At 40.0% G+C, this 144179-nt stretch overlaps 4 protein-coding genes across 8 annotated transcripts; 2 read left to right on the forward strand and 2 right to left on the reverse strand.

The window, feature by feature from the left end:
- Positions 1-3041: 3041 nt before the first annotated feature.
- Positions 3042-20564, reverse strand: CDCA2 (cell division cycle associated 2). 4 transcript variants are annotated; one of them, XM_075174983.1, is made up of 15 exons: positions 19976-20564; positions 19340-19470; positions 18590-18740; positions 17587-17789; positions 16154-16229; positions 15048-15283; positions 14580-14667; positions 13845-14065; positions 13326-13404; positions 12650-12702; positions 11445-11585; positions 10533-10707; positions 9768-9967; positions 8292-9381; positions 3042-6709 (listed from the first exon to the last, which is right to left on the reverse strand). In XM_075174983.1, exons 1-14 carry the CDS (start codon positions 20505-20507, stop codon positions 8536-8538), a joined length of 3132 nt encoding a protein of 1043 aa, XP_075031084.1. In that variant the 5' UTR covers positions 20508-20564; the 3' UTR covers positions 3042-6709; positions 8292-8535. The 4 variants fall into 4 exon arrangements, with proteins under 4 accessions (XP_075031084.1, XP_075031082.1, XP_075031083.1 ...); XM_075174981.1 differs by having other exon boundaries at positions 9768-9982; XM_075174982.1 differs by having other exon boundaries at positions 18590-18743.
- A 1481-nt stretch (positions 20565-22045) lies between these two features.
- KCTD9 (potassium channel tetramerization domain containing 9) lies at positions 22046-31260 on the forward strand. Of its 2 annotated transcripts, XM_075174984.1 has the most exons (12): positions 22046-22172; positions 23426-23547; positions 24220-24263; positions 24443-24539; positions 24952-25010; positions 25622-25750; positions 26400-26467; positions 26568-26663; positions 27119-27268; positions 27650-27755; positions 28030-28163; positions 28997-31260. In XM_075174984.1, exons 1-12 carry the CDS (start codon positions 22059-22061, stop codon positions 29111-29113), a joined length of 1236 nt encoding a protein of 411 aa, XP_075031085.1. In that variant the 5' UTR covers positions 22046-22058; the 3' UTR covers positions 29114-31260. The 2 variants fall into 2 exon arrangements, with proteins under 2 accessions (XP_075031085.1, XP_075031087.1); XM_075174986.1 differs by lacking the exon at positions 25622-25750.
- Positions 31261-35143: 3883 nt separating this feature from the next.
- On the forward strand, positions 35144-38374 carry GNRH1 (gonadotropin releasing hormone 1). Its single transcript, XM_075175034.1, has 3 exons — positions 35144-35326; positions 36021-36116; positions 38117-38374. Exons 1-3 carry the CDS (start codon positions 35186-35188, stop codon positions 38156-38158), a joined length of 279 nt encoding a protein of 92 aa, XP_075031135.1. The 5' UTR covers positions 35144-35185; the 3' UTR covers positions 38159-38374.
- Positions 38375-39496: 1122 nt separating this feature from the next.
- DOCK5 (dedicator of cytokinesis 5) lies at positions 39497-108826 on the reverse strand. Its single transcript, XM_075174625.1, has 51 exons — positions 108697-108826; positions 101735-101775; positions 100668-100723; positions 99717-99813; positions 95770-95918; positions 94754-94889; positions 94451-94608; positions 93677-93758; positions 92766-92895; positions 91970-92042; positions 90255-90397; positions 89488-89613; positions 88816-88940; positions 88345-88443; positions 88133-88205; positions 87173-87276; positions 86320-86512; positions 84809-84906; positions 83768-83857; positions 82524-82624; positions 79959-80093; positions 79130-79241; positions 77915-77985; positions 76821-76927; positions 76237-76373; positions 75466-75561; positions 74436-74534; positions 71638-71732; positions 70482-70560; positions 69837-69937; positions 68692-68750; positions 68036-68190; positions 66314-66399; positions 65606-65762; positions 65026-65066; positions 64823-64913; positions 63824-63943; positions 62946-63035; positions 62063-62167; positions 60590-60731; positions 58103-58184; positions 57815-57899; positions 56957-57043; positions 56311-56487; positions 54087-54170; positions 53171-53308; positions 52892-53058; positions 51950-52127; positions 49463-49601; positions 47059-47174; positions 39497-45113 (listed from the first exon to the last, which is right to left on the reverse strand). The coding sequence occupies exons 1-51, from the start codon at positions 108824-108826 to the stop codon at positions 45012-45014; spliced, it is 5637 nt and encodes a 1878-aa protein (XP_075030726.1). The 3' UTR covers positions 39497-45011.
- Positions 108827-144179: the final 35353 nt, after the last annotated feature.

The following is a 144179-nucleotide window of genomic DNA, read 5'->3' on the forward strand; positions in this document are numbered from 1 at the left end:
AAGCTTTCATAATAAAGACTTCATTAACAGTTTGCATACAACACAAATGCATCTTTATGCAGCATTACTGTCAAAAAAGAGACATTCCATTACCACAGTTCAGTTCACAAGATACAATAAGAGTGGGGAAAAATGTAATGACAAAAACAAAGAAGGTTCAAGTTTCCTTAAAAAAGTCTAACCACCCCCCCTTCCCTCTGTTCAGCTGCAGTAAGGTGAAAGGCTAAATGTGGACAGAATGGTAATATGTAAGCGGTTTCTAAGCTTTCTGGTGGGAATACTTAACAGCATAAGTATGTTTCCCCTGGAGACCTTCTCCACCATTTGGTCCAATTTCTTACTCCAAGAACTGAACCAATTCATGATGTAATGCTCCAGGGAAAACATTCCTCTCGAAAAAGAGTATCTTCCTAGGGAGAAGTTTGAAGAAAACATCTTAATATTGTTTAAACAGCTTTTGGCACGGTCGTACTAGTTGCACTACATTCAATACTGAAAGAAGAAGAAAGGCAGGCTAAAAATATGGAAACGGAAAGTTTTAGGATTTAGTTTAAGACTTCTCCTCAAGTACCACCCCAAGTCCCTAGCCCTTGATGATCCTTAGTGGAATGAGAAAAAAGAAATTTTCAGAAGCAGAGATTTTCTTTGCTAATAAAAGAGGAACAATTTAAGGCTTTGGCTATTCTGTGTGTCAGTATGAAACCACATATTTAATTCTGCCTATAGCCTTATCATTTTCTTTAACTCTTATACAAAGGTGCAATTCCAAGGCACTTAACACCGCAGATCTGGCTGTAACTAAGGCTTTTTGTGCCTCTATTAAGAGGCACTATGCCAAGCATTAGAAAATGTTCCTGGCAGCAATGCTTTAATTTGCTTAACTCGCAATATCTTGCGTTTGCATACATTCTCTGTGCTACCAACTGCTTTGCTTCCCTTTTTGGATCATCGCTCTGTGAACCTACTTGTCATTTTTGTGACTGGCAAGAGCCAGACATCGGTGTATGAAGCAAGAGGAGGAAGTATTGGGAAGACAGAAGCAAGATAAGCGAGGCAGACCAGAAGGCAGCACACTCCAAACCCGAGGCAGTGGAACACAGCAATGCAGGAAAACTCAGCAAGGTACAAGAGACCTCTATCTACTGTGAGAAGCAAGCAGTGGGAGAGATGCAAAAGACAAATGTAAAGTGAACATTTGAGGCTTATATTCCATAGCTTGTATTATGTAATGCTTAGCATTAAGATAAGCTACATGTACATTACCTACTCCTTATATAAACCTTACAAAGCTTTCCTTGCAAAACATACCACAGGTACTTAGGATTTTTTCTTGAGGGGAGAGTAAAACGACCTTTTTATTCATCATTAATATTTGTACCCACACAATTACTTTTTCCTCAATAGCACACGCGAGGATACTCAACATATCCAAGTCACCGTTCAAACATCAATTCCCTCACAACCTTAACAGATTTGCATTAGTGAATATTATTTACTACCAAAACTCAGCATTACTGACCTTCTAACCATGAACTAAGTGCATTTGTTTGTCCAAACATTTGTATGAGATAGGCAGGTTATTTATGACAGAGTGAAGCGTGGCTTCAAAAGTATCTTCAGTATAACTCAGTTGATTTAATGGATGGTGATATTAGATCCATATTTCTCACCCTGATGTTACAAGTGCTGGCAAAAAAATGAAAGACACAGAGCAAGGAAACTGAGTAACGACTTAATTCAAGAACAGCACAAAACCAAAGCCAGACCACAGAGGGAACAAAAACCCCAGTTTTCTGATTCCTAGCTTGTTTAGTTTACTACATATTTAGGGCTTTCGAGGAATGACCAGTTTGTTCTTGCAACTTCTCTTCAGACTTTGTGATACCCTGTTTGTAATCTTTAATGATTTAATCATAATGATTTAAAAAAAAAAAAAAGAGGCTCATTTATCTACTTAAAAGCATTAAAAGTTTTGCATGTTATTGGTTCAAAGTGATTTTTTTCTTGTAGGGTGGGATTGTGAAGAATACAAGATTTGTTTGCAGGGTGGGGGTTGTCCAGGCATGGTGTCTGTTTTGATAATTTAGTTTTAGTCCTTCATTGTTAACAATACTCAGAGGCTTCTGGGTATAGGTGATTAAATTAAAAGTTGTTGTTCTTATTATTATTAAATATGGTTGCTCAGCCTATAAAACATGTTGCACAACATGAGTTATCTTGGTTACACATTATGTCTTCACTGAACTGATTGGCAATGCTAAAAACCAGCAGTAAGCCTGCACCATTAAAGAGGGTATTTAAACTAAACTTTAGTGGAGTTGGAAGCCAGTCCATAGCAGGCTTCTGTCAAGAGGTTTTACTGCTAGTTTGCTGGGTCTTGTGTTTGTAGAATTTTCAGTTTCTTGGTAGACCCTAAACTTTTAAAGCCTTGAATCACAACTATTTATCACCCATCAGGGAGCTACATAAAATGTATTTTCCTTCAGAATGACTATTCTCATAAAAAAACTAATTTAAAAAAAAAAAAGACAATTAAGAATATTTTTTAAAAATCCACAATATAGCCCAACTAATAGGGATTCTTAAAACTAAATACTATGAACCACAAAAATTAATGCCACCTGCAAGCTGTAAATATGTGTATTATTTAATTTTTTTTCCAAGTATTTTCTTTGGCTGTTACATTCAGCTGAACAAGGCCTAAAAATTGTCAAACTAAATTCTTGTTTAAGAGTAGAGCTCTAACTACTGCCAGTTTGAGTGAAACACACATCCAGGTTTAGGGAATATGTTTTGTTTATTTTGGCTGCAGCGCAGGGTAGAACATTTTCCATCCCATCCGAATGCAGTCAAAAAGGTTTTGAAATATTGCACAATAAAAGCCATTCATTATATCTGTCTCCTCTCCCTTCCAAAAACAAATATGGCTGACCAGTTCCAAATCTGTGCAGGGGGCAGGAAGATGGGAGTCAAGGGGTCACTGGAAATAACCCAAGACTAACACCAGGTTTTTCAGGTTTGAGTTAGGGAATATGTTCCATGCCCTCATTCCCAGTGCACACAGGTTTTTCTCCTTCCCCCTCCAAAGCTTGGTTAAAGTAGTTAATTGCTCTGTTATGCACAATTTACAGGACTTAATTACAAAACTAATACATTAGCCTTCTTGTCTATAAGTCACAGGCACAACTTCATCTTTTCCACTGGGATACAGTGAAATTAGACCTTACCTTATTTCAAGTTAAAACATTTTGATTTGCACAGTTTACCTCCTGATTTTAAAAACATGCAATTTGAAGGAATACCCACAACTACACTTCACAGTTTGTTTTTAGATTTATTTCCATTGCTTACCTAGCTGTAAGCAGCTTGAAAATGAAATTTCTTTCACTGCCCGCTCCTGTTCCTGTATGCTTAAGCTATACTTGGCACACTTCAATGGCTTTTTTTTCCTCCTCTCTCCATTGACTTATACATAGATCTAACAATGCTTTTCTGTTTGCTTCCTTGTGCATAGATCAGTCCATCACTAAAGTCTGTCCAGCTCTAAGTGAACTATAAGAGTGCTAGAGGATTTGGAGTGAGAAGGAGGAAGAGTAGAGCACAAACATTTTAGTGCATTTCTAAACAGCAACTAGACTAGATGAACACACAATAGTGAAATTTATATGTGACCCTTAGGTTTTCAGTATCCCCTTCTACTGCCCAATTAGTCAGAAGCAAGTAGAGAAAAATAAGCTGAAGACTAGATGAAGCTTTATTTACAGTTAATTATTTTGAAGTTAAAAAAAAAAAAAGACATATACTATTCTTGTTATTTTCTTTCCCCTGCTTATCATGAGTGTCAGGTTGAGAAAACTATTTTACTTCTCTTAACTCACATGTGAGAAAACTTGGTCACATCGTCTCCACCTTTGTCACTTATATGCATCTTACTTATGGCAAAATATCGGCATAAAATAATTCCTGGAAAACACTAACACTTTCCCTTTAAAACTTCCTGAAAAATTCAAGTATTGTTGCTCTTTGTATCTTCAGCTCACTAACATTAAGTTTAAGTGAAGACATTCCAACTGTGAAATACTCCTTACTGCTAGTTGTCAGATATTCAGCTATCTGAAAACGTATCAAGACTGCACTTCATAGGATAGTGCAAGCAAAAGTGATATGTAATTACTCTTACTTATTAACGACATCATAATTACAGAGTGGCAAAATAATCAGTCTTTCTAGGACCCACCACTTATCCTCTATGTCAGTCAAAGCATGATAATTACATGGCAATCTGCTAAATGCAATTATTCAGCAATATACACTTAGTGCTAGCTATTACCATACTTGAAGCCATTTGAAGTCTATACAATACAGCACTTAACGTTAGTGAAGTACTTTTAAACACAAAGTAATCTTTGTAACAACCCTCTAAAGAGAGAAAAAGCCTCCCTTTAGAAGAGTAGGGAGAGTAAATGAGAGGTGAAAGAGACTGGCTAACACCACAGATTTATTTAGATGCCACTATAATACACAAACTGACATGGAGATGAGTACTGCACAAAAAAAGTTAAAACAGTGACTTAAATTGAAGGCTACAAAGGCTAGCCTTCACACTGGGAGACCGCACCAGCCGACTACCCAGTCTAACATGCTGCGTAGTGATGCTTCACTGATCAGACTCAGTTTCACACTGCTGACTTTGTGCATTCTTCTGTCCAAGGACTTTTCTGGTTGTATTAGAGTGACTAAGCTAACCTAATGTGACACAACACCATTAAAATCTACTCCAGATAGTGCTGTAATTAACAGCTGAAAACTAGAACCACAAACTCAAAATATCTTGACACCTGTCTGCACTTGCACACAGTATACCTTTCTTTTAAAAGTATACCTTTCTGCACCCCAACATGGCAATGAAGACAAGAGACCACTTCAGAAAGTTCTTCTGTTGATTGAATAGGAATAGCGACAGAGCTGGTGATTCAAAATTTAACGTTAACTCAATTCTAGAAAAGCAAATCTGAAAATGGAACAGCATTGTTCACTCTGCTGTTCGCACTTCTGGTATAACAGCACGGCCACCAAGTTGTAGGTTACACCATTTCAGGAGTCTACAGAGATGCTCTTCTGAGGAAGAGCAGCGAGTCACATGAGACTGAATGTTTAAAGTACTAAGACCACTTTGCTAGCCTTGCATGAAGAGCCCTCTCCCAAATTCCCCAGTTCCTTCCCATGCTAAACAGCCCCCAGTGTTAGCAATTCTCTCGCTCCCTATTCCGTGACAGATTCTATCTCAGGTCTTAACTATTAGGCAAGTCCCAAATCACCTCTTGCAACCCTAATCTCTAGCAATCAGAAAACACAGCCAGAAGAGACCTCAAGAGGCCATCCAGGACCTATCCTTACCCCTAGGAAGGATCATATGTCATTCCTGACAGATATTTGTTTAATCTGTTCTTAAAAGCCTCCAGTGATGGAGATTCCACAACTTCCCGAGGCAATGTATTCCCATGCTCAACTATCTCTGCTGCTGGAACTTTCTCTTAATGTTTAACAGAGACATTTTTCTCTAATTTAAACACATTATTTCTTGTCCCATTCACTACAGTTATGGAGAACAGATTATTACCCCCTCTCCCTTGCAACAACCTTCTGCAGAACTGAAGACTTGTCTCCTCTCAAGACCTCTCCAGATTAAGTCCCATTAACTGCAACCTCTTTATTTCTCTGTAGGTTCCAGCCTCACCCTCCTGCAAGCCATGCAAACTGCCATCAAGCATCTACATATAATCCCTAACAACCCTTTTCAACCAAGCTGTGCCAGGAGGAAAATCCAAGCTTTGTTTTCTTCTCGTTACCCTTGCTCTTCTATTTCTGACTTTACTTACACTTCACATCTAAAGTGCACTTAGCCTATCCACTCAAGAAACCTCAAGGGAGGTTTCAAGGGAAACCTCTTCTAGTGCTGCTGTGACTGATGCATAGGACAGCAACATCACAAAAAGCACATTCTAGGCAGCATTTTAGATTAAGCTCTCTAGTATCATGCATACTAGTTTATTACTTCTTCCTCCAGGACAACTCTTTACTTGACCTGACTATTCAAGCCTGGTGTTCAGTATCCAACACCCGCAGTCTCCAAAGGTTTCACTCGCTGCTAGATTTGATATCTAAAACCTGTTAGGTAAACCCTAATGTCTCAGCTGCAACTGTTTAAGAATGCAATGTGATTTCCATATATAAAGTCATATCTGAATACAGTGCATAAGCATTTCACTTTTCCAGATTAATTTCAGTGCGTAGTTCAGTTGCTGTTTTGATTTTTGTTGAATGTTAGAAGTTGCAGCTATTATTAGTTTTAATCTCAAAGAGCTTTAGATTTTAACCTCAGCTAGTATCCCTTCAAAGATTTTGCACATTATGATATTATTTTCAAATTCAGTTACAACCATAAAAACTCATGTCAGACTGCCCTCTCCTGGTAAGCCAACATACTGCTATCACAACAAGATTCAACCCAAGTAAGTATTGCCATTCTGTTTCCAAATCTAAAATTTTCATTGTGACACAAAAGCAAACCCCAAAATAAAACATCAAGGAGACTGTTTTAATAGCTTCAGTAATGTTTCTGAACCAGCATAAGATGAACAGTATTTAAGTAGTGAAGTTTCCTTCAAGTTGCCTTAGGAATTCTTGTCTTGGGAAAAACTGATGAGGTCTGTAGAGAAAAGTAAAACATGCATAAAAATGAAACTGTTCTGTTTGCTTTTAAGCTTTATAAAAGCAGCCAAGTACATAAAGTATTTTATTCCACATCAATAATGTTAAAAACAAGGTCACAGAAGAGATCATTTTCAACAGAAAGCTATTTCCTTCAAGCTGGCACAGGTATTTCACTAGGGCTGAAACAGAACAGTATGAAAAATGAAAGCAACAGCAAATGTTTAAGTAGACCACCTACAATCATCACTTTTTATTACATTGTTCAAACTAGAAAAATGAAAACAGTAGGATGACAGGTCAACTACTGAATAATATGCACTGTATTTAGTACACATACACCGAAGATTGGAAGTGTCCAGAAATGAAGTACAGCTTTATTGTATGATGAATGTTTCACTTTCCTTAGCCAATTTAATTTTTTAAAATTAATGTTACATACAATAAAGATTTAAAAGCTTTTTTTTTTTAAAAAATGACCAACCTTCACACCACAGAGGCAGAATGCATTAACTCTTTCTAACACAAAATTTAGTCTTATTTATAGGAACTCTTCCCCTGCTTGTGCCCAGAAGGTAAAGCAAAGTCTTTTCAGAAGATGGTAACAGCTTCCCCGCCTTCTACTCCTCCCCTTCAAGCCAGAAGTGATTTCTTTCTTATTTGCAGAGAATCTCAAGAGTTTTTTTAGGGTATTTTTGAAATCTGGAAGAAAATTCATGCAGATTTCAAAAGCAATTTATAAGGAATGATCAAGCACATGGGAAACATCAACACTTCAAGCAATTCTAGCGGAAAGAGCATACTTTACAACATCATGGTTTAACTACTAAAGACAAATTCACTTTTTATCTCCTTCAATTAAACTTCAAAAATATAACAAAATCTTAAGCTTGAATCCTCTTCTTTCAAAAAAACGAAAGAGCCCTATGAGGAAAATATGGATTAGTATCAACTCCCAATTGACTAAAAAGTAACTTGTCACCACAGATCATGTTTTTGAACTATCAAATTTGTTCCTCTTTACTTAAAACAGCCTGAGGGTCACACGTTTGTTGATATGACTCCATTTAGCAACTTCGTATATTGATTGTGCATTTGAGAACGGAGCAAATGTAGCAAGATGGTCTACTAAACACATCCAGTCTAATAATCACAACTAAGACTCAAGGAATCTTAAAAATCCCACACTACTGTGCAGGTACCACAACTGTAAACATATTCATCTAAACACAAGAAAATCCCAGACTGTGATAACATGCATACAAATGCATGCATAAACATTATTTAAATTTTGTATATTGTCTTACTGCTGTATATTGCAACAAAATTCACTAGCCCCTAGAGCAATCCTTCCAGCTGAGAAAAACGAGTCTTTGCCTTCCTGAAATGACTGAACTTGGTGTTGCAGAGAAAGTCGGTCATTTGTTGAGTTCTTTATAATATTAGCAGTGTTTAATTGCTATTGCTCTATAGACAGCACTAAAGTATGAAAACACGTAAGCAAGGATGTAGACTACAATAAAGAGGTCATGTCAAATTCAGTTCATCATGGGAGAAAAATTTTTTATCCTCTTGATTACCTGCCATGACTGTCTACCAGACCAATGCTCTGAGCCAAGCTAGGCCTTCCACGCGGTTCTGATCTTCAAGCATTTTAGGCATGAAGACAAGGAAAATCAGTTCTAAGTTAACCAGAAAATGAATAAGGAAATAATAAGTAGGGAAGTATAAGTGGGAGAGAGAACAAAACAGCACTTAAGAGAGAGAACATAAGAACCTAATACTGACCTTCACTTTAGAAAATCAGAGGTAGCTGAGACCTTGCTAAATGTTGGAGCTATTTTCAAGAGGTATTTCTACTTCTTCAGAGTGTTTTTGGCTAGTTCTGTCCTTCCTATATACAGAATTTGTTATGCTCCTTTTCCGGGTCTGAGACCAAGTTCTTGTTTCTTGAGGTGTGGATACACACATGCTTTTCCTCCTCCATCTTTTGGAAGAACCACCAGCAAGATGAACAGAGTCATTGTTCTCCTTCCCTGGTGCTGAAAACTGGATGAGATTTTGTTCTCTATGGTGAATATTCTCAGATTCTGTAAAGATGGATGTGATTATTGTTCTCCTGATTTTGCAAGCAGAAGCTAGCAGGTGAGGGTTCTTCTGAATCTCATTGGGTACTTCAATCCATGCAAGTCCTTCAATTTCTGCATCTTTATGTAATCTCATGCTGCGCCTCACTCTTTTTTCGCCACTGTTATCGCTCTTTCTTCTAAAAGGCTCTAAGGAGTCATTTTTTAGCTGAGGAGCAGATAAGACTTCTTCCACATTAAAAGAAGAAACTGGAAGATTGTTTCCAGTTATTTCCAATTTTTCAACAGGAGGAAAACAGATGGCACTAATTCTTCTTCTTCTTCTTGATGGACTACCTCTTACAGAATCTTTTTGCGGACACTGAGTTCTTTGGGCACCCTCATGTACACTAGTGTCCTGTTGTTCCAGAAATTCTAGCCTGGTTTGCTGCTCTGCCTTATTTAGGAGATTTCCTTGTAATTTTTTGGTTTTTATCGAAGAATCACTTTCTTTTGCCTCTTTCACACATGCAGTCTCTTTATCTCGCTGGAAATAGTCAGATGTATCAAAAACACACTTTGCATCTGGCATAATATTTGAAAACTGGAAAAAAAAATTGTTTTTTTTTAAATATAGGCAAAAGGTAATTCACAAAAAGCTCATTTCAAACAGCTGACAACTAAACAACTGCTACTGTTTTCCTCACCAAGTCTAGTCATTCTCAAAAAACCCCAACCAACCAACACATAGCATTCTGTATGTTGGAATCTGCTCCAATGTGGGGCCAGACTCATGTTGCCTGAGGCTGAGTTCTGAACACCTCCTTCCAAGAATGGAGATCCCATGGCCTCTCCAGGCAGCCTGTTCCACTGTATAATCACTCTTAGAGTTAGGTTTTTTCTTCCCCTGAAACATTACCTTTTTGATCCAACAACATCAAGCACAAATCTGACTTATTTTCTAGCAGTATACTTGAGCATTTCAGTTACCTTAAGATCAATGCCAGAAAGAGACTTCAGACCACCATCTGACCCCTGGAACACTGTATCATTGGAGCTGCTGGCTTCTGCAATGTCCAGGCCCTTAGGGCTTGAATACGTATGAACTGCACGGATGTTTTTTGCTCTCATTCCTTCAGCTACTAGCTTCTGCTGAACATCCTTGCGAGCATTCCTGGATTTGGTATTATCTAAAAATATGTCCTCTGAATTAGAATAATAAGCACTTAGAATTAGAATTACTTGACTTTACTTGTGAATGTACAAAATCTTTTTTTAAATATTACAATAAAAGCTTTATATTATTTTACTTGCATAAAAGTAACCTTTTGAACAACCATTCCAGATAACTAGTGTAAACCAAAACCACAAACACCAAAACCAAAAACCAGAAAGCTACTGCACATCACTTAACTATTCATGCCCAACTTACCAGTTTTAAGGACTATGAAAATATCACTATCTGGTCAAAGTACAGAGAGGCTTTTTTTTTTTGTCAGCTTTACACTGGAGTCCGACAAGAGTTACATTTATCCAGTTGGAGATTATCGATCTATTAGATCCTCTGGACTCTACTATTACAGAATTACTTATTTTTTATTATTTACTTATTAAAAGTAAAAAAATGTATACTGGGCTCTTTACCTATGCACAGAACTCAGGATAACTATCAACAGTTTCTTTATGTAACTGTTGAAATAAAAAATTAGAAGCAACAGAACGAGCAAGGCAAAACAAAACTAAAACACACATTACCTGAAAAAAATGCATTTGCCTTTGGTGAGTTTGGAGATGAGGCAGAAGAGAAAGCCTCTGGAATTTCAGGGATAGGGCTGAGAAGAGGTTTTTTAGAAGCCATTTCTCTTTCCCCATATAAAGATTTTTTTACTTTTTTCTTTCTTCTTTTCCCATAGCTTGTATGTTTTATTTTCTGAAGAGATTGAGAAGACTTAATAGAGCACAATGTAATTACAGTATTTTCCAACAAATAAGTGACACCGTTACTGGATTTTCATGGATAACAGTTGTTTCCCCCTAAACGAGTTCCACTCGTTCTGCCATCTACAAATTAATCTAAAAACTCGAAGCAAAGGAGAATTACTTCTCAAACATGAGATGTGATTTTTGTTTCATTTAACCAAATCTAGAAGTCAAAGAAATTAGTCTTTCAGCTCAAAACTACAGATTCTTCATTTATGCTTAGTTTGAAAAGGAATATGTGCTTTCCCTTCCAATACATGATAGTAAAAATCTTTTAGAAATCTCATACCTTTACAATACTTAACTAGCATATAACTGGGCAAGTTTGCAGAACTACTACTGCATACACTTGGTAAGAGAAGAACCATAAACTCATTTTCTGTCCCTGAAGTCTGAAAAGCGACACCATCCCTGCTTCATCTCCACAAAGTATCCTTTTTGCCCTAGAAGTATTTAAACCCTGCAGTCAGCCTTAACAAGCAGTAAGAAAAAGAGGTGTGGCAGTAAGTGTAGGAAAACAAGATAGGCATTAAGAGGAGACTATCGGCAGCAACAGGAAACAAAACACCCTTTAGAAAATCTTTCCTACAAAGATCAAAATAATCACATAAAACACACAAGAAGGAAGAGACACTTGGATAGAGAAATAAAGGCAGTATTCACCAACTGCAGTGGCCTGTCACTTACCTGTGTCTTTTTAGCAGCAGATGTGGTTATATTCTTTTGCTTTTGAAACTTGTTCTTTCTTGGATTTCTAGTATCTTTAGCATTCTTAGTATTCGTGGCTCTTGAGATGCTAAAATCAGTCCCCTCTGAAACAGTGCTACACTGTTGAGGAACACAAATTTTACATTGTTGGGGTGCATGTGTATGTGCACATGCATATGCTTGCTTTTTAAAAAAATACACCACAGTCCAACAGTCATCAGAATCACACTGTAATTAGTCTCTGTTATTTCATATATGAGGTCAGAAGAGCTAGACAGTTGGAAATTAAGATTTATAGAGCCAGTCTCTTCACACAGTACAATATAGTTCTATTTGTACAAAAAACACACTCTAATGGGAAAAGAGTAGATTTTCATCTTCAGCTATTTCTTTCAGAGAAGATGGGTTACTTTTTTCATATTACTTTTTTTTTTTGCCTTCTCCCTCCAATAAAGCACACTAGAACTGTACAACACTAAAGTCTGAAAGCACTTCTTACAGAAATTGTTGTACAATAAATTCTATGCACCTTAAAATTCCAGCAACCAGAACAGATACACGTATGATATTCTGCCTGCCTTATGGCTAACAGACAAAAAGGTTAACAAGACTGAAGATCTTTAGCACTGGACTTAGGAACACAACCACATTTTCAGTGATACTGAAAGTCGTCACAAGTTGCAGAATAAACTTCACTTTATTAGCCTCTATCTCATGTTCCTGTATCTCAAAGAAATTAAACCAAATAGAAAAATTAGACGGAAAACTTTGTTTCCATTCTCCTCAATTTTCTGTGATTATAACTTTTTAGATTCCCATGAGTGAAGCCCCTGATCCTATGAATGAAAGTCTATGAATAAATCTCTTCTAAATTTTGTCAGACTATTTGGGAAAGTTCCTGGAAAATTCAACAGAAATAGTAAATTTAAGTATCAGGCTATAACTAAAAATGGTTTTAATAACTGGAAAACCGCTTTCACCCAAAAATGAGATTTCCTTAAGACAATTACCTGCACTAACATGAGATATTTCCATATACCTGGATATATACAATACTCATACCTGAGACTGTAAAAACTCTTACAAGCATCAGGAGTTATAAAAGATAACAATTCTGCCTGAAGTTTTAAAAAAAAAAAAAAAAAAAAGAAAAAAAATCAAACATCATCACTAAAGCAACTTACCTTTCTTTTAGTAGAAGAACGAGTTGTTATCATGTTAGATTTGTCAGTTTCTGCTATTATATATGAAGAAAATAATACCGATTCAGTTTCAACACAAAGTTAATCACCTTTTGAGGAAATTTTTCTAACCTTATGCACAGTGTTTAGTAATCTTAGTCTTGAGTAACGTTTTCTGCATAAAAGACTATCAAACATGGCAAGATAAAAAAAAATTTAACAGCTTGCTTTACAAAACAGAGGAAAACATAACTTGTGAGGATTTCATAAGAAAATAATTAGCGCTTACACAGCTTTCATAGAGATATATACAGACACATGCACAACCCCCTTTCAATTTTTTTTGTTGCTGTTGTCTTGCTTGCTATTTTAAACACATCAAAATTACAATATCAGAATCAAGACAGTAAGCCCAGTTACTTAAAGCAGCAAGTCTGATTATATCAGTCACTTTCACAGAAAAATACAAAAGGTCAAATAACATTCAGTTAACCTAAACAACAGGTAAACACCGCAGCTACTGCAAAGACCTTTAGTAGAAAGCAAGAGCATTTAAATTTTAGTATAATTGAAATATATCCCCTGTATAAAAGCAAACAAACAAAAAACCCTGTCATCTCTCAATTTTCAGGTACAGAAAGATGCATTATCTAATGACAAAAATACGAGGGGGGGTTACCTTCTGCATTTTCAACAGGTAAGAGGTCTTCTGCAGCAACAGAACCTTCCGCTAACTCTTGAAGAGACTCAATGCATTCCTGTAAAAAAAAAGTTAAATTTCTTAGCAATATACTATACCAGATATATACTGAAAAACACCTTGTCGATTAGTGTTTGGAACAGCCAGGTGATTTTTTTTTTCTCCTTAAAAAATGCAGCAGCTCATTTGCTATATATGGCAAAAAAGAAATACAACATCAAAAGTATATGAATAAGCCAAGACAAAAACATTTCATGTGCTACCAGTACTCAACTTTAAACATAGCTCTACAGGCCAAAATGCTATTTAGAATTCATAAAGCAAAAGAAAACGGTCTCAATGTCATTCTAATGCTTCAAGCAGACTGTATTTTAATATTTTAGCAATTTCTTTTCAAAACCAAGCAGACCAAGGAAAAACTTAAACAAAAATTGAACATTCACGGAGACTAAGAGGCTGTTTTTATAGCTTAGGAAAAAAACCCAACAAAAAACTTACATCGCTGCAGTCAAAGTTTGGCTGGGATAATGGTTCTTCAATGAGACTGAACCTTGCAAAAGGGCTATTACTTTGTAGCCCTGGATGACGGACTGGCGTTGCTCCTTTGCGCAATGGAGTATTTGCAGGCAAAGTTTCGTCAAATATTTCTGGACTTAGAACTTCTCCAAAAGTAACTCTTTTCTTCTTTGGCTTTTCAGAGCTATGTCTTTCAGTTTTCTCTATTGCAGTAAAATACATAGACTGCTTAGTGAACTTGGAACTTTAATAGAGCAGAGGCTTTTCAAGATCCTTTTATGGGTCTTAACATTATCTTAAAAATCCCCCCCCCAACCAAACAGCAAAATACCACCTTTATATGTCCTGTGGATTCAACCAGAATTTTCAGTGTAGCTTTATTACAGTATCAAGAATTAAAGAAAGAAAGAAAATAGAAGACTAGAAATGACTAGCTATTCCACAAGTTCCAGTTGACAAGTGTAAAATTTCCTGAAAAACAGGTGATTCTATTCCGGTATTAAAGGATTTCTGAAGTTTTGGGGTGTTTTTTTCTATTTTTTTAACAGATATTATTTTCCATGGCAACCTTATTTTCCACTTCACACAGTAGGATGCCACACATGAGCTACTTCAGTCGTGGCTAGTGCATATCATTTTTCAGATTTAGTAAAGAGGCAAAACCTTATGGTCCCACATAATACTCTGCCTATTTAAAAAACAAAAGGGGAATCTGACCTGTTTGCAATGCTTCAAAGATTTTTGCACAATTGGAGACTGTGAAAGATTCACCTCCTCCTCTGTCAACTGCATCATTCGAGTATTCCTATCAAATTTAAGTGATACAACCATCTATTCAATACCATTTAATTAAAATATTGTCCTTGTTCAAATCAAAAGTGAAAATAACTTTTTCTGTAAGCAACATTTAATAGTAAGTCCTATTGTTTAAAAAACCTACTGTTTTCTAAATGAATAAAACTCAACAACATACATACAGATCTTCTCATAACATGAAAGCTTCAAACAAAGCTTCCAAGATGACCAAACAGCAAATAGATATCCATTGATAGCATTAAATTATTTCCGATGCGTGTCAATCGCTCAAAAAATATCTTTAACCATGACTTAACTTCTGGTAATTCAATAATGACTGCAAAAGTTCATCCCTAGTATTAGTACCTCCATATAAGTCAGTTGACCAACCTTCATGCTATCCATTAGTTGTTTTATTGGCGTTTTCTTTAATACAGATCGCAGATGTGAGCCACTCTGTGTATGTTCATTTAATGAAATATTTCCCGTTTGCAGTGGTGTGATAGGTGGCTTGCTTTCATCAAATATTTCCAGGCTCTGTTCTTCCACAAAACCAACTTTCTTTCTGCTTAGATCTGATATAACATTACCTCTAACGTCTTTAGTGATGTGGTCAGAACTGAAGTCTTCCGAGCAAGTAGACAGAGAATAACAATTAAAGACTGAAGTAAAATTGAAAAGACTTTAATATTAGCAACGTGAATTATAAATGTACACATCTCTCTAGATTCTGTGCATCTACATCACCTACCACCTCAAAAAAATGCATTTGTTTCTAAATTTCTGCTACTATTGTGCACATTTACATTCCATATTTTGAAAAATTTACAAAACATACAAAAGTAAAAAGGGAGCACTGCATGAAGGAAAAGACATTTTGCATAAGGATTTCTCTCTCATCCATGTAAATTGGGGGGGGGGGGGGGAAGTATTCTCTAACGTACAGAGAGGGACTCTGTACATTAACATCCCCTCTCTCCTTTACAGGCATGAACTACTCAACGATACTTTTCCCTAAAAATGGCCTAACTAACAAAATGCAGGGAAACTCTAAACAATTATTCCCAGCCTGTGTCTCAGTTTGAGCTTGCTTTTTCTATCAGAATCAAATTGCTAACATACCACCCAAGAGGCCCTACCCCACCTTCCAAATATTTCAGCTCCTCTCATAAAAGCTATTTCCTTCCCATGAACTGTGCTTAAGTAAAAACATGTTTAATGCTATACTGAACAAGCTCTGAATTCTGTTTTTAAACTGGGACTTGAGCCTCCTCTGCAGCAGCACTTGAACAGATCATTACTTGCAGTACTTTTTTTTTGTTCCCCCATCAGCCTTTATGTCAAAGTTACACCAGATTTCTACTGCATTATAAATTGTAGACAAAATGACAGACATGGGTTGACTGCTTGTGAAACATTTCCTTACAAATATTCTAAGTATTTTTACTTTCTAGTAAGAATAAAACAAAGATTATAATAGTGATGAATCCTCTTACCATGGCCTGCTTCTAAGATATCTCTCATTAGAACAGCCTCCGACTCAATAGGATTGTGTTGTTCATAAGCCCATTCCTAGCGAAAAAGTTACAAGATTATATATAGATATCTCATCTATTTATATATACACCCACACAATATGATAAAGAAATAAAAAAATATAACCTGCTGAGTTTTTTGTGAAGCACTTGACATAAATCTGTTCTGCCTCTGTCCTCGTTACTCATTTGTAAAATCTATGAAGGATACTTTTCAAAGTGTTGGTTCAAGTGATTATTTATTAGCACCACAAGTATCAACTGCAATCAACACAGAAGAATAATACTGAGGTTTCTCAATCCTCAACTGATTAAACGGTTGTTGAATAGAGTAGAAAATATTTTTCACCTGGTTGCTGAACCTTTTAATCAAAAAAGAACAGGCGACACTTATCTGACCAAAGAACCTGAAGTTTTTCAAATCAATCTCAATATTCAAAGATGGGGGATGGTGGTGGTGTAACTACTTGCAAATGCTGCCTTTTAAAATAGCATGAACTACAGATTTTTTTAATCCCATAGCCAAGGATTTCAGAGTTCTCCCAATCATCCACTACTTCAGTTAATTTATTTTCCCAAAACACTAAGGCTAAATGCTTACAAGGATTAGACATCAGAAATGAAAAGAAGATGGAATGAAAAACCTGTATATTTTATCACCAATTTAGGAAGTTTCTTCCTAACCTCCATACAACTGTTACACTATCACAGCTGTTTTACAACTCGGAAGCTGCTAGGTCCAGCAGCATCAGAGGACACACCTAGCAAAATGGCCCCCATCTTCACTGTTTTTATATAAGACACTAATAAAAGGATCACTAGAGATATTTATACAGAAGACAAATTAACTTCTCCATCTGTATACAAGTACATCTTTTTTTTTTTTTTTTTTTTTTTGCATGGAATATCACATAACTGCCGAACAGATAAAAGGTGAGGATTAAACGTTGCATTCGAAGTCATCCCGATGATCAGTAAAGTTGGTTTTGACATCTGGAAAAAGCTGTATTTGCCAGATTTGTGAATCTGACGTCTCACATAATTACAGCTGTGGATTCAAAAGAATTAAGACATATTTAAATTTTATTAATAAAATAGAATAAAATAAGCTTTTCCATGTGATTATCAGAAAAGGGTATAATCCTATTGACTAGAACAGCTTATAGCATCCACATTGAGTATTTGCATGTAAAAGAAAACTGAGCGCAGCCTCAGAAGAGCCAGCAGCAGGTATCTGAGGTTAGCCTATATTCACTGTCCGTCCAAATGGATCAGTGTCCAATGCCAGATTTTGCTTCCCTTGACTTGTCATAATAAGGCTTAAAATTCTTACAAGAGAGATTTGCTGTGCTATTTGTTTTCCCCATGTTCTTTGCCCACACTTATGTAAGTACCTGTGAAACAGCAGCAGCAGGTTCAGTGATAGTCACATCTTGATGTGAAGACAAGATGGTGCTTATCTTGGTATCAGACTTACTGCTGTTGGTCAAATTTTGTCTTAAATTTTCTTTCAAATCAGCTCCACTGTTGTCTGACATGAACTTTTCACTCCGCTGATTCAGGTTCCACTCTTTTGTAAAAGGTACTTTGTTCTGAGCTGCATCAATTAAAAACAAAACAAAAACCGAACAACAAACCACAAGGACAAACTTCAGATTTTTCAATGAATGCTCTTTTTGTGTTTCTTCACCAAAAGGATGGTGAGATTCAAAAAGCTAAGTAATTTTCTAGTCAGGAAAAAGAAAAACACATGCATTTTTGTTCTACTTTGAAAATAACATTACCAAATCTTCAAAACAAAGCAAATTATTCTTTTATACAAATGTTAAGACCACCAATACCAGAGAAGTAAAGCATTGTAGTTTGTTTTACACTACCACTTCTCACAGTTCACACAGTACTGCCCTGCTTTTGCAATACTTACTATTTTAATTAAGAAATGAGGATGTTAACACCACAGTAATGTAACATGATTTCTAAAACAAAATTATTAAACCAAAGTTTGCACATCACGATCAAGAAATATAACAGTTCAACAGCTAAAACCAGTTGTCATAAAAACCATTCTCAGTTTCATGGAAAAAGCGTGAAAACACTAATGCTTAGTGAAAAGTAAATTAAAGGGTATAAATCTAGAAAGTAAAACTACGAAAACAGTCACAAAAAATACTAGTCTTCATTCTTCTTCGGGACTTACTCTGAGAAACCACTATTCAGGATGCACTAAGAAATAAGATAGGTTTAAACAAACAAAAAACCTCAAACCAAACACAAAAAAAACTTATAAAGGAAATTTTTTTTTGTTTTATATTAAGTGTTTGTAGTTTTCTACTTTTTGGCCTAAAGGAAGACCTAATGTTTAAGATAAATCATTGACCAGAAATATAATCAACTTACAAGAACCTGCTTCCTGGGAAGCATCATCCACTTGTGACAGTCCAGAGAAGCCAGTCTCCCCTTCAGCTTCTTGTACCGATTTAAAAGATGTTTGAAAGGCATCTATTTTGTCCTTCAAGGATCTGACATTTTCATGTTTAAAAGCACTAACCTGCTAAAATAAAATTAACCTCATGAGACACTTTTTTTCCCAAGATGACGTGGGCTTTATTACCTTGTATTTGTTCTTTGGCATAAAACAAACTCAGAGAAGCAGCAAATCTTGTATTTAATCTGGCTGCAATTTTAGTTGTATGGTAAAAATACGCAAAAAAGGAACTGTATCAAGAAATCTGTTAAGTTTTACTGCCTTTCATAACCTGTCCATCTAGACCATATCCAGAATTTGTTTTCTGACAGTCTATGCTAGTTTGAGTTAAGAACAAGTCTGATTAAAAAACAAGTTACTTATGATAATATTTATTTCACTTTGAACTATCAATACTTTAATTAGCCAAAAATCAAGCATGGCAAATGCTGGAAAGTAAAGGTCACGGTAAACAAAAGTTAAAATATATGAGCAAGCTAGACATGGAGAAAAGACTCCAGACTCTACACAAACCAACCTGTAACATCCCCTTCCTTCCAAAGGAAGTCAAAAAAATTAAGGCCATGGTTATTCCTTCTACTGGCTTCTTCCTGAGACTTGCCTTCTCTTTCTGCCAGTATATGTTAATTCCTGGGGGGAACTAAACCGAGAAAGACTCTCACCTGTGTAAAAGATTCTTTTTGCCTGTTGCTTCTCTGTTGGGCAAGGTATCGAATAAGGGTGTTATGTTCTGGTGACCCCCGTACTCCAATTGCTGATCTTCGTCTAAATTTTAATGAAGTTGGAGACTTCCCTGAAATGGGGACAGGAAAGATTTTTTTTTGGCAAGAATACCTACAGCTTTAAAATGGTAATTTTTTTTTCTTTTTAAGAGTGATTTATGCTACCTGTGAAAACATTCGAAGTTAGCTCCTCAACTCAAGAAACCTTCCTGAGCAAAAGCAAATTAATTTCCTAAAAGCAAGTTAAATATTAACTGAACTATATACCACGTGAGGAGCTGTCTTTCTTTTACCTTTTCAATTGCTAGTTAAGGAACTGTCTACCAATACTTGCAGAATTTGTCGTACTACTCCCTTGTGAAACTCACTGACACCTAATCAATCTGGACAGAAAAAAAAGTTAAATAGGGAATTAAAGCAACATCCTATCACAGTCCTATCCTTGGACATATTCAAACTCAGTCAGACAACCTGAACCTGACCTAAATTGAAGCTCTTGATAAGACGTTGGACTAGATGACCTCCAGGGACATCTGGAGGTCACAAGGACACAATCATTAGTCACTGCAGCCTTACCTATAGATCGTTTAGTAAAACTTTCTTGAGTAATCCCAAATTCAGCAATTGTTACAGTTGCAAAATCAACAGGTTTTTTCCTCTGTTTCTCTGATATTCCACAATCAGATTTTTCTTCTGTTTTGTCCCTACTAGGTGTCAAGTAGCATTCATCCCCCAAAGGAACAGGTCTACCTCTTGAAAAATTTTCCTTACTGTTCAAAGGCAAGGTAGGTTCACCAATCATATCCCCTGTTAGAGTATCAAAAAAGCATTCAGTAAACTGACAGCTAACAACATCCTCCTTGTGGTGGTACGATTCTCTCTCGAGGCCTTTGGTGTATTTCAGGCTGCATTTTTGCAACTGTGCCTGGTTCCCATCACTTAAATTCTCCTTCTTGGATGCCTTTATGACTTTTGATTTAGTCACTTTGCAAATCTTCTGGACTTTTGACAGATCAGGGAAAGAGGCCTCTTCCTTCGCTTCAGTGTATCTACTCTCATTTTCTTTAACTTCCAGGGGAGCATTTATATTCTTAGATCGTCTGTGCATTGTTAGTGATTTATTTTAAGAAACATTCAGTCAGCCTTTGCTCTCGTGTAATTACAGACACCTATCAAAAAGAAAAAGAGATTTTAATAGGTATTTGGTAAGAGCAAGAGTTCAGTACCATTCTCAAATGTCTACCAAATCTAGGTTTTTCCTGGAACAAGGTGTTTAACAGTGTGGTGGAAAGGGAAAGTCTTATCTCCAGAAAGCTACACAGAAAGGACACAAAAGCACTATAGCACTATAAAGAAAAATGCACAGCAATATGAACCTGCAACAGAAGTGTTTCACGAGTAAGAAAATACAAGGCTACGTGTTCACTCTTTATCAGACTTAAACTTCATGTTAGTATAAAATATGTCAGGCACAATCACACTGTGATTGTTTTGCTATAACTGTTGCAACAAGTATTAGCAGTTTAACTAGAAAATTTAAGACGCTAACGTTTTTTGCATTTAGTTTCTTGTATTTTAAGTTAAGCGTGTAGAATTCAATATCAGTCTGAAACTTTGGTTCCACAAATATATGCATTTTTCTGTACTTTGTGGAACACGAATTAAGCTGTTAAATACCTCGTGCACAACTGGTTTTTTTTTTAGTAAGTTCACACTAAAAGTTGATGCCTACATCTCCCCGGTTATACAAACGAGAGATGTGATTGTGCGAGGGATCAGTGTCCAACGTGGGCCCTTCCCGGAGCTCAGCCCCCTCCCCAAAGGGCCCCCCGTAGGTGCCCCTTCCCACGCATCCCCCTTCCCCAGGCACCCCAATTCCCTCAGCACTCACCCCCTTGCACCCCCCCGCCCTCACCAACGCCCCTCACCGCCCACGCACCCCCCCAGACACCCTCCCAGCGTTCCCCACTCCTTTACATCCCCTCACCAATGCACCCGACCTCCTTCTGCTCCCCCCCCCTCCCCGGCTCACCCCACCTTACCGCGACCCCCCCCCCCGCGCCCCCTCACCTCCGCCCTCACGCCCGCCCCAGCGCTTCCCCACAGCCACCAGACTCGTACCCGCCTCCCACATTCAAACCGGGCCGCACTACTGTGTATTCCTCCGCGCCCTCACCCCTCTCTCCCACCCCTTACGACCATCGACGACCAGGCATCACGGCCAAAGCTGCACGGAAGGAAAGCGGCTCACGAGAGCCGGTCCCGTGCCGCCCCCCCCTCTCCGGGCGCCGGCCGGGCTCCTCGGGAAGGGGGGACTCTTTGGCTCCCTGCGCGCGGAGGGATCACGAACCGTTGCTCACGCGCTGAAGTACCAGTTTGAAAAAAAAAAAAAAAAAAGGTCCATTCAACGACCCGCGCCCACGTGACAAGCCGCACCAATCAAGGGCGACTCTACTTCAAGTCATGCTTTATGCTAATATAGGGCTTTATTCCTCCCTTGATTGGCTACCGGCAGCGCTCCTGCCTGCCCGCCCCCCGCCGCTCCGGCGGCATCTCCCCGCCCAACGCGCCCACCCGTCCTTGCCCCGCCACTCCGGCGGAGCGCGTTTCTTATTGGACAGCGGGCTCACCGCGGCGCGGCTGCGATTGGCCGGAGCTCATGTCGGTCAGCGATCGCTGCCTTCCGGGTTCGGCAGGAGGAGCGGGCTGCCGCCGCCGCCGCAGCATGAGGCGGGTGACGCTGTTCGTTAACGGCAGCCCCCGGAACGGGAAGGTGAGGGGCGGGGAGGGGGGGTCGGGCCTTCGGCGGGGTCCCGCCGCCCGCGGGGAGGTGCCGGCCGCCGCGAGCTCGCGGCTCGACCCCCGCCCGCTTCCTGAGTAATTCCTCCTCCCTTTCCCTCGCCTCAGTCGCCGGGGCGGCAGCCGGCGGGCAGCCGCTGGCAGGGGCGGAGCGGCGGTGCCCGCGTTTCGGCTCCCGCCGCTCCGGGACGGGGCCGCCGCGCCGCGGGCGGAGCTCCCGCCTCTGTGTTGGGCGGGAGGGAGAAGCCCTCAGGGCCGCGGTGCCCGTGGCGGCGGCAGAGGAGCCTCGCTGCTCCCGCCGCCCCCTCCCCGGACCCGGCGGTGTCTGCTGGGGCCTAGTCCTTGAGCTGCTGAAGTGCCCGAAAGCCTCGCATGGCCTGGGGGGAGCGGGCTGTTACCAGAAAACAGAGTCGGCGGCTGCTGGCGTTTCTGCGTGTGAATGCTGAGGGGAACCGCGACGAGCCAAGAACTTCTTGCTGGAGTCGCAGTTAAAGTCACCTTCATACCGTCGTTATTGATTCAGGTCCCGCTAAACATGTCCTAGGAAACGGTGGGAAGCGTGTAAACCAAATGCTGCAGGATGTCAGGTCTCTGCCCTGTCGAACTAATACTGCATATGTGTACTGTTGGATAGCCAATAAATAATCTTGCTTAAACTCTGCTCGCTTGTTTAAAACCTATGTAGTGATGTCTCAAGAGTGAAAATAGTTAGATTTCTAGCCCCTGCCAGTGCACAACTAGCATAGGAAAAGGCCCTGCGACACAATTCTACTAAATGCTATCCGTGATCCCTGATTTTTCCCATCTGCATATCTGGAGTCATGACAGTTAATGTGACAGTAGTCTAATCTTTGGTTTTAGAGAAGGAATTAAATTCGGGAGAGACTTGGAACAGAACAAATAGTAGTATTTCTTTAGAGAAATAAATACTTGAATCATAATGTTCTTGTAGTACCAACACTCATTCTTTCACTGCTGCTGCCACCTCAGTACATTAAGTCTTGGGCGAGAGACGTGCAAGTCACCCCATTTTAAGGCATCTATGTTTCTAACATCAAAGTTGGTCTGTTTTTTTCCTTTTTTTAGTAAAGATCCGTATCTTTACATATCTTTACGTATCTTCCTCCCCCCCCCCCCCCCCGAAGATATTGATGGCCCTGGTAGTTAAGTCTGAAATGGCAGAAACTATATGAACACAGTGCCTATGGCTACCTCTCTCTTCCACAGGTTGTGGCTGTGTATGGAACTTTATCAGATTTGCTGTCTGTGGCTAGTAGTAAGCTTGGAATAAAAGCAACCAGTGTTTACAATGGAAAAGGTGGACTCATTGATGATATCGCTTTGATTAGGTAAGGCTTAGCCAATAAAAGTCAAATCATGGATGCCGATTAAGAGGCTTACTAGCTTATTAATTCTCTGACCTTAATCAATAAGCAGTGCTTTCATTAAAAACAGATACTATAATTTCTAGCCATGCCCAAAGATACTTTCATGCCGTAAGGAAAAATAATAGTGTCTTTTGAACTTCAAAGCATTTCTATCTTGATGAATCAGAACTTGATACAAGCTGCATTTTATGCCTTTTAACATCCTCCTTGTTGATTCACAGTGCAGTGTATGTACCAGGAAAACCCCACTATTCTAGTCAGCACGTGGATGAGGTTTTTTTGAAAAGGAGACAAACTCTAGCATTGCTTTAGCTTCATAGAATACTCCCAGAGTGGGGAGAAAAGCAACTATTTTGTAAAACTAAACTGGTTGAATAACAGAAGTGATCCCTACCTGGTTGATACAGATAACATCTCTAGTGAAGTCAATCATATTACAATCCACTGGAACCTGCAAAATTAAGATAAAAATCAGGTACTGAAGTTCCAACTAATGGCAACTGATTATTATTTACCTGAAACTAATCAGGAGGGGTTCCCACTGTCAATTAGATGAACAAAAATATATGATTAATGGGTTGTTTTTTTTTTCCCTCTTCACCTTCTCTTCCCCTTGCCCCCCTCATCTCTCAGGGATGATGATGTTTTGTTTGTCTGTGAAGGGGAACCATTCATTGGTAAGTCTCTGTAATTCTTATGTTTAACCTTTTGTGTAATGGAAAGAGGTTTTATTTTGCTTTAATGTAAATATAAAATTTTGTTTTCTGGTGTTTTCAGAAGATACCTCTTATCATATGGAGGATTCTGAAATACCAAAATTTTTCTAACAATTACTGTGTCTTTTTTATCCGTGTAGATCCTCAGACTGATGGGAGATCTCATGAAGAACTAACAGGGTCACACACAGATTGGTTAACACTCAATGTCGGGGGCCGATACTTCACCACTACACGGTAAAAATGCAACTAGTTGGTTTTGTTCTTAAAGGACTTGATTTCAGTAAAGTAGTTATAGCGGCTGGTAGCGTACATTCAGTTGGTGAGGCTTCAGTTGCTCTTGCAAAAGACCTAGAAAAATAACTTACTATGGAGTAGGAGGTCTTTGACTTCTGCAGCTTTCTCTGTATTTTATATTTGCTACCACGATTTTGCCACAAATTAATTCTTAAAACAGTTTACATATGAAGTAAAACCAGTGAAAAGCCTGAACAGGCCTGGATTTATCCTTGGAATATTTCAGTTAAATAAGTGCTTTGTATTTAAAATACCTTTACGATACCTCAGGTCAGGAACGTATTCCATTGTAAAAATAAAATTGCAAAACATTCCATTGTAAAAATAAAATTGCGCTGCCTTTATTTTCTAGGAGCACTTTGGTCAACAAAGAACCTGACAGTATGTTGGCCCACATGTTTAAAGATAAAGGTTAGTATATTGAAATAAACTTTATAGTTTAAGTAACAAATTAGCAAAGTAGGCAAAAAGCACTATCATGTCGAGACTGTTGTTTATAAGTTAAAATATCAAAAGTACATTAAAGTATCAAAGCAGAACATAAAATCTTTTTTTTGTAATTGTTTATTTCTCCATTGCCCATGTAATGCGTATCATCTCACAAACTGAAAATACAACTTCCATCCATAGTTAATATTTTGGGGTCTTTGATTGATTGATTGATTTTAGATTTTCATCTTATTGTTGCATCTTGCTCAGTTTTGTCAACAGACTCAATGAGCAAACACTGTACGAGACAGCCTTTAGGAAATGGGGGCAGACTAAAATCTTAATGCTGCTTTTATTCTAGCAACAATTCTTATGTATGTGATAAAATGTTTTAGTTAGTTATAGCAGGAGCGAGTTTGTTTTAAGATTATTTTCCCCCCCCCACTCCTCTTTTCCTTCCTTTTGTCTAAGAAATGCCCTTTCAAGTAGAATGTTTCATAATCCAGTACCCTTTGGTAATAAAAATCTGAAACTGAAGCAAATGCTCTTCTATTAATATATCAAATTTAATTATATATATGTTGTGGAAACAGATGCTTGGGGAAATAAGCAAGATCATAGAGGAGCATTCCTAATTGACCGCAGTCCAGAGTATTTTGAGCCAATTTTGAACTATTTGCGTCACGGACAGCTCATTGTAAATGATGGCATTAATTTGCTAGGTAGGTATTACCTGTATGACATCTCCTAAATTATTACTCTTTACAAGTTAAACTTTGCCCTCAGGTAAACACGATAAAGTCAGTGGGACTTTTGTATGCTTATCTACATGTTTGGGATTTTTCTTTGATGAATTTATTCTCAAGCATTGCAATTCCACATGCTTGGTTTAATGAAGATAGACTGTTTAAAATTATTTATCTTGAGAGCATTAAAAATTCTCCATACTGGATTAATATCTGGCTGTAATTCTGGATTTGATATCTTTAACCTAATACTGGTATTGGAAACACCCTTTCTGAGTTATTTTTTCCTTTTAGCTGCAAGCAAGCTCGCTTTTCCTCTTATCTAGTAACATCTAATATAATGTATGTGATTGTCAGTTTTATTAGTTTATGCATTTCTTTGAGACTCCTTAAACTTCAACAAGTGATCTATTTATCTTTCTTAGTGTAGCTAAAATGTATAAAAGGTATAAGAAGTAGGGAAAGTCAATTGAATTGATGCTCCTCCAGTAGTAAGGATGGATTAACCCAAACTTTTTGGCATGTTCTTGGTGTGGCTATACACTGTCTCCTCCAGTAAGGGAAGAAGAGTGCTCTCTTGTTGAACGACTCCCTGTAAATAATAAATACTGCTTTGTTTTGTTAGGTGTTTTGGAAGAAGCCAGGTTTTTTGGTATCGACTCACTAATTGAACATCTAGAAATAGCTATAAAGGTAACTTGTTTTCTTTAATACATGAATGCACATCCTATTCTTCTAGGCAATATATAATTTCGTCCTATCTGTATTAGCTTTTAAACAACTCTCTCCACAGAATTCACAGCCAGCTGAAGATCATTCTCCTATATCTCGAAAGGAGTTTGTCCGATTCCTGCTGGCAACCCCAACCAAGTCTGAGCTGCGATGTCAGGTGCGAAAATGCAGACTTTGTCTTGATCTGTATGTTGGTGTCTGGTAATGAAATATCTTGCAGCATCATGTGACAACATGAAATTCAAACGACGTGTACTCCGGCCCCCCCGAGCTTTTTAATTGAGTTTTGATTCTAAGCTGTGGCAGAGTGACCTTAACATTCAAGTGTGCTGTTTGGGCTGCTTTCCTTCTTCAGATTGAAGGTTTCCTGGAGGAGCAATTTGTTAAGCTATTCTATTTAAATGTAAAACGCACTAGCATAAGCAAGGACAATGCTTGATAGCTTTGCATTTACGTTTCATTAGTCTTACGTAGTAGAATAGATCATCTTGTGTGTGTGTATAGATCTATATCTGTATATATTTATATACACATGTATATATACGTGATTCTATTAACTGTTTTGTGTTTAGAGCTACACCTTCTGTAACTTTTGAACTGTTTTGTTTTTAGGGTCTCAATTTCAGCGGAGCAGATCTTTCACGTCTAGATCTTCGATACATAAACTTCAAGATGGCTAACCTAAGCCGTTGCAACCTGGCACATGCCAACCTGTGCTGTGCAAATCTTGAAAGAGCTGACCTCTCTGGATCAGTGCTTGATGTAAGAATTGCTGCATCTTGGAAAGTCTGGGCTGTCCTTTAGTTATTTTAAGGGAAGAGGAATTGGAACAAGCAGATAAGTGTAAAACACGTAGTTCTTCAATATTTTCTGCAATTGTTCTAGCTAGATCACTTCAAAAGCTTTTTGAAGCTCTTTTAAGTTAAAAAAAGGAAACAAAGGGCAGTGGGTGAGAATTATCTGCCTTCCTGATGATAAAGAAGTAATACTATAGCAAGTTCTTACACTTCCTCACAGTAACAGGGCTGTTGTGCTTTAATGGGATTCACTTCTGAAACAGAAATGAAAACTATACTCTGATCACTTTCAGTATTGTTCATGTTCGCACTTTTATGAATCTCACTGACATGTCTGTCCTATCAGTGTGCAAACCTTCAAGGGGTGAAGATGCTGTGTTCCAACGCAGAAGGAGCATCTCTAAAAGGGTGCAATTTTGAAGATCCATCAGGCCTTAAAGCTAATTTGGAAGGTAAGAATTTTTTGCCTGTTAGGTACTTTGTGGAAACCGAACCGTGTGTTTGTAAATCTATATGGCATGTGAAAGGTTTAGCTGTGGTTTGTACGATCCATGTTTTCATGAGAAGAGGCCACAAATACCGGACCGAGTGTGTGACTGTGTAATCATTAAATTCCAAGTTCTACCTTGACCTCTATCAATTTAGATGGCTCTGAGGAAGCATCACTCTGGAGTTACTGTGTTTCTGACTGTTTTTCCTCATAAAACTACTTTTTGTGTGTTGTAGGTGCTAACCTGAAAGGTGTTGACATGGAAGGCAGTCAAATGACAGGAATTAATCTAAGAGTTGCAACGCTGAAAAATGCAAAACTAAAAAACTGTAATCTTAGAGGAGCAACTTTGGCAGGAACTGATTTGGAAGTGAGTTATGATGCATTTTATATACTAACTAGTCAACTGATAAAATTTTGGGGATTGCTGGCTTTTGCTGAGTTCTGCAGCTTCAAACTGGACAGAGTGCACTAGTCTTTTTCCAGTCTTAGTGAGGTATGGATGATCTAGGGAATCACATTTCATTCTAGCCTCAGTTTGGAAGATGAGTCTAAAGTCTTGGATTTGCCAGCACCTCAGAGCCACAGGAATGGCTTGTATCATCTCAAAAGTGATGGATGGAAATACTGCTAAACTTAACTCCTAGTGTGAGGTCATGCCATCACTGAAGAACTGAAGAGAAACACAGTTACCTGGGTTTGTGGGTTGTTTTTTTTTTGATCCTGGGACATCATTTGTAGAATAATGATGGAATCTTACCTGACTGATGGCACGTGATACACTGCTGTCTCTATTACTCAGAAAGATAAATTAGCTCATTTTGCAAGCTGTGTACATGGCTGTTCTTCTTAAAGTACTAGAGAAGTATTCAGAGTGATGTCTGGTGAGATTGCAAGAGGCAGCTTCTTTTTAGCTTTGTTCAACAAGCATTAGTAATGCCTGGAAGATAATTTGATATAAAGAGTGTAGTGTAAATCTAACAACTTAAAAAAACAGCTGTATTTTATCACAGCTGTTACTGTGATAAAGAACTACTTTCTTACAAGAAGTAACTAAAACTCTAAACTAGAGTGATAGACTAGAAGTTTATATTGAAATTTATGTAAGTATATGTGGTTTCTGTATAAATGTAGTTAAGGTAAAGTTTTGAACTAAGTTCTGGGTATATTCAATTAACATTTAATTTTTCTTTTACCCTTTAGAATTGTGATCTATCAGGTTGTGATCTACAAGAAGCTAATTTGAGGGGATCTAATGTAAAAGGAGCTATCTTTGAAGAGATGCTGACACCTTTGCACATGTCTCAGAGCGTCAGATAGGGAAGAGAATATGCCGAAGAGGAAGGAATCAAAACATTTATTGTGACTTCCTTCTCCTCCTCCCCTTATTCAGTTAGAAGTAATGGTTATTAGACAACTTACGTTTGCAGTAGTGCCTAAGTAAACTCTTCTTTGATCACTTTTAGGGGAGGGAGCTTTGTGAACAGAGTGAGGAAGTGGGCTGGTTCTAGAACCAGAATGTGTGGCCGGTTTGGGGAGGAGGGTTAAATAGATTCATTGTTTAGCATTGCCTCACTTTGGAATGCATTTTAATTTATAAAGCACAATATATGCAATTCTATTTATTAAATCTGTAGCTGCAATATGAATAGAAAATGTTATTCATGTATAGTAGCAACAAAGTTCAGGTTTACAGTTAGACTAGTGTATTTACAGTTAGTTTCTTCATTCATGCACAGTGTATTAAATGACAGATGTGGTTTAGACAATGCCCACAGGATGTTTTCAGGTACTCTCTTCTTCCGGGGTGAAAACAGTAGTTAACTGTCATCATAGGTAATATATTGCCTTGTAGTAGTTTGAATGCAGGTGTAGAACAGCTTTATCATCTTCTAAAACGTGCAGTGGAAACTGCTTCCACCGAAGGGATCTGCGTACGCAGCAGATGTAGTTATAACTACAACATCCCTGTTCAGAAATTGGATGGCTTATTTAATCCTTTCCAAATTAGTGTGAAATTGCACTATCAATCACAGCTGGTAGGAAAAATTCTCTTGCTTTCAAATGTCCTAACCACTACAAACTGGAGTACCTGTAGTTTTTTCATTCTTTGTGGGGAATTAAATGTACATAGGAAAATACAATACTGTCGCCAAAGTAGAGATAAGCATTGGGGCCACAGCACATGCTCCGTCCTCCCATCATTACTCCAGTATATGAATAAACAGCACCTGTTTCCTCTCAATGTACTATGCAAATACTCTTGTACACTGAATCCTCGACAGCACGGACATAATCCTTTTCCCAGCCAGATCTTAGTATTCCACTTTGGGCATGCTTAAAGTGGCTGTAAAAGCGTCTTGCACAGGGCAAAGTGCCCTTTCTACAACTGCTTCACCTGTGAGCAAATAGGGAACTATGTGACTTCTGCAGTGCAGAAAGCCTCACAGCATCTCGTTAAGTCGTGGTGCACTTCATCTAATAAGCTGTTTCCACTGTAGTATCAATCTAGTTCTCATCTAACAAAACATTTATTTTATACACAATCAAAAAGCACAGGAAGAAACTATACCAAAAAAAAACAGGTGCATCAAGAACTCTTACCTCAGATGCTTACTTAAAACACCCCAAAGTTAAAACTAACCTTGAATCTAAGGAGATACAGTTATTACTGGAAGTTAAGAACAAATGTATCTTAAAACTTACAGAAAGTGACACTGTTAGCAGTGGTTTGAGTTCCACAGTTACTTCAGTGGGTTGCCTTTTACTTGCAGTGCAGATTTCCAGTCCTCTGAACAGAAGTCGTCTTGTCTCAGTATGTTGTTATGCAAATGCTGCTTTGCCATCAATCTAGAAAGATTAGTTCAGGACCAGTATGTGATTTGTTTCGGGGGGAATTGCAGGATTCTCCCTTATTTTCAAGTTGGGTTGACTCAGGCATATGACATGAACTTCCGGGACTCAAAATCCCACAGCCATGTGGTTCAGAATTGGGATTTTATTTCCTCCTGATTCCCAGGCCTCTTGATCTGGCTCTAGGACAACACCGTATCCTCGGTGAAATACACCTATAGATTTGAGGGAAATATTTCAGCCTGATTTTGGAGTCCTTTCTCCCACCTCATCGCTTTCATTGAGAGTGATATATATGTTGCAGTAGAAGAAGATTTCTAGGGCTAGAGAAATAAATGAATTATTTTTCTTTATCATATTTTGTAGCTGGCAGAAGTAAAATATTGTATGGAAAAAATCTATTTTCATAATCACTGTGTATAAAATATATTTGAACTTTCACTGAAGCACTATGTTTTGAATAATCACAGCATGTGGCATCATTCATTCACAGATGAATTTAAGGTACCTCTTTTGCTATGACAAAGCTGTATGAGTAGCCCAAAGTGGCCTATTCAGAAATTGCAGGTTCCAGCCTAATTTAAATTGCATTAATAAAAGTGTGAAATATAAAAGTGTCTTGGTTGTCTTAATTTAAAAAAACAATCTCAATCTTATCTGACTTCTATGGGAAGGACAGCGAGTTAGAAGAAAACGCAATTTTTAACTTTGATAGCTCCTTATATACAAACTTAAAAATATTGTGCCTATAGTTGGTTTTGCCCTTCATGAGACCTTGACTATCACCTTAGCCTGGATTTGTATGTGACAGTGCTTTCTCAAATGGCCTACTACTTGTAAACCAGGAATTATCCACGCTTGAGTATTTACTTTATGAGAAGACTGAGTTTTAGATGTCTTTACTTCTGCACAGGCAATTTGCACTATGGCAGAAAGCAAAAGAATTTTTGCTTTCAAGCATAAAGCTTACTGGCTAGCAAAACAAGTAATGGACCTTGTGTTGCGGGGATTGCTGCGATGTTTCCAATACATTCACTTCAAGAACTTTCATGGGGTTTTTTTGACTTGTCGTTCATCTACAACACTTTTCAGCTTTTCTTTGTCACTACCCTTCATATTTGCTTAATAAAATAGTGGGAGTCAGAAGTCATTAACCACAATTTACATAGGTATGTGCACTATCATCGCACAGCACAAGCAGCTAAACTCTGTGTTACTTAATAAGGAAGTGCTAAAGCACTTCTGGAAGAAAAAAACGTCCTCGACTTTGGTCTATAAAGTGCTGATGATTTCAGTCTAATATAAACTCTGTGGCACGCCAGTGATAACACAAATACAGCACATCTGCGTAAGCGCTGTACAGCACCCTGAAAACAAAATTGGAAAAAATCTAGTTCCTTCTTCAGTTTCTCACTCCCAGTACACTTCTTTGGGTTAGGAATGCGGCCTAAAAAGCCTAAGAGACTCTATAGGTTAGGATATGCCTTTCCAACACTTCTGATAAAAGAGAGCTCTTGATTCTTGGAATGGGAATCCACAAGCCCAGGTTTTCCTGACAAGTTCTTGACTTCTGCATAGGTACTTAACAGCATGGGCAGGCATTAAGATTTCTCTCCCCGAAAAAATAAAACTAGTGCACTTGAAGGTGTGGGAGCTCTTCTGAAAAGTCTGTATCAACCATACTCCAGTGTCTGAAAAGTGAAGAGAGGTGACGTGGTAAAAACCCAGCTTCACACTTTGATTTTTTTCTGAGAGAACAAAGCTGGCACCGGCCTGACAAGCCCAGACTGAAGCACTCCCAGACCTTGGACCAGACATCCATTCAGACTCTGCCTCTGCCAAAATCAGAGTAGTTTTTTGGTTTCCTTAACACAGGGCCGTAAAAGTATTTGTGGGCAAACAAAAAGAGCTGTAATCTTTTTTTAAACCTCCCAGCTCCTTGATGTAACTGTCCTAGTTTTAGTTGGGATAGAGTTAATTTTCTTCATAGTAGCTGGTATAGTGCTGTGTTTTGGATTTAGGATGAGAATAATGTTGATCACACACTGACGTTTTAGGTGTTGCTGAGCAGCACTTACACTAAGTCAAGGACTTTTCAGCTTCTCATACTGCCCTGCCAGCGAGTGGGCTGGGGGTGCACAAGAAGCTGGGAGGGGGCACAGCCAGGACAGCTGACCCCAGCTGACCACAGGGATATCCCATACCATATGACGTCATGCTCAGCATATAAGGCTGGGGGAAGAAGGAGGAGGGGGGGACGTTCGGAGAGACAGCGTTTGTCTTCCCAAGTCACCACTACCCGTGGTGGAGCCCTGCTTTCCTGGGGATGGCTGAACACCTGCCCGCCGGTGGGAAGCAGTGAATGAATTCCCGGTTTTGTTTTGCTTGCCTGTGCAGCTTTTGCTTTACCTGTTAAACTGTCTTTATCTCAATCCACGAGTTTTCTCACTTTTACCCTTCCGATTCTCTCCCCCATCCCACTGGGGTGGAGTGAGCGAGGGGCTGAGCTGCCGGCTGGGGTTAAACCACGACAGTGACTTATGACTGTGGCCTAGAGTTTAAGAGAAGACATGGAACAGCTCACTAACCAGTGCAGTTACGTGCTCTCTCTGATGCGCTTTGGTAGGTCAGCTTTGTAGCTATAACAGAAACCTGTGGAGAAACATAGTTGTTGAAAGATGTCAAGGGTAGGCTGTCATTAGACCTAGCTTAAAATGGTGGGTTAATAAGAGGTACAATTACCGGGTTAAGTATGCCCCCTTCCCTCTTTAAATGTCATCCCTCAGGATGAACAAACTCTTCTGTTTACCTTTAATAAGCTTAATTTTTGCTAGGCTCATCAGGGAAGGAAGGAGTCTTAAAACACTGGTACAGGAAAATCTCACTTCTAAAGTGCTGTCCCTATGCTGAAGTAACATTTCTCCCACTGAAACAAACTATTTTCACAGCTTGATCAGTTTATCAGCTGAAGTTAAATGTTGGCTACTCTTGCCATGAGTAGGAGGAGCATTAGAGCAGGAAGAATTACTCTTTACTAGAGTCACTAAATCCTTCTTAAATTATTTACTTATTAAATTACTTTTAATCCATTAATCTCAAAGAGGTCATGGGAGCAGGAAGAGAGGATGTTTGAAGAACATTAAATATGATACATTCAATTGCACATAAAACAGTGCATAGCAAGTCAAAATAGCTGCCAGGTGGATAAAAATTAGATTTCTGCAGTCAAAATTGCTGAATTTAACTCCTGCATGCAAATAGCTATCAACCCCTTTATAAAACTTCAGTGCATGAACTCTCAAGAACGAAGAACTCTCAAAGTACTTCAACGCATACATTTACACACACATACACATAAAAAACACAAAATAATCTAAGTGTCTGGGAATCCATCATGACAACAAAGAGGGTCCCTTCCCCAGCATATTTACAATCTAATATACTTGTCCATTTGATCAGTTTAATACTACTTTGCATTTTATAGAGCAAAGAATATCAAGGCACTTTAAACATTAAGGAGGAGGACTTTCAAAGGAGCATGCAAATTGCTCTGTGCACTTGTGCAATCACAGGCCCTTGTTTATGCACCCAAGGACTGCTTCCTTCATGCCCGATATAGAGAGACAGAGACCAAACTGAATTCCTCAACCTTTTCAAGTCCTGCAAGCCCCCCTCAAAAAATTCAAACTCACCCAAGAACTTTTACTTAAAAATTAGAAGCCACTGAAAGAAAAGATTGAGTATTTTCCACGGGGCAACAGCAGTCAACTAGATTTGAACGTCAGATTTATAGCCTCTTAAAAGAAAGGCTGTTACTTTTATGGCTCTTAGAGAAAACAGCTGAATTTAATAGCTACACCAGGGGTGTTCCAATTATGTGCTTTACTTCTGCTGCATTACAGCAATTTTAAGAACAAAATTGCAGCCTGTGAGATAGAACCAGATAAAGTTACCTGCTGGGAAAGGTTTGGTGCTGGGGTGGTTGTATATAAAAAGTGAGATGACAAGCATACTTGCAGGACATTTTCAAACGGAGAAGAGTTGGAGTTATTCTGCAACCTCTCTCAGCAAGCAGGTAATGTGCTTGAACAACATACCAGATTTCCTTTTTACATATTCAGTGCTTACAGATGCTTGTATTAGAAGAAACTTGCATTAGAAGAGACTGCAAAGAGCACTTTTTAAGGAGCAGGGACATTAGAACAGAAACAGGCTAAACTGGATACATCTGTCAAATATCAACAGGGACTTCCATGGAACCTTTGAGGTCCAGACATTCCTGAAACTCTGAAAGGGTGTTCAAAAATCCTAATTTAGGTCTTCATACAAATTTTTCAGATGTTAAATCTCTTTATAATGAGCTAATCCACACTTTGAGAGGCTCAAAATCCAGCTGTGGCTCACACATAAGCACAATGCCACAGGGGCAGAGACGATCAGAACTGGAGATCCAGACATGTAACATTTTCATAATTCTGTAAGACAAAAATGGAGCTGTAATGTCATCATGATCAGAAAGGTGTTTTGTTCTCTCACAGGATGGAGAAGTCCAGGAGGATCTTGGTCAGCGTCCTCCTGTTTGTCCTGTCTGTGGAAATCTGCCTGGCTCAACACTGGTCTTACGGCCTGCAACCAGGAGGAAAAAGGAACGCCGAAAACCTGGTAGAATCATTTCAAGAGGTAGGTTCTAGACTGTAAAACCACCCTGTTGCTTTACCTAGGATCCCTTATCTGTAAAAGATGCAAGCAAAAAAGAGGTGACATAGGCTTTACTGTATGTGTATCTCTGCCTCTTTCCCCCCAAACATACATACATACACACACACACACATAGACACACACACACACTTTTTTGAAGTAGTAATTGGAAAGTAATCGGCATTAGGGCAAGATGACATTTGAGAGCCTTGCATAAAGAACAGTGCTGCCTATTGCAGACAGAGAGCTTGGGCAGCCTGCTCGAAAGGGGAGATGGAAATTTGAGTGCCAGGTTAAACCTCATTTCATCTTCTCCCTAAATTTCAGCCAGTATTCTGACGGGCTGAATGACAACATTCATCCACTTCACTGAGAATGTGGCAATGGGCAGCTGTCATGTGGTAACCGATTAGATGGCAAGCACTTAAATGACAAAGCAAATGTGAAAGGTTCTGTCCACCAGTGGTTTTCCCATCCTGATACTTCATGTATAGTTCCTCGTAACAGCAATTCTAACATCCTGATTTTAAGTTTGCTGTAGCACAAGCATAGCACCTGGGGAAGAGATTAATTCAAATTGTGCAGTGGAACAGTTTCATCTTCAGCTGTAACTAGTGTAGAGTTGCTTCAGCAGAAGAATCTCCCTTCATAAAGGCTGTATCCCTTCCCAATGCAGATTGCAAATGAAATGGAAAAATTAGGGGAAGTGCAGAAGACTGAATGCCCAGGCTCTTACCAGCATTCCAAGTTCAGTGATCTGAAGCAAGCCATGGTAAGTAACATGTTTTTTTCTTTTATTACTATGGGAAAATTAGGGGACCGGTCCAGGCTGGGAAAGTACATGGAGAGAAGAGAAAAAAGGTAGTGCAAAAGGAAGAGGCGGCACGTAAGTTTAGTTCACACGTGGCAATATGGCTCTGCCCTTATTACCTGCATCATTGTCAAGTACCTCAGAGCTACAGACCTAGGACAGGACTACATTATTCTTATGCTCCCGTTGTAGCAACGTCCTTACTCACAAATAAAGTCAAACACATTCTACCTTAATACAAATCTATGCAGCATTCACAGATGCTTAACTTCAAAGGCGCACTTTGCCAGCTGAAGGATCAAGCCATATGGAAGCTGCTGCTCCCAAGGTCCCTAGACTGGGAAATGTGTTTTCCATTAGATGCTCTAATGCAATGACAGCAGAGACTTCACATACAAAGTAACTGCCATAGAAAGAATACTCTCAAGCAAAAATGTGCTCTTTAATTAATATAGCAACACCTTGATCAGGCCAGATGGTCACCACTTTCTGGGATGTGTCTCTGAGCTGTCCTGAAAGCTGAAACACTCAATCTCTACTTCGTTTTTGAAGCCAAGACCAAAAGTTTCAAGTACACACTCTAGCCTTTCAGTGAGGAACCTGGCCTGAATAAAGGCTCCAACTCAGTAACAGTAACGCAGACAGGTCAGAGTCTGACTTCCATTGTATTTTCATGCAGAAACTACCTAAAATCCAGTATTTTTTTTAGGTTATCTTTAATCCTATTTGTGCTGAACATAAAATGGAATCTTTGTCCGTGACCCTGGCTTGCAATAGCACTATTTGCAGAATGAAGAGCCAGCAAGAGGAACTTAGTATGTTTAGACATATTTTACTGCAAGAGACTATGTTAGGCAGGAAAAGATACCGGAATAGTTACCAGGATAGTTGAAATGAGTCCTTGATACTTCTTGCTCACTGAGGCAAACCCGGCCTTTCTTTGCAGAGCTGAAGGCACCCCCTCTCCCCCAGTTAGATTCTTAGGTTTGCTCAGAAACTAGTGGTAATTTTGCACATAAATGTAAAAACCTCTAAGCCTCTGCATCAAACACGTAGTTTGCATGTCTTATTCCTGTAACATGGTCCGAACTATGTCGCCTTCTTATTTCTAGCTGCTTAATGACACTGAAAACAAATTAAACTTTTTCCAGATGCAGCTCTTCCAATGTAACACATTCCTGGAGTTGCTACAGGAATATTATGCAATGAAAGGGGAGGTGTCTGGAAACGGTCCACCCCATGGAAAAACTTTTCAAATTATCTTCATCATTTCCTGGAGAAGCTGGTAGTCAGCACAAACAAAAATACACCTAGTTAAGATACAAAAGAGAAAAACCCAACATATTCAGACAGCACATCTATCCAAAACACCTCAGGCTTTCAACTCGGGAGGCAACAACATAAATAAATATTCAAGTAGGAGACCAGATCCAGCAGGATGTGACACAGGAACGTGGTTTCCATTCGAGCAGTACTAAGGTACACAGAAAATGGTAACAGGGCAACTGTACCACTCCATAATGACCCTGTAACGCTTTTGCAAGCACAGCTTTCTTGTCTCTAGTATCTTGGCCAACTGCTTAAGCTTACAGAGACATTCTACATACTGACGCTTTGTGCAAGTTCATGCTTCTTGCCCTAAACTGCTGTCAAAGTGTAGTGTTCAACAGCTGTTGGGTTGCACTCCGAGAACTGCTGCAGTGGTGGACCCATTAACAGATGTGAAGTTGGTCATGCACTTTGGGATGAAAAGGGCCATTATAAGTGTCAGTTACATTATATTGTACGATCAGATCCATGGGCAGGTGGCAGAGAGATCATGTCGGGGCAGATTTATGTCATTTTAATCCTCCTTCCAATGGAGACCACAATATGAATATTTTAACATCTGACCAGGCTTTAAAATTCCACCATCAAAGTTATTTCTTTTCTTTAAAAAAGTATATGATGTGTGTTTACAGGAAAATCTGATCGAAGGAGAAGCTAGACGAAAGAAGATTTAAACCCACAAAGCCAAATGGAACAATGGACCCAGAATAAAATTTCAAAGCTATGTTAAAATCTATTCCTCTTCAAACGGCCTCTGCTTAGATTGCATTATGTGAATCAATACTCTGAAGTTGTATTTAAATAGTAGAAGATACTTGTTGTGTAGATTACTAGCTTATATGTACAAGAGGACACATTTTAGGCCAGAGGCAGGGACTCAGCAGCATAGGGTCTGCTTTGTGTCCTGCAACGGAAACTTGGAGGTGACAGCTTTTGTTTCACACGTACAGACAATGCCTGGATGAAGGCACTGTCTGATCTCACTATCTCCGGATAAAACTGTAATACAACTTTGTTAAAAATCAAGAATAAACTTACCATTGGAACGTAAGTCTACTCGCACTTCAGTAGTCCATGTATGAAAGACTTCCATATACTCTTTTTTTGCTGGTTCACTCATAAAAACTACATTTATTTTAAAAAGGTATTTACAAACTTTACAATAGTTAACGCATTTTAAAAAAACATGAAAATTTGTACATCTTGCTTTACAGACTTAGTGAATCATATGTCATTTACCCAGAGAGATGCAGACTCCCTTTCCAAAGCTTAGCTCCTACTCTTTCTTCAGAGCCAGTTTAAAAGCTGTATTTTTTGCTGATTCAATTGCAGAGGACTAAAAGAAAGTGAAAAAAAGAAGGTACTTGCAGTCTGCAGAGATGGGTTTTATAACTAAACCATCACATCCAGGATCTCAAAACACTCACAAAAACATGTTACACAACATCCATATTCTCCTGAATTCAAGACAAACATGTCCCAAGGTTTATCATGTTATTAAACCAGCAACACTGAAAAACTACATCAATTAATACCATGCATATTGGGGCTGAATTTCAGAGCTGCTGAGGACTTACACCTCTGTTTAAAAAATACAAGAACTGCTGACCATGCATGTGAAAAGCAAGTTCAAAGTATGCAGTCATGCACGTCCAGGGATTTCAATGACAGCCTTAAATCAGAACAGTCAGACCAATACAGCATGAAGGGATGCTTTTCACCTTTTGTTAAGCTCCTCTATACTCCTTTGTGTACTCTCTATAGTGCCCAGGCATACTGTCCTAAAGGTGCTTTAATGCTAATAGGAGCAGAATTAGGTGAATCTCGTGCACTTCTGAGGAGCCCCTCTCCTGCCATGCAATCAATGAAATCACATTATTTGTTTACTTTTTCTTTCTGATGCAGTCCTAGGAAAAGCTCACCCTGGTCCACTAGATAATCTCGTCTGCAACATTAATATAAGATAAAGAAGTTTTTAATTAAAAGAAAAAAATGAAAGAAGGTAGCAGTAATGGGTCAGGAATGTTTTCACTACAAAAAAAGATTACAGTTAAATTACAGACATCTTAAAATTATTATTTCCATTTACAATTATAAAAATAAATAAGGAGAGAAAATCTGAGCCATTATCACTACCAGTCTAACTCACTGTTAATCTGTGGAACATACACTGGGCTGCATAGTGTGAAGGTTATTAGATAGATGCAGGTTCTCAAAAACCACTGCTTATACATTACGGTATTTTCTGCCACTGCATATCACAGAGCTGTTCTCACTGGAATCGGTGTCCTTTCCTAATCCAATAATCCACTGAAATGGAAAGCTGTCCGTTTCTCTCTTCCCCTGGTGTGGATTAGAGCCTGTAACATTTTTAAAGGAATTTATCACAGCATGACAAATTTTAATTAAAAGCTCCAGAAAACAAGTGTTGAGCATATTTCTCCAAAGAAAAAAAAATCCTCTAAGACTTGAAATTTAACACTAGCTTTGAACAGCATGGCTATGAAATGGGATTAGATTTTGTCTTCTCTGCAGACTGGATATTTAACTTTGAGATTTGTTTTATTCAAAACTATGAACTGGGTAGAAACACTGCTGGTTGCTTTCATTTCTGGTATGCAGAGATGACATCATTACGGACTGTTCTCCTCCTCCCATTTTTAGCCCTCCGGTTTAAAAGACATTAGATGACATTTCCAAAAGCATCTAATTAACACGGAAAGATGATTCTCATTTTGAAAACTAAGTAGTGAGACCTTAAATTGTCTCTGAAAATTAAATCTCAGAACTTAAGTCAGGTAGGTACCGTAGCAAAGACTAGAACACTCAAAAAAATCAGGGGTCTGGTGGGATTTCTCCTAAGAGTGTGGGCACTTAATTCCACTTAATTAAAATCAGTCAGGCCCCATGCTTATTCACACACTTAAATGCCCAACTGCCTTTAAAAATCTGACACTTAGAAGACAATGTTTTTTTCTAAAACTGGCACTGTGCCTACAGAAGTTCCATCTTGTACCTCTAAGCAAACTATGCTGACTTGTATCAGCTCAGAACATAACTCTTCACATACAGTAATACATTTAAGAAAACTGAACTCCTGTTTGTGAATTAGTTTGCCAAAAGGCAAGAAGGAGAAGCGGGAAGAGTTTACAACACTTCAGACTCTAGAACAAAAATAACACTAAGAAAGAAAAAAATCCCCCAACCTTAAACCCCTTTTGGCATAGAAAATTTGCCAATGAAAATGCCCAAAATATCTCGGGAAGGGAAACCTCCTCACTCTGTACTCTTTCGGCATCAGCTGTTCCTCTCCTTCCAGTTAGAGTGATGCCCCAGCTACAACAGTCTCCAACTGGCCGGACAACAAAGGCAGCACGAAGAAAAGCCTGAACCGTGTGGACAGCACACCAAGATAAAGTTCAAGGAACCTGCCAGGTGAGACAGTGCAATTGCAAGGCAGAGCATACAGGAAGATATCATCTTCACTGCTTTTTAAGGAGCTGGCTCTATAGTAAAAGCCAAAGATCAAAATACAAACGAAAGGCCTGTTTCGGTCACCGCTCAAATGACACAAAGCACTGAAGCTTCCTAGACTGCTGCCAGCACTGGGACGGGTTACAGCCACCGCTCTCCTGACTCTCTAAGTGCCTTGGGCATCTTGCTAGCTCAGGTATGAGCACCTCGGATCAGCACACAGGAGAGACAGCAACTGTTCCTATTCCTAATGGCTGGCAGCTGCATGATCCAAGGAAGGAAAGGGGAGAGGATAATTAACCCCTTACATGCTAAGTACTCTGTTCATAAACCTAGTCTATAAAACCGCAAAAAAAGCAATCAGAACCAAGTCTCTTCAAGTCAAAGAGCATTATGTAAAGGGTCATTAAAGATCAGCTGAAAAATTCTTCCCAAGGTCAGACTTCCTCCCGTGAGGTTTTTTTGCATGGATTAGTTCCCTCCTCCAGGAAAAAAAACCTGCTGAATGTACAAGTTAAAGTTATTAAAGCAGATCAAACAGGTAGGGAAATAAGACTCAAAAAAGTCACTGGGAACCAAAATACCCAAACCTGATAGCTAGTTTGTTTACCCACGACAGACAAACCATCTGCTGGGATTCCAGCAAAGTCTCCTTTGTTTCCACTGACTTACCAAAAGATTTAAAAGCAAACCTGCTCTGAAAAGGAAATGCACCTAAGAACAAGGTAACAGGCAGATGCAGAATGGGGAAAGGCACCGAATTAACAATAGGTGGTGTTAATATGTACTTTTATACAATTCAGACCACATCCTGCTGTTCTGCCTAAAGCAAAATTCTCACCGAAGACAGAAAGTTCTTGTTCAAGTGAAGAGTTTCAGAGGGTCCTTTAGTTCATGTGTGCAGCAGAAGGAAGACAGTAGTTACAAGAGGAAGAAGCGGACAGAAAATGAAAGACAAGAAAGCCCTGTGGTTTTCAAGTCAAGCAGCCTCTATCTCCAGGAACATAATGTGGAGCTGACACATCCTACAATGCACCAGAGAGAGGGGGTGAACCATGGTCAAGTTGTCCAGAAAGGTTTCAAAGATTTCCCCTGAGAAGGCAACAGCCCAGAAGACAGTTGTATGTGTGCTATAGCAAACATGACTGAGGATGTATGTGATGTGACTGCAGTGCAACTTCCAAAGTGTTTCCAACCTGTTTTGTGATGTGAATCCGATATGACCCTTTGATGAAAGCAATCTGTTTTACAGAGCCATACAGGCAGCAAAGCAAATGCAGCTTCTGCAGGTTTCTTTAACTGGAGTCACACTGAAGCCAAAGGAATGTATAAGTACAAAAGAAAGGACTACTGCAGTTTGAACAAAAAAAAACCTTCATTTGTTTTTCCCCAAAACAGGCTTTGCTGAGAAAAGCTTTCATTAGGTTTACTGAACTTCAATTTTTCAGTAAGGTAATGAAACCCATTTAAGTCGTGGGAGCAGAATAATGGTGCAGTGGCCTGCAAAAAAACCCAACCCAACAGTATTTGCATTTACTACCATGAGCAACATCCTCAGCAGAGTTTTTAGTGTGTCTCCCCAACTTCTATCAGATAATCAGAAGCTTAATGACAGTTACAGTTAACAAACAAAATTATCTCCTGAAAGAGAGAGCCCATGACAGAATCTTCATCAATACTGATGATAAATAAACAGGCCACAAGCTGTAACCAAACAGCCAAAGTTTTGTATAGGTTCAGAAATAAAGTTGGATCCAAATTCCTCAGCTGGTCCCTCTTTATGATGAATTTTAAGAAACTTTGAACTTTCTAAAAAGTTTGAATCTGAACTTTGCAGGCAAATTCCCATGTTTCCTGTGTTCCATAGTGAAGGGGGAACAACAACGACAAGTGATTTTTTTTCCCTCCCCTGGAAAACATCAGTGAAAAATAACAGCCATGACAAAAGCTATGTTTATAAATAGGCCAGTCACACAGGCAGAACAGCACGGCAAAATATTCTGCCTGAATGTGACAAGAGAATAATTCTTACAAATCAAGAAACCCCCAAACTTCACTGGCTTTTCAGCTGCTGGGAATGTGGCACCAACAGCTAGCTGCAACTTTGGGGGGATATATAAAGAACGTTTCAATTATGTAGCTTGAAAAGAAAACAGTGAAGCTCTTCACAATGCTTTAGTTCTGAAACAGGCAGTTTAGGAAAGTCCTGCTCCACACAGCAAAAAAAGAGCTGCTGTAACTATCTTTGGAGTCATCTAGATCTTCTAAGAGTACAACAGAGTAGAAACAGACTTTGCAAGAGAATTTTAAACGGAATTGTCTTCTGGCTTAAGTGCTGCACAAAGTCCCTGTAAGCCTGGTGCAGAACAGCAAGTCCCCGCCTCAGGGTTGCAGCCCTTCTAACAGAGCTCAGAGACGAGTAACCCCGAAAGGTGTAAAATGGATCTGCCAACGTTAGGAGTATTAATCATAAATGGTGATGTCCTGGTTTTTACCAGCAAGCTTCCAGTGGCAGCTCAGGCACAGAGGAATGCTGTGTCTAAGGCCCATCTGGTCCATAAATAACAATGATATTTGTGTTGAATTTTTGGTCACTATGCAACTGTGAGGACAGGCTATTCTAACAGTGTGCAACAGCTGCCTTCTGCGTGGATCATGTGCATTTAAAAACATTAAAACCCAAGATCATGACATTTTTTCTCTATACAAATAGAAAGACTGATGCTGACATCCAGACAGAGCAGGGAATAAATAGCTAAAAGAAAAATTAAACAGATTATCCCATCCTCCAAGGAAAGAAAAGCTGCAGAGAGCCTGAGTAATCCAACCAACAGGGAAGTAGGTGGTTAATTGTCAAGTCTTTCACATGCATCCCAGATCTAAATGGCTCCTTAAAGTCTAGTGGCTGTTAAAAACCTAGATCAAGGGAGGCTATAAACCGAAGTGCAAGTACTGCCACAAATGGGTGCAGGGGGGGAAAAAAAAAAAAAGATGATGAGAATTATTTATATTTGTGTGAATTTGCCCAGCCAAAGTAAAGGTTACAGTAACTATCAGACTTTGCTTCTGAGGTCAGGATGTATAACTCGTTTTGCACACTCCATCCTCTCCAAGTTGCTGGTATCAACGCAGCTTCTACTCTTCTCACATATTCACAGGAGAGAAGCAACTTTTTACACCCCATTAAAAAGCACAAAGATGAAATATTGTGCCAAGTCCCAGATGCAAGCACAAACCAAGTAGGTAACATAATTCAGGGAAGAATATCAACTGCTCTGTAGTGTTAAAACCAGGATCAACAGTGAAATTATGACGAAGTACTGGTGAACCTAAACTCCCCATTGGGAGTGAGCAACTGCCACTACTCGGGCGGAGATGGTGTAAGTCAGAATGTCTGCACTTCATCTTAAATACATATGACGACTAGCAGAAAAAAAACTTATTCTGCTAACAATGCTCAGGTCTCTGCCTGCAATCAAGAATCTTAGGAGACTGCACATCATACACCGGCACCTGACATCTCAGGAGCCGACGTTTCACAACTTAGGAACGGCTGCGATCTGTTTCACTTCATGCAAATCAGGGCTTGGCTACACTACGGGGGCAGGAGAAGGGATCGGTGCACAAGTACAGCTGTAAAGATGTAATGAACTTATGTGAAAATACTGTAGGACACATCTCAGACTGGTGTGGCTTACCTTGTTTCAAACACTGGTGCAAATCACTACTGTGACAGATTTACGCTAGCAACGAGCTGCTGAAATTGCATCAGTGAAAAAACTCGGGACAGACAAGACTAAGACAGACAAGAATTCCAGTAGGGCGACTTCTCCTGCTCTGTGATTAGTGTCTCCGTACTGGAAAGGTAAACCAGAGGTTGGGAATACAGTCACAATAACAGTTCCTTTTGGTATTTCCCAAAGAAAACTCTAAGGGGAGTGAATGGAATGGCAGGCGAGATCACTAGTCTTTAGGGCCAGAGAGCCCCAGCATGTCAGTAAAAAAAAAGCAGCCATTCCAGGCGCCTGCCGTTACACCAGCAAGCGATGATCCTCACTGCAATCCTTGCTCTGAAGAGACAACGCTGGATTTTCTGGTTTTTGGGGGTGGAGGGGGAGGTTTGGCTTCACGTCTGCTGGGTAGTGGTGGAGCAACCTGAGAAGATAAAACAAAAACACACAAAAAAATAAACCATTACTGGCAAGTTAAGACATTTTGCTTTACCAAACAAGAAATGCAAAAGGTCCTGTACTACTTGATGTTTTTTTCAGGCCCAAATCTTTGAATTCAGCCTCTCAGTACTACATGCAATCGATGTCAGGGGCAAACAAGGACACATCCCCAGGAGGTAACAGAAGCAGGTACGTTTTAGTTGCTAGAATACGCTTTAGTCACAGATATACTTTAGTTGCTTCTGACCTGCAGCCTCACTTCAAGTCAGAGCCGTTTGTCCCTCTGTCCCACCTTCTGTTTATCAGTGAAATGGCAATAAACCCATTTCCCTCAAGGTTTCAAAATTCAACTGTTTTTATCTTGCTGGCTTGATGAGTTGCACAAAGTATGGAGCAAAAGGATGTAAAATGCTTCCAAATCAGAATGGTACAACTAATTCCATAAAATGGCGGCAAGCAAAGAGTTCTACTAAAGGAAGCCACAGCCTTCCTACGCAGCACAGGGGCTTGTAGGGCGTTTCTTGCTCTTGCAGGAAACTGCACTAGTGGGTCCTTTCAACTTGGCTCTCTGCTTGTTTACAGGGGCATCCTGTAAACAAATGAGATGCGAAGAGCCAAGTGAACAAGATGCTTGCATGGCTCACCACTTCCTTAGCCAAAACTGTCAAGATTTCAGGACTATTTTAACTGAAGGAGGACAAAGTCAACTTTACCACAACAACAAAGTAACAAAACCCTTCAGAAAATACTTTTACAATCTCTCTTTACAGCCCTTCAAATCCTTTTCATTTGGCTGCAAGCCAAGGTCAATGTTGCAAGCCAGAACATGTTAGTAATTAGTTTTCTTACAAGACTCAAGGGAAGGAGGCTCTTTTATTAATCCTCTTGAACCAGCGACTCCCATAGCACCCCTAGAGCTGGCGTATTTCCGCCATTCACGCCACCTACAGCAGCTACACTGCCCCTTTTCAGAAGCACAGTCAATTCTGACCGAAAGAAGGACGAAGCAGAAAACCTCCTATATTTATCCCATGCTTCAAGGCTTTATGCCAGTGTCATCTCTCTCTCTAACAGAATTAAGCGATCAGCTGTTTTGTTGTCTTCCTGTGTTGTCAGAGGTAATGTATTTTGTTAAGTGCGATCACTCTTTAAATTCTTTTTGGTCGAATTCCAGTTCATCTCACTAAGCTACTCCATAAATCCTCTCTGCAAATTGGACTGGGGGAGACATCCATCCCTTTCACAGTTACAAAAGGATGCTTTCTGTTGCTGCACATTGGTAAGCAATTACAGTCTCCTATCAAAAGCACCTACATTTCAGGGGCAGATGAAATGATTCTGACACAATGACCAGAGCATTTGCACGTAAAGTACCTGCAAGCCATTTGGAATCCCACAGGGCAAGAGAAACATTAGTGATACAGCGTAAAAAAAAGTGGCAATTTGATGTTCCAAGAAGGAAGCCAACTTCATGAAATTGAGAAAATTTGTTTACAGGGGCATACCTTGAAAAATTAGCTTCTTCTGAGCTGAGGACTCAAAAGGAGGTATTTATCACTTCTGAAAATGTGTGAAATTTTTTTTTCCCCTTCTTTTTCAGGACCAGATTACTGTGCTATTTTACATTGATCATGTTTTCGAAACTTTTTAATCATTGTTCTTGTTTGTTTTCAATATATTTTCCCACCCCCATACACAGTTTGCCTAACCAAGGACAACACAACTCCCACTTGAAAAAAGGGACTGCACTTGACAGCCTCCTCTTGAAGTAAAAAACCTTCTATTCTTTTGTGGTTTCAGGGAGTGAACCAGTAAAATGATTAGACAAGTTTCAAGTAGCACCACCCTAGAAGCAGCTTGGAAAATTCCACTGGTGTCTCTTTCTCAAAAGCTGTTTTCCAAAAAAATGTCAGCTCTCATTTCCTTACCTCCACAGAATTCCTCGGGTTGCTATTCTCATAGGGTTTGCTTTTGGGCGGGGGTGGGGGTGGGGTGCTCTGTAAGCTAGCAGTTGCCAATCCATCAGCTTGCAATGAGGGAAAACCTAGAAGCAACAATAATAAGAAAAGACATTAAAGTAGGCGGAAAAGGAATGGGAAATGAGATTGACCATGTAGAATTTTAAGGGAGAATAATTTAATATCTTGTGCTTTCTATCTGCTAACAAGCTAAACCTGAATGGCTATCTCCAAGTAGAGTCACGGTTATATCTCCCTTAAGTTCAAAATGCCCAGAAGAGTTCTGTCTTCATCAAATGAATCTAAGTTTATGTGAAAAATGCATGCCTGAGAGAACAGAAAATGGAATCCATTATCACATCTGCAATGTTCATTGGGGTTTCCTTTCAGCCTGGGCCTCAACCTGAGAATTCACTTTGATTTTAACTCCAGTTGATGGAGTAGATAAGTACCCAAACTTCAGAAGAATTCCTGGGAAGCTGTCCTGTTACTAATTGCAATTAAAACCACTTGCTAAGTAGAAGAGTGAAGTTTCACATTCCTTTCACAGATCTCTCTTCATATAGTGGTCCTGCATTTGTTTGTGTTTCTGGTTGTCTCCCCGCCCCGTCCCCCCACCCTGATATGTACTTTCTGGTTTTAATCCTCTCACAACAGTTTTATGCTAGTTTAGTTCGTTATCTACACTGAATTCTGAATTTATATCCACATAAGAGGGAGGACAGTCAGGTCCTACATATGAAGTTCTGTTCCTTTAAAAAAAGAGCAGTACAATGAGAAATGCAACAGCAAGCAAGGAAGTTGTCAGTGGTGACACTACAGTTGTATTTTTACCTTAGCCATATTTCTGTGTTGCTTCAGAATTAACTTACTGACCAGAGCTTACTGGATATGCAAGGAAGATAACTGTGCAAATTATTCATTTTGCTAATTCTTCAAGATAAATTCCTTCTCTTCCAGGTGTAACATTTATTAGCTGAGTTTCCAAGCTGCAGAGCAACTGCAGAGGGACCTGGACAGGCTGGATCGATGGGCCGAGGCCAATGCATGAGGTTCAACAAGGCCAAGTGCCGGGTCTGCACTTCGGCCACAACAACCCCAGCAATGCTGCAGGCTTGGGGAAGAGTGGCTGGAAAGTGCCCGGAGGAAAAGGACCTGGGGTGTTGGTCGACAGCTGAACACAAGCCGGCCGTGTGCCCAGGTGGCCAAGAAGGCCAACGGCATCCTGGCCTGTATCAGAAATAGTGTGGCCAGCAGGAGCAGGGAGGTGACCGTGCCCCTGTACTGGGCACTGGTGAGGCCGCACCTCGAATCCTGTGTTCAGTTCTGGGCCCCTCACTCCCAAAAGGACATGGAGGTGCTGGAGCGTGTCCAGAGGAGGGCAACGGAGCTGGTGAAGGGCCTGGAGCACAAGTCTGATGGGGAGCGGCTGAGGGAACTGGGGGTGTTCAGCCTGGAGAAGAGGAGGCTGAGGGGAGACCTCATCACGCTCTACAACTACCTGGAAGGAGGTTGTAGCGAGGTGGGGGTCAGTCTCTTCTCCCAAGTAACAGCGATGGGACGAGAGGAAATGGCCTCAAGTTGCGCCAAGGGAGGTTTAGATTGGACATTGGGAGAAATTTCTTTACTGAAAGAGTGGTCAGGCCTTGGAACAGGCTGCCCAGGGAAGTGGGGGAGTCCCCATCCCTGGAATGGTGTAGATGAGGCGCTTAGGGACATGGTGTAGTGGTGGTGGGGTGACGGTTGGACTCGATGATCTTAGAGGTCTTTTCCAACCTTAATGATTCTATGATTCTGTGATTCTCCTAAAACTTTTTGCCACGCAATGGGAGTTACTGTTCATTAATTAACAAAGTCTTCAGGGCTTGCCCAGAAAATTTAGCCATAGACCTGATCAGAAATATCATGCTGGATTGATGCAGTTCCATGCAGTGAATTCACAGGAGACACTCCTCTAGTATGTGCTGTAACCACCTGACTTGATGCATTTATAAGCATCTATACTGATTGCATGTAATGTTCACCTTAAGGTTTAATATACCTTCCCACAAGTCAATACAGGGGAAAACAAGGAAGAAACTGAAAAAGATAAAAATTGTTCTCTGGAATTCATCTGATACACTAATTTTAACAAGTGATATATAAGTCACAAGTATGATCGCAGTGCCTTTGGTAACACTGCCAAATTCTGTTTTCTGACAAAAATGTCTACAAACATTAACAGCCCAGAGTCACTTTCTCTGAACTACTTCAGAGCAGTTCCTCCCTCCCTCTCTCCCTCCCCAATGAGGTTACCCCAGCAAATATATAGTAATTCCTTCTACTGTAGATACTGCCCTGAAGGATGGGGCAATTGCTCTATAATAGAACTTACTTTGGGTTCTTGGGGTTTTGGGAGTGATGGGTGGTGGGCTGCGAGGCGTTGATTGCTGGAGTGAAGAACCCTGAAGCAAAGTCAGTCTGTTGTCTCCCAATTGAAGACTCTTTGGCCTTTGTGCTTTTCCTGACATGCCCTGGTTGAAACAAAGAGTGAGCAAAACCTTTAGAAGTCAGCAAGGTTGCTGCACACGTATCAGATAATCAGACCTGTCACAAAGGCATCAATGTGCTCCAGAAAAGCCATGCATAAAAGAGAAAGGTGCATTCAGGTGAAACAGAAGAGTGAAACCACTGCACTGGCTAAGCCATGTCAAAAGGCATACACTGTGCTCCTACGACACATCCAGTTTTCTGTGGGACCTTACTAACTGGGTAGCAATAGCAAACTGTTTTTAACGACCTTAGCATATTAACAAAGAAGGGAAGACATCAAGCTGAAAAACTGCTGCATTTGACTAGCAGTTCTGTGAACAAATTTTGGGGGGAAAAAAGTCTTTCCAAGAAGGAAAAAAAGATTAAGTTCTGGGTGCAGGTCAGGACTGCTAGTATCATCCAGCTCCTTAGGGCTGTGAAACAAGTCTATTTCAGACTTTACAGAGCAAATCCCTTGCATTTGGGCCTCGGGAGATGTTGTTCCAGTTCCTTCCAGTGTCATGTGTGTCCTCTCTGCTCTTCACTCAAATTGTGAGGCCATCTGAATATGGTCCCAAGAGTCCAGTGCATGAATATTATGGTCCTTTCAAATATTAGTTCATTGCTTTACAGAGAAGGCTGTCACTTACACGCGTAATTAAACTCACTGGGCTCTTTTAGAGATCAATTCTCCACCATTAAGCAGTTCAGTATTTCTCACTGCACAGAAGGGACCACACATTGGTACAGTGAATATAAAACTTACAAAGACCAAAGCTGCTGGACATAGAGCAAGCCTTTGGTTCCCTCTGGCTTCTAGTTCTCAAGCAGCTTAGTCAAGAGCTGCATAAAATCAGTCTGTCCAATTCTTGTGCTGCACTATGCAGCTTTGGAACAGACCAGCTATAAAAACCGCTTTCTCTGTACTTTGCAAAGTTCTTAAGCATGAATATAACCCTTAACTGCTCATTCACTTCAGTAAGCTGATCACACATGTAATTTGGCCTCAGAGATATGGGGGAGAGGGGAGGGTGGGTGTTCTGTTTTGCATCTCTCAGCTCTCTGCAATGCAAAGTCTTGGACAGACATGCCTTACTGTCCTAGTGAACTGGTCGATACAAACGGGCTTTCTCCCAGATCTTTTCCCTCTAGTTTTACTTTAAATAAAGTGATCAGCAGCTGACATCACAGTTTGTGGGTTAAACCCATTTAATTCTTCCAGAGGCAGAGAGCCAGGCCTCCTGAACCACTAATATTTAGAGCCCCAGATTTTCCTCTTCAGTGGAAAGCCTGTCAATACCAAATGACATGATTCTAGAACCACAGTTCCCATTTTTATAAATATTCTGCAGACTCCAAGTGCTGGCAGCATCACTCAGATTTGATGAGAATTCCTGAATATATAGCAGCATAACCTGTTCCTGCCAGATTCAGCTGAGATCTTAGGAGCGAAAGGGAAATAGAAGAACTCACGTTTTCTCATTATTTACACAGCCTGTGTTAAGTCAAATTAGTATCACTGAGCCACCAGCTTAAATACTCGGATGCCTAATTCTCGCATACTCTCTGACAGTGTAACATAGTCTTAGCATAAATCAGGGTAACACTCCAAGGTCATACAACTCTACTTTTGGGCTGAAACTTAGCCGTTTGTATTAGGTGATCATTCTGAATCCCAGGGTCAACCTGAATGCCTAACAGTCTCCGATATATTCCTTGTTACAACACTCCTGCAGGGGTATAGATTCTCTTTTATTCCTCATTTGCAAATAATTTGCTTAAGGAGTAAACACTCCTGCCCTCACCCAGGAGGTCTGGAGCAGAGCACAGACTGGAAGAACCAGTTTTTCAAAGTCCCAAGCTGGTGACCTAAGTACCAGACCATCTTTTTTCAACTCCCCAATCTATCAAACTGATCTTCACCTTGCAGTACATTTGATTTGTGCAGTGATGCTGACTGATAGCAGCTGAACATCTGGCTTGCCAGCTGGATTTCTGAGTGGGCTAGCAGTATCTGCTTGCTCCAACAAAAACAGAACAATTCTACATTGTGCTGAATGGATCACGCAGTCCTCCACTCCTACAAGAAACGAGGGCACTGAGCACCTAGATGAAACATCAGTGCCTCATGCTTCCAGTCTGTACCTTAAGCCAAACTGCATTTCGGTCTGTGACACAAGTTTTCCAAATAAAAAAGTAAGAATTACTCAGATGACCAAGGCTTTTGGTATTTGAACCCCTCCCACTATTTAATGAAGTTCCCAATGACAAGCATGGCTGAAAGCAACGGAAACACTAAAATCTCCTGCTGTGGATTTTATTATTGCTAATTCTTTTTTTTTTTTTTTACCATTTTGGAAGTCAGTTCCGTTTCTGGCTCCTTCTCTACAATAACCTGAGACTTGCTAATACTCCAGTCCTTCCGCTTGAGTTTGCTAATCCGGTTATCACCATCATCTTTCATGGGCAGTTCCTCAGCTCTGGAAGCTGTTGATATTCTTCTCTCCAAGAGAGGCTCCAGAATAGATCTGTGGTCCACACCGAAAGAGTGAAAAAACATGAAACATTAGTCCATCAGACATTTAAAGTGCTGTCTGTTAAAAAACTCTCATCTCTTAGTTTGCATAAGAGATTAATGTGAAAAACTGAGTTATGACCATGGAATTTTCACTGAGATTTGTGCTCCTAAGTTACCCAGCAATTTTGAGTATAATGCCTTATGTGCAAGATAAAGTGCAGACCTGCATTTTATGCTGAATCCTGCCACCGAGTCTGCTGTGTGACTTTAGCAAGTCACCTAGACTCCCTGGTTATCACAGATGCAAACTAGATGCACAGAGAAGTAACATCAGGAAATGTTTGCTGCTGCTGCGAGGCAGCTCCTTTTAATGGCATTTATGCAGCTGCATACAGGTAGGTAGAACATATGACTATGCACCTCTTTGCAGATCACATCAAACTGAATTACCTTACAGTATCTTACACCGCTGTTTTCCAGCGTTCTGGGAAACAGAAATAGTCTGCATCTACACTGCGTCCATCCCTTCAGTATCATGTAGATAATTGGGACTCAAGAGACAGGGAGTTGTAGGTTCAATTCCCAGAACTATCCCTACCTGTGCTTCAAACTCCCTATCTGTAAAATGGAATAACAACATCGGCCTCCATTTAAAGTTTTAAATGCATAGGTCTTACTATTGTGTATGGAATAAATCTTCATTTTAAGAGTAACTAATTCTGGCAAAGGCATATCCCCACTCTTGTAAATCACATGTAAAGGCTGATTACTAACCCGTCCGAACCTGGTCTGGAGGAAGTGCTATCAGATGACGTGGAAGATGTAGAGACCACAGAAGATGCCACAGATGTGACAGAGAGCCGTCTCAGCGTGGAAGACATGATATAGGGCAACACGACAGAGCCTGACCTGCTCTGTTTCCTTTCGGTGAGGGAGGGAGGCTGCAGACAAATACGCTTGTGATAAATCACGTAACACTAACTCACTAACAAGTGGGAAAAGGGAAAGTTGTGTTTCTTCGAGGCAAAACACTGAACGACCAGGTACGCTTACCAAAGTTATTACACCATACTGCTTCTCCACCTTCTTCTTCAGCTCTTTGAAACAGGCTGTCAGTCTGTCATGCAGAGGCTTCAGCTGTTCCGTCAGCTTCTCACCATGGATCCTAATCCCTTCTGCCAACAATGGCATCTGAAAGGAGAAACAAATGGACAAATCAGCTCTCCTGTTTTTCTATGCATGTTACACATCTCAGATACAATCAAAGGACTTAAATCAACGTGTTTTGAGTACACAGAGGCAAAAAAAGCAATCATAGAGTAAGGAAGCTCAGCTACTGACTCATAACTTGTGACACTGTAGTAACTTGACTGTTTGTTTGAGCTCCACGTGTTCCAGAAACACGAACACTTTCCCCATCTATACCTGTGGTTCTCTCTTCCCTACTCAGATACCATATTCTGCTTTGGAAAACACAGCATGTTAAATGTTGGAGTATCACTTCCTAGGCCCCAAAGCTGTATGATTGTGAGGTACCCTTAACTGGGCTCTGTTGTGTGGAAATACGTAAAAACTGGTCGGCAGGGATGCAATTTGCATTACAAAAAAACTAGGGCAATTTTTCATTGCTATGCAGGTCAAAATAGACAACTTTCAATGGTCAGACTGACAAAACATTCGGTCTGATGATTTCATGAAAAGGTAACGGATATTTTGTTAGACTCATGAGGGAAAAATCTATGCCATGTTGGCAAATATTCCAGAATAACATTTCAGAGCAACACGACGTACATGGAACAGTCTAGGCCACAAATTTAGAATATGACAGTTTCCTCAAAATAAAAAAACAACTGTACACACATCCAGATTGTTCTTACAGTATTTATCTGCATTATCTCTCCAAAACAATGATGCTGGAAAAGCATCTGCACTCATATATAGTGCTTCCACTTCTTTGCCCATCCTATACCTGTAGAGCGATTAGTTGCTTAAGCAGTTCAATTTTATCTTGATCTTCAGGATGTTCTTGAAGATACTTCTCTGTGAAAAAGGCCTGAAAGCAAAGAGAGAAGATGATACAGACACTACATTGCTTTCACAGCTAACTCTCAGTGAAAGATCCCTGTACTTTAAAAGCAATTAACTGGCATTAGTCCTCCTAGCGAAGTTTGGTTTTAATATCTAAAAATTTAGTATTTTAATATCCCTGACACAAAGCTGAGGGACAAAGAACCATTTGTTGAGAACTGGGAAGAAAAGAGACTTTTTTGTTAAAAAAAAAAACCCCCAAAACCAAACAAACAACAAAAAAATCCACCACCCAAATTTTACTATTCTTTCAGTGAAACACTGATATGTAAAAAAAGTTACTTCATCACAAGAGCTTTCTTCAATTACGATTCCCTTCTCATAAAATAGTATTGATTTGAATAATCAAGGCTACGTTACTTGTCACTCAAATGTGAGTAGCAGATCCAGACTCTGAGCTCTCACTTCAAGAAGCCTCTTTCATTTTTAGCATTCAATGACCTACAGTACACAATGACATGCAAACAACCTCAGCTGCAGAAAGGTGAACAGGGCATCTCCTGCCTGCAATTTCCTTAAGCTCTATGACTTAAGCCCTTAAGTACAACATTTTCACATGGGGCTTGTTACGAAGATTCAGTAGAAATAAAGACCGTGTTGAGAGTTTGACTCGCAGTTTGATTCAACAAAGCACCTTTAGTCTACACTTCATATGTGTTTACCTTTAATCAACAGAATCTGGTATCGGTTTAAAGTTGAACAAACACAAGTACGCTTTTCTGGACCGAAGCCTTAAAACTGTGCCAATTCACATTATGTGCTACAGTGTATTGCATTGAAAGGTATCACAGTTCCTGGTCAGAAGAATTTAATTTTTCTTTTTCCTAGATAAAATCCCTAATAATTTTTCATTTGGCTTTAAAACGCGTCTCTGATCTATTTCAGCCTCTGCCTATATTTCTTACTTCTGCGTTCCATTAACTGGACTGTATGTACAAGTGTTTATAGGCCTAGTGGTATGACTCTGAAAAAGGCTGATGTCAAGAGGAGGTTAGCCTGTGAAAGGACTGCCGGGTAGGTCCCTCTGGATTTTTCTTGAAAGTGTTTAATTATTACAAGAAGAAAGCGCATGTTAAAAATGCAGACTTTGGCTTTTGGCTACAATGAAACAATTAAAAGTCAAGATTTTAGCCGCCCACAAAAGCCAAATGTTCTGTACTGATCTTCAGTTGAAATAGGAAAATATGAACCAGAAATGAGTATTTCCAGATGTGGTTATAGATACTTTGTGTTTCCTAGTTTTAACTGCTTTCCCACTTTCGTAATTCTAAACTTTATGTCAACCTTAATTCATAAAATGGGAGGATTTAGGGCCAAATTCAGCCCTGGCAAAGTATGCGACTCCTCTGGAATCAGCAGAGTTAGACCCCAGATAAATCAGGCCCTCTCCCATTTAACTTTTGCACTTCATTTCACGTGACTGGAACACATCTGAGAAGAATTAAATATGTTTTAACACCATCCATTCAGCTTATGGAAATAAGCAATATACTTTGTGCTGGGAATACCACCATTAGATACTGGGAATAAACAGCTTAAATTAAACATCACAATAAAGGAAGAACATACACTGTTCAACCGAAGTCAACTGAATAAACCTGGATAGGAAACACTGTTTTTTTTTCCTGAAATATATGCTTTTTGCTGCAAGATTCCACAGACAGATTATCTGCTGGAAAGAGAAATCCTCATTTGCCTTACCATTCTATATTAATACAATGGGGAAACGGCTCTTTTCCTTTTCTTTGTTACTTGCATCCATCATTGGGCGGACCAAGCACCTCAATGCGCCCAGGAGGTAGGACCATGTTATTATCACCCCTGTAAATGAGGCCCAAAAGAGCTGGATCACTCACCTCCATGGCAATGCACAGCACTAAAACTAAACACTAAAACACAAAAGATGTGGAGGTTTTCCACCTTCCAGTCTAGTGGAAATCTCTTATCTCTGTTCTTTTCTCCTCCTCTTTGAGCTCTGAACAGACGGATAGAGCTACAGAAAGTGCTATGTCTGAGTAACAGCTGAAAACTGAACTTGAATCTCCCATGTTTCGTTTCAGGTCTTCAACATTGCAGACCGAGCTACAGATAAATGTGAAAAAGACCTTTTCATAGTTGGTATATCCCCCCATGACCGCTGGGTCCACAATCCCATTCAGGAGCATAGAGAGAGGATGTACAGGAAGACTCCGGTCCCAGACATGCTGTTGGACAATGTTGCTGATTTTCTCATTGGTTAGCTCCATCGTTTCTATGGCGTTCTGCAAGGGGCTGATCTCTTCCTGATGGAAAGAAGAAACAGAGTAAACCTTCATTCGCCTCCACTGAATATGAAGTTACGTAACTCCTCGTATATGAACAACAGCCCAACAGTTTCCAGCAGAGGATTTTGGACCCCCTGTGCTAACCATCTTGCCATTCAGAGATGAATGCTAGAACAATCTTATACCTTAAGCTGAAGGAACAGCAGTTTAGGACTTGGCTGCTGACTCTGGAATATGCTACAGAAGTAACCATTCTCCCAAGCATTAAACAGTCAACCTAGAACTTTGCTGCCTTGGGTAGAGCTGTCTGCAGAATGGCATAGAAAGACAAGCACGTGAAAGAAGAGACACATTTGCTTTTATCCGAAGCAGAAGTTATTGGCGTGCCACATCCAACAGTGGAAGGATTAGTAGTCCTAACTGTTGCAAGACTCTTTACTCCACGAAAGAGGGAGGGGATGAGACCCAGCCCACATGCAGAACTTACCGTTGTAATCTGTTTGACTTCAAACCACTTGAGGATGCCTGGAAATGAATACGCTGTCGTGTAGGTTGTCCTTTCTATCCACATATTCTAGTTAGAGAAGGAAAAAATTCCAAGATGTAAGGGAAATATTGGTCTTGCAATTCAATTCTCTTCTGTGGTAGCGCATGGAACCAGGCTTTAAGCACTAGCTAGCAGGACTTACACAATGACTTTCATCTTCACTAACTGGGATGGAACCCAGTGTTTTTGGTAACAAATACCACCTCTGCTATTTAAATGGTACCAACATTAGCAGCAGTAGGCTGTTATCCTCCATGTGGACCGCTATTAGCAGGACTGCGATTATGGCGTATTTAGCCAGAGTTGTATGCAACATGCTCAACCACTACATGAGCCACAGTATGCCTCACAGGCAGCAAGGGAACACGCTATTGCACTACATCCAAGGCTCACTCTCCACTGCAAGTCTTAAAAGTTGGCCTGAAGTTGAACTGATCCTTCAGTGTTAGAGGCTGGCCTCCTTAAAGACGGCTACATCATCCACCATCTACCAGGCACACAGCTGGACTCTGTAGGAAGCTGTGGTAGACAGCACAATATTTATGGATTCTAGATCAAGGATTTTGAGCATTACAACTTGAGCTATGGAGCCCCTTGGCATTATCACATTGGCTTTATGTAAGGACTGCAATGCCAAGTGCAGCCCTTTGCCTCTCCTACATTTTAATAGCAAAACTCCATTGCCACAGGTGGAGGAGTGCTGTTCAAAAGGCCACCAACAAAATAAATAAATGCATAGAACCGTTTCGTCATAGCACAGACACCCAAGCCAGCCAGCATCAAAAGCAAAGGACTCACAGCAAACTCGTTGTCTGGATCTTTTTCTCCTTTCCTGACTGGTCGGGAGTGCGTGAACTGCTGTACCTCGTTTGCTCTGTAGTAGCTAGAAAGAGGCAGAGTAAATGGTGAGTTTTCTCACTTCCCATCCTCCTTACAGAAACGTTCTTCTGTTTTCTCTCAAAACCAACCACGTTTAAACTGGACTGTAAAACAAATTTACAAAGGACACAAAGGTACTCCACCTTGTGCCTAGGCTAGTTGAGAAAAATACAGAGGAAATGTTGAGGGAAAAGGAAAACAAATTACTTTAAGATCTGTTCAGGAACAGGTTTATCTTTATAATTAGGTGGCAGGTTCATCACAGGCTTCACAATAAAGCACTGCACATCTGAGCAGCTATAGTTAAGGATGAAAAACTATGAATCCTTTTGGGAAAATAGGAGAGGAAGAGGAATACCCTTCCTGCTTTCATGAACTGTCAGACTTCTCAACAATTCCCTGTGCTCTTGTCATGTCTGAAGAAAAATACTTAGTAGTTCATCAACAATCACAGGCATTACATTGCTTCTTGTAGTTTGTATGCTACTCACGAACTAAAAGCCCAAAAAGATAAGGGCTGCACGAACACTTCCAACTACTGAAATTCCCTGGTGAAATGCTTGGGAAGCCTGGGTGCTACCGATTTCTACTTTGGGGACAGGAAAACAAGATTCTGCACCAGGTTCTGTAACGGATGCATCTGTCTCTTCTCTCTCCCCCACCACCCCATGGTTATTTGTCAGATTCTTCCAGTAGAGTGAAGCTGCCCCTCCCTCCCAATATTTAGAGCAATAAAGCTAACTGAAGAAAGTAGGCTGTTTTTAATCAGTGAATATCTACTTCACCTTCAGCTTTTACACCTGTGAACCATGACAGAAATAAAAAAAAAAAGTTAGTAATAGTATCCCCAAGCACAACAGCTTACAGTGGTGTTCCTCCAGAGTTCTAAGGACTGTATTGAAGGCTCTACAGAAGTAAAAACCTGTATGGAAAGGGAAAGCATAAACAATTTGACCCACATTAATAGACTATTTCCGTGAATCACCTGCCAATTGCACTCTGGATGTGCAATGTTTTACCGGTGGGTAGGGTAGCCCCATACACCCTTTGTATTTCATGAGGGTAGTTCTAAACAGTATTTTGAAAGCAAAGGCAAGGTCATTCTGCCCGCATTGAAGAGCCAGATGGGTACTAGCCAAATCTGAACCCAAAACCGCATAGTCACATTAGATCAAGCACTAAGCCCAAGCTAATATATTCTTTCTCTCAGGAGAGCTTATTAGCTTGGGCTTCATGCCATGCTTAGCATGCTATACAGCTTCTAGTTCAGAACTGGTGGAAGACTAACCTGTTTAACTGTGTAGGCATTCCCTGAGACTGTGTACATCTCACTTAATAGCTCCAGTACACTATTATGAAACAACCAAAGGAAGAACAAGGCATTTTATCACAAAAGCGTGTGGAAACAGATTCTAAGCAAAAGGAAAAAAGAGCCCGAGACAACAGAGGTTAAAAAAGCATGAAATGAAAACAAACTACAGAACCATCAACCCCTGCCTAACACAACAGTGATTTGGGCACTCAAACTCCTCATCTTTTCAGAAGGTGTTTGTAAGAGTCCGAGAAGAACCTGTACCAAATCCAAGCTATGCAGCTGCTCCCCTTTACAATGGGGCTATGCCAAAGACCCGGAACCAAACACCCCCAAACTTTTGGAAGAGTTCAGATCTGGATCCAAATCTTGCAGTTGAGGTTCATCTTGAGCCAAAAACATTAGAACAAACACAAACAGATGCAAAGGAAGTAGCTGAAACAAAGCAGCAATAGAAGAGGCATTTTTTGATACCAAGTTTGGTCTTGAATGAATTTTAATTTCCTATGTGGATTTAGTGCTTGGCAGGCTTATTGCAAGGGAAGCATCTGGTATCACTGCTCGAGTTGTGCGTTTGTATACAGACTTTTAGGGCCAAAATGGACCATCAGATTCTCTAGTCTGGCCTGTATAACACAGGCCAGAAGCCCAGTAACTTGGTTTTTACTGATGTACATCTTCCAGGAGCACATCTGCTATTGCCTGGAAGTCACAAACAAGAATCTGATGCATCTTCACTACGTTGCACTTGGTCATGTTCACAATTAAGAGGAAGAGGATCTTAAGCCTAGTGGTGTGCTGTGTCACACAGTTCGGAGTTCCACCAGCATAAAGAAAAAATAAATTTAAAAAAAAAAAAAAAAAGAAGAGTCGTTCACCCAACAACTTTCATCAACATAAATAACCACTTCACACTCCTTACAAAGTGACTTCTAGGGAAAAAAACAAAAACCAGCCACTTCATAAATGCTAGTTAACTGCAAGCAAGAAGAGAGCATACTTCCACTTTCTTTATATCCCACTTTCACTGCCTGTATTTTACCTCTTTCATCTAGAAATACCGAACTGGATCACATATATACTACAGCAGTCAGCACCACCTGCTTGAGAAGAAGGCACAAGAAATCCTGACCTGCAATCTGTTAAGGTTTCATCCTAACAGCAGCTCATTTAACTCTGACAATATCAAGCTGTCTCTCTTTTCCAATATGTTTAAGTTCACTACCACAATTCTGCATAGTCTTATTTTCACGCCCAGTGCCTGCTTCAAAGCCCCCCTGGCGCAGTACATTCCTTGCTTATTATGGTTGCTTACTAATTCTCTTATTTTAGGAAAAAGGCAGATCTCGAATGTGCCAAAACATATTAGAACCAAAAGATACACTGTTTAGGAGAAGACTTGATCTCTTCTCCTGGAGGGGCAGTGCTGGTCATCTTCTCAGCACTAGGAAACTGGGTCAATAGCTTCAGGTTGAAGTCCTCCCTCCGTTCATACTCTTTGCCACGGTAGATAAAAATTTTATTCTGTGGGTAGCAGAAGAAAAAGAGAAATAACACTAAACAAAGCAATGAGAAAGAGCTTTCCAAACATACGCAGAGTAGTCTCAGAGATCTAGTTTATATGAAGGGTTGTCTCCTAGCTTAACAGAGAGTCAGAACACATGAGAGAAGAAACATAGGCTGGAGTGACAACACAGCAACTCTCAGGAGCAAGGCCCTGCAACAGCATCCTCATATTTGTCTAGAAAATTCATTGTTCCACATACAAATGTTATTGAACACGTTCGTGCTTTCTCAGAACTCATATATTCAACACATGAAATCTCAGTCAGGGGACTGATTTTAAGTAAGAGAACATGTGTCCCAAAAAGTTCTTTAGTGCAGGTAACTGCGTGCTCCTTGCCAGACCACTTATGGTATGAGTTAACTGAGGGATCTCCCTATGCACAAAGACACGAGTTTTAGCTCCATTCCATTCCTGACTCTCTTCAGCTACCATTAACAAAATGGCCAGCTATGGCAGTTTTGCACCACAGACTTAACAGCAGACCATGGCCAATTATTTTTCCAAACTGGCCACCAAACAGCGGTGGTTTCTGGAAGGGATGGATTCAAAAACATGACCTGGAGGTGAAAGCCTTCTATGCCATCCAGTTCCACAGTCCTAAATTAACATTTTTCTTTTTTATTAAGCTTGGCTTCCATTTAAGGCCAGCAACTTCAAACAACTCCAGTCTGAAAATGTAAACGTTCATTAATTTTAAATAATAGTTGGGAATATTTTCTAGTATGCTGCACCCTGCCCATCTGACTCATTTTGGCTAGACTCTTGTATTATAGCTAGCAAAGATCCAGCAATGCTTAGCAGCAAGCTCAAACAGGAAGCATCTTTGCATTTTAACTCTTCTGCGTGGGACAGACTCTCACTAATGTGCTTGAGCATTGAAATGATCTGTGTTCTGAAAATTAGGTTGATGCAGGCTGAAAAGCAATAGGATAAATTCTTTACAAGCTAAACATTTTCCAACAGCAACAATCATATTTCTGAGGAAGTGTATAGGGCACAAATACAAAAGGTAGATTCTGTTTAAGTCCATATAAGAACATACTAATCATCTGAGAAACCCTATTGCAATACACTAACTTTATTAAAGCTGTTAACACAAAAAAATCTGGTCTTTACTTGTCTTTCTTTTTATACGCTGAAATGTTTTGAAATACTTAAGGGATTTAGATCTCTCAGTGTCATTCAAAGGAAAAGGAGTTTGGCATCTGAATTTTCTTGGAAGCTCTGCAAAAGTTGTGACTTTTAGGGTACCCACCACTCCAGAACTTGAGTGCTAAAGAATTCTTACCCGGAGGAAAGAGGGGAAACCCTGACCATAGTATCCGACAGCAAAGTACTCTGGTTGAGGTCTCATTGCCTTCATTATATTCTCATAAAAAGTAGCTCGTTTTTTCTGAAAAAGAAAAAGTCACCAGCATTTTCACTTTGGAGTATTCAAGGACACTGCCAGACTGTAGCTCACATTCCCAGTGCCAATTTCTGATCTGTTAGTTCTCCCCTACAGAATACTTTTTACAATTGATTTTTGGTACAGTATCTCATACTTATCCATTTACTTGGTTAAATATTTGGTTTGTCTGGGCCAGGATCAACTTCATTTCCTGGTTTGCACACAGGAGAACAATACCATGTTTTTTAGGATTCCAGGAGGATACCTGAAATCCTTAACTATTGCAATACAAATTAAAAATAAATATGTTCTGAAACTGAGCAGACACAAATGGTGACAAATGTCAGAGAATTGGCAGAAATAAAACTGGGCAGATGATTCTCATATGAAAGAACATAAAGACCATCTGGTTACATCTTAAAAACATAATTCAGAACCAAGATGATTCTATAGTTCTGTGTTCATACACAGTAGTTTTATCACAGAAATAACAAGGTGATGAGATTTACGGAGCCTGAAAATACACCATGCAAATGTTACCTTATTTGATTAACACTAAAATGCTAAACATCTGCACACAATATTGTCATGCTAATTACAAGGTCAAAACCACACACTTTAAAAATTTGTGAAAACGTTCTTCCAATATTAAGCTTTACAAAACCATGGGGGTTATATTGGTTTGTTTGTCTTTAACATAAATGTATTTTGGGCTTATCCTGCTCAACAACATAATTATAAGCAGTCAGCAGCCTGCTGAAAATAGAGTAAAAAATCTTACCAGGAGATTACCAAGTCCCTCATAATCAAAGACCTTGTTTTCATACATGTCAGCCAACTCTTTGCTTAGTTGAATGGCTTTTTCCCACATCTCCATGGAGGGTGAAGGGAGGCAGGTGGGGGAAGAAGAGCACAAGCAAAATAAAAGACACAGTTAAAAGCATTCATTACCACAGATAGGTAAACAAAAAATTCAGCTGATTTTAATTCAGGCAGTACTTTAATGCACTGCCAACCTTCCCTTAGACTCCATGCTGTACATTTTTTGCAGCAATTATTATAGTCACACAGCTCTTTTGATTTGTAGATCTGAAAGTGATTTACAAAGCAAGGTTTCTATTGTTCCTCCTGATAGGGAAAACTGAGGCACAAAGAGGTGGAAGGACATGCCTAAACAGCAAACGAGAGAAGCCCAGGTGGTCTCCTCCGACACTAATACTTCATCCCCTGCATCAGGCTTCCTTGGGTTCGTCTCATTTAGCCTGGTAGAACCATCTATGCAAAGTGCAACTAACACAAGTTCAGCATCAGCCAGACCAGCCAAACTTACTGCAATGCAAAAACTTGACAAAAGCCGTTACCCAGAAAAAGAAAAGGAAAACCTATAATTTTCTCATCTACCCAGTATCTTAAACAGGGTTAGTTTTCCAGATGCTCTTTGATTAACAAGGAAATAGGATTCAAATATCACCAGGACAAATAGATACCCTGCTCATACCAGCTCTGTGGTCTCTATTAAAGAGCCAGGCGTAAGCATCAAAGGCCTGTTATGGAATCATATCTGCTTTTAACAGAAGTTGTTAAAACAACTTCTGCCAGCTACATTCACCAAGCCAAGTATTTACCAGTGAACTGTAGGAACACTGCAGAGACACTCACTTTGCCCCTGTCAAAGAAGGAGATAATTTCTTGGTAGAGTTTTTCTTTGAGTTCCTGTTGTGAGTAGACATAGTAGCTGTCCCTCTGCAGGAGATGGGGGACACATGGCTTCTCGGACCACTAGTACAGAAGAAAAAAAGGCAAAGTTGAAAAAACTGGAACATTTTCAGATTAACAAATCCTTAGAGTGGATAGACTCAACTTCTGCAGGGATGCATTCAAGACAAATCCATCACCAGTGCAAAGGGAGAGTGATATAAGCTGAGCTGGCTGACTAATGTAAACTAGGAATGCACACACAAACACTACATCTCAGCAGCCTGGTTAGAACAACAAGTAGCCAGCACACAGTAACTTCTTAAGCCACTCCAGCCAGCTGCTCAGAAAAACATCCAATTACGCTCTCTCACTACATATATAAGCAGACAGAAAGCTTCAGTTGCGTGCAAATTTTTTTCTACGTTAAAAGTTCATTTCAAATCAGTTTAAGAATTCATCTGAACTTGTACAAATTTTTTAGTCATATTTACAAATCACTTTAAAACGTTAATACAAGTTTAATTATATCTGCAAAATTGGTGTGATTTTTCACTTGAGGTCCTATGGTGAGACTAAGTGAATGTGTATGCTTCCACTTTATTATCTGCGGAAGAAATGAAGAGGTTGACTTAAATCCAAATTAAGAAGGCTTAGGCTAATGCATTTTTACACTATTCCCATGGAAGTGGAAAAAAACTGTACTATGACCCCTAACACGGACATTTTCTCCCAGCTCACTATATCACTGTTTCACCAAGTGTATGTAACAAATTGATGCTAATAACATTCTCGCTTTGATCCATTTAGCTGCTGTGCAATTTGCAAAATTGTGAAGCGCACGTCACATTAAAGAAAAAAAAAAAACAAACAAAAACATGAATTGTTTATTCTGAGCTGTTTGCACTTCATTTAAAACCCATACCCTGACAGCGGAAACTAAAATTGTCTTTAGTGTAATACCTGGAGCAGCTCTGCGTGGAGGAGGAGAGTGTATGCTGCCTCTGTGAAGTTCTCACAGTCTGTGTGCAGGTCCCGGAGTTTATATAGATACCTAAATAAACGAAAAGCAATTGTTACTTGATGCGAAGGACTCCTGTATCAGTGTACAGAACACCAACAGAAATAAAGGCTTCTATACAGGTTTACGGAGGGAAACAGCCTACCTGATATAAATGTCCTCCCGTTTCTTCTCCTTATAAAAATTCTGCAAAGAATAGAAAAAAGTCCAACTTTTACAATGTAAAGCGCCATGCATTTGCATAATCATCTCTAGACAAGTAACTTAAGCATCAGTTTTAGATATTTCAAAGATCTTTGCTGTCATTTTGCCTACTTAGGTGCATATATCCCTGCAACCATCCCTTTAACATAAGGTGGGGCTACTATCACCTCTAGAAAAGTCAAAGAGAGAAAGTGACTTATCCAAAGTTGTATAGGCTCTTTGCAGTGGAACAGGGACTTAAGCCCACATTTCCCAAACTACCAGCTAGCCATCTTTCCTGTCTGTATTTCAGGGCTTCAGATTACCCTGTAGACAAGGGCCAGCCATGTGACTTGATTTTGGATTGTACATCTTTCTACATTTTATAGCTGTCAATGGCTGGTAGCCTGACTTAGGCCCATCATTAACCAGAAATGGCATAAAGAATTACTTAAAATCCTACAAAAAAAAAAATCCTTCAGAATCCACAAAAGCCAGGTCAGTAAAGAAGCACCCGTATCCAAATCCAGCCTTCTCCATACCAGCACATTGACAGTGCAGCTCATGCGGTTCTCCTTGCTTTCATCATGCATGATCGTCCTGTAGTCCAGCAGGTTCTCTAGCAGGCTGCTGACCAGCAAAGCAAACACTTCTCCAGAAGTAGACAGATATTTATGCTTCCGACAGTGCTCCAAGAGGCTGCAGATACATCCAGAGAGACGGAAGGGAATACTCAGTTACAGTTCTGAGCGGTGGTAAGTAGAACTTCAGTGTAAATTACCCAAACAGCCACTCAGCTAACCGAGTCAAATATGTTTCCTGAACAGAGACTCTCACAGTGCAGAACAGCATACCACACCCCCAGACCTCAGATACCCAAGTCAGGCAGGTCAAAGCCTTGCTTGTTGATCAAAAACCTGGGTTCTATTGTTGGTGCTAAAAGAAGGCTGATTTTGCTTTAACTTTGAGCCTGCTGTTCTCAGGCTTTTCCACTTACAAGCCCCCTTGCCAGTTTAGCACCTGCCTCTGGGCTTTCATCTCCAAGGTTAGGGTAGTTGTGCAAGTTGCTGCTCCAGAATAAAAGCATCATTTTAAGGCAATCAGTCTCAGAATATCCCATATAGCATTAAGATCACTGTCAACTGCACTGTCTCCCTATTCACTGGAGTAATGAATTAGGATTTCTTTGCATTAGAAAAATAGCCAACTAAGCTGTAAAGAAGAGTGTCCATGTTATTTATAAAACTTACAGTTTCTCCAGCAAAACCTTGTACTGTTCGTCCCCTCGGCCACCCTCCACTTCCTGGTCCAGCTTGGTTATCAACTCATTTTCAAACTGAAAAGGCAAAAACCCACAATCAAATAGACAGCAACTCTCAAGAGTGTGGTCTGAACATTAGTAATGCTTGTGGCTGGTGTTTCTGAACTGACCTGCCATTCGACACTGGTTTTACAAGCCAAGCTAGAGGACGCTTTCATTGTTGGAGCAGAATAAAAATGGTAAGTAGCCAAGATGACAAGATTGGTGCAAGGAAATAGAAGTCCTCCCTCTCTCATCCTACAGTCACTGGAAAGTCACGCTCTGGGGTAACGCTTCCCCTTTTCCTCCATCGATTAGCAGTTCAGTTTTGCTAGGATGGAGAAGCATCTTAGCAGCCAGCTTACAGATGATAATGGTCATTCACTCACCCTGAAGAAACTGAACTACTACCATCAGTTAACGGCAAGTCACAACCCTCTGGCCATCATAAACACTTGTGACTACTAATCAAAGCAACTTCTCATGATGCAAGGACCAAGTCCTGTGTGATTATCTGTCTAGCCATGAAGATATGCCCTGTTACGTGCAAGCAGGTCAAGTACATAATCTCAGTTGTAGCTAGTATACAAATACCACTGGAATGGAAAATCCATGCCACACGCATCCTGCTTCCTTCTACTGATTCCAAAAACCCCTGAGACCCTGGGGCCAACCACACCAAAGACTGATGACCCCAAGGGAAGAAAGATCCCGCATGCACACTGAAGCTGGGGTCTAAGCTGGTGTGAGGATGGTGCTTAGGGAGATGCACGTCACATTTGACAACAGTCTGAAATGCCAAGGTGGCTGCCTTTTGGATGGATGGCTCCTACCCATCTCCAGGGAGAAGACTGCCTACAGCATAACTATAGTGTCCCCTGCCTGCCAGTTGAGATGTTAATGTCTGTTATCCCCAGAGGAACAGCTGGAAGAATAAGTCCTTAGAAACTGCAGTGAAAACTTAACCTCAGGGCAAAAGCAAAGCTCCTCTTTTTCCTTCCTTACTTTCTGGTGCTAACTCAGTAGCAATAAAAGGTAACTTCTGGAGAAATTAGCACAGTGTTGGAACTCAGGGATCCAGGTTCTGTTCCCTGCTCTGTCCTTTTACTTGTGTAGCCTCAAGCAAATCGTGTCTGTCCTTTGTATCACTGTTCTGCTTTCCATAATGGTGGCATCAGTATTCACAAGTATGTTGTCAAATTTGAAGTTAATGAGGGATTAGTCAGTATGTAAGCAACTACATAGTCCTAACACTTGACTGTCCAGCAATTTTCTTTATAGTAACTTACATTTACAGCCAAAGATCTGTCTTGGGGGAATTTATACTGTTACTATAAATGTAAATAGACATTACTTTTTAGAGTACTCTCTTAGGGTCTCCAAATTGCTTCACAATTTAGATGTGGGTATTCACACATCTGCAAATGCAGAAAGGTATGAAAACACAGGAATTCATTAATTATCAAAGTCATGCAAAGGTACAGTCAGGGACAGAACTGAAGAGTCCTGACTCCTACAAACCACTTAACAATAACTTCCCAAAGCGTTTGGCACAATGTTTGTTTTGTGTGGGGTTTTTTTGTTTGTTTTGTTTTTGTTTAAGTGTTCTCTTCTCCTTCTTGCCCAATGCATACTGCAGAACATCTGTACTGAAGACACCAGGCTCCCTTACCATATGGAAGTTTCTGTTCCCACTGAAGTTAAACTCGCACTGCATCATATCAAAGAAGATGGGAATGGTAGCTTTCCGTAGCTCAGGCTCTGGGACCAGGGTTACCTCCAGGATTGGGCCTACCATTGCCGGAATGAATTTTATTTTGTGGGGACCTGCAAGAAAGTCAAAGTCAGATACATGCTAATGGCAGGATTTGGATATCCAAATGTTTAAGCACATTATTCATATAAAATAAAGACCATAAACCACAGACATTCTGCCTAGAATGCATATTTTATGTGGATAATGACTACTTAAGGTAGAATTAACATGTTACAGGCTCCAAAATTCAGGAATAGTCCAAGAAAATAAATGAACTGAATGCATGCAATGTTGCAAATCACAAAGGCTCTCTGAAAAATTCTACTCTTGTCCTTCATATGGTAGAACATCCTTTATAAGGAATCTAAGAAATTACCTCAGCAGCTGATGTGAGAAAAGATTAGTTTTTGCAAGCTATTCACAGAAAAAGGAAAAGAGATTTTGTGCTCTGAAACAGCTGAACCTTAAGCCTATTTCCCCACATTAAACATGAGCAGCTTTTATAAAGAAATAAAGGATTTGAAAGCCAGCTTGAGAGCTTGAATAAAGATAATTCTTTGGCTGGAACTCACCCAGGTTATACCACATATCCCTTATTTTGAAGCCAATTTCTTTCCTCATGTCCCCATACCTAGAAAAAAGTATTAGAAAGAAAAAGATTAAGAAGTCCTACGCACTGAAATTACCTTTGCAAAGTTGCTGAAGAAATTTAATGGCAAAATCACAGAAATCTATTACCCTCTCCTTAAAAAAACCCACCACACACAAACCTGAATATGCTGGGCATTTATACCAAGGGGTCTCACAGACTGTATTCCGTACTAAGAGTCTACCAAGAAGTTCCTCAATATTACATACCTTTTGTTAGATGTTTACTTCATCTTTTTTCTTCCTTACCCTGCCCAGCACTAATGCTCAATGCACAGAGGAAGAGAAGGGCCATATGCTATTATGGCAGATGACTGCAGACTCCCTGAGAGCAGAATAAAGCTGCGGTCCTGCTGCTTCATGCAATTCTACCCAGAATTTTATTGTATTTGGTGTTCTTCCCTAAAGCTTTAACTGCTGACATTGCGAGAATGCAAGAATATTTAATTACCAGGCTTCTTAAAGCCTTCATTATTGCAGAAAAAAGATGGCAAACATTAACTATGTATGCCCTAACAAAATTCTATGTCAAGATCTACAAATATATTTACGCATTTGATTCCAGCTAAATGCAGCAGTAAAAGCTATTCAGTGTCTTTGCGAATTTGGCCAAATTAGTAAAAATTACTACTTTTGGGTTGATGAATGCCTCTGAACTGCTCTCGCTTTTGAAACAGAAAAAGCAAAGAGAGGGGACTAAAAAGTTGCAGAGCTTTTAGGATTCTTGCTTACCTACCTTTCATAATGGCTGAGGAACTGCATAAGGTATTGCTTTGGGAACTACGGCAAGCCTTCTGTTACAGATCTTACAGTGGAAAGAATCTTTTGGGACTGTGCTTAAATTGAGCTCAAACAGCTCAGAATCTGTCCGTCCAGACTTAGACATCCACAGTGTAAAGACCTGACATCTGTCCTAGTCACCCCTCCTCCCTTTATCATCGTTCATTAATCAAACACTTCCCTGGCATGCTTCATCTCATTCTGAGATTGTATGGGGTATGTCTGGAACAGTACAAATGAAGCTTCTTAAAAGCAAAAAGGCCTGGCAACTTTTTAAATGTAAACTCACTTCTTGATAATTTTGTTGCGTTTGGCTTGTGAGAAGGTCTCCAGCTGGAGGGATTCATGAGTGAGAAAGGCCACTGCCAAATGGAAATAGTTATTCCAGAGCTGTGGAAGAGAAACAAGTCTAAAACAGGAGAAGACAAAGGAAAAGCAACAACCAACACAACAGGGCTACACAGCCCCAAATGCTGTGGACATAACACAAAAGTGTTAATGAGGAAGCTTGCCAACAGTGAGCTGGCAGATGAGTGAGTTCTCAGCCATGGCAGGCAAGCCAGAAGCATACAGCAACTTAAAATTTCTCACTCTTTTTATCTTGTACTTTCCAACTAAGGAAGTGACAGTGGGTAACCCATACAGTATTTTGTTCTTAACTAGTCAAGCACAAATCAGCTATAGTCAGCATGCTGCTCAACTTCACCTTGTAAAGCCTGCAGCAGATGCATTTGCTTGCAACTTATTGCTGCACTAACCACAGGTCTGTAATTCAGAACTGCTCTGCATGCAGCTGCTTTTCTATAAGGGACTATGGACATTTTCCATGGGCATGCTCCATATCAACAAATCTGTTAACAGTGGGATTTGTTTGTTATTCCTGCCTTTCAGGACTGGGGTCCCTCAGAAAATCCAGAAACAATGGAACTATTACCTGGAGTTCAAAATTTGCTTGATCCAGAAAGAAACGGTTGAGTACAGCGGTAAATTGGTTCACCGCCCGGAGGAAAACCCTGGGAGAGATAAAAAACAGCAAATAAAAGGTGGCTCTTGAAAAACTAACATTGCAGTTCTGGGTTTATGACTCCTACATGTAAGCCCAGGAAACAAGAACAGATCCTCCCAAACAAGACAGGTATTCCTCTGCAATGCTATTTCACCTCTTTCCCAGTAGAGGGACATTCAGGGAAAGTCATTCCTCTGTTTCTGAGCAAAAGAAACCTTGACTGGAGGCGGAGGAAAACCAAAACACTTTTTGGGTTATCCAATCTCTTTGACAGTGCAGTGTCATTCCAGATGGTAGATTCTCTTAAGTTTAGCCTATCCTCACCACTGAAGCATTCAAATAACTTGCCACTTCCATGCCCTTCTCCACACCGCACCCCTACGACACAGTGGAGCTACGCTGCCTCCATTTTGAAGATGACTTGCGTGACTGTGCCATGCAAACAGGCATTACGTGCTTGCTGTTTCTTCATTCTTTCTTCATTCTGTCCCCACTTCTGCTGATACCGCCTGGGGGAACACTAAACTTGCAGGCGTATGGGCCCTGCTGTGCTGTGGATAGCAGGTTTTGGCCATGCTTTGCTATCTAGCACAGTAGACGGTGAGCCAAAGCCATTCAAACTGTACAGACTTAGCAGGAGAGACTGTCTCACGCAAGGCCAAACAAAGTCCACAGCAGAGGACAGAAGTGAACCTGCGTAGTTCTAGTTTACAGGCCAGCACACTAAACCCTAGACCACACTTATGTCCAACTCTAGCTTTATGTTTGCCATGCGATTCCCCCAGAATTGAAACCAAAAAGGCTTCTCTGATTTATGCTGCACCCTCCAGCAGGTAAGTGACTGGATGAAAGACTGCATGGTTTTGATTGTGTGCAGGAGAAAAAAGATTTCCAGTTCTGTCAATAGAAATGTGCAGGCACTACCATTTACTGAAATCTAATTTAAATCACCCTGAAACCGTAAAAGAAAATAAGCCTATGTAACTCCAGTGATTTGCAAGCCTGCCTGTGTGAGTCACCCTCCTTTCAGAACCAGAAAGGGTCCAAAGCAGCAGCAAGACTTAAAATAGCAGCAACTATATACCTGCTCTGCATCATATTCATGACCATCCAGTCAGCTGCATAGACATTTTTTCCAATCAGATCCTTAAACATAATGAATGTTTCCATCAGGAAGTCCTGTTGGAAAAATAAAAGCCACAGCCCATCAGGTTGAATATAGTAGTCTTTTATCCACATCAAAATATAGGGAAATGCAAATGTTTACAATTGCATTGATTAATGACTGCATTGATTAGCAATCAATACACTGTACCTCCTAAGAAGGATCTCTTATTGTGTGGGTATATTCCAATAACTAAATTATTTCTGACATCTCATCCATTCAATTACAGAAGGAGAAATAATTCCACAGAACATGTTGATCTGTTTAATTAAATCTGTCTTTACTGTTTTGAATTAAGCTATGTTGTAGGGAGTTCCGGCGCAGAAGTTGGATTAAAAAGCAAAATCAATATTCAAGGACTTGTTTCCAAACGTCTGAATGATGACAGTGTAACAGCCCTATACAGTATCTTCTATAAAGATGGAAATTATAATGTATTCTCACTTCCCCAATTCGTCAAGTCTTTTCTGGTCCAGTTTAAGAAGGATAGTTAAACAGAGGTAGTGAACATGCTGTCAGACACGTGGTTTAGAACATTATAGTAGAAAAGGCACTTTTTGCACAAACAGTAAACTGCTCCAAACAAAGCTATATCACACCTTAACACTTGGGCAATGCAAGGTTGAATTGTAGAACAAGAAAAAAGGAAAAGAAGAGAGATGAGCAGAAGAAGGTAACATCAAGAATATTGATCTCTATATTGTGGTCTCTACAGATATAAATGCTACCTATGAGCATTTAAATGGATTCTATTCTCTACAAAGACAGCACATTAGCATTCAAAAATGAGGGGGACACAAAGAAGGTCACATGAGAAATCACCACCTTGCAAAGATCATCAGCCAAAAAAAAAAAAAAATCCTGTTGAGGTGAACAGTTTGCTCTAAAGAATTGGCAAACGACATCGATGTAGAGACAGAAATGGGCATTTGGTGCTGCCTCAGTAAAAATCCCTTAGGCATTATTAAATCAGAGCTTGATGGAAAGGTTTGGACTTGACATGGGGCACCTTGAAGATGTGAATTAACTTATAACAATGTTAAACCAACCCAGTAATGGTGCCATGCCAGGGCTAAAAATACCAAAGCAAATAAAACCCAACAATAAACCACAAAAATAAAAACAGTTTTTGCAGTAAAACAAAATGCAATGTTCTATTGGTATTAACAACTACTTCACCACCACAAACATGGGCTTGCTTCTGTAGATTTAAGGATTTGTAAAGATTAGATTACAAATTGTTATTTTCTATCAGTACCTGTTTAAATGATATGCGGGTGGTTTTAATGATTGTATAATTCACCCTCTGGATATGTCTTCATGTAGAAGCTTTACGAATACACACAGAAATACAAAAGAAATATTCTCCTATTTGAGTCAGAAGATGCAGAACTACATGGTAAAACAAGACATCTTCAAACTTGCAAGCTGAGCTTCAATCTGAAGTTTACATTTAAGCACCTGTTTAACCTTACCTTGAACTTAAGTTACAATGGTCTCCTACTAGCTCAACTGCTCTTCAGGAAAAAGAAAAAATTCTGAACTGAGGCCCACTCGACATAAAATTTGTTTCAATTCCGCCCTGAATCCACCTTTTTCCGAAATCCATCAGATTTGTCTTCCTAGCACCCTTCTTCCTTAGACACATTATTTTTATTTTCACTCATTTACTTGACGAATACTAGCAGAATTCTTGAATCTACTTAATTTTGTTTTTTCTTCCTTCACAAAAAATTACTTGGGTAATATAAAAAGCAATTCTAAAACTAGATGATGAGTGCTCTCTATAGACAATGCAGCCAAGTGGCTTTTTAGATGCAGAAGTGACAGAAATGTGTGTGTCCTGTAGGTGGCTATGTTGCTCAACAGATTGCAAGCAATTCCAACTGCACAGGGAAAGAGAGATCACCTTGCCACCCAAAATGAATTACAAACACCTTCTTGTGGTTTTTGTTCTAGCTTTTACAGGAAGAACACAACTCCAGACTCTTCCCCAGCCAGTATTTAAATAAGCAAGCACTTCTAAGTTGCAAAACAAGGAGTATGGGGACAAAAAAGCCAGAACAGTTGCTGTGTCATGCTTCAGATACTTGCATAAATGCTGGTTTTGGTTCTGACTTGTTCTGGGCAGTCTGGGGAAAAATCTGGACAGAGCTGTTAATTCCAAGGGCCTCAAAAAAAAAACCAACCAAAATGTTTCACCTGGTTTCATATTGAAAGTCTTTGGGGACATGAATTGTACACACTTTTTAACATGGAGGGAATTTTGCACTGCTGCCCACTAAAGCAAGACTAAAGCATTTAATTAAACTCTAGAGGAGGAGAAAGAATTAGAAAGAAGTAGACAAAGAGAACAGGATCACAAAGAGATACAGTGAGAGCAAGAGAGGGGAAAATGCTTTTCCTTTTCATCTTCATTCACTCTTCTAGTTCCTGACTTTCTACTTGCACAGACTTAAATAGTCATTAAACGTGTTTTTACTCAATAGTACAAATGCTATTCTCAGGCTCTACTGAGTCAGCAACATCCACTGTGTATACCCAGCAGGGGTGATGTGAATATATCCCCAGTGGCTGTGGCATTTCGTGCCCATAAGTCATTGCTGATGAACACAGTATAATCACTCCAAACTGAATACAGTAACTTGAAATGACCTTTCAGAAGCAGAGTGTAATTCTTTATGGACTGAGCTAATCCCCCAGCCAGGCTGACTTACAATAATGTCCTGCCTGGTTTTGAAAGTATTGATGTAATGGTTGTAATGGAAATCATCCATCTGCCTCAGGATGGCTGTCATGCAGGCCACAAAAATACCCTAGAATAGGAAAAAACAAAACATTTTATTACTTTCCTGTATTAAGCACTGCAAGTTCAAAGCACGGCACATGCTTTCAGAGTTCTGCCTAATCAAATATCACTGATCACAATCCTGCTCATCTATGTCCTGACATCAGTCTGTGTGACTGTTTAGTCCTCTACCCCAAACCAGTCAAGACTTCTTAAATTTCAAGTATGAAGTCTGGGTATAACTTTCTTTCTCCCCAGGGATCACAGTTTGCAAGAAAAACACATCCTCAAAACAATGGCATATATATATTTATATATGTATACGAATCACTTCATTGTATCTTAAGGGTCTTTTCCAACCTAAATGATTTTATGATTCTATGATTTTCAAATTTACTATGGCCAACTCTAATTCTCACAGCTGACATATTGGTAATAGCATTAACTTGACCTTAGAGTTTTCAAAAGTAAGATATTGCTATATATGCCCAGCTCTTGACATTTCCATCTTTCTGTACATGGTAAATTAAAACATATCAACTTGCTTACACCTTCTAAGATGCCACACAGTAGTCAGAAATGCCCCTTAGAGATGCCTCATCCTTCAGCATTTAATCCTATTCAGCCAAGGTGACAAAAGAGCATTTCTTCAGCAAAGACTCCTTGTGTATTAGAACTGCACTGAAATCAAATTCCCTGTGCACAAGGGCCCAAAGGAACTTGAAATCACAGCCAACTGTGACTTAGTTCAAACTGCTGCTGGAATAGGACAATTTGTATCCTAATACCTGGTCTCAGAAAACCACCAAAAGCCCTGTTTCAGTGGCACAGAAGCCTTCAGTTCAGGAAACTGAAAGATGATTTCATAAACTGCTGCAACACACTGAAATCTCCCAGGAGAATAAATTCCACTATAACAAATGGTAAAGTAATAACTGAAGCAAGTAAAAGGCTCTCACAATGTGTGGAGACTGTCTGCTCATTCCAATCACTGTGCGGTTTATTCTCCTTAGCAGGCGTTCCATGATCAGCTGGATGTGGACAGCAGTGGGCCCCTGGGGATATTCAATAAGGAAAATCTGAGACAATTCTTAACGTATACTGTTCTATAGAGTGCTCCCTGTGTGGGAGGACTGCCCTAACAGTGGTTAATTGTTATTAGAGGATGCAAAAAAGGAGATTTAAAACACATGAGCAATCGATTCAAATACTGTAGGTGTACACTTGGTGGAGAGCTCGCGTAATTAATCTATACCAGCTTCGTTAGTTCATCCTGGCATAGCTAAACCAAACAGCTCTTCAGTTCAAACTGTTATTTTCACAGCAACTTAGAATCAATTTCCATGATTAATGTGGCAAGTAACTGTATTCTCCTGACTGAATAACGATCATTGTCCCTATTTCATAGCAGAGAAAACAAGAAACCAAATACTTTTATGACTTGCTCAAAATAATTCAACAAGCCACCGAAACATTTTGGTCCCTAGAAAGGAAAGTAATTGCTTTTTGTACTGTAGTGATAACCACTAATTCAACCTTTCATGGCTTCTTTTTAGACACAACTACTTTATGTGCAAGGAGATTCAAAGAACTATACAGCAATGCAACACAATTTCTGTAAACATCAGAACTTTGTAATTCTTTAAAGCACAAGTTGAGAACATTTCTTTGCCATAACTTCTCAAAACAAGAATTAACCTTAATTTGCACCCTTGACAGTTCATGCTCACCACATCTTTCCGATCCAGGACTTCAAGAACATTGCTAAGTAGCTGTGAGCAGGCCTCATGGTCAGGCTTGTTCGAATTGTCATCCAACTGGCCACTTAGCTGATCTATCAGTAGCGGCAGAAGAGCATCTCTGCATTCTAAAAGATGAAACAGAGCACCACATCTTGTTGGTATCAGAAAGTTCTTCAGCATTCAGTGTACCTGGGTACCACACAGTAGCTTTCTGCTCATAACTTTACCTTGGAACCAAGAGTGGCTTAAATCAACTTGAGTTACCACTAACAGACTAGAGAGAGTCATAAATAACCTGTAATTATATGTATTGCATCAAATAGCGCACTCTCACCTTCTGCCTCTTTCTAAATCAACACACTAGATCAGGATCCTACAGTGTTAGGCATTATATAAAGACTGAGCAGCAAAAAAAGTTTCAGTTGTTCCATGGCAAAGAATATTTCTAAAGATAGATTTAACGGTAGACTACCACTGATGACTGACATAAAGGACGTGAACTTGAAAGCCATTTCTATTTTTAAGAGCATATGGCCCCATGCAGAATCCACAGACTTCAATTTGCTACTTACCGGACTGTTTAAAGAGATCACTCTCGACTATCTTGGTCATGCAGTTTAGCTTCTGTCGAACTAACTGGTTGTCGGGAATACTTTGGATAAACTTGCTGAAGAGGACACTAGTGTGCAAACCACAAAGTAAGCAGATGGTAAGCATTTTCACCCAATGTGATTCCATCCTACACTTACGCTGTCCTGCACCTGGGCAAGTCAGGCAGTTTTGTCACTGTGTGGACAGGTTACCTGGAAGCAGTCTCCAGGCAAATTACTGTGGAGCCCTAACTTATTTTCAAGAAACTCAGCACAAAACTTCTACTAAAACTGAACAGTATGCAGAAACTGCAGGCTTAAACCTCTTAAAATGAAGCTTGCATCCCAAGACACACTAGGTATTATCACAAAAGCTTATAAATAGGCAATACCATCTGCCCTCCAGTGCCAGCATAAGATAATACTTACTTTCACACAAAATGAAAGCAGAATTTTGCAAAGCTTCAGCAGACCACTGCTGAAACTTGAAACACTGCTATATACAAGAACATATCCTTCCAGATGCCCCTTTCATCAAGAGTGATGACTCATTTCAATCTGAGATGCCATTAAATTAAATTCCATGTACATTTGCTGTCTGTCTACTGTTTACGAGCAAATTATTTGTGTCAGAACAAGAAGGCATGGTTGGGAGGTTCTGGGCAAAGCTATGAACACCAAAGAACAGAAATCCACAGAGTGTTGTGAATTTCCTGAATAAATACAACTTTTGTTTTTCTGACCAAGGCTGTGCCTTTGTCACACATTTCAGTTTACCTCAGAAGCAATCATTAAGAATTGGTGGAAACTTGCATAACATTTCAACATATCACTCCCCAGTCCTCAAATTCTGGTTTTCAGTAAAATCTCAAAGTTCCTAAGAAAGAGCAGTTGAGATGCATGGATTCCTTTGAACTAAACTGACTTCCTTTAAAGCCCTGCAAGCGCTTCCCCAAATTCATGCACAGTATGTGCATCACCATGTCATAATCAGATTGGCTGTTTTTAGGAAAGTTTCCAAAATTCTTCCCAACAGATGAGCTGGGTTTAGAGGACAACAAACTTAACATGGTTACCTGAGCTCAACAGGGTCAAATACTAGTTTGACATCATTTATGATGCTTGGCAAATACTTTAAAGCTGCACCCTGCAAGAAAAAAAAAACCAAACACGGACGTGAAACACACATGGAAACTGAGTTAGACTAGCTAGTTCATTCTAAAAGGGTGTAAAGTCTCAACAACATAGCTTACATGGCAAATCTAGTTTTTGTCAAGAGCAAATATGTGGACACCTGTACAGAACTGGCTTAAGATCAAATTTATGCATCCAAAGAGCCTCCAGCACATTTGCAGTGCAGGGCGGAAAAGGTGAAGGAGGAAGGATTCGTAGCCAAGTTCTTTAGTTTTTGCAAACATCCTGCAGTTCCAGGGATTAAGCTCCTTACAGTCTGACATGAAAAGCACTCTTCAGTTAAACTGACTCAGTGTTCTGCATACTTTAGCATGTCCACATACACATTAATAAATTATCTAGGTACTAGTATGGCTTTCATAAGTGTAGCATCCAGACAACTAGGTGCAACAGCAACTAAAGGTCTCTGTGATGTTCTACGGCTGCTGCCAGCAGATACTCTGACTGCATGAGAATCAAAGCAGGGCTTTAAATCACCCAAGTGCTAATTAAAAGTTTAGAATCAATCTTTCCTTTAAACAGAGAAAAGCATGTTGGCTAGAAGAACTGAAATAAAGTAAGCAAGCTAAAGGCCTCATTGTCTTTAGCAATTTAGCAGCTGTTGCATGGTTGCTCGGCTCCTCCTCAGAGCATAAACAGAAGGTTCATAATGCAGTTCACACCAGAAAAACAAGCAAGTATAAAATCTAAGCTACATTTAGAAATCATTTGTTTTTTCATTACTTTCATTCCCAGCATTACATTGATTTTTGCAGTAGTTTAACATTTCTATCTCCATCAAGCTTGGTGTTACTAGTTGAAGTGTCTTCCACACTGCAATAGATTACATCTTCCATTGGTTGTTAGCTTTCATCCCAGCAGGTGCTGAAGGGTTTTCAGCAAAGCCACAGATCTCATCTTTATTTGATAAACTTTGGGGTTTAAATATTCCTTTCCTGCCACACACAGTTCATTAAAACAGACATTCAGAGGTGGTCTGACTCATTTGAATGGGTTTTACGTGCCTCAAAGCTTGTCCCTTTTTCTGCCTTTCCCTCTCGCAATTGTATCAGTTGATCTAATAAAAGATATTACCTCTCCCTGCAAACTATGCATACCTTAATCTTCACAGCCTCCTCTAAAGGCCGGTCCATGAGGACATTGAAGGAGAGGAACAGCCTGCGTATTGCATCATTAAATTCATCCCCATCTTCACTTTTCCCATAAAACCTATAAAGAACAGAAAGAGCTAGTTACACACATAAATCTAGGCTAACAGTGTCATAGTAGCTGAAATATGATTTTATTCCGTCGAACAACATCTTAAAGCAGTCTCCTTCTACAAAGCCATGAGTGTAAAAATGGCATTGGAGATTCTGCAGTAATTTCCTGCTGAAATCTGTTATAAGGGAAAAGCTGCACTTCTTGAACTGCCATTGCATCAAACTCTGCTTGGGTTCCAAGAATCAAGTAGCTCATTCTGTATTAAACAAAAAAGCCAGAATGAACATGAGGAAAGGATTCCAAACATGTTTTGAGACTATGGTAAAACCACTGTCATTGACCATATCCTAACTAGACAATGTGTCACCTTCATCTCACCTAACAAGTAACCATGCGTGCATTTGTTTCTTGAAGTTTCTTAAAATGAGGAAGTCATTCCAGGTTATAATTTTTTTAATAAATATCAGGTTCCTTTTCAGCACTACCATATGCTGCTTATGGCATGCTACAGGTGACTAAAAGGATTCTCCTCTTCAAATTAGGTATTTCAATTTTTCCTCAACTTATTTTCTCCAGCTGTAGACAGAGGGCAGAACGATACTCTTCTTAATAATTCAAGGATAGAGGATATGCTGAAGAATATCCCCTCCAGTGGTGTTGACTGGAAGTAACTCCACTGACTTCCAAAAGGAGACATAAGGATGGCAATGACCTTGGTCTCACCTTAGGTACAATATTCGTGACTGAACAATGAATCGGAATAGGTACTTCAAGGCTTTCAGAGCAGCAAATAGCAATTCTGTCTTGCTGGAGTCATCAGCGTTTCCCACGTAACAGTTCAGTACTTTGGTGAGTTTCCTTTGGAAATAAAACAAAAAGGAGAATAAATATAGACACAGTTAAGTTTCTGTGTAAGTCCAGCTTCCTTATTCCAGAGAGGAACTACAGTCTAATAAATAGATAACAGACAGGGGTTCCTCTTCACAGCCTATTTCCTTCTGAAATCTTTGGCTTCGTGGGCTGCCAGATTTTCAAAACCAGTTCATGAATTCTCAGAAAAGTCTACAAATTTGTCTACAAATTCTAGCTTCTTGTTCTGCTTTTCTTTTTCCCTAAAATGGAAGTGTTCAGGAATCTGGAAAACCCATTATTACAGAAAGTGGACTGACACCTTCTCCACGTGTTAGCATTCTCATGCGGGGAGCACAAAGTTCTTCTGAAGCAATACTTGCTGAGTGCTTTGAGAACTGTGGCCAGAAGTTGCATAAACACATTATGAGTATTCGCTATCTAGTCTCTGCCGAATCAGAAGATCAAGATCTTCTGTGAGTGCTATGGCAGTTAATATTAAGGCAAAATCCTCTTCATTAAACAACTCACAGCTCCCAAAGCGGTGTGTGAGTGATAGTCAAGCACACAACAGCTTTTGCACTTGCTTGCTCTACTTGCCACGCTGCCAGCATCCAACTCCCTGCTTTGTCAAATTCTGGCATGTGGAGCACACGAAGGACACTATGTAATATTATAGTCCACTTGGCATTATGCAGATACCACATTGTCAAGCTAAGCTGGAAAGAAAGGCAAGGGAACAACAAAGCTAAGATACAGTGTGCTCATTAATCAGACAAAGAAGTTTATTTATAGTAAAGAGAAGTAAGAATGATGAATCTTCCACAGGTTACAGGGAAGAAGGAAAGGAAATCATATGCAAGCAGTGATTGTGTGGCCAGGGCAGGGAAGAAGAAAGCAATCCAGGAGATGGGGACTTCAGAGCTTTGTGGAATCGTGTCTCAGATTATCTTTAGGTTGACAGCCATCAAAAGAGGCTGAATACTCGGGACTAGGAATTCATATGTATCAGTAAAAATAAGAAGAGATTTTTAGAGGGGAAAAGGAGTTTGGTTTCTGGTTTTGCCCTCCCTATTGGCCCCAGTTTTAACTTTTTAGTTGCCTGTTACCATGAGGGTAATGACCTTTGGGCTGAGGGGTGCTGGATCAAGGAGCTGGAAAGCCAAGAGATCCGGGTGTTATTCCTGGCTTCTCCACCAACTTCCTGGGTATCCTTGGGCATGTAAGCCATAACTAGCTATAGCGCTCAAACAAATGCCTCATTTTTAAGCCCATGAAGCCAACAGGTTGACCGAAAGGACTAAGTTTTCACGTGTACCTAAAAAAATTCTGCGCATCAGCTTTTTCCTTCCCTGATAAAATAGGACTAACGATTGTGAGCTGAATTTCTTAAACTGCTTGGAGTTCCACAGATAAAAATGCTACAGGGGAACAGAATTACTCCCACTGTCCATACCCACACATCCAAATGTGAAGAATTGCAAATTTCTTCTAAACAAATGAGAGTCTACGTGAGAGAGTTTCGATATGTAAGTGTAATCTCAGGTAATCTGCGTGTTTAAACCCCACCATGACATTTAGCCCTTTTCTGAAGTCTGTGGCCTCCTCAACCTGCCTGGTGGTAGGCAGACAGTGGAGGTGAACACCATTCTTCTCTCTGCTACCATCAACCACAATGTTGCTCGTATTATTTCAGCCACGTATGGTTCTGCTTCTGCTCCCCGTGACCCCATTCAAACATACCCCTAAAATTGTCGCGCAGAGTACAACGTATACAGACTGTTTACAACTTTCTTCTGCTCAAAGTACTTTTGAGGTGGGGTGGATTGAAAATGTTGAGGCAGATACTGGCAAGATAAAACAGTTCCATGAGCAGCAATACCTATTCAGACCAGATTTCTTATGAATTTGTGTTCCTTCATCAGTTTCCACCCCCTCCCCTTACCGACTTACAATATTTTCCGTTGCCTTCTGCATACACCCATAACCACCACCCCAACCACCCGGCACCCCTTGATCTTTTAGCAGCAATACTAGACCAAAGCACTCAAAAGTTATAAGGGAGAGACGTATACTGACTGACTGCATGAACCTGCGCTCAAGTAGGAAATCAGGCTGAAAAACATGAAGATGCTTTTACAACACAAACACACATACAGAGGACTACAGGTCAAAAGAGAGTCTGAATCACAGTCTGATACAGGATTTTCCATGATAGCAGTGTCTTTTCCTTACAGAAAAAATTCTTACAATAGAAACGTTTTACAGGGTAAAAAGAGTAATTACAGGGTTTCTTTCTCTCCTGAAAGCAGAGAAAAATAGGGCGGAATGCTCTCGTCTGGTCTATGCTGCCTTTATCACATTAGCGTAGTTTGCCGAAATTATCAGTGAGGCACTGTCTGAATGACAGCCTGTGGGTTTGTGGTTACCAATACTTACACATATGCCAGGGTTGCACTGAAGTGCTTGTAAATATAAGTTTCAAGTACAGGGTTGAAATGCTGGAACTTGATGTCTCCGATCAAAGAAATAATAAATACCTGCCAAAAATTCAAAAGGAAACAGATGTACAGAGCCACGCAACCTCTAACTAACACAAACATAACTCAGTCTCTAACTGCACATCATTTATTTTGCTAGGTCATGGTTTTCGTTTGTTTATTTTTCTAATAGCATTAATACTACAGATAGTGTTGTTCATATTCTAACAGTGACTAAACACTGTGGTGTGTGTGACTACATCATTGCTCAGAGGGAAGGTAGGTCATAGCAGCATTTAGATAGGAAATCTTAGAGATAAAAGGAGCTACTCCACAAAGCAATAATGGTGATACAGGAAGCAGCACTACTCAGTCTTCAGGTGACACTGTCATAGCACAGCTTAAATAGGCATAGAGCAGCTGAAGGCCGTTTTTCAAAGCTAAGAAATGATGCTTTTCTAAATCTAGCTAAAACTTGAGATTCTGATCATTTATAGTCACAGCAAACACTCAGTCCTGTTGCTACAATGACATGTATTAGAGCCAGGACATTATGTCCCCCTGTGTTCACTCCCCCCACCAATGTCAGCTGGTTACATCTGACTTCACGTTTCTCCCCAACTGTCAAGTACGTGTTTGTCGATCAGCATGAAGCACACAACTTTGTTACTGCACTGCACACCAAAGTCAGTGCCTTTCACACACGTACTAAGCAGCCTCTCCAAAGATGCAGAAAACCCTTTGTGAAGTCTTTTGCTCAGTCGTTACAATCCTTCTATAATGGTTCAGAAGAGCAGTCAGCCCTACTGCCTAAGCACTGGGCTAAGACTTAGGGTTCATAGGTTTTATTCCCACCACAGCCACAAATCCTCCACCATCATGACCCTGAACAAATCATTTCACTTTGTCCTTCAGATAGATAATATGGCTTTTCTCTTTTGTAAATTGCCTTAATGCAAGAAGTTATCTGAAGAAATTGCTATAAATTATGTAAATGGTTATTACTGTTCTCACTGTGGTCACTAAAAAGCTCAATGCGTATCTCAGTCCTAGTCATCCTGAAAATGCCTTAAAAAGTGGTTAAATATAATTTATTTCTCAGAGTAAAATACCAATCAATCACCTAAAGGAAGCACCAGGAACAGACTGAAAATGTGGCTGAAAAACAAATACTCTAAATCCACCAAAAAAAGACTCACTCACCAGTGCATCAAACACAAGGAAGTCATAGGTTTCATTTTCTGACATTTCCATCATTATGTTGAAAAGTGCATCAAGGGTGTCTTGCAAAAACTAGAGGGGAAAAAAAGAAATAGTAAAAGGGTGGGAAAAGACTACTACTTCTGGAATCCTGCACAAGAGCCTACTCATTTGCATCATTTTTCCCCTTCCAGCCTAGCTCAGTTGAACTGTAAAAGCTGTACATGAAAGAATATTTAAAAAGGGATCTTAGACCTGTATTCATTCACACGCTTGTCATGATCATCACGCTATTCTCCCTCACTATAGCAAGGAGGATCTTTTTTTATCAGCTCTGAAAGGCCCCACTTTCTTTTCCGTTCTGTTGCCTTTTTAATCTAGCAAAAAACCTATTGAAAATACTTAATTCTGTCCATATAGTTTAAGCTTGCACTGGGCCAAATCAACCACACACTGTACTACGGCATGACATTTTACATAAAGACTGGTTTGCAACGACACAGCATTTACTTTAGTTGTAAGTTAAGTAAAACCATGACTTGCATAATCCCAAAAGATCCACACTGGGAACCACAGGAAGTCTTACCTCCTAAATCCTTCAGCAGACTATTTTCTGTGGCGCTTCTGCACATTTCAGGTCTATTCCCCACGGTACTCTGACTATAAGCTCTTTGGGCCTTCTCTGCACTCTGTTCCTAGATCCACAGCAAGTCCCTATTCACAAAGGAGGCCCAGAGCCACTACTGAAAATTAACAGTTAGGCTTTGAATGTATCTTCTATTTCATAAGGATACAGGGGAAAATAGTCACCACTATATCCCCAATCCTGGTAACATTTAACTTCTGTAATTCTGGTGAATTCCACTAATGAGAGCTCTTGGGACAAAGTATACCTTTTGTCCTCGTGTTGCTCCGCAACTAAACAGCTCTCCTAGCCTATATAGAGAGCTTTTGGGTACCAACAGGATTACGACCCTTCAAGGTCAACATCAAGCACGTACATAAGTGTTTGCATAACAAGGAGACTCAAATCTCTATGCATACCTTTACAATTTCTCCTCCTTCCACCTCCATTAGCTTCCTTAGGTTGTGAGCTATGTTCTGAGAGTTAGAACGCCAGTTCAACAAACCCAGCAGGTCAACTAGCAAGGACAGAACATCAGCAATTAGAAACAGATTACAAGAACAGAGCTTACTTAATGGTTGCAGAACAATACAGAACAAGTTCTAGAGGTTATTTTTAGAATCAGCTTACAAGGAAAAGTCACACTGATGTATAGAATATTACCTTGAGATGGTTCTTTTGTTTGGCAAGAAAGTTAAGTTTTGCTATAAATGGAAACCTCAGTGTAATTTGATAACGCAAGGCATTTGGTAGACAATTTTGCAGGCTTCTCATTCACTTAAGAGAAGATATCTCAACCTAGGACTTTTATTAGAGGCATAACTTTTCTTACTAACACTTGTGTTTACTTTAGAGTAGCCTCTTGGAGATGGTTCTTGAAGTTAAAATTGAAACCTCTTGTATAAACCACATTAAGCTGCAGAGCTGTTTATCATAGTTCTGGGACATCCCAGAACCTCAAGTTTAGCTACAAACTACAGCTGAAGCTTTCAAAGGAGTCTAGCAGGTTTCACACACATCTTCCATGTTAATGAAATATGTGCATCATCTCTGTTCTGAAACTAAATTCATTTACTACCTTCAGATGTTAAGAATACATGTGAAACTTAACAGCCTTGACAAAGAATGCCACGTTCAGAAACAGAGGTTACATGCAGGAGGGCAGAAAGATGCAAATGTGCTTGGCCTGCACGTCAGCTGGCACAATGAAAGTCAGATTCAGTCCTCATGCACATGGATGTATCAGTATGGCATTTAGCTGAAGCTAACTGGCCAAGCTCAAACTGCAAGCAGAACAGCTCACGTCCATCTCCCAGCAGCTACACGGGTACACCTTGATGGAGCCACAGCTGGTGTCATTTTCACACGCTTCTTTCCCAAAGTCAGAGAGTATGTTATGCCAAGAGCCTTCCAGAGCTACTGGAAATCTCACATTGTTTACCAGCACGTACTGTATTCATTCACCTATATACATCATCCTTCGTTTTGACCACTTTGGCAGCATGCAAAGCAGAGTTACTGCATAACAGCATGCTGAAGCGTTCAGTTCTAATGGCTACATTCTTAACACAGAGGAAAGAAGATAATTAGCCTTAAACATAAAGGATTCTGAAAACACGTACACACTGCCCCTGATGGGTGCCATTTCTATACATGCCGACAAATCTGTTAGTTTTAACGTTGGTAGTTTGGATAAAATATTCATGTAACATGGTCTCTAGTGGCTTCGTAAACGTCTTTGTAGCTTGTACTGGCAACATGATGCCAACAATGCTGGGATTGGGCTGCCATCGCCACATGAAACAGCAAGATTAAAGCTAAAGCACTATGCCCACACACACTGCAACACCAAAAAATTTGCATAAAGAAAGTACTCTCTCTACTTCAAATATACAGCATGATATCGCTAGGCTGCTAACGCAAGACTTACCATTCTGGGTAAGTTTGGTGGAGCAGATCAAAGTCGCAATCTGGAAGCTGTCTTTTGTACTATCTTTAGTGGGTGTGAAGTTGGCTAGATGGTGCAGATTTTTCCCCGAGGGGGCCTCCTTCTCCTCCATCTCGGTTTTGGTACAAGGAAGAGTTAAATAGCATTTAGCATCTTCCATTTTCTTGTTATCACCCTATTGGTTGAACACAGCGAAGACAAGGGTTATCTCACACTGCACACACCTCATCTGACCTCTTGCAGTTCTCATCTGCAGACACACTTCAACACAAGGACAGCCAGAGAGAGCTTTAAACAGCTTTTCATGTCTATAGTTGTTTACTCACATTGTCTGTTTTGGGCCTCTAACTTTAGGGAACGGAAGTTGCCCATACTGCCAATGAATTAAGCTCTTTTCAGAGTGATTCAAGCCACAGAGTTTAGGAGGGTTTTCTTCCCCTTAACTCTCACTTAGTAGCTTTCTACTGTCATGCATTAACTTTTTCCTCTTACTGTGATTAAAGGCACCAGGTCTCTCTTCCCATCACACACTGATCCTCCAAAGCAGGTATTCACCAGGCCTGTTTGCACGCTGTCTAGGGGAATGATGTTAGAGGAAAAATGCTCTATACAGATACATACAAGGATGTACCAGATTTGTGTACTTGCAGCCAGAAAACCCAGTGAAAGGAGAGCTGAGGTGACTTATTAAAAAAAAAAGATTACTGTCCTATTATCCTAGAAAAATTATTAAAAATCTCTGCCAGGATGATGTTTACATTGCTAGGAAAAAAGTCAGCCAAGAGAGTTGTTTTGATTAGTTAAATAAAAGTGAAACTACAAGTGCCCAAGCTACCTTATAAACAATCAAATTGTGTTTGCCATCTTGCAGTGTTGTTCCATCTGCATTCATCAACTTCACAAAGCCCATGCCAAAAGCTCTCTCAGACTTATCCCTAGCTGCAAACAGAAAGAAGAATCTTTATTAGGAATCATCTTGTTTATGCACATACTATCCATAATGCAGGTCTCTAACTACGTGCAGCTTCTTTATTTAATAGCATCACATGATAATGCAATGGAACTAGCAAACTCTGATCCACAGTAGAAAGAGCTCTCTTTCTTTCACTCTCATTTCAAGGCACTTAGTAGGTATCTGCAGCTACACAGAAAAACATCCCCTCTGAAGCATCTCTCACCACACAATTTTAGTGGTTAATTCTGCTGCTAGATGGACATATATAATGGTATAGATATTTTAGTTGGGATTTTGCAAATCTTCTTGTGAGGTATGGATGTCGAAGTATGTCACTGCATCTCCCAGGTACCTTAAGAGAATTTTTTTGAGAGCCTTTCAAGGGCTTAGTCTCACATTATTGATCCTGTTTCAGGGCTCTGAAGTGGTGTGATGAAAATTCTGGCTATAACTTTCTCATTAGCCTTTCATTAACCTAATTAGAAATCCTCCTATAGGAAGACCATTAGAAGCCCAACAGGCCTTGCACTGAATTTTGTCAAGGCCTTGAAATAAACTAAAAACACCACCATACACTGAGAAGCCAAAGCATCAATAAGGATTGACAATTGTCTTTCAAGGGGGCTAACACGTTGCTCCCTATCTAATTTCAGTTTTAGAACAAGACCAGCACCAAACCTTTTTTAAGGCTGTAAAAAGTTTGAATTATTTTTCTTTGCTTGCAAGAAAATCCACAACACTGGAAATAAGTAGAAATGCAAGCGCTACGCCTTTGGTGGATACTCAGAAAATCTCCATGAGAGTAGGAAGATCCTGCAGATCTTCTTTTCTGATACTTACATTCCTGTGACGATCGATGACGGAAAGTGAATCTTAAATGGCAACGACTGACTTCTTCTATTGCAATGGACACCTGCACATGATAATACAAAGAAAAATGCAGCACCAGCATTCTCTATCTCCAGTCAATTTACAGGACATTCTGTTACTGATGCACCTACTGATGTTAAGTTAGTTCCATTTTCTACACAAAGTAAATTACACACTCTTACCTTTACAGTTTCATACCAGCAAGGTTGCTTGACTTGATAATAAACAACAGACTTATATTCGGAGACACCTTCATAACCAGCACCAGGATGGATAGCTTTCTTTGGACAAAAAGACAAGGGGAGGAGAGAAAAGGGAAAGGTAAGGTCTAGAATGAAAGCAAAAAGTATCTTAGGTTGGAAATTTTCAAAGCATATAACTGTCAGTTACTCCAAGTCTATGCTTCACAGTCAAGCAAACTCAAAGTGTGTCACCTCTTTGAAAGTTTTACAGAATCTTTAAATTTGCTCACATCTCTTATTAATGTAAAAAAAAATCAGCGAATATTCAAATTTGGTCACTAAGATCACCTGTAATATCTCTTGTTCATTATCACACAATTCTTCCATACAGTTGATAAATAAGATCCTATGCACCGGAGCAATCATCTAGCAAACACACAGCCTTGTGACCTCCTGCAAAGGCCATCATACCTCTTGGAGATTTCCATCTTCATCATGTACAGACATGGTGACTTCTACATTCTTGGGAGTCTTCTTCTTCCCTTTGTCAAACTCCCCTTGTATCAGGGTGACATAGATATCATTTCGAACATCACCTAAAATTCATAGCGCTTAATGAGTTGTTTTTCTCATACAGACAGTTGTACAGGTTAGCATTTAACATCCTTGGGTACCACGTTACCCTTTTCTTCTCAGCCTTTACTGATACCAGCTAATTAACAACACCCAACATCACACTATTTCAGCTTCATCTCAAATTATACAAAAATCTTTAAAAATGTACCATTCTCCTTTTTTTAAATCTGTCTACGTAACCTTTTTTTAAACATAATGAGCTCTATAGGGCTAAATCCACTTTGAGTGGATTAAATAAAGCAGGGTCAAATTTATATACAACGAAAATGTCTCTCTGACTGAACAGAAATTTTCTTCCAAAAAGTACACACACTATCATTTTTCAATATAAGAAAGGAAACTTACATTTTCACTTCTTTGACAAAAAATAAAAGATTGGCTGAACATTTCAAGAAACATGAAAACAAATTTTCAGATGGCTTTAAAATAAATCTGTTCATAGCAGAAATTCTAGAATTTCATCTGGCTCTTTCACTTCACTGAAGTGTGGAGGCATATGGGACCTACCAGGAAGAATTATCTCAGGGAATCCCATTTTGCGAGCCACAGCAGTGGATCTGTCCACAAGGTGGGAAAAATCCTTTTGAACCTGCACTAGATCGCCAGGAAGCAGTTTCAGGGAGACCCAAAGACCTAAGAAAAGAAAGGTAACACTTGTTTACTGAAAAAAAAGTACGAAAACATGAAATTTAAGCCTATGCTTAACAGAAAACTGTTTCTTCATGTGATCTCCATGCAACAGTGCCTTAAATATCCCAAGCTGGTTCTCAGTTGGCCCAGTTCTCCGGCTCCCTAACGCTGAATAAGACCTTACTGGGCAAGCAGATTCTCTGAAGTAAAATACAAACTCTCTGAAATGAATCCGCTAGTGTATTTGAGTAAAGGCCACACAAGCAAGAGCAGAAGAATCCTGAATAATGCAGTTTAAACCCAAAGCCATTTAGAATAAGCCATCAGCCACATTCACTTGAAAATATTTTATGTCCATATAAACAGGTTATCTTAAAAATATTACATTACTATCAGATAAGTCATCAGCTAGAGAAGTTCTTTTCATGCAAGTAAGAACAGCTCCTGGTTTTATCTTTTTTTTAGCTCCCCATGTGCTGGGATGACAGTCATTACAGAGACCATACGTTTGGCCCAGGGAAGGTAGCAGACTCCAGTAAGCCTTGATCTCTGGACTTTCACAATCCATTTATTTTCCTTTGTAAGCCAGGGGAACCCTTCCCTGCACCAGGTTTTCACATTAGCTTCTCGCCCGACTGCTGTACCTTGTCCTTTATGATTCACTTCCTTTGCAGCGATGACTTTGTTGAAGACAGAAGTGAGGGGCTCATTTTCTCCGATCACGTGGGAAGTTATCAGTGGGGACATGATTAGCTGTCTCTGTCTGATGTACGTTTCCATGGCAATCCTGAGAAGAACAACAATAGAGAGCGGGAAGCAGACAGACTAACATCAAACATGTGCTCTGCAAGAAGAGGGCTGGCCAACAGCTGACTATTTTCCAAAGAAAATTTTTTTTTTTTTTTAAAGGATTCCATGGGAATTTTTTTTTCTTCTTCACCTGCACAAACCCAATGGAAATATATTTAAACCCTCAAACTGTGAAGAACTGTAGGAAATACATCACAGTGCTAGCTCAGGCTTAGGATAAGTAACACTGACCTAAAGACTCCGTGACTGCATTTGTATCATACTGAAATAGCAGCCTTCAGGACAACCATAAACATAGCCAGTTCTACTTTGTTCTTGTTTTCCAGCCAGACCGACGGCTTTGCAGACCTGTGAGAACAAGTCCAGCTATGGGACGCAGGAACAGCTCAGCACATAAGAGCCTTGCACTCCCATCAGATGAGCTGAGCCCTGTCTTCAGGTACACCTCAGAGCTGTCCTTAAGAGACTATGTAGATTAACTAGTGATCAGTTAACATAACTAATGACTGCGTGAGATCACACGAGTGATGAACCTATCCCTAGTCACAAACACGTCTATTGAGCTTTGGATCTTGAACCCGACTTCACTCCTGTACCCACACCATCAATAATGAACCAAAGCATATATAAACCGATGACTCCACAGGCTCCCCATCCTTGCAGAGGTGTCCAGATTTGGATCTAAATTCAGCCTCATTAGAAGAGAAGAAAAATGGGCGGGGGGGAAGAGAGGTAGCAGACTAACATTATTCTGCAAAGGAAAAGACATCCTTCCTTCTGGCTTTTCAGGCCCTGAAAGGGTAGGGGGGTGCTGAAAAAACCAACACAAAACCCCACACAATCTCCCCTGAAAATACCTTGTGATAACGTACGGCTACACCTAATGGATTGCTATATTGCGGACTGTAATAATGTGGCTGAGTCTACCCCAACAAGCTTCATTTTAGTTACGGTAATGTGCTGAAAAAGTGAGCAATCAGAGAGCAGGCAGAACACACAAGTCTAACTAGCAATACAGAAATGCAAAACACATTGCGGCTTGAATTTCTTTCCCAGAAAAAGGGAGAAATCCCTTTCCTGTTGTCCTCTGACTCACCCTTACAAGGTAATCTGGAAAGAGGCAGACGATACACAGGGTACCGCACAACAGTGACGAGGAGTTGTGTTCTCTATGCTCAGGTGTTTCTGAAAATCTTGCCTCTCAACCCCCTAACAGTCTTGAAGGTCACATCCCCCAGACCCCACAACGTTATTTTGCGCTGTGCTCTTCTTTCTTACTTCAGAGGATAGGGGTACCTAGCAATTTCAGCTGCATTACCAAAACTCCCTAAGCAATTTAGCCTACCATGCAGACGTGTAAATCAAGGGGAACAAAGGCTTCAGAGGACTGACAAAAATCTTTTCCTTCAAAGAGCTGACTACTGCCATAAGCTAATCTATTTGTAGAGACCTTGGTACACTGCCAGGCTCCCATACAAATTTGTCCTTCTCCAAAGGACAATTGCTTTAAATAAGCCAGATGTGATGAACTCTGAAGTCCAGTACTTACTGCTGAAATGGAATAAAATGTTGCTTTTCCTCATCGTCCACCTTTCCATGTATGATATCAGTTATGTCCATCACTGCAACGACACAAGTTCATCCCCTAGTTTTGCCAAGTTTCTAAAGAATACAGAGAGAGCTTTCCCTTATCAGAATGGAAACAACAGTTGCTTATTTTGGGCCAATGCCACTTATGACAGCAATAGAAAGCACCACTCATCTTAACTTTTTAAAAAGCACCTTTTCGTTGATGCGTAAGTCAGCCTATGGTAGCGAATGTGAATATGCTCTCTGATAAAAAACAGGTGGGGCTTGGGCATTTCAAGGCAAAGAAATTACACTCGGATTTCAAATGCTGATTATTTTGAAATTGTTTTCCACCACAAATTTCAAGCAAGTCTCTTCACAAGAGATCACAGGAATTGAACAGGAATTAGATGTCTCATCCACCAAGGCTCCTTTAAAAACTCCAGCTTTATCCCGTTAGTCACGAGGAGCAAATCGCTTTTTGATAAAGATCTGAAAAGTCTACTCCACTGATGGCAACGTGTTACCTTTTTAGGGGGTGACAAAACAAAAAGTGAACAGTAACAGTATTTCATCTTCATATACAACTTTCATTAAAAGGTCTCAAAGGGGTACTATATGCAGCTCAGGATCAGCATCTCCATTTTGAAGCCAGAGATGCTGACACTAAGAGGTTAGTAGGCTTCGCTGACATACAGCATATATTTCCCAATTCCTAGCCCACTGTCCCAGTCACTGGGCTGGGCTGTTTTCTCCATGGATCGAGTCTGTCATACCTGCCACACCAAAGGGCCTCCGGAGTCCACAGGTATGTTTCTTCCCATCTTTCAGCTCCATATGCCCCACTCTCACAATCTGACACACCAAGCTGATTTTCGGTCTGATCAAGTCAGAACTGCTTAAATCCTAGAAATTATTTAAAATAAAGTTATATCAATCTGCTTTATGGGTGGAAGAGAAGACAACTGAGAAAGTAAAACCTTTTTGTTAGATTGTACACACATATAAAAGGAAATCTATTATTTTTTAAAAAGTAAAACTTGCTCCCTTTGAGCCCTAGGGGAAAAAAACCAAAAAAAACAAACCCCAAAACTACAAAAACACTAGCAATTTCCACACAGCAATTTCTAAACATCCCATTACTCTTTGATAACACCAGCAACAGTACTGGAAGGAGAGTAAATGATGTTAATTGCCAAAGAACTAGATCCTGATGACGAGGCAGTTAGTTTGTGCCACCTCTGCTACTTGTCAGAAGTTATTCCATTCATGTGCAATTCTTCCATTAACATCTTGTTGCAAATAACAAACTCCAATGCAGAAAAGGATCAGCAAAGCAATGAACTGAAAAACACACAACTATGATCTCAAGCCTAGATTTCTGCTACAGTTAGGCTCCAACAGAGGAGTGCTTAATAGGATTTTCAGAAATGCACAGGTGAGCAACACCCACTGACGGTACTATTGCAAAATAATACACCTTTACTACTGCTTTGGACTGATGTACAAAAAAAAATTCTTTTCAGCAGCATTCCTCTGAGGCTGCCTATAACATCTCAAATGTCCATGAGAACACCCCAAAATGTCACATGTGACCCCTCCCTGCTGCATGGGGAGAGGGAAAGAATCCAAAACTCAGTTGTCTGCAGCATGGGGAAGAATTTCCAGGATGTAAACAGTAACTTACAGTAAAGACGGCTTGAAGGTTATTTAGTTTCTCAATTTCTTTAGGCATCCCATTACTGCCCCAACGAACCAGGTAATTTTCACTGCAAATGAAGGAAGAAAAAAAAAACTAAATAAAACCAACACCTGACATTCCCATTACCTGGCAAAAGTTCAAAAGCATTTTGATCTTTTAGGAATAGCTCAAAAATTCTGCCAAAATCCTCTATCCCAAAGTGATTCTGAAGTGAAGGCAGAAGGCAGGCACAATGTGAATAGGTACTCTCAGTTTCTTCCCTATATAACTCTGATTGCATGTCCACACCTGATAAACTTCAATGATGGAGACAGAGGGTGCCTGACACGTACATGCTTCCTTGATAAAGTTCTTCATATCTTCTCCAACCGGTACAAGACGCCCAACTCTTAGGTGTGAACTTGCACTGACTTGACAGTAAACATCATGCATATACATGATTTAACCAGAAGCAATTAATCAAATGCATCAATTCTAGTGACAACAGTAGGGAAATTTGAGAACATAAAGAGACGATCTGGGATTTTGACTAACGTATCACAGAAATGCCCAGCTTTAAGAAAGGGACTGCATGGGTTCAGAACCTTGACTTCCTATCTCATCTGAAATTAAATAACCCCCTTCCAAATCACCACTGGGGCACCAACCAACAGAACTGAAAAACTTATCTGTTGGATCTTCCTTTCTAACCTCTATTGGCTTCTTTAGAATGACCACCATGATGACTAAATTGCTTATGCACCTACAAAAAAAACTTACCTGATGAATTTGGAGAGATCAGGATCATAGAGGCTCATTAACAACTCTGCATCTTCTCCAATATTGCAGACAAAATTCTTGAAGTTTACATACAGGCTATATGTATGTGTTGTGTTGAATATTGGCTGCCCTCGGAGGTCCAAATTCTGTTGCAGGGACTGCAAAGGAGAGTACTCCCATTAAAAACAAACACAGAAGAATTTAGTTCTGCTGCCAAAGTAGCACAATATCCTTAAGAGGAATGTACAAATACCGCGGGTACTAGTTACTTGAAGAGGACAAAGCCAGCGACAAGAGATGTACCTTCTCTTCCTGGATTCTTTCATCAATCCTTTTGGATGCGGTTTCATGGGACTTGAAGAGAGAGATTGTGCTAGTTTCATCTGGGTCCAAGATGTTCCCATTGTCATCTCGTACAACCAGGTCCAAACCTAGGATCCTGAGTAGCACGCCAGTCAGGATCGAAAGAAGCAACACAATATTTAAGAAGCAAAGGTGACTGAAAGAGCACAAACCACAGATCAAACTGTGGACTGCACCAGGCAGCCAATGCACACCAACTCCATTCCTTGTAATAATCATGTTGCTGGTTTTCCTGCACACCAACTCCATTCCTTATAATAATCACATTGCTGGTTTTCCTGCCCTGAAACACTTATCCCTCACCCCCCATTTTCCCATTAAAGGGAAAAATAATTAGTCAAGTAACTTAATTCTAAGATGTCATCTTCTTTGTTTTCTCATTTGAAAAAAGAAAGGTATGTATATCTATCAAGCTTATGGATCATGGCTAATTATTATTCTTTGCCATAAGCTTTCCTCTTAATTGACTTATTTGACCTGAATCAAGTCTGACAGGCAGATAAATGAGTTCTGGAGACAATCCCTGTTCTGTACAAATCAATGAAAGGTGGAGTTTTGGTGGCCTATAGAATTGTATTCCTCAGTTGCTGATAAAGCAGTTTAGTTCATAACCAGCATCCAAATCCTGGCTCCAGCTAGCCAGGCACAAATTGTGCTCCATGGGAAATACCATCATGTGCCAGCATTTCTGCAGAATTAAGACAGGTAAGGTTTCCTGCCAAGTCAAAGAGATTGCTGGCATATGAAGAACCAACTGCTACATGCCCATCTGCCAGACTAGTCACATTCTGTGGGGACTGAAAGCTGTAATTATCCCCTTTCCAAGGAAAAATGTGAAGCCTAATTCAGTGTTACCCTCACGTGGTCATTTACACCATTTTGTATTAATAGCCATCTAGAGCCTTTACTGGAATTTGGGATTCTCCCCTACCCTCAAGACATAGTTTGGGGTTTACCTGTTGCCGTAGTCAATCTTAGCAGTAACTTTCTTCTTGAGCTCAGCTAGCTCATCTTTGGGAAGGGTCCCAGACAGTATCTGTGACCGCCATTCTATCAGGCTGTAAGTCATTTGTTGGACATGCCGAAACTGCGTTGTCTTGTTATCCTACAGGAAAAAAGGGACAATTTTAAGCTAGCGATAGCCTGAAAACGATGAGCTCAGTAAGCTTTCTGAAATGTACTCAATTGAATCTACCATACAAGTTGTATTTAACTAAAAATATCTGAGAAAAACTGGCACCATATGACACTACAAGATTAGATCCATGGAACAAATTCTCCAGTACTTTGCACTGCCAAGGTTTAAGTGTCTCAAGATTCGGGGTCTTCATCATTTCCTCAGGACATTATTTCAGAAAAACCTCACAGACAAAAAAATAGAATTCTGGTGTTTTCCAGCACTTAAACTGCTATGATGGATGCTTTTTATATACAAGACGGAGAGATGATATTAAATGATCACAATTGTGTTCCAGTAGATTGCGACAGGAATGCCAACTTAATATACAAAGGCTCTTTCTCCTCGCCTCTACCACTCTCAGAATGTGTGACATTGGGCAAGTCATTTTTTATGCATGCTTCCCATTTGTTTTGCCTATTTAGATCGCAAGACTGAGGCAAATGCTTTATTTGCTTTTAGAAGTATAAAGGTGATACCAAAACACAAATAATAATGACAGATGACCAACACTAAAGCCCACATAGGCCTTTTCTCATGTCTGTTCCTCCTATAGCTTTCACCAGCCTAAAGAACTCTTCAGCCTCTTTTTTACGTATAAAAAAGGCCTCTTGTCACCAGAATGCAACACTAACAACATGAACAACACGGTTAATTGGAATCTCTACCCTCACCGCTGTTTACAGCGTTAGCAACTATGTTTTAGAGCCAGAACACTAAGCAAATTGAATCCATGGACTCATTTTGATGGCTGCCTGCTCTCTTATCCTGTCCCATCATACACTCAAAATCCATTACATTAAAAAAAAGGAATATCAACAAAATGCAGTAATATCTGGGATACGCTGCTTCCCTGGCAGTACGCATATTGTATTTCAAGGTTCATATTCTACCCACGCATGGATTGTCGTGTCCATGTGTGACCTCCAGACAAGAGTTTCATGGAAATCAGAGTAGCTCTGTGGAAACACAATAATCTCTCTGCCTGGTGTCTATCAGCAAATAAGGCTGAAGATTATCTGCCCTTCAGAGCACTCATTTTTGTTTACATTTGTACAGAACTTAATGCAACGCAGTCTTCACTCATCCCATGCTTTTAAGCAGCAGTTGCTCAGAATCTACCATGCCAGAGGTTGTCCAAAAACGCAATAAAAATATTACGTCTGGGTTCCCAGACACCACCTCCCAAATCTACCCAAGTACTCGCTCATGTTTGCTGCAGTCATTGCATTTTCACCTTTCGCTATGAATGCAGCATCTGTACTTATAAAGCACTGACTGAACAGGACATTAGAACCTGCTTTGTCAAGAGTGTCCTCTTGCCATTTCTACTGTTACCGTCTTTAATTAATGAAAATAATTCTCATGCTTTTTACTGGTTCTACCCCAATAAAATTAGTAACACACCTATACACCTCTTTCCTATAGTTTCAAACACCAAGGCTGACGTTGTAATTAAAAAATAGATAGCTATGTAGCAACCTACTATCTTTGCAGCAATATGCACTTAGATAAGTAATTAAGCCTTTAAAAGTGTCAGCTATACCATCCAAAAGGGAACCCAGGCCTCATCCTCTCTTTATCACGGCATAGCGAGCCAGTTACTAGGACGATTCTGACTTGCACTGAGTGTCAAGTGCAGCTCATTTTCAGAGGGAAGCACCACAAATCTAAGGACATTAATCTACTGGGACAACGTTTATGGTTACGCAGCTCCAGAATGACTGTCAAGAGGTTTTTGACTACATCTCACCCGACATCTAGTGGGAATTGGCCAATGGCATATTGCTGGTACATTCAGGCAGCAGCTGACTACCGTCAGTTCTCTGTATCAAAGCTGTTTATGTTTAACTATGAACTCCAACTGCTCCCAGACAGCAGAAAGAGAGACTCATTCAAATTATTTCCCCATTCTAGTCTCTGCAAAGAACATTAATTATATAAACTATGCATAATTTGCCCCCTGAGAACACAAATCTAAAGGGAGTTATAAATAGCCATCTTGCTTTTGATCTGGGCGAATGCGAAGGGGCTGACGGAGGCTAGGTGAGTCTTTCAGTCCCTATGGGGAAGATATTAAAGACATATTTAGTAAAAAAAGTAAAAAGTGTATACTTAACTTGTGTAAAAATAATTGCAAAGAGAAGGCAACTTGTGTTAGCTTTCAGGGAAATACAGAGCAGATCTCAATTTGACAGTTAGCTAAAGCTGAGTTATCTCTACAGCTGTTTACATTACCTAACTCCTATTAACTAAACGAAGTTAAAAAACTCTCACCCATTTTTATATTTATTTTGCAGTGGAGATATACCCACCGGTGCAATGCTTGCTGAAAAACACAGAAATTAAAGAAGTGAAATGAAATGCTGCCAAAGAAAAATCCCCTGTATTTCCTTTTTCTCCTCAAATACCTCCTTCCTCCTTTAGCTTCTTTTTTTTTTTTTTTTCCTTTTTATACATACTGCAGGGGAAAAAAAAAACCTCAAATCCATTTCAAACCACAACATTTTCCAAGACTATTATAAGACTTACATTGGTCAAGCACGGGCACATGAAAGATTTCTGCTCTTAAGAAAAACAGATTCTGAGGCTAGGATCCTAAAGTTATTCAGAAAAAAAAAAAACAGAAACAAAACTCTCTTTTCACACAGTAATAACGTCACATACGGCTTCTCATTAAATTAAGAGGGCGGAACAAATTCTTGTGGTTTTGTGGCGCACAAACAAAACGTACTTGTGGCCTGGTGAAATTTTCAATAGGAGAGCTTGCTCTGGGTAAACTGAATGGCTAGAGCTAATTTAAAACCATTCTCTTGGTTTAATTAAAGTCTCAGAACACATACTATGCAGGCTGAACTCACTACTAACCAAGGAAAAATCAAGTCTGATTCTCTTTAATGTGCCCTTAATAATCACGTTTGAAAGAAGGCGATTCATTGTGAACTCCAGTTGTGTTTCTTTGAGCAAGAATGCACCTACTTCAGCAAAACTACCAAATCCATGCATTACCTTGGCTTCTGACTTTTCTGAGGTGGCTATTATATGGCCAGGCCACTAAACAGATTTAGATGAGAAATCTCTCCCCAGGCAGGGCTGAGAACTAAATATATTATGTGACTTCTGACGAGTTAAATCTTCCCCCACCACACGTGGCCCTAATTCTCTTCCCATCCTTTGTCTATCTTGCCTATTTGATCTATAGGTACTCTGGGGTGAGGATCAACCATTCTATTAAGTACCTACAATACTTCTAGAAAAACAGAGTTCACGCTTGTTAAAGGTTCTGTTAAAACAACGTCATGGTTTCTCGCACAACTTCCTCACACAACTGGGATATCTTGCCCTCACACAGACAGACACACAACAGGCAAAGCAGGAACCCTTATTTTGCTAGTGAACTGTGACTCGCACGCACAGCCCCAGCCAGCTGACATGGTGGTGAGGGTGACTTGTGCCAGTCAATGCTTCATCAGTGCTGTGTCATCACACAATTATTCAAGTACGGCGAACACTGTAGCGTGGACTAAACCGCAGTTCCGTCTGTGATCACACATCCCGTTCAGTGAGGAGCAGAACATTTTTAGCCTCTCAAGACCAATTTTACAATAATGATAGTTTTACAATTCTGCTTAATGTTCTATTCAAAGTCTTAGTGCCCTGCAAAAAGCCCAGTCTCATCTCATCTGAGGTCATTTAATAAAATACCAACCATTGAAGAAAACTTACCACATATAACTTGTGCCAGATAACTGCCCACTCCCTCAGGGTAGAAGTGAGTTCTTGTCCAAGGGGCAATTCACTTGGAATCACTGTTTCATGTTGTCTAGGAAAAAAAAAAGGAGAAAATAGAAAAAAGATGCTACACTAAAGATTGAAACTTAGTAGTAAAACATCCTTTTCTGATAAATGTGTAAAGAGAAATTTCAGAGGGCTGGATATTCACACAATTCGCTCATGATGCCAAGATTCTTAAATTGTTCAATTGGTTCTCCAACCCACACGTGCACATTCATTATCCATTTTAATGCAAACATGTTTCAAGTTTCTTTCAGTCTTGTTATTTTCAACTGATCCAGAAACACAATGGAAACAGACAGAAGTTAAGTTTGGAAGAATCACCACTTGCAACAGTAACTTGGCCACAGTTATTAAAAAAAAAAAATACCCAGAAGGAAAAAAAAAGCACTTTCTAAAGTCTCTTCCTTTGCAACCGCTGTTTTCCTCTCACTATAATGATCACAGAATCAGTTCTAAGAATCAAATGAGGAGTCATTTCCTTTAATGTTTTCCAAGACAGGAAGGAATCCACACTCCTGCTGGCTACTTGGCTGCGAGCAGGGGTGTGTTATGACTTGCAGGAGTCCCCAGAGGAGCTAAATGCAACTTGATTGACCTGCCTCGCTACTAACACGTCTAGCAGAGCTTTCTTACTTTTGCAAATAGTATTCTCCTGCACCTATGCCTACAATTGTTTTGGTATCTACAGTACTCTGAAAGAAAGTTACGCAGCTCCAGAAGTCTAGCGCAGGCGGTAGGCCCTGCTGCACACACAGATCAGCAGCATTCATTACAACCACCACTACTCAAGTTTCTTCTTTTTTTTAAAAAAAAAAAAAAAAGAAACAGCATTCCATTGTTCTTGCTACCAAAAGTACATCTCAAGAAGCTCCAACCTACCCCCGGTCCTTCACGATTGCCTCTTTTAAGTGGATATATGTTTCTGGGAAAATGCCCTAAAAATAAATACAGAAATAAAATAAATCAATCACACCATAGGATATGACATGACAAAAATTCAACAGAAAGCAGGGAAAGAGGGTAAGAGCATGATCAGCAGAACAGTAACTGTGACTGATGTTTACTGTTTACCCGTAACAGAAATGTGTTCGGTCCACCACTCCCAGTATCACAGGAAAAAGACAGGAAGGAGCATCAGGCTGCATGCTTGAGCTATTTGATTTAGCACCTCAGAGAAGTTAATCCCTTGTTTCACTGTAATGACGCTCATCTTCCTGTATGAAATGTTGTAAAGTCTTGCAAACTATCATACTCATTTGCCCTTGCTACGAAATATTCTTGAAATCATTTGTCGTTGCCCTGGACCTGTGGTTCTCTAGAACAGCTCACAACACATGACAGCATTTGTAAGAATTCACCAGTCCCAAGTTTCCGTTATTTAAGAGAAACCTTCTCGGAGTGCTGCAATCCTTTTCTATTTTCTTTTCATTCCCCTTTACGCCTGAAAAATGGAGACTGTGAAGGATGTTACCACATGAGAGGTGCCAGGATTCCTATGGGAAACCAGATTTCCATGCAGTTTTCAGACTGGTTTCACAAACCTCAAGAAGTTTGGCTGAGATCCATGCATGCATAATTTTTGGAGTCTTTTCCAAGTCAAATAAAAACTCTAATTTTACCATTACATATAACTAATGCTGGACATGTACAGGTCCAAGACCATAATAATAAAGCAATAAGCTAGCGTATGCAGATATGCAACAGTCAATTTTGCTAGTTCAAACTACATTACACATGCTTACAATGGAGGAGTACCCAGTTAATGGTTCTGAAACATTTAGCTCAAGGGCATTTATTTCTATCACTGAGGAAAAGGACATCGTGATCCGGAGACGTGCACAACATTAAGACAAGAAATACAGCAGAAGCATAGTAGATTACAGCACCGGCTGGGGTCTGGCAAGGTGTGAAATAAAAATTCGAGTTACTGAAAAGTGAGGTCATACCTTCTTAGATTTATTTCGGAGTGTGTATCCTCGGTACCAGCCTGTCAAAGAGAAACAAAAATATTTTTGTTTTTCTGTCTACAGCAATTAAATACACATTATCATTCTCACCACGATTCTACAACATAAATCTATTGATCTTGCTCATTTGAGATCTACCATTGCGAAGACACCTCTGCTCTATTTGTAGGAGGCTTGGTTCCTAAGAGTAGGGCAGAAGTGTCTGTTCCTACGATGAACTGACACTCTCACTTCTACTCATTTGGGTTGTACTGACAGGGCTCAATGGAAAAGCAGGCCACCCCGTGCTACACATTTTGAAAGCGACAATCCTTGTTCCATAAAGCTTACAAGTTATATACACAGCACAGAACTACGGCTATGATCATTTGACAGATGAGGCAGAGACACACAGACATGCATGCAGAACTACCAGCCCAAGGTCATATAGCATGTATCTGGCAAACAGAAATATATTGTGTCCCAAGTCCAATTCCTCTCCTTTCCTTTAAATTTTCTTCTCTATGAAGTGCATTTTCATCCAAATCATCTTATAGGTTGTGCTTGAGCTCCACATTGAGTAGGTTCATTATTTTCTTCTGTGACTCAGTCTAAAGCCTTCCTTCCCAGAAAGAGAATGTTTTATTAGATAAGGCAAAAAAAGCCCCAAACCCCAAACTGGTTGCCCCGGTAAAGATATTGTTTTTCAATATTATGTTGACAAGATCTAGTAAAGTATAAGGTACAAAGTAATAACTGTGATCCCCAAGACTCAGAAGCACATGTCACTTTCAGATGTACATTTCTTCCCTCTTCAGCACCTGGGGTTTGACCAGTATTTTGATTTCAAGGTCACTGAAATGCAAGTCTATGAAAAAATCGCCGTATTTCTTATGTCCTCAAGCAAGCCTTGCTGAATGAGCGGATAGGAAAGAAGCATAGCTGTGGGCAAGTCACTCCCACTCTTCTTCTGCCACCTTCAAACTGTGCGAGACAAAGGGATTTTTTCTCCCCACCCTCACCTTCGTCATTTGTCTCGGCAACATTAAGAGCTGTGCGTGATCAAGTGCACTCTTTCCACTGGGTGCCTGTTCCTTGCCATAAGCAACAGTTTCCATCACCTTCAGTCCTCCTGAAGTTACGGTACTGGAAATAACAAACTAAACATTTTAAAAGAATAATCTGCTCCGTTTTAAATGCTGATGTGCAGACATAATGTCCCTTGTATTGTTCTCGGCTAGGATGCAAACTTGCACTTTCTCACTGACTCTTAGCCACTAAAAACATCATTCCAAATGTCAAGACTCTCTGCGACCCCAACTCTCAATTAACCGTGCTCCTAGAGCACCGTTTTTTGACTCTTCTCCTAAGGTTCTACTTGCATTGAAACTGAAAACACTGACCCTACCTCTTGGCAAACATGCAGGGTATAGATTATGGTCTATAATGCATGAATGATGTTCAGAGCTATCAAGACAGACAACATCACTGATCCAAGACGATTATGTTCAGCTGATAGGCAGAGGGAGCAGCATCAAGGCGGCAAAGGATTTAAGGGAATAATCAGGCAAAGAAGAGAGGAGAGGAGGGTGGTTTTTTGGTTTGTGGGTTTTTTTTTTTTCCCCTGCCATATATTTATATATTTAGCAAAGAAGTTTCCATGAAGAACCATGGATCTGAGACCCGTTGACCATAAATTAGAGCTTAGGGTGAGGTTTTTTGTTTTGTTGGGTTTTTTTGTGCATGTGGGGTGTGTTTGGTCTTTTTTTTTTTTTTTTAGCACAGTTTTGTCCCCTTTATCTAGCAATGAGAAGGTGAATCAGCTTGACCCATAATCCCCAATATTCCAGTAGTAAGTTAGGAGGAAAGAGGAAGTTCCATTTGTTCCACAGGATGAAGATAAGATTATACATTGATCATGGACCAATGGATAAGGTACTGGATTAGGGATGAGAAGATTTAAGTTCTATTTTTATCTAAGATGTAATTAATTGAATGGTCAAGTACAATTATTTAGAGTGTGATACAAAGCTCATGGAATTTAACAAGAATATTTTCCCAGTGATTTCAATTCTCTTTGACACAGTCTCTCGGCCCTTCTATACCACAGCTTCCTCATATTTAAAATGGCCTCTTGGCATTAACCACATTCCTGTAAAATATTTTGCAATCATTGCATAAAAGCACGTTGTATATTATTATGCAAAACTATTTCAGCAAGCACCTCATGCATTTTTTTCAGAATTCTGCTCCAATTTTCAACAATCTTGCCATCATTTTAAAAGGAACAAAAGCTTTTGGCAGTGGTCAATTGATAACTTGATTTCTTCTTAAAAAAAAAAAAAACAAACCAAAATCTGCCTAAAGCTTCAGAGGAATAAGACTATTTAAGTGTTTCTCCTGAGTATTTTCCCCAAGCAGAGATGTGCTAAATGGAGAAAGGCTTTTCAGTTGAAGATGACATGGCAAATTTCAGGTACTACAATACCTTTCCAAACTGAAATCTGATTAAGAACGTAAGGATAGCAGATTGAGTCTTGCAAAGAAATGTTATAAACTTTGGGTTTTGTTTTTCTTTTTTTTTTTTTTTTAAATGGAACACAGGTCCTCAATTTTACGTTTCATTAAATGGATTTTATGCAGCATGTAAAAGATCAGAAAATTTAAGAAAAATTATTCAAATTACAATAGTTTAGACGACGAAAAGTTATACACAGTGATGCAATCCCAGGTCACGTGCTTAACCACAAGGTCTTTGTTCCTCTTCCACTGTAGCGTCCTGTCTCTCAGTACCACAACATACACCGCTGCGCTGTACTGAAATAAAACGAGGGATTGCTTCATTTACCTACAGTGCTCAGAGGAAAGATAAAAGACAAACTAGGAACAAATGCAATGCAAACTTATTTTCATCAGGAGAAGAAACTGATCGGAACCACGGTATGTGGGCACACATTCCTTCTATCTACAATTTGGCTATTTCCCACAGCTTGTGTGAAATAATACTGCAGATTAGAAAAGATTCTCCTAAGCAGAAATGTATCCTCCCCAGCTCACTACTCAAGGACAGATTCCCAGAGAGTAAATCCTGCACTGAAGCAGCCTTCAAAGTATTGGACGTAGCAAGTTTCCTTCTTTTCTTGGATTTTGCAGCGTATGCCCAGTCTTAACAATATTTGGCAAACATTTAAGCATGCACTGCTTATCTTATTATACAGTGGAAAAAGTAATTTTGTACAAAGAGCTCATGCCCTTCTGCAACCAGACAGCCAACCAGAGAAAGGAGGAAAAAAAATACCTTGCTTTGCAGTTTACAAGAGTGTATCATGACCAAGACACCCAAACCAACAAAACCATGCTTTGCAGAGGGTGTATGTGTATTTGTTTTAAAGGGAAGTAAGTCTAAGAAAACTGGTATCCTCCAGATCTTCATGTATAATAAATACACCATGGTGTTTCAAAGCATGCTTGAAGCCCAACTATGACATTTCAAAAGTCATTTAAAATCAGTCTCAAAGTAAAACACCAAATACGCAAATTTAGACCCTGTCTACAGTGCAAACCCCACTTACAACTGCACCTAACAGCAGATTGACAAAGATGTGTGCCACAATCTTTATTCTCCTGGACTGAAGGAAACGCTGCACAGTCTAGACTATGGAGTTATTGAACCCAACAGCAAACAGCTCTCAGGTTGTCCCTATACGAATTCGAGCTGCACTGGACATCAGCACGTTATAGCTTGTACTAGAAATATTTGAAACCTTTAGTTCAACTGCTCGGTCTGTGGTTTCAGCTCTGATGATCTTCACTTCAATGTTGTGTACTTTGTCCAGGTTGAAGCTACCATTTACAGTGATGATCACCCTCTGACGAATCCTTGACATAGGCAAGCTGCAGTCCAGCAACGTGAACATACGATCTACCACGTTATCACTCCCTTATCTTCTATTGTGCTCTCACAATCCAAGCCTACCTGTGTAGTTGTAACCGGGACTTATAAAACATTAGGCAAAGCATCTGTTTAGAGCATGGGAAAAGAAAGCTTTACTACCAAAAGTGCAACGCCAGAGCCTCACCCCAAATTTGGCCAACTTTCCAAGGACTTCCAGCCTGAGCAATAGGCCTCCCGACAGCACGCGCTAGCATAAATGAGCAGGGATTTTGCAATGTAAAGGTGCTTTCTCTCATTGCGAGGCCATGAGGCAGCACAACAGCAGCACCTGACTGCAGGCACTCCACTTCAAGAGTTTGCGAGACACTACAGTCTGTGGCAAAGGCACTAACATTACAAGTTTGCGTAGCACAGAGGCCTGCACCAAACTGCATCCGCACCCTCTGGCTTGCACTTCCATTCGCTTTATTGCTCTCTGCTCCTCACACACCTCCCCCAGAGGCTTAGCTGTATCCGTGTTATGTCCAAAGCTATTCAGCCAGTTGAGAGTCAGATAACATTTATTGTTAACACCAAAACCCAGCTTCAACCTTGCTGCCTCGCTGTCAAGGAACAAACTGCACTTCAATTCTTACAGACAGAGCGGAGCCAGCCAAAACCCCAGATGCAGGATACAAAGAGCTTTCAAGTGAAGGCTGTTCGACACACAGAGAGCCTTCGCTGAACACGGCTGAGGAATGAATACCTGCTGACTTCAACAGGAGGAAAAAGGAGGCATGTTCTAGATGACTGACAGAGCGGGAAGCGAACTGTGGTGCAACAGCCCTGAGAACCTTCTGGTAATGCACAAAAGATGCTCCTATGCATCCTGAGGTAGGGAACAACAGCAAGCAGCAAGATTTTCCAAGTGGCAATTACCATTATATGAGAGCCCCTGGACAATCGTGAACCCCCCCCCCTTAATTCCCTAAAGAACGTTACCGATAGCCCAAGGAACACCCTCAGCTGGGAGCTGCAGGGATAACTTACACTAACCAAAAAAAGGACTTCAGAAGGCACCTCTGAGCCTTTCTTCTTGCAAAGCCAACGCCCTGGTTAAATGGAACCTTCTTCTAAATTGAGTCTTGTGTAACCAGATAAGAACAGTGATTAGTGGAACAAAATCCCACTTTTATCAGACTGGAGTTGTATTTGTAAGTATACATCATTAGCATGAGAAGAAACAGAAAAAGCTTCTTGTGAGAACACTGATTCTCAAAACCCCAACCCACAGATATCTGCAAACAAAGCTGAAAGTTGATGTCCCAAAAGAAAGAAAAATAAATACAATAAGACATGAGAATTTCCTCCCAAGCAGACAGAATACCAGAATTCGGAGTTTTTAAGATTAGTTTATGGGAAATAAGACCAGACCCACAGCAGAGTTACCGTCTCAGAGACAATCTGCATCTTTTCCTTTAGATTCACAAACACCTGGTCTAAATTTTTGGCTGGTCTTTCCAGAAAAGTATTTAATTGTACTGCAGTAATTCCTAGATGCCTCTGTGACAAATTAGAATGCCACACTGATGGTTCAGCGTATGAAAACAATCAAAACATATTCACTTTCCCAAACAATTTACAATCAATCTTCTCAGGCTGAAGTTCCAAACTGGGACATTTCAGGTAAAAAAAGAGATGCCATTTGGGTATTCACTTCCTGTTCTTGACCGTCTCTCTGTTAAACAGCTGATTACAGACCAAGTAGTAGGATTAAACAATAATGTTGCTTTGAAAAAAAAAAGAAAAAAAAGAAAGAAAGAAGTAGCCCAACATTTTGGGAAGTACAAGATGCATCCTCTTCATGAGGGCAATTTTCATCCCTGACACTCCCTCTTCCTTGTGCCTTTTTGCAAAACCAGTTCATAAGTTAGTACCATCACATAAGGACTTTTTTCCTTTTCTTCCTCTCTCTCTCCCGCCCTGCCAAACACACTCACCACAATCGCACACATCAGTGTAAAAACATACATCAGCAACATAATCTGCTTTGACATGTAGGAACTGGCTGGCTGTTTCCAGTGTCAAGGTCAAAGAGAAGTGGAAAGAGAACAATTGGCTAAGAACAAATTGCTAACCAAGCAGCTTGCTGTTCCCAGCAGAGATACGAAAGAGTTTTTGTACGCTGAGTCTTTTTCAAACTGATGCTGCTTGTGAAAATGATTGAATTTATATTTTGGAAAGCATATTTAAATTTTGGAGAGCCTTCCAAATGAAGTAGTGACTAGTACATTCTTTAAAATAATTAAATGGCTGTGTTCCATTCTTAATATTGAAATCTTCATTAAACAGTCTAGTTTAATAAGTAGATATGAAACACATGGGTAATTTTTATCTTTTTTAAAATAGGAATTTTGTTTTCCTTTCTGCAAGATGTTTTACATTAAGGTATGCGTTATGAAAAACTTCCCAGTAAAGTGCTGGGAGAAACAGCCTAAAAAAGGCATGGAAGCTCCATAACTGGAGGCTTTTAAAAACATACAATGCCAGTTCGTGATATTACAGCTTAAACCAACATTACTTTTGAAACAATTAGACCTGCCTTCTCCTTTTCTTTCATCCACTGCCTCCGTTGTCTCAGATCAAAGAACTAATTCAGGCTAAAAGCTACTTTTTTCTTAATTATTATTATTTTCCAGCTGGATCAGTTCATCACATGATATACAAGCACTTGGCCTGGCACAAGGAGGAGCCAAGGTAAAGAGGTGTGGTGTGAAAACAGGAATGAACAGCCAGAAGTAAGTGCTTCTTTCTCTTGCAGCGCTGCCTTGAGATACCGGTGAAATCTTACCTTTACAAACCTCTGCCAGGAACAGTATAGATATGATTGCCACTTCTGTATTTTATGCATTTTTAATACTGTTTTAAAAGTGCATACAACAAACATTACATAGCAAGCTTTGCGCTTTTGGGCATAACAGAGGTTGAAAATCTAGATCTGAAGTTTGTATTATTTAAAAAAATCTTGATTTGTTATATTTACTTTCAAAAACGACTGCAAAGTACTTGGAAGTGAACTGCAACCTACCTTCATACATCTCCAAAATGTGAACAGTATCACCAACTTGCAAGGAGAGCTCCACATCTTGGGCAGCATCGTAATTGTAGATGGCTAAATAGGGGAAGAGGAGGGGGAGAGAGATGAAAAACACAATCATGAAAGCTATGAGGTAATCAGTTTTTGAAATCTGGTATCATGGCACCTGTAAAAAGCAGAATATGATTTTGAAAAAGCACTGTAAAGTTACTAAGCTATCCTGTGCATATAATACACCGGAAAAGTATGTAGCATATCTATATCCAGATTCCATCATCAGTTCCTGCAAGGATAAGAACCATTACTCTTAACAGCCAACAAAGTTTGTCTTTTACCTTTAAGAATACAGATCCGTGACGCTATATGAAGAAGCTGCATCTTCCCACCTTACTGACAACCTGCCCAGCAAAGGTCACTATTACCTCAGGCAGAGGTTATGGATCAATTAGGTAATTGTCATTTTTTATTAGCGTTTCACAGGACTAACTGCAATGTAGCACTCACAAGCACTGGCAAAACAACATAAATCGGATCTCATAAGAAAAAATGTCACTATTTTATACTAAATGCCTCAGACTATTTGCTACTAAAGGCTCTTCCCAGACAAAAACCAATCTTGGCATGAAAACTTGAGATTCTCTGCAAACTTAATCCCTACCAAAGACAAAGCTAATCTGAATGCTTATCGGATTTCCAGCGGGAATAGGATTAAGTCCAGAAGCCCACACTTCTAAACTGCCTTTTCTCTGGAACTTTCTTGAGGTGCACAGTTTCACTGGGCAAAGCAGAAGAGCCCTCCTTAGAGCTGCTGGAAGCTTGTCAAGATGAGAAAGTTTAATTTGGTTTGCTTTCAAACCAATGCAAGTAAAAAGACATAAAGCAGTCAGGAGAATGCTTTGCTATGGTTCAATGAATTGATCGGCTAAGTCAGAACTGAACACTCCTCTACCAAAATGAGATTATCTTATTTATTTATTTATTTAAAGCACTGGTTTAAGTACAGATCACATCTTAAATGCAGCAATCTTCTCACACATAAAAGTGTCACATTTACGTATCCAAGTCTGTTCCCCGATCAAATGTATTAGTGAAGTAAGCACAATGGTTTTTTTTAAGGCGGCAAATAAATCATGCAAACATTTTCAGGGGGCTTTGGGAAAATTCTTCAGACTTCAGAGGGTTTGTATTTGAAGAACTCTCTCTGAAAATTAAATAAATAAATAAAAATTTGAGCTCTTATGTCAGGAAATTCACATCAAATGCCTATCATTTCCGTCAAGATGAGGTATATTGCCTCCTGGCAAGGATCCAGCATAAACAGATGACTGTGGCTTACCACACCGGAAATTATCTCACATATACTAGCTTTCTTTAAAATATTGTAACTATAAATAATCCAACAGAAGCAGGCAGGCGATGTGAATTCCCTGCAGTATCTGAAATAGACCCTGATCACAAACAGATACTTATTTTCTTACGCTGCCGGGGCACTGTTTGTTCACGGTGTCCCTAATTCATGCCTACCATAACTTCAGCGGCTGCAGAGATACACAGAGTATGCATTGAATCTATTACAGTGTTTTCCAGAGGGTTACAGGAATGCTACTGGAGTTCTGCTCCTAAGGCACTAACTGCTTCGACATCCAGTTTCCTCTCCCTCCTGCAACGGTGTTGTAAGCCAAGATATTAAAAACGGACTGGTGATCTGGATATTCAGTTTAGACACCTTAAAGGCCCCAGAATAGGCCCAAAAGTAAAAATTCCATCAACATTCCCAAGGGGGAATGGTTTTAAACTGAAAGAGGGTAGATTTAGACCAGATATAAGGAAGAAACTTTTTACAATGGGGGTGGTGAAACGTTGGCGCAGGTTGCCCAGAGAGGTGGTAGATGCCCCATCCCTGGGAACATCCAAGGTCAGGTTGGACGGGGCTCTGAGCAACCTATTGGGTTGAAGATGTCCCTGCCCACGGCAGGGGGATTGGACTAGATGAGCTTTAAAGGTCCCTTCCAACCCAAACTATTCTATGATTCTATTTTTGCAGAAAAATTTGGGTAATGTTTATGGCCAAAGACAAACATGAACAAACACAGGAGTAGATCAGAGTAATCCATTAAGAACTACCTTGTATTGACAGACGCTGAGATCATAAATTGACAAAAGAACTGGTTAATATTGTATTTGATTCAGTCAAAAAGAAACTGTTCTGCCAGATATAGAAAATAATTCTGCAAGGTTTTGCAGAGGTCAGCATAAAAGTGCAGCGCCCGACCCAAAGGAAAGTAAACTCCCTGCGGCCATGCCTTCTGTTGCAGTAAACCTGCCAAATCACTAATGTTAAGCAGGGATGTTGCAATTCATTACTTGGATGGGACATCTCCAGATCTCCCCAAGGTGCAGCAGGAAGCGGTGTGGATGGATAAAACAATCCAGGCTTCCTCTGGAGTCACTGCTGAACTGTTGGCCCATAACGTGCTATGGGGACGCTGCGCTACGCAGGAGGTGTCATTCCTCAGGTGAAGTCCAGGCATCAAGCAGTCTGTGGACATTAATAATCCTATAGCATTGTCAACAGACTTGGAAGATTTAAACCAGAGTGTCTTAGCCAATTTCTAACTTGGCTGATTTCATTCTGTCTACCGAAGTTTCCTCCTGTGGTTACAGCTGGACTGCCTTACTTTCTGTCCTAAAACGCTGTTTGGGATTTCTGTTTCACGGCTGTGCTCACCATGAGAAATGGCTGCTGCTTAGAAATGCACGTGTGCTTATATGTATAGGGATTCCTACATACAATTTCTAGATGTCTTGGGTTTCTTTGGGACAAACAGACATTATATAAATACCAGTCCGTATTTTTCCATAAATTGCTGCTTTAGCTTCAGACAAAAGCAGTCTGAGCAGCACCAAGTGTCCAACAGAAAGGTGGGCGGGCATCAGACAAGCCTTTCTTTTGAGAACACAGACAGTTAATTCAAAACCAAAGAGCACAACAGCCACACGAAGAGGGAGAACTAAACACTGGAGTTCCTTCCCCTCACCAAAGATCACAACAGCCACAAGGCAGAGAACTAAACATTGCAGTTCCCTTCCCTTCTCTTTCCCTGCTTTACCAGAAAGGTTTCAGATCCCAATGTATAGCATTTACAAGCTAAAGGAACACGCTTCTGCCACTGCACATCAAAAAAAGGCAAGATTTGTAGTATCTTGCTTTGCTAGATTTAATTAAGCAAGAACAGAGGGCCACTGTATATACAATCTCCTACCCAACGGTTATGCACGAAGTTATAAAAGACAAATTACTGGCATATTTTCCCTGGGAGCTTCACTGTTTGCAACTGATGCTTCCTGCTGCTTTAAGTCAGTCCTGTCCGAAACAGTCCATCTGCAGTTATTTGAACTGCTTAGCCTCTTTTTCATTGTGTGTATTTAATCTGACCTCTTTCAGACTTAAAAGAAAAAGGAAGCTGCACATAACAAACATGGTCATGGCATGAAAAAATAAAGATCCTTCATGTCAGATTTTTCTGATTTCCTCTGAATAACAGAATATTATCCTGGAGATGGGATAGGCAAATAATCTATTTTGCAGAGTCTGTCCTGACAGTGCAGCTAGAAAGGAAGAAAAAAATTGCAGCCTTTTGTCTCCAAATTTGCAGGAATATCTGAAGTTAAGTCTTTTCCCTTCAAGTTAAACTTCAGTTGAGATTTTGTCCTTGAAATTCACTTTGGAACGATGATTCTGTTCCTTTTATCATCCTGAATGAAAAGCAGCACTGAAGTCTTACAAATTTAATCTAAACAAAGAGGATAAGATGGAAAAAATGGTCCATAGGAAAGAGATACTGGGTTTGTTTTAATGATCATATTCTTTAACTACAGGCAAAAGATCATATTATTTAATTTACATGAAGGCAGTCCCCCAGTTTGATTAGCGGAAAGTAAGTTTAAGAAAAGTTTTTTTCAACGATGCATCCAGCCTACAGAATTCATTAAGAGGGAAGGTCAGAGGGGTAAACATTGGGGCTGGTTTGAAAAGGGTAACAGATAACTTTATGACCGATGACAGCAGCCAGAGTAATGTAGGTGAAGATAAGGAGAAGCAATTTTCATGCTTCAGGGCAGAAGGTGATTCCTCAAAACGGACTGGGAAGGAAGTCTAAAGGCATTGCACAACTGGGCACGCACGCGGGATGTCGGGGGATACACTGCTCTGATCTGAAGCATCACGCAACAGTCATCACCAGAAGCAAAGACTACGCAAATGGCAAAGGAAACCTGAGATAGCCTGGGCTTTCCAGGGCAGCCAGGGCGCTGAGTAATAGCTAACGGTGAGCTGGAAGTTTCTGAGAAGGCACAGAGTTTGATGTGGGCTGGCACACGGCAATATTATGATGGGAAGAGCAGGTTTAGTTATGTCACTCTCTCCAGTTGTATGAAGACACAAGATTAATCACAGCACACATTCCTGATCTGTGAAACACCCGACAGTGGCACTTAAAACAGTAAGAAGCCTCAAATGTCATGCATGGGGCAGAAAATGAGAAGCAGCACAATAGTATTATAAAAAAAAACCCAAAACACGCTTTGAAAACCCACAAAGCTTCACTTTGTCCAAGAATCCTGGGAGAAGCCTTAATCTGCAAGAGGTCTGTCAGCAGCTCATTGAGCCTGATCTAGCTTTTAGTGAAACCAGTGGGAGTTTTTGGCATATGTTTCCATGAAAGCAGTGTCAGGCTTATTTCTTCAGTGCCTACCAACAACATTCACTTGGAAGGAAGGTGACGGTGCAGTCAGCTCTGATGCCACATATGCATCTGGCCGCACTTTAAAGAGCCAGTACACATCTGGACAAGTGATCTCCTGTACTAATGCAGCGTCTTTCACATAGTACCACCGACACGTTAGAAAGGTAGCAGTTGTTCTCTTTTGCATGCAGAGAAACTGAGGACAGAAAAACTGAATGTCATGCTGTTCATCTACAGCATATTCAAAGATGAAAACCAAATATTAATTCCTAGACCCATTTTAACCACAAGACCGTAACTCATTTTCAAGACTGTTCTAAAAGCGAAACTCAGCTAAAATGCCTGAAACTAAAGTGAATGAGGCAGAAACTGTCACATACTATTTTGTTTGTAATTTAAAGCAGAATGAAATGAAATTCTTCCCCTAATAACTTGTTTAAATGCATTTGAAATGTGGATTATTGGCCTGAAAAACACAGCCACTGCAAGATCCGTTATCTCTAACTTGGCTCAAAATAACCACCCCTCCACCCATACAAAGACACGATAACCGCTTCCAAATACCATCTCCCCCTTCTCTGAAGTCTGCCTTCACCACTATCTGATAGGAGAGGGCTGTGCCTTGCTTCCTCTGAACAAAGAATCGCATTCAGTGCTGTTGCAATAACCAGACTTCATCTCATTACATCTTTCAACTGAAGAGTCAAAAACTATTGTACGGAACCAGAAGTATGTGCTTTTATGCTGCAACAACCCTGTATGAAGAAATGGCATTTATGCCGGACAGCCCCATTTGGAGAAGCCTGGTATGCTATCTGTTGCCAAGATATAACCAAAAAAACAGTGGCTTTATTTAAAAAACAAGGAACTGCCCAAGGAATTTATTCTTAATAGGAACAAAGGCTTTTTGATGTTTGAGGAAAAACGTTCTTCTTGTAACTTCCCAGGAATTTGTGTCTGAAAAATTGAGAACAGCATAATTAAGATTTATACGTCAGACTACTTAAAAAAGAAAAAAAAAAAAAAGTAAGTCATGGTTCAACACTGTGAAACATGCACATTAACTGATTGTTACGAAAAAAATTACTACTCCTGAATTGGTTGATACTGACATTCAGTCTCAATTCTACAAAGTTCCAAGTGACTGCTTAGCATTTTGAATGCAAATAATCCAGCATAACAGGATTACGTGGATGGAAATGCTTTAATTAACAGCCATCATTAGATTTCAGAGTCAAATATCTGATGAGTTAGAGGTGGACCTTTAACATCTTGTGTACTTACTGTTTCAGGCTGACCTCGCACACAGGAATGTACTTGGAAGGACTTTTACTTAACCTTAAAATTTTTAAGCTGGGTTATCTTAAAAAAATGAGCATTAAAGCAACTGAGAAATTATACCATCTGCCTATGCAGGAGGATATGGCATGGCCTTTCTAATTTGGATTCTGTAACTGTCTGTTTCTATATTCATTCCTTTATTTTGAGAACCGTGAGAAAAGCAGGAAGATGAACTGTCCTCAACATGCTTCCAACACTTGCAGTCCAACCTGAGACTATTCCGATAACCAAACCCAAACAAGGGTGTTACCTGCTCACCTGCCGAGGACAAGGAAGCGTGTCCGCCAGATGCACAGTTGATCAAAAGTCTGCCACGATTTTTCTGATTTCCTCTGAATAACAGAATATTTTCCTGCAGATGGGATAGGCAAATAATCTATTTCGCAGAGTCTGTCCTGCACAAACAGTCTAAATCAAACTAATTTCCAAATTTGGGACTGGGGAAGATTTTCCGTCATGCTATCATCAACTTCTGGCTATTCCTGTCTCTCTCTCCATCATAGATTGAATCAGGTTCTAGGATCAATGATTTAATCTCTTAAAGCCTGGATTGCTTTAGAAAAAAACAACTTAACAACCCCAGCCCATGGGAATATGGATGGCTTCACAAGCGTTACACAAGTGTTCCAACTAGATGATCTAATGGTCTCTTATGGCTGTAAGCTCTACAGTCTAAAACCACAGTCAGTTCCACAACAGTGCTCTGGAGCAAGTGGCAGACCCAATCACAAATTAGCCCATGTATTTTAATTAGAGCTTCTTAGTAAATTCAGATCAGGCAAACTGAGATGATTCAGAACTGTTGAAGCAAGAGACCTACTGATTATAAAGGAAAAAGAAATAATCTCTATCTTTTCATGTCTGCAGAATTCCCATTAGTCACTTTCCCCTCAAGAATTTATTGCAAAGTGTTTATATCACAGTAGCTGTATGAAAGTAAAGGAGATTCTGTTCTCAGAGTGCATATATACTGCAATACAGGACAGAGCTATACATCCTAAACATACACTGATTTGGATACTAGTAATAATGTCATCACAGCATAGCTATTTTGTCTCTCTGTAAGTGTGCTTGGGGTAGAAGCAGCCAAACTGTAGCTTCTTCTGTGATGTGTACTGCACAGAAACCCTCTGTTATACTGATGAGACTCTAAAATAAGTTTTCTTGATGACCAGTGACTTTTCCGGACTTACTTTTATGTCAGTGGCAAGCAGAGCGAGGCTACAGTGCATTGGTTATAGCGTTATAGCATATTAACCCAGACTTCGCTGTATATGAGCAGATAGACACTTGGAAAAAATCTTGAAATCTCTCTCCTTCTGTCACTACACACACATTTTAAAGTAATTCCACATTTTGCCCAAACGGAAGAACTTTAAAGTCTCGGCTCCTCTGCCTCTTCCGCACAACTAGGCCATGGAAACCAACGGCAAAGAAAATCTACGGTAGGAAAACCACCAGAAAACAACTCTCTCCAAATACACTTACACAGGCATTCATACAGACACTCTTGGCAAAATTCTGGTACGGTAGAACCCACTCTGACTTCACCTGCTGACTAAAGAATCAACTCAATTCAGAGCTGCTAGGATTTGCAATAACCCACTCTGACCTCAAAAGTTACACGAATACCCCCCCATCTCCCAAAGTCCAATCTTCCCTTCTACCCATCTCAACGTGGAGTTTAAAGCTCTACTCTTTTTACACATGCAGTAATTTTCTAAACCATTTTCCTGAAAACATGTACCAGAATAATGCATAGCAGAGTCACAGTACATAATAGTAAGTATGCATTTTATTTTACGTATGGGTAATGCATACACAAATCATTCGCTGTGTAATTTTCTTCACTAGGCTCTCTACTTCCTTTTATCATTTTCACTCTAAAGGGCCCTTAGGGATTTTAAGCTCAGATAAAGAATTAATCTACATTAGCTGTCTCGGCTTATGTCTGGAGTAAGAGGGAGTGCTGTGAGCCAATGGAGGAATAAATCAGTACTAACAGTGTAGGAGCCAACCTGCTCCTGAGTATACTACAGCCAACTTAATCCGGTGCTTGATTAAAAAAAAAACAAAACCAAACAAACTAGACCTGCAATTCCAGTCTCCTTGGAACATCATGAAATGTCCCCTTTTGCAGATACACAGACTGAAAAAGAAAATAGCCTAGCCGCTCTTCTTGAAGATTCACGCTTTTGTGAACTTTTATCAGGTTGCCTTGATACATCTTTCTACAACAACCGTTTAAGGTTGTCTGCAAGATTACCTAGGCTGTGGTTCAGAGGAATGCCCTTGGCTTTTGTTCCCACTGCATTACCAGCCTGCACCTCCTTCCTGCAGTCAGTGAGAATGGTGCCCGCCTTACAGTGTTCAAACATAAAAAGGGAAGATAAAATAATGAAGCATTAGCCACAGTGTAAAACAGTTTTTAAGACTACAGTCTGTTTCAGGTGTGGCTGATTCAAACTAAACAACATGCAATAGCATGTCAGTGTTCAAGTGGAATGAACAGATGCAGGAGTACCCAGCTTGGAACTCACATGCCAAAAGCAGCTTCCAAGTGCAAGATGACAACACACTGCTTGTTGGGTCTGGAAGGTGGTCCTTGACTTAATGGTTTTCAACCCAGCTGCTGGAAGATCTTGCAACTTCATCAAGTCAACCTTCCTTCAGTTGACACAGAAGAAAAGAAGCCAGTGACACCAAATTGCCATTCCTGTTTTAGTGGTACTCAATTCTGGGCAGTATAAAGTTGGCTCGGGGAGGAAAGGTGCAGCAACAGCTGCCAACGTTGTGTTACTACCACGCTACAGAGAAACCTCAGATCCTGGTGCTATCAAAGCTGCATCTTTTACCAGCTCTAATTTCACAAAATACATCTACCTAGTGTTTTTAATTACTTCATTCATTTACCAACATATATATTCAACTGCTTTCACTGTGACACAGTGACCTTCTCAACATGCAGGATACAAGACAAGACTGCTCCTTTTCATCTACTGGCGAGGCTACAAGAACTAGATACCATAATGACAGGTGGCTTATAGAACTTACTAGGTTAAAGGATGCTTGATATTATTGTAAGGTGCGTATCTTCCAAGCCCTGCAGCTTTATTCTGCCTCTTTGAAATCTGAGCAGTAACACCTAGCCTGAACAATTAGTATTCTCCAAAAAATATATTAAATCATAGTCTTGTCCTTTAGCGCAATCGTTCTAACCCCCTAACACTGTTTCAACTATCATATGACCAGAGAAATCAACAGTTTTGCCATTGGCTTTAGCTGAATCAGAATCTCACTGGTATCCAGGTTAGCCTATTGGTATCACAGGAATTCAATAAATTTAAAATAGTATGCATCTTCTCTGTATTGTGCATTTTGGAGAAAGAGACGTGGAAGAAAATGGGCACATAACCACTCTTTAGGTTGTCCTCTACAAAAGCAGGGGTTCATACCTATAGCCTTCTGAGTATCATGGTACTTACATTCTGGTTTTAACAACTGCATATACCTACCAGAGGTTTGAAATCCACTTTTCGCAAAAGTAACCTCTGATTTTGAATGTTTTCATTTTTATGGCCTGTGAAGAAGCAGATGCTCATTTACAATACGCATACAATTGCAACTGAATTTTACCAAGTCTGTCTGTAATCACCTTTTTTTCCTCCAAGCCTGCAAACATGCAACTTCTGTTTGGATACATTAAGTACAAGAGTAACTTTTGCAATGAAATTTTCAAGCAGATTTGTAAAAGCAAAAGACTAAAACCATCACTTGATAAATTGGACTACTCAGCTAATTCCCAACTTGAAAGCGTGTGGCACTTTCAAAAGAATTAAGTGAATTTGCCACTGGCTTTAAATCACTGTCCTAGTTCTTACTGGGCAAAAGATCAAAGGAAGTGGAAAGAAAACTTGGAAATACTACTGTACAGAACTGTGAGTGTTACTATCTAATGAGTTCTGCTGTATGCATTACTTCCAGAGGGAGTGAGGGTGGAGAGATGAGAGGAGGTCTAACGAGTAAAACACTTGAGCATGGAGTCCAACTGCACCTACGAGGTAGTCTTCACCATAAAGTTTACTTGAGTTAAAACTTCAGCATTGTCTCTTGCTAGCATCACACCTACACATATCAACACTAAACTCAAGCTGATAGACCCACGGAGAATATAAAGCTAAGGGATCCCGCTTCATCAGCTGCAAACGTAACCCACCAGAATGACAGCCATAAATTTTTGTGCAAGTGTTCTCAGGCCTCCAACACTTTCCCCCTTCCATCCATGTGCTCAGAAAGAGACAGACAAGGCCTCCCACAATTCGCATGAGAAGAATTCATAGCGTGGCTCGGCCCACTGCATTTTAAGAAACTTGGGATATGCTGCCAAGAAACTCTTTACCTCCGCTGGATAGCACCTCTATGGAAACTAGCACTTGAGCTAACTCATGCTGGCAGGGCTAACACAAGTAGAATTTCTAATATGCATAACCGTAGGGATTTCAATTGGCCTCTGTACCTTCGGTCCTCCTCATTCAACACGGGCTTCGTAACAGATTACTCTCCCATAATGGATGCCTGTGGTTTCATTGATTCATGTTTGCAAAGTGACACAAGCCCCAATCAGAGAAGTGGCACTGCATAGCGAGATACGCGGTTTCACACATTCAGAGACCTTTAATGCCAAAGCATTTTTATCTTGCCACCTATCTCAGGTAACAAGCAACGGCAAACAGGGGAATAGTGTTGAAACGAGGAACAGGACATCTTGGCTAGGAACTCAGGGTCTTACTCTGGAAGGAAAAAAGCCAAACAAGACTATTGATCCCTTTGTTATCAAGAAGAATGAAGAACAAGCTACTCCCAAATTTGCAGTAAGCAGATCAGTTTTAACTAAACTGCACAAGATGCAAGGAGATAAAGAATTTGGAACCAGGTACCATGCACTGTAGCCTTCCCTTCATTTTCTAGAACTACTTTATTTCTTTACATTAAGCTCCACCTCTCTGCAGCTTGAAGCCCCCACTACATCAGAGCAATGAGAATGGAAGTGCTGCAAGAATCAGGCCTCTAATATTTAAGCTCGTTACTCTTGCATTTTTAAAAAAAAAACAAAGAAAAGAAAAAAAGCGTTCTTTCAGAACTAATTGGCCACTATTTGCCCGTGACATTCTGAAATAGTACTAGAGCTTCAGAGCTGAAGTTATAAACTGTTATGGAGGATCAAAGTACCAAGCTTCCCTAGAGCAGAAAACTATTATCTCCATTGTACCTCAATGAACTTTTTGCTCAGATTCAGCACTTTCCAGAATGAGGTTCACTGTTATTGCAGCAACACCTCCAAAACTTTGAGAATATAAGAAGTGGCCAAAGAACAATCTCCACAGAACAATCACTGCTTTTTTTAGATGCATTCTGACAATGTGCCAGACACCTATCTGAAAGCTTCAAGAGGCTGTCAGAGCAATTCATCCTTTAAACAATGCTCCCCCCTCTATTCCTGGGAGATCTTCCTAGGAGGTACAGTCTGTACTGTACCGAAAAGACATTTTTATCATTTAAGCAACTGGTCCAACTAGCACTCTGTAACATCTTCAGTTTTTGAAGGCAACCATGAACTGGCCACCTAGAAAGCTGTTTAGTAATTCATATTTATGTTCCAGTTTTATTAGCACATGTTTCCTGGAAAATGCATCAAAATTCATTACAGTATTTTAGGCATTCAATCATAAGTTAAATGCATTGGACCTGAAAACATAGTCTCATTCTGGTAGCAAGGGGATAAATGTGTTTATGACTTTGGGCTAAGGTAGTTTTAAGCTTGGCCATCGTTGTGTCTTTAACACGCTAGCATAAATAGGATTTTTTTCCCCCCCTAAAAGCACTAATTGAAAGAAATGTCCTACAGTCAAGTTAAGTGCAACTTAAATGGAGGGGGAGGGGAAGGGAGGTTGACTTTCAATTAAAGAAGCTTTGGCAAGCTTGCATGTAGAAGGGTGTACATTTTTCAACTTTTGAATGTTAGGGAAAGATTATTAGACATTTACTGCTTCTTGATCAATATGCTATTGGTTTAAGTTTTTTCAGTTCCTGAACTTTTATTATTTTGCTTTTAATTTCCATAGTTCCTACCTCCATTTGTGCTAGCAAATACAGTCCTATGCCAAAAGAAGAAGCACAAGAATATGCAAGAGACTGGTGCGAAATTCAGAACTGGTCGGCACACCCAGTTCTAGCGGAAGCTGGTACTTACAGCCTCTTGACACCTCTGAACAATTAGGCCCACATCTAATCAGCAGGAGACAGCTCAGCCAAAACTCTAGAAGGCAACTAGCAGTTCTGGATGCCTCAAGAGAGGATTCAGAGCCTCCATAAAGGGCCCTGATTGTTTGTAAGATGAACTGTATGATTGTTCCTAAATATCAGGACTGTTGGTGATGTTTCAAGGTGGATACCCAAGAGCTAAAGCACCCAGAAGTCACAAGACACTTCTAGAAATATTGCTTTTCAAAGTAAGAATAAGAAAAGGAACGGTTACAAGTCTTGTTCATTTCAGCAATGCCTTTGAAGTCCACAGGATTAGTTTCACAGGGAACTACTTACAGAATAGAGTAGTAATCACCAAAAGTGAGAGAAGACAGACTCGAGCTAACAGGGATTAACAAAAAATAGAAAGGACTATGGAAGCAAGAAGTAGCAGAGCCAACTTTCACATCAAATAAACTGTAGACACAGCAGCAAAAATTGGGGAACTAAATCAGAAATAAAGTGTCATATACCTCTGTGAAGATTCAAAACTTTTTGCTGTCAACAATGCCAAGTTTTTACTTTTCCCTGTTGAAAGTTTTGTTGGTATTGCCATCAACGTGACAATTTTTAGACACAAATCATAATAAAGCAAATGGAAGGGAAAATGGGTAGTTACAGAGTGTTTCTACCAATAGAAAGGACGACAGTCCTTCTGCAGTAGGAATGGGCTCTTCATCCTTCTAGAGCCCTTGTCAGGAAGAACCTGTTGCACAACAGTGGACTTAAGTTTCAAGTTAGAAGCACTCTGCAGGAATGGTAGGCATAAGGCAAGCAGCAAGTTGAAACAAATATGAATTTTGCTCTAATTTGACATGATGTACTACTATCAGTACCGTGAAACTCCTTTGATCACAGACTGTATTTCGAGACAACTTTGCAGAAGATGTATGAGGTTAGAACATGAAGCCAAGACCTGATGGCCCAGCATATCAGAAGTTAATCACAAAACAAACCATTAGTAAGAAAAATCTTATTCTGCAGCACTCTCTCTTCCTCTCTGATCCTTTGCATTTCTGCTCACATAAATCACAAATGTAGCTGGCAGGCACTGGTTTACATTTGAAAAATTACTGCCATTCCTAAGACATGACGCAGCTGATTGTAACTCAACCACCACATGGTACTTTGACAAAGTAAATACTTCTTCGTGACAAGAATAGTCCTATGCTCCAGTCCCTCCAGCAGGGAAAAATGTAATGGGTTTAAAAGGCCACCAATAACTATTAGGGGTAATTACCTGTCAGTTTACCAAAAAAATCTATTCAAAAAGAAAAAAACAACAAAATAAAAGATGATAGATTGAAACTCAAAGGCTGCTTTTTGCCATTGTAACAGTTTCTTTTGGTAATACGGCTAAGGTATTTTAGCCATAGCAAGCGGCCACACTTGTTTTGGAGCTGCATCAAATAGAGCCATTCCCTTTCAAATAGCCACCCATGTATCCGCATACTTGAAGCGCAAAATGGGAATCGCTGGAATGGGATGTGAAGAGGCAGGGAAAGCTTGGGAATTAAAGCTGCCCGAAAGTTTCTCAACCTTTCCCTCCCATCCCCCTGCCTTTAAAAATGCACCAGATCAAAACACTTTCCACAGAGAGACTGAACCACTTTGTTTAATCAGCTTCCCTTCAACCCAACATTTTAAGACATTTTCTAAACAAAACATGACTCTGGTTTTACTCAGAGCCTACAGGGATTACTAAAATACAAACAATGCATTGATATACCTCACTGACCAGTGAAGTTTATAATACCATTTTTGAAGCTCATAATAATATTTTAAGTTACACATTTAACAATTTGGAGAGATCATAGGCAACAAATATTGCTTCAGCTTTCACTTGCTCCTTCTAAGCAGAACATCACAATTTGTGGCCTTCAGCGTTTTGCTGCAAGCTCCAAGTTTGTTGTTGGGTTGAAGCATTTTGTGGTTTCTGGAGTGAATGGTCCATTATGGCCTGCAACTGCAGAGCACCGGCCACGATAATCCACCTGGTCCTCCCCCAGTCCTACCGTACAAGATCTATGAAACAACCACTACCCCAAAAATAAGGGTAAAATTACATTTCAAGAGATAGTCATACCAGTGCATCCAGGTGCAAGCCACCATCTTCACCAAAATGCAAACTATTCCGGACCTCATGTCTCAGAGTTCTTTCAATAAAACTTCAGTGAATAAATTCTTATTCTGGAGGACCAGATTTGTGGATTGGCTGAACAATAGGTGCATACACAGATCAAACTACATAATTATAAACAAACACTTCACATCCTGTTAGTTCGCAGTCAAAGGTGACATATAAAGCATGGGTGTACCTGATGCATCATTACAGTCACCTGGAAACTCTTCTGGCTGAAAACTCAGCTCTTTTCATTTCTGAATTGGTTTTCAGCTGGGTCAGTTCCCTGAGCTGGCTTACCACACTGCTACTGCCTGCAGGAAGGAATCAGAAAAAGGAGTCCGATTGCCTGTTCTCCTAGCAGCCTGGATTTACACCAGAATAGAATAGTTTATGATTCCACAGACTCCAGATTCTCTCACACTTGGTACTGAAACCATTAATACAGTCCTCTCCAGTCCACAAAGGACACTTTCATGTTAAGAACAGACGATGACTAAAGAAAAAATTGCTTTTACAACTGAAGTGTAATACTTAAGTTGAAGTTAATGCAAGCCCGGGTTACTGCCAGCAGAAAAAGAAAATAATTACATTGTTGATTCCTTATGCCCTAAGTTAATAATTTTAAAACAAGCAGATAAGAAAAGATAAAAATCGTGGGGAGTCATTCAGGTATTCTCTCCTTCAGAGCATGCTCTTTTGACTGAAAAGAGTCTGCATGAAAGGCATTCTGCAAATGACACCTTCTTTTTGAGAGAAGCACTTGACCAAGAATAGGTTACTTCATTTAGTTTGGCCCTAAAACTGACCAGCTTTCAAGGAAGATGTACCAGATAGTATCTTTTCCTCCCAAACTAGAGGTGAAACATATTGCAAGGAAGCTTTGTGAGACCCAGAAAATCCTGTTGCTTCAAGAGGCAAGATGTTGCCCATCAGACGATCAGCAGCATTTTTGTCCCTTTACAAGGCTGAAGCTTCCAAAATCCCATCTGTTACTGGGCTGAACATTCATTGCATGTGAAAAACTGCAAGCCATTTGTCTCTCACGTATGCTTCCCTAAAAAAGCTACAATTTCCAATCTTGCACTCTCTGCTGTCTGCCATTTCAAACTCAGCCCATATGCCGTCTGTATTATCCATGCTAAAGACAGCAGTCTCCAAGTTTAACCAATTGAGGACAAAACTAGAAGGCAGCACATCAGTTTGAACCCACAAACAACAAATCTGTAGAATATAATCCAGGACATAAACCATTATGCAAAAATCAGACAAGTGACATTGAATCACATTGTTTACTTCTTGGAATTTCTTACTGCGTTGGTATGATTTACAGGGTTGTGTTTAAAATAAATGCAAATAGTTCTATATTAGTTTCCAAAGCACAGATAACTAAGAGCCACAATGCGCATGTTCTTTCTGAAAAGAATGAACTTGTGTCTTTACACTTCACAACTCTCAACTTACCATGCTACCAGTAAATGGAAGTTGTTATCATCTAATGGCCTATATCATACATATCAGTGGCCTTACCCTCATTACAACCACCTTCATAATTGGTGCTGACAGGCACCTTGGTTAGCAGGCAGATTAATGGCCCAAGAAGCTCACACTTTCCTCCCAATCCTCATCAACTTCTTCAAATTAAGCACAAAACCAATGAGGACTGGTATCTGAGCGCAAAGCTTGAACAGAGCACAGGATGCAGTTGTAGATAGGAAAGTGACAAGTCTGCAAACATCAAATCGACAAAATTAGGATTCCATTAATGCCATGTATCAAACATTGCTTGGTAAAGCTAGTCACTACATAAGTAATTCTGTTTACTGCCTGTGGATTAACACTATCAGTTCTGGTTGCAAATTAAATGCAAGAGCTGAAGCATTACAGACTCTATGTCAGCTTGGTCCATTGGTCTGCATACAGGGGAAAGAATTATCTTTTTCACACAGCTGTCTGAACACACAGAAGTAAGGGGATACTTCCCACCGGCACACTTTTTGATTGGTAATGTAAGGGAAGAGGCAGTTTTTCCCTCCACCCTGCTTACTCACAAGCCAGTGCCCTTTCTGGAAGAGGAGCTGTCATAATCAGCAGTTGGCTCAAGCCAGCACAAAAAACTCACCCCGGAAGCTAATAAAAAGGAAGCTAGAGGAGTGCCTCTGATTCATCCTACTGCCCAAGGCCATTCTTGAGGTAGAAGAGCCTTGCTCAAAGGTGTGCTTAAAAAAACCCCACCAATAATCCAGCACAGTCAATCGTACTAGCGTTACATAGTTTGTTTTATTATAATACCAAAATTTTTAAATTCCTGATGCTCAGAGTAATCTCACCAATCTCATACATATGGGCTCCCATATATAAATAGCCTGGGCTGTTACCTACACAGAAAGAAACAAAGTTCAGGGCGTACAATACTCCACACCCTCCCGGTTACCAGAGCAGAAACTAGATAAGGTTGTACTGCGTATAATATCTCTGAAGCTTAAGCCACAGTCCTGCAAGAAGCGGGCTGCCGCTCTGCAAAGCCACTTTGAAATCAAGTGGGTAAGTTATTTCAAATTCACTCTGTGAAAAATTGTGCAGGATGAAGTTCTTCACTTTTAAACTCATGGACTGAACTTGAATGAACAACCTCATGGGAGTCGGGGCAATTAACACTTTGCAAGCATGAAATTAAAAATTCTTCTCACATCAATAAGTCCACTGTGAAACACAAGGGGCACAGAAGATGACTCTTCATTAAAATAAACTATCAGAAGTTGTTTGTGTCATTAGTGGTTTCCTGCCTATTGTTCTCTGCCCGGTTCTCACAAGCAACCTCAAAATTGTGTGGTTTTCAATTTGTCAAACTCTCAAGAAAAGGAGAACCTATCAGCAACACCACTGGTTATGTTCCTCCTAGAGGAAAGCAAGCCAGCATTCAACAATCTCCTTTAAAACATAAAGGACAGGGCAGAAGGTACAAGGTGTCAGTCAAGCTTTCCTCGCCCTATGTCAAGATTTCCACCCCCTGCAAAGACGTCACCCACAGTCCTGAAATTGCTCATTACAACCATCTCATCCTGTCATCACTTTTTCTACCCACATCTTCATTTTTGCTGCTATATTAGAGCACTCTTCACTGTAAAACATGCTGGAGAGGCAAAATTACAAAGGTCAGCCCCGAACTTGCAGGATTCCAGAGCTCCCAGGGTGTGAACTGGACACACACCACTACCTCCATCCCTAAGGGTTCAAAGAGTGAACACTCACTGCTGAAACCTGAAAGTGGCAGAGAGGACAAACTGAAAAAAGAGAAGAATTAAGAAAGTGTGCGGAGAAGAAACGACTCAAGGGTGTGCAAAAGGAATGATTCTAGATGGGGGAAGCAAACGAACGTGCGGTGCAGGGAAACCGCGGCGGAGCGGGGAAGCCGTGCCCCGGGGAGGGAGAGGAGGCTCCCGGGGAGGGGACGCGGGGCGGGGGTGGCGCAAAGGCGGGAGCGGAGGGAAGGGGCGCACGGGGCGGGGGTGTCCGAGCGGCCCGGGCTGGCACTCACCGACCCCGTACTTCTCCCGCTTGGTGGGGATCCAGCGGGCCATGCCGGCGGGCGGGCGGGCGCTTCCCCGCGGCGCGGCTCGGCTCAGCGCGGCCGCTCGCCCGCCGCCGCCCCGCCGCGCTGCCTGGGGCCGGGCGCCCCGGGCCGCTCCGCCATGCCACGAAACTTCCCGGCAGCCGCCCAACTTTCCTGCCTCCCCCGCCGCGCCGAGCGGAGCAGAGGGAGGGAAGGGGGGAGGGAGGGAGGCGGCTCTCCCCGCCCCGGCGGGGATCACCTGCTCCCGGCCCGGCCCGCCCCGCCCCGCCCCGGGGAACGGACCCCTGCGCCGGCCGGCGCTGCTGCAAGGTGCTAATGGGGCACGGGGGAGAAACACAGACGAACGCTGGAGAAAACGCTAATGGGGAGGGCGGGCAGCTGGGGTTAATGGTTCCTATTACTGCTGCTCAGTGTATGGTGTATAAGCGTGCAGACATCTTCCCACTGTTAGCACAAATTCAGATTTTTAAAAATCAATTTACTAACAACTAGGAAAACAAAAGGGTTATTTTAAAAGTACTCCAGGCATCTGGAAAAACGGTCACAGGACTGCACTTTGCAAAAGACGCAATGTTCTTGTTTATAAGATTGACTTGGCACTTGATGACGTAAACCTCCACTTGACTTCAGTGTTGTGAACTGGGGCTTGATAAAGTATTTCAAATTGGTGATAGAGAGGCATAAGCTGTGTACGTACCTGGATCCTGCAATGCAGGTCTGACGTCCTGACCTGAACCAGACTGGCTGGCTTCTGCAGTTATATCGGCTGTGGTGTGGCAAATTGTCTGGGAGACAACAGTAACACCTACTACTTACACCCCTAATTAAGCAGCACCATTGCAAATCACAGTGGCAGATTCTTTACAGAGCGTTAGGTCCAAACTGAGGAGATCCAGGTTCCCATCATCTCTCTGGGGCTGTAAGAAACTAAATTTGACTTTTATTAGCGCCTGATCTTTGCTGTATGTCCATCTTCTGTGGAAGACAACGAGAACTGTGATCATTCAGAAAATATCTTAAGACCTAACCACCTGTTTAATTACACTAAAGCATGAAAATCTGGGGAGATAATACTTTTTATTATTTTACATTACAAGTGGGAAGCACTAGGGGTAGCTCTATCGCTCACTGTTGTGGTGCCCTGGGCAGATCACTTCATCTCTCTCTGATTCCCAGCCTACATCCCTCTTGCGTGTTCAGAACAGCTTTCCATACCACTGACTCTCCCACCTGTGTTTCTAGTAAGTTTAATTTGCCTTGATCTTCACTGGCGCCTCTAAGTGTTAGAGTAATACAAATAAGAATTAATTACTGGTAATTTGCTCTAACAAATAAACTTGTTCTTTGCAAGCCAGAATTTTAAACATAAGGACACTTGATATCACTGTTAGCCACAGTATCATTGTACAATATACTGGTTTTTTAACAATACGTGGTGATCTGTCATCTGTCAAGAATGTGTGGCCCATGAATTTGTTACACAGCGCGTTACTCATCCAGCTGTGATGTGCAGTAATGTTACACCCAGTTTCCACTAGACAGCCAAACCCTTCCCTAAAATGATGTTTTGATCTTCTCCCAAGGGCTGCTCATGACATGACTGAGATGCTCCCAACTACATTCAGATGTGTACGTCTGAACCACAGAACATGAGAACACTGCACTTAGAAGATAAATATGGACATGGGCTCTTGCAATACTTAAATGGCACCTGAAGCTTCAACACAGAGTATGTCAATATGTAGGACAAGTTTTAAGAAAAAGAAAAAAGATTTGCAAGCTGGAACTGGTTAATTAATTTGTTATTTATAAAACACTAATTCAGCCCAGCCAACCATGATCAGATGTTGTACTGGCACATATCTGAAGTCATTGTTCTTATGCACAAAAACCTACAGTTCCTCTAGCTAAAGATTTAGTAGTGCCACTAAACGTAGTCCTTCTAGTGTTTTTGCAGAGAGCTGAGGGCTCACAGAGAGTACGGGACGCTGCCTAGAGCCAGCCCCCTCACCACAGCATGGGGGCATCCAAGCTTATACGAAAAGCAAATATCTAGATATTTTGCAAATCCTTTTACTCTGCAAGATTTACCCAGACTTTTTTTATGGAAGCTTAATATTGCGAAGTGCTTTGAGACCTGAACACAAAGAGCAATGTGACTAGGCTATCAAGACTATTAAACAGGATGATGGTTGTTCTAGGCCTCTCTGCTCTGATCTTGGACCGCCTGGATTCTAAAATACTCTCTGCTACAAATGGGATATGGCTTTTCTGTGACCCTTTTGCAGCGTATGGCAGAACAAGCGATGCAGAGGAGACTGCTTTTTTTTCATCACCCTGCATTCCTTTCTGTCCAGGGAACACTCCATCCACCCCTGGAGGGCTGCTTTAGCAATGCCTGAAGTGTTAGTCTTGTAAAAGTTTTGAGCTAAACATTCCTCGCTGCAATTCAAGGTGCTATGTGTGTGCTAACATCCGAAGTTAGTTAAAATGACCCTCCTTAGAAAGAGAAAAACATCTATTTCTTTTCTGGTAAAGACAGTTTTCTTTCTTTCCATTTTACTTATTCTTAGCCATGGCTTTCTGTAGCATCATCCCAAATAAAGACGAGAAACAGCTCAATGAGTAGTATCTTGTAGATGATAAGAGAGGGACTGTGGAACGTGCTTAGATCTGAGGCCAGAATATTAAAGAAGTAAAGTATTCAGGAAGACACTGAAACAAGTTTTTAAAAGCAGACCTGTATTCTGGCTGCCAAGGCCTTTGGCTAGAGGCTCTCCAATCACGAGTCTAACTGACAGCCTAGAACCTTGATTTTACTTTAAGATTCTTGATTTTGCAGTTAAGCTGGCTGAGCTATGCCACTATTTTCCAACTCAGGTAAAGCAAATTCTTGGCAGCAAATGAAAAACAGAGCAAAGCATGAAAGATAGACAAGTAGTAACTAGAGTAGCTGGTTTTATTACTGGGAAAGTTGGTGAATGATTCATTAAATATAATGATTTGCAAATGTCAGGGGCACATGAAAGAAGCAATCTCAGCTATCACTGACAGTAGGTTTTATTTCAGAAAGCCTTTTTTTTTTCTTTTTTCCCCCTTTTTTTCCTTCTCTCTTTCTTTCTTTTAATGCTCAAGTGTTGTTTAACCAGGGCCATTAATGGTGCACAGTCTGGACCCTGTTGTTCTCTGCCCCAAACAGGAATAGAATAGATAGTTAAATTCTAATTGAGGCTACATCAGAGATTAACTCGGTTTACATAAATACCACATCAAAACCACAACACTGAGGTCATGTTACAGATCAGAGCTGGAGAGACTTTGGGTGACTAAGGTTCATTCACATTTTTAGTGCACTAAGAAAGTCATATTACTCCTGGGTCTTTTACTTCACAGTTGAAAGAACAGCACCTTTGCAAATTATCAGACTGCTGAAGTAAAATCTTTATCTAAACTTAGCATTTCAAAATGTGAAGTTAACAGAGTCATTAGAAAGAAGCCCGTGTCTTAGAAACGTTTCTGAAGTACTAACTGCATCTCTTTTTTTGTGGCATAACTGAAGTTTAAAAAACGTAATTCTAGTGCCCTCCTGTGTTCCAAATAAGAACTACAATAGCTAAAGAATATATCGGCCTTCACTGAATGAATGGGAAAGGGAAGGAAAAAAGGTTTTTCCTGTGATAGCACTTAAGAACTCTTCTAGTCACCAGCCTGGATTCTATCTAGCTAGGTTCTGTGCATATACAAACAAAAAAGATGGCACTTGAATCAAGCAGTTTACATTCAAAGCAAGAGAAAGGATGTGGAAACTGTGGAGAAAAACATAAAATAATAAAACCATGCTGTTCAGCAAAATAGTAAGTGGTTTTAGCACACCAACTAAAAAACTACTACTACAACTAAAGCCATCTGCTCATTAATCTAGTAAGTCAGTCCCTCTAGCTGATGAATGATCAGATCTGGTTAAGAATTGGACTCTTATTTTCCGATCACCAGCAGAAACCATAAATAAAAAGCAGCAGAGTAAGCTAGATAAGCAATTAAATATGCAAATACATACACCACAAATAGGAGAAAACAGTGGTTTTATCCATCTGCCTGTACATGTTTTATCATGGAACAATATTTAACATATTATCTGAAAATCTCATAGCCCAGATACATTATAGCTGAAGATTCCACTGCACATTTTGTTACCCAAATAAGGCAAATGCTGGTATGATAATGCTAGTTTTGTTACTTAGTTTGTATTACCCTATTGTCAGTTCATTTTGTTGTTCTGTTAACGTAACAGGGATATTTCTACAATTTTTCAACCAAACCACTATTTACTTGCCACCAATTCCACTGGTACTCTTTTTTTCTGGATTATTCTGCACCAGCACAGCTGTGAGAAACGGCAAACATTCGTTAACTAAACTGAGGTTTACAGCTACTACAACCCACCTTTTGATTACCACATGGAGCTAAGGTATGACAAACTTGTACAGAAGTACTTTCTCCCATTTACAGCTAAAGAGCAAGCAAAGGACTGTATACCCAACACCAGCTCATACATTATTGCAAGATCTCTCTCTTCTGCAAATACATTTCAGTACGTTCCATCTTCCTGCGGTGATGGAAGGAAACAACTTCTTCACAGGAAGAAATATATAGCAGCTCTGTGCATACCTCATTGACCCAAGGTCTAACATGAATGGGTGTTCACTGGTTCCTTGTTTTATTTATATACAGTATAAATTGCTTCTTAAGCAGGGCATATAGTATTTCTCTGAATAGAACACAGTAGCAAATTCCCTGGGAGGCTAACTGCATATGATAACACACTATTATCCTGCATGGTATTCTAGGCTGACAAACAAGCAGAACTGTGGGTAAACAATGTTTCTGAGAAGACCAGTAATGGAGAAGATGCTATGTAAAAGTTGTTGCTTTTGTGTAAAAATACCAAAGATTTCCTGTCCAAAATTGATATATGCCTTGGGGACAGATTTGTAAAGGTATTTAGGTGCTTAATGATGCCGAAAGGTGCCTAGTAGGAATTTAAAAGTACCTTAAAAGCTAATTCCTGTTTAAATTACCGTAGGAACGGTAAGTTTCTCAGAAAGCCATTCAGGCTTAGATTTGCTAGTGTATGCCTAAGTGAATAAAGACCTGACACTGCATGTCCCCAGCACTGTGCCACACTAGCTTATCAGCTCAAATTCAGAAGCTGCGTAGATACTGTCTTCACATGACTTAGGTTCAGCCATGTTCAAAATCTCCCAGTTTTAATGACTTCAGGATCTGCATTCAAATAATGGGCAGATTTCTTGGAGACGTCAAGAGGACTTTACTTCCCCTTATCAGCAGCAACTGGCATGACTAGTATCCCTAGCATGTGACGTGTCTGCAGACACAGTGCTATGCAGTTCCCCTGGATTCCCTCCATGTCAGCCCTGCATTTCTTCAGTCCTAATGGGGCAGAGCTGTTGATTCCAATATAATTTTGCCACTGTTGAGTTGGGGTAATACAGTGCTGAGTAGGGTAGTAGTTTGTTGGACAGGTTTATCCTTTTTTCTCAAGAGAAATTCTAGATGAAATGTAATGATCTCTGTTTCATGATTTTGTGCAAATATTTCCAAAGCCATCTGCCTACTGAAACCTGACTCCTTTTCAATTAAACAGGAATGGGGACTACAACAGCCCTTAGGCAGCTTTGAAAATTTCTGCCTTGATGTATCCTTAAGTCACATGAACAAGTTCTGAGTAATCAGTTAGTTGGTGTTTCCATTTTAATAGCTTTGTATTTTTATGTCGAGTTTATTAAAATTTCAAAGCTTAGCTTCTCTACCCCTCCTCCATCTGTTTCTTCTTAAGGAAAGACAGAAGAATCTTCCCATCCAGTCTGCATTTTATCCAGATGGTGATCTCTTTGTTCAGGCATGAATTCTATCCATGCAAATCAAAGCATCAATCATGCAATCAACTTTTGCATTAGTTGCAAAGCTCAGTAGGATATTTGCTTCATTAGAAAATGCAAGGTGTAACACCACATCTGCAACGCTTAAAGAGTATGTTGAATGCTGCAAATGCCAGCATGATGCATGCATTCATTTACTTATCTGCACCAACTCAATGTGAGAAGGCCAATACCTTACTCCTGTAGGTACTGTTAAATCCCGATTCCAATATTCCTGAAATGAAACACAATGGGAAACGATACCTCAAGTGGTAGAGCATTCAGAGATCTCACTTGTAAAATTGCTTTTAGCTATTTTTATCATCTATAATTGAGTCCATTTATTGCTGCCACATGCACTGAGAAAGAGACTCATGGGCCAGCAGCAAATTCAACTCTTCAGCTCATGAATGAGTAACTGCTGGAAGCCAGACTTTATTATTCATATTAGTAACTCACTCAGTGGTCACGATCCTCAATCGATGTAAATCAGCACAGCCTCATTGAAAGGAAGTGTTTTGCTTGGTTTTCACATTTCATGCACCAAATGTTGGTCTCAGTAAAAGGGATGTGACATTAATTTCAGTTGGAGATCATCTGGTTGATGTATTTCAAGTCGTGATGCCAAGACCTTTCCCAACAGCTGGATATTAAATTGTTTTATCTTGCTTTTGAGCTTCTTTCAGAAAGGTCAGCAGAAGGCGTAGGCAGAGGTTATCTTGCAGTTCCCTTTGTCTGAAAAACTGCTGCATGTTTGATGAAAGGTTTTGCAAGTCAGTGGCCTTGGGTAAAATCTCATAATCAAAATTGCTGGACTGGAATTTGTGACTATTTCTAGGGAATAAAAGAATGGAAAAGTTTGACAGAAATAGACCTTTAGTACTTCAAGCTTTTATTACAAAATCTGTGAAGTAAAATAAAGATCTCTGTTACCTTTCCTGTCAACAACTGATCTGATGAGGTATGAGCTACCCAAATGAAGCCTGACATAAAATTACATGAGCAAAGTCAGCAGATTCAAGGAAACAGAATACACATTGTCGGCTGCTGTAAATGAGCAGTTCTCCACCAATGTCAGCGTTTCTATGATGATTTACATTAACCGAGGTTCTGATCTGTTGCCAGAGGGGCAGACACATGATCTCTTTAGTAGGTGACTGAAATAGACCAGAACCTTCCACAAGAAATGACCATTATCAACTCATCATTAGATCATTAGAGAAGGAAATCTGTCTATGTGTCCGAGTCTGGTATCTAGTTAAACTCTGGGTTATTTAAAACTCCCTCAGCTACTGACTTGAGATTAAGAATGATGAAAAGCAAGCAGCAAGTAACTCTTCCTTCAAAAATACTTAAGTCATTTCCTTTCCATTCTTCACAGTAAATCAGCCTAAAGAACAGGCCCAGGAAAATACAAAAAATGGGCTTAAAGGAACTGATTTCACTGGTTTTTGAAAGGATACTCAAACTCGTAGAAGAAGAACAGTTGAGGTGGCATTGCTCTTTAAAACTATATTCCATGGCTAATTGCTGTGAAGGGAAAAGCAAAATCTTTTTTTTTTTTTTTTTCCAATCTTTGTGTTAAAGAAATTTTCAGAGCCTGGGACTTAACCTAGGGATTCCAAATTCCCACACTCTGTTTTAATAATTGTATTTTATTCTTTTGCTATTTTATTAGAGTAAAAGCGCATTTGATGCTGGAGGAAGAACTCTTTATAAATTCGAGAAAGATCGCTTTCCCAACTGGTGCATTGATTTAAACTCCTCTCGCTCAAACTGGTATTTGTCTATGAAAAAGCCATAATACTGATGGCTTTTCTTTCATCTAGTTGTTGATTTCTACAGAACTAGGTGGCCATAGGGTTATGTTTTCGGACCCTTGTTCCTAACTATATTAAAAAAAAACATATTCCCACACTTTCTAATATTGTTTTCTATGTAAGCAATTGCATATAGCAGCTCCATGAATGATTTGGAACTGTGAAAAGGAAGCATAGAATTCTGCTAGATTTGGAACAGCAAAAAAATGTCCCCAGGGCAATATCTGTTTTATGACACCATTCACACCGTGAATATGCCTGGGCCCTCTTGTGCTATCTGACTGAATAATTATTGTGGAAATAAATGTTTTGTAGAAATGTACTGCTGATAAAATACTTAATTTCAATGCTAAGGTACTGTGGGGTTTATTATGTTATATTGTTCCCATTTACTATGGAAAATTAAACCGGTTTTATAATCAGTGAGATACAACAGAGCTCAGTTAATTTCCTGATAGAAGAATAAACTTTGTTATTGCTGCTATTGTGGCATTCTTCACCTACCCATAAGAGACATTTCATTGCAAAAGACTAAAGGAAAAGATTACTGAATACATAATTACTCTATATTTACAACGCATGGAACAGCAAGGAAAGCTGTGATGAAAGTTTGCTGTAGCACTAAAAACAGATAGAAAGGTGTTTTGCCAACACTTGAGGAGCTGAGAGATGAAGTCAGTAGTAATGCTCAGACTAATAAGATGAAGTTTTCAGCAAAATTCTTGGTGTAACAGCATGAGCTGCAAGTAGAGTTAATCAATGAAGGACACATTTTGCACTAGCCAGTAGTTTAGTATCTTAGACAGAAACTCTGTTTATTTACACCAGTATGAATCCAGGTTGAGTTTTTCTTACCTCTTTCTTATTCCTGCTTCTCTGCTATCATGCAGGCCAGAACCCTCAACTGGAGCCACTATGGCACAACTGCAATAAAACAACAGGTACCAAGAGACTTGCAAACTCTGAATTTATATTTTACTTCTTGTGCCAGTAATCCTGCTCCTCCCTCCTTTTCGAGATCATGTGAAAGATTAAAAGGAGGAAGTGCTGGCAGGCATTTTCATTAAGAATCACTGGCTAATTCCAAAGTGCCTATTAGTAGAAGCCCTCTTGCAGTGCCTGTGGTATCTATCCATCACAGCTGAATCATGGATATCGACTATTTTATATTTAATGTATCTCTTACATCTTTAATGTCTGAGGAGCTTGTTCCCGAAAGTGTCCTCAGCAGGGGGTAGTGTGGTCAGACTTAATCAAAATTTCCAAGGCTGGAAATGAACTTCCAATAATTCTTAGGAGTTGTTTTCAGCAGACTGCAATCAATAATTCCTTTTTTAAAAGCAGTACTCTTTTTCTTCCTCTGCTCCTGGGAAGCCAAAATCAAGCCTCTGATTTTGGCAGTCAAGATACTAGAAAGCTAAACCCACCTATTTTAGTTGGAAGCCTGTTACATGCAGGAGTAGAGTGTTTTTTCCTAAGGAGTTCAGATGCATTTTATAAAAAACAGTAATTGTTTTGGCTTGGTTCAGAGGTTGCTTCCTTACAAAAAAAGTCACAGACATTTGCTTGGTGATGGGGAGATGTAGATTCAGATGGACAGAGAGCAGCAACAGTGGAAGGATCTGACTCTGTTCTCACAGGAGTTTGATGCCTGCTTGTCTCTCCTGTCATATGTAATTATTTCTCAAATAATAGATCAATGCGAATATAAAAAAATCAAATCAAGATCTTCGAACTGATGAGCTCAAGCTAATACTAAATGCTACAGTTTCTAGACTTAATCACAAACAATAAAAGGTTACAAGAAGTCACCCAATCTAATACCCAGATACATATTTTGTGGCTCAGACTAATCTCCACTTAGTATGGACCTAAGCATGGACCTATAAAGATGTGGATGTGCTTTATTTTGTTGCAAACAATTTATAGTTATATGCAACTCTTCGGAAGTATTAATCTACAACTTAAGGTTCTGGACACAGCATATTCTTTGCATCCTCAATAAAAACAAACTCCCTATATTTACTTGCAGGGCTTGATTTATTTGCAGAAGCAGCTTAGAGATCTTTATAGGAAATGCTCTGAACAAGCACAACGTTTTATTATGTGATGCACACTTCAGAATAAAAAAAAAAGACTGTATGTTTCTTATAACTCAGTTCCATTTGCACAGGAATAAATGAGCACATGAATGATACATTCATAGCCCTAAGAATTTCTCCATTCATCTAATACTGACTCTTTTTATGAGTTTTATCTAATTTTTTTTTCATTTCCCTTTTCTTCCATTGAGAAAAAGGAGAGAGACATATTCACAATATGGAGAACAAAAACTGAGAAAAAATACCAATACAATAATGTGTAGTACTGCTGATAAAAGCCTGTCTTCAGTCTTAATCTTAAATGTCCTCTGTAAGTCAATTCTCTCTGACTTGAAATAGGCTTTCATTTTTAAAGGAAATTTATTGTAATGCCTCATTCAGTTTTGATTCTCCAGGGGTAGAATACTTCTCCTCCTGGGAACCCCTCCATTCTAGAAATAAAAGTTTAGATGACATTCGAAGTTTTGCACCTCTCTTGCATATGTAGACCTTCATATGCACCACCTCTGTGCAGTGCATCAGTCACATGATGTAATATACTAAATGTAGAGCTTTTTTCTTTTATAAAGGGGACCAAAAAAGAGAAAAAAGGAAGCAAACTAGGCTTGGTTCTCACTGCTTGCAGGAATGGGGTAGAACAGGCAAAATAACGAACACCTATGAGCAGTATAGTCTAGGGGTTTGAAGACCTCTGGCATTAACCCTTAAGATATCTCTTAACTTACACCCTGCTTCTCACGCTGTTCCACGTACTGCCTTCTTCCTCTCCCTTTCCCATAAAAACCTCACAAAAGGGATACAGAGCTTGAACACAGACTTTCTGCCAGTAATGTTCACAGACACCGTCTCTGTTGTCTTGATGCTCCTATTGCATGAGGTTTGTTCTAACAAAGAATCCATTAGATTGTTTCATCCCTCCAGAAAAGCAAAAATTTTACAACTGTACTGGGAGCAAAAAATCTCTGCTATGGGGAACTGAGGGCTGTGGAGATCCTAAATCCCTAAGAGTGAGAATTAATGACGAATATATCAAAGTTTAAGAAAAGACTCATTAAATGCCAAAATCAAAGGCAAGCACTGGGATGTAGGGAGAAGAAGGGTATTAGAAATGGTTTCTTTTAAAAGGTCTAAGCCTACAGCCCTCATGTGGGAGTGGATATCCTCCCTAAAAAGAGATCTACAAATGCTTTATCTCAGGGGAAGTCCTCAAGGTTACCGCAGCCCCAACGTTTGCGAGAAGACACAATTACATGTGTTAAACACTAGATGCCACTAACAGATCAGCATGGAAAACAACAGTGCTAGCTCAGACTCAGCAGGGAGTAGTCCAACCTCTGGTAGGAGAGAATGCTCTTCACTGCAGAATGGTAACAGCCCCGAACCATTTTATGGCAAAACTACAGCACAGTTTGTGATATTTGGGACCAACGGATTGGTTCCTTGGGAGCAGCAAAAGAAAAGCAAATGAAAACAGCTCCACATAAAATCCATGAAGAAGGAGCAATTTGCACTGAAGGATTAGCATGCAGTATTTCAGTTTCTGCAAAGTTATTTCCTACTAAAGTCCTTGCCTGCCTCAAATATTTCTTCAGCAAACATCAACAGCAAACAAGAAGAGATTTAATTTTCTTCTACACGAAAAACTACCTCCTCCAGCACAGAGACATAAGATGAGATAAAGTTGTCATTGAGTTACACTCTCGGTATTCGATGTGCGAGAACAAGAAGTACATTTGCGGAGTCATGCTCTATAAGGATTCTCTATAGATGAGCACATGAACTACAACTCGTCTTCACTTTTCAAAGCCATAAGTGGCAGTCCAAAATTTTAAAAGTGATTAAGTGGCCATTGGATTTTTAAAATCCACACAGAAGATAAACTTCATAGCAATGTAACAAATACCCTCTGCAGGCTTCCCTCTGTATACTATGCCAACCCCATTTTATTTTGAAGATGCCATATATATTTTTTTTTAGTGAAACTTCATATTCTGAGTAAGTTGCGAGCCCAGACGAACCAGGAGTCACCGAGATGAGATATTGCCAACTGGCTGAGTGGTAACTCACTACAGTAGATCGCTCCACAGGTCCTACGGGAACTGGGAACTATTGTCTTGCATGGAATAGTATTCTGCTCTATGGAAGACAGTGGCTCTGCCACTTTGCCATGCACAGGAGTTGTCATGAGGTGACGAGCAGTCACTTGTTCCTGTAGGGAAACAGCTATAGCTGTGCTCAGATCCATTCCCTCAGCACGTGGCGGGTACCACGCACCCACCGCCAGCACTGTTTATAACCCCCCTCTTTAGCCAGGCCAAGCATCATGCTTTCACTTCTCTATGCAGCCAGGAAATCCAAGACAGGGTCTATCCCTGCAATAGCGTAATGCAACTCCCTCGCAAGGAGCACACGTTGACAAGGCACTCTATTTCTGAGGCTCAGGAGTGTGCCTGGACTGACATCAGATCACTGTTGCCAGGCATTTAGAAATATATGCACTGTCTGTAGCAAAGCAGAATCAACCAACCAAGCAAAAGAAAATAAAATTACTTGCTGGCAACTGGTAACTCTCTACAGTAGGTAAGAAAAAGCTTCCCTCTGTCTTTCTATTTGTCCAGATTTTAATTATAGACATCCAAGAGGAACAGATTGTCAATACCCTGCCCAAATAATTCAGCCCAAATAATACTTATCTCTAACACAGCAGTGTAAAAACATTTACGAATTTGTTCATCAAAACACCACAAGAAAGGCAGGAAGACTTGATTATATTATTGCTTTACTGACATCAAAGACTAATCAGAGTAAGACAAAGTGCTTGATCCAGCTTTCAGGATGGAGGATTAAGCACTGTGGGACTCCAGAATCAGGTACACATTCTTTTATAAGCTTATGCAGTAACAGAAATAGAGAGATGACAGCCTTTAGCCTAGAACATTAGTTCAGTCTTGAGATATAAATTAGAGACACACTTACACTACTTAAGAAATGGGGCGGGGGGGAAAACAACAAACCCTGAACAAAAAGGATGGAGCCTTTTGTCTTAAGAGAAAATATGTGCATTTCTTATGTGTGCTCGTGTGCAATCTGTAATTACTAGTCCAAAGTCTGCATTAGAAAGCAAATGAGAATGCTGGATCTCAGCTGCTGTAAATCAGCACCACTCTGCTGCCTTCAATGACATGCTGACACCGCTCAGGCCTTTGAATGCTTCTCATATCTTAAGATATAAATCCATCAATTAAGAGACCAGCTCTGACTCTTTTCAGTTTGGTGATTCAGCTCTCTTTGGTTTCAGTGAGTCCCAGATGGGATGACTGATTCATAGGTAGCAGTTCAATGTATTGTTTTATGGGAGGGAAGGCAGAAGCAGACTTGATCTGCCATTTGATGAAGACATACCCAGCCTTAAGAACATGGAAACATTTGTTTCAGCACTGCAGGGAACAGACTGATCGCCTGGTGAGGCGCATGATTGTCTTGCCCGGGCTAAGGGACCCTAAATTCTTTCCTCTAAGATAGAAAAGGAAAATTTATAGAGCCTTATCTATCACTTGGCTACTTCCAGTTTTTGTCCACTTAGGCAATGTCAGTTAGATTCGTATGCAAGTAGTAGATTCGTATACCCTGTAGGGAACAATTCCCCACTGGGCTAGAGTCCCCATTCTGAAAGGGATCTCCTGCAAAAGACTCAAGGATATCTACTCATATTGCAGTCAATAGGTTTAATTTCTTATACAAGTATTCCAGTCTTATTAACAGGACTGCTGTAGTAGTACAGTATAATTAGCCAGTATAAAATCTTCCAATTTTGTTCAAAAGAAATCAAGGACTAAAAAAAAAACTCAACTCTTGATAATATACTGCCAGAGATGGTGCAATTCAGTAAAGCTCTACCAATGGGAAGACAACAGCAAGAGTTTCTATTACTTGAGCTCTAAAACCCAGGCATTATTCCCTTCTCATAACACAGCAGAAGGAATGCAGGGCAAACCTGGATCACCTTGAGTGGTATAGAAAAAAATTACCAGCACAGTGAGTCCTGGCAGATACAGTCCACTTGAGAATCAAGAAGAGTGTATACCTAAAAATGTTCCAGCTCTCTATTTACGTCAGTTCTAGCAAGCTTGCTTCTCTAAGATTACATAAGATTAATGCATTCATGTGATGTATTGTCTCATCCATCATTGCTTTAAGGCTGCCACAATTTCATACTGGTATCCTTTCTCTTTTCCTTTTCTTTTTCTGTCACCTGCAGATCTAGCATTTCAGCGGCCAACAGAGTAAGGTCCTTTCCAGCTCCTTCCCTGTTTGCAAAATCCAGCCCAGCAACCTCATGCTGGCTTTCAAGCCACCCCTTCACAATTCTGCTGAAACTCTGGCTTGTGAGGAAAAGGACATGATCACGAAAAAAGCATCTGGTACTTTTTTGGTCTAAAATGTGCTGTAGGAGCTACATCTGGTATATTAACTACTGAATCATTGTTTCTATCGTTTCAGTCAACAAATTTAAGCTGAGAATGTGGCTGAATCTGTTATTAACAGCTAAGTTGCAGTAAGTTTTAAGGCTTTGGAAGAATCCATGCTGTAAATCCCAACTTCAAACCCTCGTATTTCTATGTTTCAGAGATTATTTTAGCTCTGATCCCACTTTGCTGCAGATCACTGCATTCCCTGAAAAACATCAGTTGGAAGTTGTCTGTGTCAATCAGGCAGAGCTGCTTTCTGTGGACTAGCACTTGGTGGCACTAGAGTTCATATAAGTAAAGATGCAGATGAATCAGCAGCATTTCACTGTTCATATAGTTGATGCACAGTGTCGTCTAAAACGGTTTGCTCTGTAACATCGCTCAATGAGCTTTGAAGTCTGGCTCTGCATTTTCTTTGAAAATACATGTGCTGTATAATTCTAAGTGAAATGCTATCCGCTTACAGTTTACTGCAATCTTCTTTGAAGTCTCCACAGGATTTAGAATTGTGAATTCTCGCGACATCAGAGGAAATCGAACAACTTATCTCATTTCCAGTGCCAAAAGTGCAGTGAACACTTCATAGACAAGCAGAAATTATGTCTGCCATGTTATAATTACAGAGGCTGATCTTGCAATCAGTCCTTAATTTTAGCAGGAAGCCTGACCAGTTTTATCTGGATTCCACATATTCTGCAGGAGCCCGTGCATATAAATGAGCTAGCAGCGTGAATCTGTAAGAATGTGCAAGTTGCTATTAAACTGATATCCTAAATTATAGTTTTGTTTTGGTTAAATATTACCTTTGGATTTAGGTTAATAAAACATCTGCCACTGCTTCAGTTTCTTAGAACAAAGATCAAGTCTTGGATGCATATTATGATCAAAACCTCAATTAAAAAAGGATGAGATTTGAGCATGAAACAGCAAGTACATTTGATGACATTGGAACTCTTCTTATAGCAGCACTTTGTGTCAGAGTAGTAATAAATTACCAAGTAGGCTAAGAAACTGTCTTCTTTTCACATAAAAATAACTGCAAACACCGTCTACCAAGTTCGTAATACAAAAATTCAAAAGATTTAAATACGATATGATGGATGTTTTTATATAAAGAGAACAAGCACTTAGGAGACTATGGAAAGCTTTGTATAACTAAACCAATACTCCATCAATGACTGCCCAGCACAGTATAGCTGGCACTGCAGTTGTGAAGGCAGAGTATACAATTTCAAAATCACTTCTGTCTTTTAATCCTCTAAAAACTGCTTCTCAGTACTTTTAAAAGCCTGCGTCTTTTATGACTACATGTAAAATGAGTTTAAGCGACTGTTAAAAATCTCAAGGAAATTCAACAGCCCAATAATCTCCTTCTTGAAAGTGCCAAATTGATTCAGCAACATTCAGCAACTGCTGAAGAAAATGTTTGATGACTATGTGAAGTTACCAACAGGGTAAAATGCTACGGAGTGCTGAAATCTCTGGCTAGCTCCTTTTTATATGAGACAGAACCTTTAAACTCACTGAAGCACAGAATGAGTGAAAAAGTTTTTTTGGATTAAGTTGAGTCATGGGTGACTAAGCTGGGGGTATGTGCTGTACAAAGTTTCCCATCCTTCACGGGCTAATTGTCGGTTGCAGATCAACAGCCATGCTAGCACTATGTCTGAAGATGATCACTATCTCCAATTATCATTAAATAAGGAGGGTTAACAAGACAGACAGTCAGAGCCCAATTTAAACCTCACTGCAGCAGAGACTGCAGCAAGTGGATTGGACACACCCTATTAAAGATGCAGTACATCATTTCTGCCCTTCAAGCTTACTTCATCCCCTTTGCTGCAATGCTGTCGACAAACACAAAGCTTAACTCCTTTTTGAGCAAACTGCCTCAAAAAAGCAGGCATCAAATTGTGCAGTATTTAAGCTGGAAACATAGGATATAAGTGATCTGTATTCACTATAGATAACCTCTTTCCTCAAAACAAAGTTTCAATACGTATGTGCGTATATGTGTGTAAAGAATATTTTGGTTTGTTGTTTTTTACATAGGAAGTGTTTGCTGCAGAGAATAGGGTTTGCAAATGCCTGCCTGAGAATCTTAATTCCTGGATATTCATTGCAAAGATCCAATACAAGTAAGTATAACAGTGCAATTTTCCCAAACCCATCTGGGTTACATGGTAAACTGAGGCACAGGTTCCACACAAATTCTCTTACAAGCTTTGATTAAACTTTTGATGAAAAAATCAGCTATTTCTAAATCCAGGTCAACTTCAGTAGACAGTTTCAGTCAGAAGAATAACAGAAAAGTGGAACTTTGCTGAAGCTAAAGCAGAGAAACATTTTCTAAAGGAATGCCTTTGACTTTTAATTTCACGACTGACCTCAATTTCTTTCCAAGATCAAAATTTTGTCTGCATCAGATTATTAAACAAATCAATCTATGACACACAAATATTTGATTGCTGTTCTTCCTTGCCATTGAATAAAGCTACTGTGCAAGGATCTGAGGAAACCCGGACAAAATATTTTGTAGTTCACCTATTCTAGGTTGTCTGTCATTGGCTTGCAAGAGAGCTGCTGTAGACAATAAACTAGAGCAGTCCCAGAGGTTAGACCTATTTGAATTTGGGAAGAGCCGAACCAGCGTTATCCTTACTCCCCTGTGAAGGGCAGCCCAGATTCTGAGCCTGAGAGCATGCAGTGAGAAACCTATGGGACTTTATTAATGACTATGCAGTATGGACAAGAGGGATGCACTGCAGAATCATATGGCTTGCTGTTCTGTTTCAGAGCCTAGATTTCTGCCTTCCTCCCATCCCTCATCACAAGTAACTATGTTAACAGTCTAATTGCCCGAGGCTGCAGGAAAAAAAAGAAAATCAAGACAAAATGTAGTATAGTGCGGAGGAAAGCAGTGAAACATTCCTTTCAGAAAGTTTCCAGTTATAAAGGAAAGAAGAAAAACAGATGCTCTGTGAAAATGCAAACGAGTGACATTGAGCCCTTATGCTAAACCAGGCACACATACCTAATGGAGAAAACTATGTTCTTTT

The sequence above is a fragment of the Calonectris borealis genome, chromosome 27 (assembly GCF_964195595.1).
Source record: "Calonectris borealis chromosome 27, bCalBor7.hap1.2, whole genome shotgun sequence".
NCBI classification, from domain to species: Eukaryota; Metazoa; Chordata; class Aves; order Procellariiformes; family Procellariidae; genus Calonectris; species Calonectris borealis.

What these genes read in the sequence shown, in the direction of transcription:
- CDCA2 (XM_075174980.1), bottom strand. Translation starts at nt 20,507, where the DNA reads ATGCACAGACGATCTAAGAATATAAATGCTCCCCTGGAAGTTAAAGAA. An exon ending in AAAAAGAATCTTTTACACAG is followed by an intron (nt 18,744 to 19,339) that starts GTGAGAGTCTTT and finishes ATTTTATTTTAG; the next exon opens with CAGGTTAGTGCTTTTAAACA. An exon ending in CTTTGAAGCATTGCAAACAG is followed by an intron (nt 14,066 to 14,579) that starts GTCAGATTCCCC and finishes TTACTGCAATAG; the next exon opens with AGAAAACTGAAAGACATAGC.
- KCTD9 (XM_075174984.1), top strand. Translation starts at nt 22,059, where the DNA reads ATGTCGGTCAGCGATCGCTGCCTTCCGGGTTCGGCAGGAGGAGCGGGC. An exon ending in ATCTAGAAATAGCTATAAAG is followed by an intron (nt 26,468 to 26,567) that starts GTAACTTGTTTT and finishes CTCTCTCCACAG; the next exon opens with AATTCACAGCCAGCTGAAGA. An exon ending in AGTCTGAGCTGCGATGTCAG is followed by an intron (nt 26,664 to 27,118) that starts GTGCGAAAATGC and finishes TTTTGTTTTTAG; the next exon opens with GGTCTCAATTTCAGCGGAGC.
- GNRH1 (XM_075175034.1), top strand. Translation starts at nt 35,186, where the DNA reads ATGGAGAAGTCCAGGAGGATCTTGGTCAGCGTCCTCCTGTTTGTCCTG. An exon ending in TGGTAGAATCATTTCAAGAG is followed by an intron (nt 35,327 to 36,020) that starts GTAGGTTCTAGA and finishes TTCCCAATGCAG; the next exon opens with ATTGCAAATGAAATGGAAAA. An exon ending in GTGATCTGAAGCAAGCCATG is followed by an intron (nt 36,117 to 38,116) that starts GTAAGTAACATG and finishes GTGTGTTTACAG; the next exon opens with GAAAATCTGATCGAAGGAGA.
- DOCK5 (XM_075174625.1), bottom strand. Translation starts at nt 108,826, where the DNA reads ATGATTGTGTTTTTCATCTCTCTCCCCCTCCTCTTCCCCTATTTAGCC. An exon ending in GGATATGTGGTATAACCTGG is followed by an intron (nt 68,191 to 68,691) that starts GTGAGTTCCAGC and finishes ACTTTCTTGCAG; the next exon opens with GTCCCCACAAAATAAAATTC. An exon ending in ACCCGAGGAATTCTGTGGAG is followed by an intron (nt 45,114 to 47,058) that starts GTAAGGAAATGA and finishes TTATCTTCTCAG; the next exon opens with GTTGCTCCACCACTACCCAG.